A 128958-nucleotide genomic window follows, 5' to 3' on the forward strand; every position below is an offset into this window, starting at 1 on the left:
GATAGTGAAAGCTGATCAAAAGCACAATGATCCTCTCAGCAGATCAAGGGGTACTAACCTACAAATGGCTTTATTCACATTATTCATATCTATCACAGAGTGTTGTAGAAATATAGTAAAAGATCACAGAATTCTTTGTTGTAGTAACATCACAAGAGTTGTTTAGGTGATTTGATAATATCCAATCAGAATGTAGAATGTCACATACGTAGAAGATTGATTATGTGTCAAAGAAGCATGTATGTGAAAACCTGTATAATAAACAAACCATGGCATTATGGCAGATCACTGTGTGTGATGCCTGCATATGTGGGTTGAATACACAGTGTTTCTCATCTCATTTATCTGACTGGGTCATCACATCTGGGCAGAGAGATAATCCTGGGTCTGCTGGATGGACCTCACGAAATCCCCACCTTATTAAAAACAACTTTGAAAGACTTGAAAACTCTGATCAAGGCAATGACCAATGATTCCAAGAGGAATGGTGAAACATGTTATCCATTTCTTGACAGAGAAGGAATGGACTCAGGGTACAGAATGAAATTCAAAATTTTTGGATATGACCAATGCATGACTTTGTTTTGTTTGATAGTGCATATCTGTCACAATCAGGGGAGAAAATGAGAGGGACAAAAAGCAGATTAAAACAATTAAAATTAAATTAGAAAGAAATGGATGTATATTTGAGATTAGGCAGAGGGGGTACTCATCCTAAAACATGACAGATCTTTGATGGGTTAAAGAAGATTTAGACTTGTTTTGCTCAAGTAAAAGGCAGAAGTAGGACCAATGGGTCTTTATCTTGAAGAAATTTCAATTCTACGTAAGGAAAAACTTCCTAAAACAGATCTGTCCCACTAATGTATTGTTGATGGAGTTATAATCTTATCCAACCATTCTGGAGAACAATTTAGACTTATACTCAAAAGCTATAAAATTGTACATAAACTTTAATCCAGCAATACTACTATGAGATCTATACCCCAAAGAGATAAAAAAGGAAAATTACCTACTTATTCAAAAATATTTATAGCAACTCTTTTTGTCTATAAGTTGGAGAATGGTGGATTATGATGGAATTCTATTGTGCTATAAGAAATGACAAGGATGATTTCAGAAAAATCTGGAAAGACTTACATGAACTGATGCAAAGTGAAGTGAGCAGAACCAGAAAAACATTATAAACATTAACCATAATATTTTTTGAAGAACAGCTGTGAATAACATAATTATTCTCAGTAATGCAGTAATCCAATAAAATCCTAGAGACTCCTGATGAAAAACTTCAGAGGAAAAAATGAAGAAATTGGAATGCAGTCTAAAACATATATATATTTTTCTTTTTGAGATCTCTTCCACAAAATGACTAGAATGGGAAAATGTTTTCCATAACAAAAAAAAAAAAAAGCAGACTTGTCCCAAAGTAGAATGGGCTGCCTCTGAAAGTGGTAATTTCACCATTACTGGAAATTTCTAAGAAAGATGGTGGATGACTAACCACTCTTAGAAATGTTCAAGTAAAGGTTAAAACTTGGAAATTCCTTCCAATTCTGTAATTCCATTTCTACTCTTCACCTAGTTAATGAGGCTTCTGGGACCATAAGTTCCTGGTCAGAGCAGGAAAGGAGCTAAGAGGTCATTAAGTCCAATCGTCTTATTTTTCAGATGAGGAAACTGAGGCACAGAGAGATTAGGTGACTTGCCCAGGTCTAGGAGTTCAAGACCTTAACCCTGTTCCCTACCTTTCCATAGGTCTACCCATGTGGGATAATTGCAATGGGGTGTCTAGAGTAAAATTTGCCCAGTAAGTGTGGACATGAGAATGCAAGGGTCTGGTTCAAAGAACTGGAAAATAAGGGGGTGCCCAAGTGTGGAAGAATGGTTGAAGGGGCACTAGCCAAGGTGTCAGGAGACTTGAGTTCTAGTTCCAGATAGACTAGCTGAGTCACTAACCAATTATGACATTTCCACACTTTAAAACTCAGCTTCATTGCAATTTGGAACTATGCCCCAAAGGGCGCTAAAAGACTGCCTACCCTTTGATCCAGCCATAGCACTGCTGGGTTTGTACCCCAAAGAGGTACAATAACGATACAATAATAAGGAAAAAGACTTGTATAAGAATCTTCATAGCTGTGCTCTTTGTGGTGGTAAAAAAATTGGAAAATGAGGAGGTGCCCCTCAATTGGGGAATGGTTGAACAAATTGTGGTATTTGTTGGTGATGGAATACTATTGTACTCAAAGGAATAATAAAGTGGAGGAATTTCATGTGAACTGGAACAACCACCAGTAATTGATGCAGAGTGAGAGGAACAGAACCAGGAGAACATTGTACACAGAGACGGATATGCTTTGGTACAATTGAATGTAATGGACTTCTTTACTAGCAGCAATGCAATGATCCAGGATAGTTCTGAGGGACTTATGAGAAAGAACACTATCCACATCCAGAGGAAGAACTGTGGGAGTAGAAACACAGAAGAAAAACAACTGCTTGATCACATGTGTCAATGGGGATTGTAACTGGGGTTACAAACCCTAAATGATCACCCTAGTGCAAATATCAATAATATGGAAATAGATCTTGACCAAAGACACATGTAAAACCCAGTAGAACTGTGTGTCAGATATGGGAGGGGGATGGGGAGAGGGGAGGAAAAGAACATGATTTTTGTAATCCTGGAAAAATGCTCTAAATTAATCAATTAAATAAAATGTAAAAAAACTCGGCTTCCTTACCTATGAAATGGGTGGGAAGAGGCAGAGAAGGTTGGACTACCTAATCTATTCCAGCTCTGAAATTCTATAAAACAAACAAACAAAGCACCATTAGAGCCAGGAAACTTTTGAAACCCTTCTTAGTCCCCAGTGATCCTTGCCTTCTCTGAACTCTTAATCGAAGTCTTGTGGTTCATCCAATAATTCAGTAAACAAGAGCCTTAAGATGGAGGAGTGGAACAGACTGGGAGCTAGGAATCTGGGTGAACTTGAAATTTTGGATGAACCTCTCTGAGCCTCAGTTTCTCTGTAAAATGGGGATAATCATTTTTCCACTACCTTGTTTAACAAGTTGTGAGGAAAGAGTTTTGTAAACCTTAAATGCTTTAGCCCTTCAATGATCTGTGGCTTCACCCATAGGAAAAGTCCCCCACAGCAGTATACCTTGCAGCTTCTTCTTGATCATATGCTAAAAGACTGCCTGACTGTGATTCTTGCCTATCCATGAATGTTTGTGACTCCTGTACAGAGGGTCTACCCAGTGTACTGGGAGCTTTCTTCTTCTTCTCTTGACATTGAATGGATAGGAATAGGGCGTTTGGGTTGCCTATCGATTATTCCTTGCTATTACCACATAACTGGTCTACCTTCTCTCCCCATCTTATGTATGTATCTGATGACATCTTTTATGTTGCTTCTCCTGCAATATTCTTTCTTGGAAGCACATCCACCATTGCACCTCCTTTATTGGTCTTTGGGTAATCCTTCCCTGGAGTTCTTTGGAATGTGAAATTCCCTGACTTCATATGATATCACTGGAAGGGTGGCTGATAACAGACCACAAGCATTTATTTGTTTAATCATATTTTATTTCCCCACTTACATGTAAAAATAATTTTTAACACTCATTTTTTAAAATAAGTTCCAGATTTTCTCCCTTCCTCCTAACCTCCCGAGAAGGTAAGCAATCTGAGATAGATTTTCGTGTCCAATCATGTGAAACATTTTTCCATATTGGCCATTTTACTATAAGCATTTCTTAAGGCACTGCGGATACAAAGACAATCAGAAAGAAAGAGCCCCTGCCCTCAAGAAGCTTCTGTTCTGAGATCAAATGTGATCGTTGTTGCTACGAGCAGCAATACAATGATCCAGAACAATTCCAAGTGTCTTATGACAAAGAATGCTATCCCCATCCAGAGAAAGAACCATTGGAGTAAGAATGCTGATGAAAACACATGATTTTTCATTTGCTTATTTGGGTTTATGTTTGGGGGTTTTGGTTTTATCAGATTGCTCACAAAAACGAGCAATATGGAAGTAAGTTTTGTGTGATAATACATGTACAACCCAGATCAAATGGCTTGTCAGCTCCAGGAGGGGGAGACAATCTAGATTTGGATCATATGACGTTGAGCAACATGTGGAAATTTGTTATTAAAATTTTTAAAAATTTGAAAAGAAGCTTCTGGTAGGAGAAGACAATGTCCAAAAATGGAGCTGAAAGAAGTGTGAGGGAGGGGGAACGATACCCATCAGGGGTCGTGGTGGTGAAGCTCGGGGTTTCAGGAACACAGCAAAGAGGGGAATAAAGTATAGATAGCCTGGGCTCATCCCCAAAATTGCTCCTGTTCATAACTCACCAATGGGAGAAGGGGGCCACATGGCAGAGGGAGTCTACATCCAACTACTTATCAGAGCCTGGGAGGAGGGAGATAGAGAGACAGAGACAGAGAAAGACAGACAGAGAGATGGAGAGAGACAGACAGAGACAGAGACAAAGAGAGACAGAGAGATGGAGAGAGAGACAGACACACAGAGAGACAGAGACAGAGAGGGAGAAGGAGAGAGACAGACAAGACAGAGAGATGGAGAGAGACAGAGAGAAACAGAGAGGGAGAAGGAGAGAAGAAGAGATAGATGGGGAAGAAAAAAGGAGAGAGAGAGGGAATGGAGGAGGGGAATAGGGAGGAGAGAGGAAGTGAGAGAGTGAGAGAAAGAGAGAGAGAGAGGGAAGGAGGGAAGGAGAGAAAGAGAGATAGAGGAGAGAAGGGATGATGGAGGGCAGGAGAGATAGTACATTTATTAAATGCTTCCTGGAAAAAAATTCCAGGTTTTGTGCTAAGACTAGCAATGCCATTTTTCATTCATTTGGAATTTCCAGCATGCATGCATAACTTTTTTAAAGGGATTATGACTTCCCCATAAGGAATCACCCATCCATGTGGTACTCAAACTGAATGTCCCTAGGAAGGTGGCAAACATGGCAAGCAAACATCTCCCTAATTTAATCCTCAATTGATAGAGGATCTTTGAGCAAAGTTATCTCTGTTGTTGCATCTTTCAAGGAATCTTCTTCAAGCTAGCATTTAATACTTGTAAAAGGCACTTAGCACAGTACCTAGCGCATAGTAGGTACAACATAAATGCTTATATCCTCCTTCCTTCCCTCATGGGAACCAAGTGATTTTTTTTCACTCAACAAACAATAAAGACCAGGAGAGTTTATATTCTTTATACTTTTCAGTCAATTATGTAAAGCTGCAATCTATAAAATGCTATTTCCTTTTCATCCTTATTGAGTATAACCAGGATACACTGGTATGGTGGACCCCGCTGGTACAGACACAGGAAAACTGGTTACAAATTTTCAATATGAGCATTTACACCTTACAAAATGGCAAATGCCCTAAGTCAGGGCATGGTTTTTATTTTGTTGATTGTCTAGACTTGAGGAAGTGATGGAGAAAATGTTTATAATACAGATGAATCTTTAAAATGTGTGCTTTTAAAAAAATTAACTTATTTTAAAATATTTTTCAAATATGTGCTTTTTGGAGAGCTATTTGTTAAACATTTATCAGCACACACCTGCCTAGATGCATGATAATCTCATAACATTTTTGGGTAAATGGGTAAGTAGGTTTATAGATGGACAGTTCTAAATATTCTTCTAATTACCACCCCCCCCCCTTTTTTTCTTTAATCCTTACCTTCTGTCTTAGGATCAATACTGTGTATTGGTTCCAAGGCAGAAGACTGGTAAGGGCTAAGCAGTGGGGGTTAAGTGACTTGCCCAGGGTCACGTAGCTAGGAAGTGTCTGAAGTCACATCTGAACCCAGGTCCTCCTGACTATAGATCTACCTACTGTGCCACCTAGCTTCCTTTTGTTATTTTTCTAAACCTTTTTATACCTTTCCTTCTTTCAGAAATGATCCCTCAAGGGGAGGGAAGAAAGGAGGCAGACAACATGGATCATATTGCTTTGGAAAACTTATGTGGAAATTTATTAAAATAAAAATGTAATAAAAGAAAAAAAAGAAATGATCCTTTCAAACCTTCAACATTGGGTTATTTCTAGCACAGAACTCTGGGCAAACTTGGTCCAGTGCAGTCCTTCATCCCACTTCTGTCTTCTTCAATGTTGTTTCTTTCTTATTATTATATGTTCATGAATTGTGATGGGCTCTGAACACAGCAGTTCTACTACTCTTATTAGTGAAAAAAAGAATCTGTTCTAGAAATCCATGAATTTTATCTGTTGTCATTTTCCCAGTCTCATCCTAAAATACAAACTCTGTATAAATGTTAATTATCATTTTGTCATGATGTTGGGCAAGTAATTTCCCTTTTCTGGACCTCAGTCCTCTTACCTGCACAATTAGATAATAATACTTGTCTTGCCTGCCTACCAGTCAGGGTTTTTGGGAGGAGCAAATAAGATGCTCTGAAGGTAATAATAATAATAATAAAAATTAATATTAATATGGTGCCTACTATGCACTATGCTAAGCTCTTTACAAATATTTTCTCATTTGATTCTCACAAAAACCCTTGGAGATAGGCATCATTATTATCTCCCTTATACAGTTGAGGAAACTGAGGCAGATTGATGGTGAAGTGACTTGCTCAAGGACACATAGTTAATAACTGTCTGAAGTTAGGTTTGAATTTACGCTATTCTGACGCCAAGGTCCAGCATTTTATCCATTGGGCCAACTAGCTCCCTCCATACCGTTTCTTCCCTTATAAAATAAGAGTGTCTGAAGGGCTCATCCCTCTCTAGATCTAGGAGTCTTGAGTCCTCAAAGGGGTTTAGAAACTATAAATAATAACTCATATTTATAAGAAATTTAAAGAAGTTAGTTGATTTGCTCAGGGGCACACAGCTAGCGAGCTTCAGGACTGGGCTATAAATTCAGAACTTCTGACCCTTGTGCTTTTTCCATCCTACCATTCCAATATCTTAAGTATAATAAAAATATTAGATGTTATTATCATTAATATGGAAATGGGTGATAATACATATATAACCCAGTAGGATTGCTTATCAGCTCCGGGAGAGGGGAGGGAGACAACAAGAATCATGTAACCTTGGGAAACTTATGGGTAAATTTGTTATTAAAATTGTTATTAAAAATAATAAAATAAATAAAATAAAGCTACAGCTCGTTATTATCATCACTACTATTATTGTCAATGTTGTTATGTAAATTGCATGCCTTTGCTGTGGTTCAATTGTGTCTGACTCTTTGGGACTCCATTTTTTTTTTTTGGACAAAGATACAGGAGTGTTTGGTTTGCTCTTTCCTTCTCCAGTGACTGAAGGCAAACAGAGCTTAAGTGACTTGTTCTGGGTCACACCGCTAGTAAGTGACTGGGGCCAGATTTGAACGGGGGAAGATGAGTCTTCCTGACTCCAAGCCTGGCACTCCATCCCCCTGAGATGTGATGTGATGTCTCAATCATTTCTGAGAAACTGGGAGTCAGCTATCCCAGGCATGTGAAGACTTCTGGTGGAATGGGTGGAGGAGAACAATTTGTTCCGACAGCCAGGAAAGCGGTTGGAGAAGGCGTTGTGTAGCTCTTAAAGCTTGACCAGACATGGAAGACGCCAAGGTCACTGCCAGCTGTCCTGACTTTTTGTCTTGTCACTGGACTCCCATGACTCTGGAAGAGAGAGAGAGGCTGATGACTTTGTGGGACTCTGCCTCACTGAAACCTGATTCACACGTCTGTCAAAGATAGTATTTATTGCTCACAGCCAAACACACCATCCTCTGACCCGGGCGTTGTGATACCATTCATCTTCTTCTAACATGAAGGACGGGAACTTGTATGATGTTAAAACCTAAACCCCAGTTAACTTCCATGCAGACATATGATCATATTATCATTGCTGGCTTCTCATTTTTTAATACTAAGTATTATTCCTATAGAATTTAAATTTTCTGCCCTCCTAAATTTATTTACAACTTCTCTGAGACAAAGAACACATTTAATTTCCATGTTTCCTATATTCTTAAAATGTGTATTTTTCCCCATTAAATTTTCAGCACATAGTGATTAAATTCATTTCAATGAGATTTTTAAAAATAAGATAAAATGAAGGATGGGGTCAAAGGGGAGGAAGGGAAGGAGGGAGAGGCAGAATTCTAGAATCATTCTTTGAAAAAAGCATTGGAAACAGTTTTTACATGCAATTGGGGAAAATAAGAAAATAACAAATACATTGAAGGATAGGGGATGGTTATGTGGCTCAATGGATTGAGAGCTAGACCTAGAGACAGGAGGTCCTGGGTTCAAATGCTTCCTAGCAAGCGATTTAACCCTCATTGCCTAGCCCTTATCATTCTTCTGCCTTGGAACCAATATACAGTATTGATTCTAAGACAGAAGGTAAAGGTTTTTAAAAGATAAAATAAAATGAAGGATGAACAATAACAATAACACCCCCAATATACAGATAGGGGAAACTGAGGCACAGAGAACTAAAAGACATAACAGGGAAACAGAGGTGAATACACAACTTAGGTTTTTTTTAAGGATGGAGAAGGGCAGTGTGAGTATTCTTCACATGCCAAAATTTCATCTGAACAGTGATTTGGGAGCCTCTTGTTTGTTTTTTTGTTTTTTTTTTTAAAGAGAGTTTCCCCTCTAGTTTCTCAAAAGAGATAGTTCTTCATCTCTATATAGCCTCCAGGGGAGGGGTGAGAAGAGAAAGAAAGGAGGGGATGGAGAGAGGAGTGGGGGATAAAGAAAGAGAGGGAGGAGGGGGGAGTGGGAGGAGGAAAGAGAGGGAGAAGTAGATGGAGGAGTGTAGTTTAGGCTCAGAGAAGATTTCTTCCTAGGCTTATCCTTTCCACAGAATCATGTCTGTGACCACATTCCCCTCTAACCAGACCTCATTACCCTGGGTACCATGAGAACACAAGGACAAAGCTAGAAGGAACCCTAGAGATCATTATTAATCCAGCTGCTTTATATTACAGATGAAAAACTAATACAAACAATAATAGCTGACACTTGTATAATGGTTTAAGGGTTGCAAAACCCTTTACAAATGTCATCTTATGTGATTCTCACCAAAATCCTGTGAGGTAGGTACAGTTATTATCCCCATTTTATAGATGTGAAACTGAGGCTGAGAGGTTTGCATGAATTACACTCAGGGTTACAGAACTTGTAAGTGCCTGAGGCAGGACTCTCCTGCCTTCCTAACTCTAAGTCATAGCTATCCCTAACAATGTCCCTTTAAGAAGTTCCCCTACTGGGAAGAAAAATGTATATATATGAATATAAAATATATATAAAGCTATTTCATAAACATCAAATGTATGTAAAGATATTTCTTAATATAAAATATATGTCAAACTATTTAATAAATATAAAATAGATGTGGGCATTTGATATATGCAAATATGTAAGAAATATTAAATACAAAATCTATACAATTTAATAATATTTAATAAATACAAAGTATATGCAAAAACATTTAGCAAATATAAAATCTATATAAATGTATTCAATAAATACAACACATGTGCAAAAATATTTACTAAATATTAACTATAAAATCTATGTAAAGGTATTCAATAAATACAAAATATATGAAGGTATATTTTTAAATTATGAAATACAAAATATATGTAAAGTACAGAGATAACAGAGGAATTGGGGGGGATGAAGCCTAAGCAACTGGGAGGGGTGGAGGAGGGGGCTGGCTCAGAACAGAACTTCAACAGCATCCAAGGGTTCCAGGGCTGAGGGGAGGAGGAATATATTTCTGGCAGAGGGCAATGCATATATGGTCAAGTCAGGAGCCTCTCTAGCAGAAGTAAACTACTTGAGGGCAGGGATTATTTCATGTTTTCATTTCTATCCCTAGCTCATAACAGAGATGGTTAATAAATGCCTTTTGAATTGGAATGAATTGCTGAGGTCCAAGAGTTAATCAGCAGTAGAGGTAAGAGTAGAATTTGAGTCTTTTGACTTCTCTTGTGCTTTTTCCATGGTATTGGGTCCCGAGGGCTTTGGGTATCTGAGAACAACTCCAGCTTCCATCAGATCTCCAGATATTTTTCAAGATCTCTTCAAATCCTCTCTGACTGCTTGTTTCAAGATCTTCCGCCCTCCAAGTTGAAAAGACAGTTAGTGGGATGATAGGGCATATAGTTTGCTCCTTTCCTGAAACTCTTTTAGCATTAACTTCTGTGATACTGTAAACACATCTTGATTCTATTGCTACCTCTTGGACCACTCCTCTCCTTCTTTCAATGACTGATCATCTCCCTCTTATCACCTGAGTAGGAGTTTTTTGCAAAATACTCTCAGCAGCCCTCTACTCCCAGATAATGCCCATTTTCTGGTCTCAGCCATCAACTCATCTTCTTTCTCTCCCTCTTACCTATCCCTAGTTTTTCTTTCTGTTAATGACATCACTGTTATTCCAGTCTCCCACTGTTATACCTCAGAGTCATCTTTGACTCATCTCTCCTATTTGATTAACAAATAAATACATTTCCCATCAATGTTTCCTTTAAAGTATCTCTTGAATCCATACATTTCATTCCAGTTTAACCCTCCTTTCCTCCACCACCACCACCCCTTCTCCAAGTTTTGGTCCTGTTGTTGTAATATATGGTAATATGGATGTATTCTTCTTGGCTTCTAGATGTTCTTCCTGTCTCCGATCTTTCCCCTCTGTTTAGACCTCTTTGGATTACTCATAAATCACAACATGCTATCATGTTTTCCTACTGTACATCTCAACGTTGTGTCTTATCTCCTCTGTCTGTCTTTCCTACCTGTTCAAATTTAATCAAATTTATTTATTTACTTACTTATTACTATTACTATATTTTTACTATATTTACTACTATACTATGAATACTACTATATTTAATACTATCTTCCTCCCTACTATATGTAAGGCCCAGTAAGGAGGTACCTGCCCATAGTAAGTCCTTAAAGCCCACCTCCTCCATGAAGCTTTCCCAGGCAATTTTAGCCTCACTATCTCTTTCCTCCTGAATTCTATACAGCCTTGAATGACTATCCATATTTATATATCATACATACAATTTTGCCTTGAATTGTAGACCAGCATGGATAGTTGAGCATCATTTCTGGTTGATGCAACTATGAGGGATACAAAGAGAAAGAAGACATAGGGGTAATGGAAGCAGTGCCAGACTGGGAATTAGGAGACCTGGGTTCATTTTCCAGCTCTGATTCTTACAAGATCAGTAATGCTGGGCAAGTCACTTTCTCTCTCACTAACTCTTTTCATTATCTGTACAATGTGATTGGACTAGATCAGTGATTCTCAAAGCATGTACTGAGACCCTCTGGGGTCTCCAAGACCCTTTCAGGGGATCTATGAGGCCCAAACTATTTTTATAACATTGCTAAGATGTTTTCATTTAATTTCATTTTAAATATGGTAAATGTCAATAGATATCACCCATGCCACCCATCTGGAGGAGTCCTTGATCATTTTTAAGAGTATAAAGGAGTCCTGAAACAAAAAAGTTTGAGATCTACTAGATTATCTATTAGATCTACTAATATACTCCTTATCTGTAGCATTCTCTTCTATTGCAACTATATAGTTCTATCATCTTAAAACCTTCTGGGTTCTAATGCTGTCTGCAGCTCATCAGCTTTGTGACTGGATAACTACTTCATCTTTCTTTACATTTTTTAATTAAGAGAATTTTGTTAACCCTTATCTTCTGTATTAATATTAATTCTAAGACAGAAGAGCAGGGAGGGCAAGTCCTCCCAATTCCAGACTTGTTATGCTGCCCACTTTGCTACCCTTAAACTCTTCCTTACTTTCTATCTTAGTAACAACTCTAAGACAGAAGGGCAAGGGCTAAGCAAATGGGGTTAGGTGACTTGCCCAGGATCACACAGCTAGGAAGTGTCTAAGGTCAAATTTGAACCCATGCCCTCCCATCTTCAGGTCTGGCTCTTAATCCACTGAGCCACCTAGCTACTCATCTTCATCTTTCTAAGTTGGTTTCTTTAGCTGTTAAATGCAATAAATAGTACCTACTTTATCTATCTTATGTTGCAAGAACCAAATGAGATAATGTGTACAAGACACTTTGTATAGTCTCTAAAGTATTATATACATATTTATGGCTGGTATTATTGCTACTATATTGTCCTCATAACTTAGAGGAGTCTTTTTTCTTATACTTGACTTTACACAGCCTTCTTCACCCCAACTCCCTTCCTGTTCTTTTCTCTCCCTTTCTACCTTTGCTCTCTATCTCTCTGGTATTTGATATCTGAGCACTTCAATTATTATTATGTTAGTATTCAGTCATTTCAGTCTTGTCCACCTCTTTTTGACCCCATTTGGAGCTTTCTTGGCCAAGATACTAGAATGTTTTGCCATTTCTGTCTCCAGTTCATTTTACAGATGAAGAAACTGAGGAAAACAGCAAAATTCCTTGTCCAGGATCACACAGCTTGGTATATGTCTGAATCCAGGTTTGAACTCAGGTCTTCCCAACTCCAGGTCTGCCACGTATCCACTGTGCCACCTCACTTCTCTCTACTTCTATCATACCCATTCCCTAATAGGGATTCTATTTGTGGGCATATCTTCTCTCTTTTTATTAGACTACGATCTCCATGAGGGTAGGGACATCTTATTTATCTTCATACTCCCCATAGCAAAAGGCACCTCACATAGTTTTATTCTTTGCTGGATTTTTAAAAAATCTAATTGTTTTGGATATTTCCTCTAACAATAACAGATAGCAGTCTCTCTCTATCTTCCCGATCTGAAGGACTCTTGTCCGGGTCTTTCTGGAAATCCCCCATAAGCAAAGGATCTTCCCAAAAATCACCAGACAGGCTGAGGGTCTTCCTCTATATCTCTCGACATTTCAGGGAGCCCTCTATCCTCTGCTTCCCCCTCTGGTTGTACCACCTCATTTTCTGGTAGAATATCTCTTTGGCTGCTGGACAATCCTTCATTAATAATATACTCCTTATCATGTACCTCTCCAGGACCCTCGAAATAACCCTTACCTTTAGTTCTATCACATTCCAAGGCTCAGCCTTATTTCATCATGGGGAAAGCACTGGTGTTAAAAATATGGGCTTTTGCTCACAGCGAAACTTAGTCAGTAAAGGCATCACTCAGCTTCCCCAAAACAATTTAGTCAGTTTCTCCTCTTTTTTTTTGATCCTAATTAATTAGTCATCTGCAGCCTCTGGTCAGGTATGTGTGATGATGAATCAGCTCAATGGGTTATTCTAATAGCTTACCTATGGTTTCAATGATACAGGGAATTCCCAGGTGAGAAAGCTGCTGCTACTTCTTTTTTTTTTCTTCTTCAACTTAGAGTCTTAGAGAGTTACCTAGGGAACTACGAAGTTAAATGATGTGTTAAAAGATCACACAACCAGTATGTTAAAGGCAAGATTTGAATACATGTCTTCCTAGCCCTTAGGCCAGTTCTCTATCTACAACACCATGGTGCTTCTCTTTCTTGGTCATTCAGCCTAGATAATGCCTCTTCTAAGTCAAAGTCTAGACAATAGGGATTGTTCCTTCCTTCCTTATTTCTATTGTGCATATATTTAGACTGAGCTCTCAAAAAAGTGATTTCCTGAGTTCAAATCTAACCTTAGACACTTCCTAGCTGTGTAACCCTGGGCAAATCACTTGACCCAAATTGCCTAGCCCTTACTATTCTTTTACCTTGGAATCAGTTCTTAATATTGATTCTAAGACAGAAGGTAAGGGATATAAAATTTTTTAAAAATTGATTACAAGGAACAGCTAGGAAGTACAATGGATAGAGCTTTAGGCTTTCAGGACTGGAGGAGGGAGGATCTGGGTTCAAATTTGACCTCAGACACTTCTTAATTGTGTGAATCTGGACCCCAGTTGCTTAGCCCTTGCTGCTCTTCTGTCTTGGAGCCAATTCTAAGACAGAAAGTAAGGGTTTAAACAAGAAAGAAAAGAAGGACAGAATGTAAGGAATTTTTAAAAAAGTGTTTATTGATTGATTGCTTATTAATTGTTGAATGAATGTACTGATTGAATGAAACCCTTGTCCTCCTCCTCCATGAAGTCTTCATTGATCTCTTTATCCTTCTATAGCATATGGTATATATCATATCATAAAGAATGAGTTATAGATGGTCATACCACTCAGGAATAGTTCTTATGTATTAGTATTAACTGAATTGTAAGCTCCTTTAGAACAAAGACGATGGTATATGGTTTTTGTGTGTATGTGAGCAGGTGTATACATATATGTATGTAGTATTGTGAAAAGGATTTTTAAAAATCTCAATTTACTCAATCAAGTACTTGGAGTGATTCACTCTTTTAACTTAATCAGTAAGGAACTCAAGGATCCTTTTGATGAAAGTTCACACCCTCAGAGGACTGGAGGTGGATCCCACAGGTACTACCCAGGCCAGGCAAATTAAGAAACTTTGATTGATTTCTGAGATATGACAATGGGTGGAGAATACTGTGTATAAGCAGGAGCCTCTGGGACCCTCATGCTCTTTTTTGGTGGCTCAGTCTTTTTGTGGCTCAGTCTGGTGCTGCTCAGCTTTCAATTCTGTCTTACATTCAGCGTTGGTAGCTTGAAGAGTTTGGCTTCCGTGACTCACTTGGGTTGAGGAGGCCCTGGCCAGAGACACTGGCCTTTCAATACTTCTCCTGTCTTCAGTGGGGTGCTCTCTTCAGTGAGGCACTTGGATCTGGATTTAGGGCATTTTAGCTAGGCAATATTTTCTACCTCCTTCCTACATTTCCTCTGATGGTCTCTACCTTGCTGTAATAAGTCTACTAAAGCTAGTAACAACCACATGACTTAAGAATTAATTTTTATAAACTGCCACCAAAACAATTTAAAAAATTCTTACATTTGTCAAACCCATTTAAATTATTACAGTATAGACACACATTCGCATATACTACATATGTGTATGTATGTATATATAATAACTCCTATTTACATAATGCTTTAAAGCACCGCTGCTTTAAAGTTAACAAAGCATATTTCTTCTCAGTGGCTCCATCAGCTGAGTTGGATTTTATCATCATCTCAATACTGATGAATCTAAGATATGTAGATTCAGCCTTGGTCTCTCTCCTGAGATACAGGTGTGCCTCACCAACCACCTTTTGATTATAGCATATCCCAGAAGCACTTCAAACTCTACATGCCCCAAACTGAACACACTATCGTGCCCTTCAAAAAAATCCCAAACAAACCCAACTCTCTTTCTTCTGAATTTACCAGTTACTGCTGGGATTCCATCATTTTTCTGATTACCCAAGTTCAAAACTTTGGTCTTGTCCTCAAGCCCTCACTGTTACTCACCCTGTCCATGCAATCTATTGTTCAATCTTGTTGCTTCCACAACATCTCTAGCATCTTTCTGCTTTAGGCTCTTATCATCTGTCACATTGAATCCTGCATTTGTGTCCTAATTATGTCTTCTTGTCTTCATTTAGCAATCTGTCCTATACATGGGTGCCACAATAATTTACTCCTTTTTTCAGTAAATGCTGGCAGCTTCCTTCCACCTCCAGGTTCAAATGACATTTAAAGCCTTTCCCAACTTGGTTCCAGCCTGGCCTTTCCCCTTCCTGCACTCTGAGGTTTAGCCAAAAATTGGATTTCTTAGTGTTGCTTTTTCCTTCCTTCCTTCCTTCCTTCCTTCCTTCCTTCCTTCCTTCCTTCCTTCCTTCCTTCCTTCCTTCCTTCCTTCCTTCCTTCCTTCCTTCCTTCCTTCCTTCCTTCCTTCCTTCCTTCCTTCCTTCCTTCCTTCCTTCCTTCCTTTTCTTTCTTCCCTTTCTTCTCTTTCTTTCTTTCTTTCTTTCTTTCTTTCTTTCTTTCTTTCTTTCTTTCTTTCTTTCTTTCTTTCTTTTCTTTCTTTCTTTCTTTCTTTCTTTCTTTCTTTCTTTCTTTCTTTCTTTCTTTCTTTCTTTCTTTCTTTCTTTCTTTCTTTCTTTCTTTCTTTCTTTCTTTCTTTCTTTCTTTCTTTCTTTCTTTCTTTCTTTCTTTCTTTCTTTCTTTCTTTCTCACCTTCCATTTTAGAATCAATACTATGTATTTGTTCTGAGGCAGTAGAGAAATAAAAGCTAGGCAATGAGGCTCACATGACTTTTCCAGAGTCACATAGGAAGTGTCTGAGGATAAATTTGAACCCAGGGCTTTCTATCCCTAGGCCTGGCTCTCTATCCACTCAGCCCCATAGCTGCCCCCTGATTTTCTTTTCTAAAGGATTTACTATATTCCAGACTTTATGTTAAGTGATAAAGATACAAAGAAAAAAAAAGCAATCTCTGTCTTCATGAAGTTTGCATTCTGAAGGCAGAGATAACATCTACCCATTGCCACACATGTGAAAATTCCAGGGTTGGGGAGTGCCAGATAATGGAGGTCCAAAAATCCAAAGACAAGACAACAATAAGAAATTGGCTGGTCCTCTAGGAGCTTACTTGGATATGAGTTCTAATAACTTATCTATCAATAGATAAGGACAAAGTAATTTGAAAGAGAAGAGTACTGTCAGCTGGGAACAGGGCAGCAATCATGTTGCATAGTGGGTAATAGCTGAGCTGATAGGGGCTGAGGATTTGAAGGGGCAGGCTGGGGAAGGACATTCTGCTGAGCTCAAGGAACAACTGAGAGGATAATGTGGTTGAACTCCATGAACAAAAAGGAATATTGCAAAAGAAATCTGGGATTAAGTTGTGGAGGACTTCAAATGTTATTTTGAAGAGTTAATTTTTTCCCCCAGAGGCAATAAAGAACTCCTGGAAATTTTCTGGCATTGATGTCTTAGGAAGATTATTTTGGCAGCTCTATGTCAGATAGATCAGACTAGAAGACCTGGAAGCAGGGAGATCAGTTAGAAAGCTATTTTTAGACAGAGAGAATACATAAGGAACTAAACTAGAGAAATGGCCAAGTCAGTGGGGAGAAGGGATCAGATGAGGGACAGGTAGGTAGGGTGGATAGAGAGTCAGGCTTAAAGATGGGAGGTCCTAGGTTCAAATCTGACCTCAGATACTTCCTAGCTGTGTGACCCTGGGCTAGTCACTTAACTCCAATTTCCTAGCCCTTACAAATCTTGTGTCTTGGAATCAATACATGGTACAAATTCTAAGATGGAAAGAAAGGGGTTAAAAAAAGGGAATGGATACAAGAGGGATTATGGAGGTAGAAATGATAAGACTTAGCAACATATTAGATATATGGCAATGAGAAGAAAGGAAAAGAGTCAAGGATGACTCTGAGGTTGTGAACTTGAGTGACCCTGAGGTGCCCTTCATTTTATTAAAGTTATTTTTCAGTCATGTCCATGATCCCATTTGGGATTTTTTTTTTGTCAAATATACTAGAGTGGTTTGCCATTTCCTACTCCAGCTCAATTGACAGATGAGGAAACTGAGGCAAACAGGGTTAAGTGATTTGTCCAGAGATCAAACAGCTAGTGTCTGAGGTCAGATTTGAACTTGGAAACATAAGTTTTCCTGTCTCCAGATCCAGCATTTCATCCACTTTAACATCTAGCTGCTCGGTGTCTTTCATAGAAATAGGGAAATTTAGAGTAGGGGATTATTTGGAGAAAAGATAGTGTTTTCCTCTTTGGATGCTTTGAGTTTGAGATGCCTAGCAAGCAGTTGGAGATCCCAGATTAGTTCAAGAGAGAGAATAGGGTGAGCTATATAGATTTGGCAGTCATTTGTGCAGCTGATACTTAATCCTGTTGAAAGTTATGAGATGACCAAGAGACAGTATGGAGAGAGAGAGAGAGAGAACCCTGGGACAAAATCTTGGGAGACATCTACTATTAGGGAGTAAGAGATAGATAATAATTTCAGTAGGGAAAATAGAAGCCTGAATAGAAGTGGTAGAGAGTAGGTAGAGTATAAATAGTACGTTTTTTTTCTTCTAAAAGCTTGGCTGTGGAAAATCCTAATCCCCCATTGCCTAGCCCTTATGGCTCCTCTGCCTTAAAACCAATACACAGTATTGATTCTAAGACAGAAAGTAAAGGAAAACCAAAGGAGGATCATTTGAAAGTCAAGTAAAGATTTCTTAAGGACTTAAGGGATCTGGACTTGTTAGGGGCCAAGAGAAGGAATCATTGGACAAGGAGGCAGTCAGTCAGTCAACATTCATCAAGCACCCACTATGTGCCAGGTACTATGCTAAGAACTGGGCATACCAAAAAAAGACAAAAGAAAGTCCCTGTCCTAGAAGAGCTCACAGTTTAATGGGGGGAGACCATATGCCAACAACTATGTACAAAAGAGTAATATACAAGAGAAACTGGAAATCATTAATGGAAGGAAGGCACTATTAAAGACAAAAGAGAAAACATCTAAAGAGGCAGCATCCTTTTTTAAAAATAACATTCTATTTTCCCCCCAATTACATGCAAAAACCATTTTCAACATTAAAAAAATTTTTTTTGAATTCCAAATTCTCTGTCTCCTTCCCACTTTCCTTCCCTCCCTTCCTCCCACCCTTCCAGCCTCCTTAAGATGGCAAGCAATCTGCTATAGATTCCACATGTGCAGTCATGTAAAACGTTTTTCCAAATTAGTCATTTTGTGGAAGAGATCTCAAATGGAAAAAAAAATAGAAGGAAAGTTGAAATAAGGTATGTTTCTGTCTGTATTCAGACTCCATCAGTCCTTTCTCAGAGAGCAGACGTCATTTTTCATCATGAGTCTCTGGATTGTCTTAGATCACTGCATTGCTGAGAATAACTAGGTCATTCACAGTTGTTTATCAAAAATATTGCCATCATTTTGTACAATGTTTTTCTGTTTTGACTCACTTCACTTCGCATCAGTTCATGTAATTCTTTCCAGGTTTTTCCAAATTCATTCTGCTTGTCATTTCTTATAGCACAATAGTATTCCATCACCAACATATACTACAATTTGGTCAGTCATTCCCCAATTGATGGATAATTCCTTGATTTCCAGTTCTTTGGCACCACAAAAAGAACTGCTATAATTTTTAAAACTACCTTTACCTTCTGTCTTAGAATCAATTCTATGTATTGGTTCTAAGGCATGGGAGCACTAAGGGCTAGGCAAGGGGGGATTAAGTATCTTGTCCAGGATCACACATCTAGAATGAGCTTGAGATCGAATTTGAACCCAGGACTTCCCTTCTTTAGGTCTGGCTCTCAATCCATGCTAGAAATATTTTTGTACAAATAAGTCCTTTTGGGGCAGCGGGGTAGTTCAGTGGATTGAGAGCCAGGCCTAGAGATGGAAGATTTTAGGTTCAAATCTGGCCTCAGGCACCTCCTAGCTATGTGACCCTGGGCAAGTCACTTAACCCCCATTGCCTAGCCCTTACTGCTCTTCTTTCTTGGAACCAACACACAGTATAGACTCTAATACAGAAGGTAAGAGTTTAAAAGAACAAACAAATAAAAAACAAATAAGTCCTTTTTCCTTTTTTATGATAAAAGATGTGGTTTTCTAAGAGATGGGAGGAAATGAGACTAGGGCAAAAGTGAAAGGGTTGATTTGACCTTGGCAAGAATAACCCAATTTTCTTCAGAGACCAGAAGATAGACAGAAGGAATGGAAGACAAAGTAGAAAGGATCTGAGATGTGAAGTTGGATGATGAGAGGATGCAAGGTGCCTAGATGGCTTTGATCTTCCTAGAAAAATAAGAGGTAAAGTTCTTTGCTGGAAAGGAGTGGGAAGAGGCAGGGGCAGCAGACTTGGGGGGGGGGGAAGAGAAGGTGTGTAATAGAATATTTCAGCCTTGTCAAAAAAGGAGTCATTTGAGGAATTGATGGAATTATAGGGAGTGATGAAGAAGAACTAAAGGAGAACTAAGGAAATAGGGGTGAAAGAGACTCAAAAGGGGAATTTTCCCTTCCAGTGAGTGGTTAAGTCTGATCCATTATGAATAAATTGGCTCAATTGGACTTCCCTTTTTAAAATTTATTTATTTGTTTATTTATTTTTTAGTGTGATTATTGATTTAGAATATTTTTCCATAGTTACATAATTCATGTTCTTTCTCTCCCCACTTTCAGAGCTGACAAGCAATTCCATTGGGTTGTATATGTACTATTGCTCAAAACCTATTTCCATATTATTCACGTTCATAAGAGTGATCTTTTAAAACCACCCCCCCCCAATTGTATATCCATAGAACCACATGATAAGTCATATGTTTTTCTTCTGCATTTCTACTCTTACGGTTCTTTCTCTGGATATGAATAGCTTTCTTTCTCATCTGGACTTCTCTGTTTTAGATATAAATTTTCTTTCTTGTTACATACTTAGCAAATTGTGCATTTCAAACTATGAAGAGAAACTGAAAGGATTTCATATAAAACTGTGAACTCTGGTTATATAGTTTGGTTTTTTATCATAGATTAAAATTAATATGGTAGTTATAAAATTGACTTGTGTCCCCTTTTGAATTTTCTGTTCTCTTCTATATACTTTATGTTTGACACCTTTTCTTTCTATTTTTATATCACTATCACCAACTCTCCCTCCTGTGTAACAAATAGGCAAGAAAATAATGATAGTTCAAATTTATGTGGCACCTACTATGTGCTGTATACTATCAATATCTCTTATCCTCATGACAACCCTGGGAATTAAGTGCTATTATGGTCCCCATTTTAAAGTTGGGGAAAATGAGGCAAACAGAAGCTAAGTGACTTGCCTACTATCATATCAGGTAAATGTCTGTTAAGGGTAAAAATTAGCATTGTTGATTTATTATATTATATTAGTGGTCGCCAGGGATTTAAATTCAATACCAATGAAATACTCAAGTCAGTTTGGGATTTTTATGGTGGTTTAATTACAATAGTAGGAAGAAATTAAGAAGAGAGAGGGGAAAGGGGATAAGATTTCTCTGGCCTAGCCTAAGCTAAGGGAAATTCAGAGACCTCAGCCAGGAGGATTCCTCCAAGATGAGGGATCTCCTTGGAGGATAGTGCTTTAGGAGGTAAAGGAAAGGAGGAATCAACAGCCACTCACCAAGGTCGCTCAGGGAAGATGCCTCACCTAACCACCACAACAAAGCTTCTCCCAGTAACCTCACTGCCAAGCTGCAAACACCTAACTGCTGCCAGGAGAGACGGAGAGACAGACACAGAGAGAGAGAGAGAGAGACAGAGACAGACAGACAGACAGATAGACAGACAGACAGACACAGAGACAGAGACAGAGAGACAGAGAGAAAGAGAGAGACAGAGAGAGAGACAGAGAGAGAGATAGAGAGATGAAGTGAAATAAATAGGCAGTTCTTTACATCAGTTCCTGAGTCTCACATGTACCAATGGTAGCTTAAGCTTGGCTTAGGATAGCCCAGGAGGTCTGTCAGTTGTTTCTGATTTGTCACTTGCTAGCACATGCCAGTCACTGGCCATCCTTCTCAACACTTAATACTTAAGTAGGGGTGTAGAGATTCCTGGTTATTAGAATTCTAAAGACTAAGCAGGGTGGAGTAAAACTAAAATTCACATGTCTAAGGTAGATTTGCTACTTTTATTGATAAAAGGACATCATTATAATATCCTGAGAGTAGTTTATATGCAGCCCTTAGCATGATTAGTGAAATTTGCTATTCAAAGTTAAATCTTATGGGAGAGTAATTGATATCGTTTAAGAAATGCTATTGAGCCAAAGATCCACAATGCCAGCAGCCCTATGGGAGTAATATTTATGACCCGAAGGTGAAAGTAAAGCTAGGAAATTGACTATTAGCATGGACTGAACTCTCTTGACTTGGTTTCCCCAGTATGATATTTTTTCTTGAATGGAAAATTTCTTACCTTGTTGATTCTATGCTTGGCTGTGCAATATAACTGACTCCTAGAATTGATTAATGTAAGAAATTAAATTTAGGTTTTATGTTAAATATGATAATTCTATAGTAATATTGTGATTGCCAATTTAAAGATATTATAACTTAAGTCAAAAATGACTTTTAGTAGCTTTATTTACAAAGAGGTAGAGTGAAAATAGAAAAAGGTAGCTAAAGGGACAGGTTTTAACAAACCTACTAGCCCTTCTCTGATGAAGTAAGGCCCACATGCAGTGATGTCTTCAGCTCAAGTTCCACCAACACAGCCTCCTCCAAAGCCAAAGCAAGGGGACAAATCTCTCCAGAAGCCAGGAAAGGAAGGCCAGCTACTCACCCACCCAAGACAACCTCCAAAGGAGAAGACCAAAGGCCAAGTCCCAAGGCAAAGTCATCCCATGCCAAAGTCCAAAGGAGAAGATCCAGTAGTAGTCTTCCAAGAAGCAGTCCAAGAGCCAAGGTTGAAGGTCTAAGCTCCCCTGGATAGGAAGTTCAGGACTTTTTATGGTCCTTTTCCCACATCACTTCCTGTCCCTTCTTCCACTTTATGGGAACCAATTGCAGTCTTTCAATTTGCCTAGCACTGTCCAAGGGGTGGCTCTGGAGTTGTCACTCACTTTAGCAAGTGACTTGAGAACTCTCTTACTTAGTATTAAATAAGGGTGTTTAAGTTTTTGATTATTCAAAGATATTTTATTTTCTAATTACATGGAATAACAATTTTTACCATACATTTTCCAAAATTGTAAGATCCAAACTGTCCCCTTCCTTCCCTCCCTCCCTTTATTTGTAAAAATAATAAAAATCATCACAATGGGTAATCAGTCTTTATCTTTATCTAATACGCCAATACTGGAACACATCTGAGCTACTATATGATAAGATACAGGTATATAAGATTTAAGCTATTCAAACAACCAGATAGATGAGCATTCAGGCTTGTCATTTTTCTATTAATAGTTACTTATGATCTTTCTTGTGTTACTTCAAAGAAAAATTTCTTTTACTTTAAAAAAATTACTTTTGTATTATTACTTTATTTTTATTTCTTATTTAATATGGGTTCAACTCTTGTATGTAGAACATGCTCTGGAACACAAGAAAATTGCACAAGGGTTTAAAGAGGATTTGAAAGAAAATCTGAGAATAGTGGTCTATGTGGGTAAAATCCAGTTCCTTTGGGGGTGGTTATAGACAACTCATTTGATACAATACTTACTCTATTCAGATATCACACCATAGTCCTTTGTTAAAATAAGCATCTTTGGGGTGAATTCATTTGTGTGACTTGCAAAGGGTGCTATTATTAGATTTCTAGCAGCATCTCATTCTCCTCAGGGGGAAATGAGTTTTTGAGAGTTTTCATGCTCTCAGGATTCAAATGTTATGATGGCTGTGTATTTATTTGATGCTTTTTCATTGATAAGTGCTTGAGCAAGCATTTCAGTAAAGTATAATATCTTTTATTAAAACATGTTTCTAAAGTAATAGATACATAAGAATTATTACAACTAATAATCTTGGACTTTATTCTTAAAGTGATGTGAATGTCTGTGTAGGAAGACTGCTTTGTTTCATAATAAGATATTCAATTAGAATTTGCTTATTTACTATTATCCAGTGAATTTTAAAAAGCACATTTATGCTATTTAACCTTTTTTTCCTTCCATTGATGTTGTTTTGTTTATTGCCAGATTTATAAACTATAACCTGTGTTCTATTTTTAGTTTTAGTATTTTTATAGCTTATTATCTATATGCCTTTCAATGTTGTCTTAACTATGCCACTCTTATGGTATCTTTAGGCAAATTGCATTTTCATATCAAATGTGATATAACCTTAATGATTGTAAAAAATGGAGACTTGAACCCAGGACTCCAGTCCCCAGAAGTCCTTGCTCACTTCCCAGAATGCTTTGTAATCGCACTGAATTCTCACCTGGGCGAGATCACAAATTATTATTTAAAGGAGTTCTCCACCTACTGAGGCTCTCTTTCCTGTTTCCACTTGCAAGCAGAGGCCTCTTTCATGATGTAGGTGAGGTTAAAATGGGCCTCTCGGCCCACCTAGCATGTGCTTCTCTTACTTGTATATTCTCAAATTCTCAACCTTTAATAAAACTCCAACAATATAATATTCCTTGGAGAGAGAAACTAATTTCTACCTGCTTCAGTTTCCCCTAAATTTTAATCATAAAAGTTGAATTTTAACTGTAACAGTTGGCGACCTAATGGGACAAAAGACTCTCAATTTTTTTTAAAAGAAGGATAGCCTAGATAATGATTTCTAAGCCGCGTTTCTCCAAGCCTTTTTATCATCTCGGCCCTGCTCTGGCTCCCGGCCCTGCTTTCCTGTGTTCCTGTCCTGGCCCTGCCCACCCCAGCGGTCTCTCGCTCATCTGGCCCAGCCAATCCTGGTCCAGCAAAAACTGGCCTCCAACCCAGACGGCTCATCACCCCAGACCCAGACCCAGGACTGAGGCTACTAGTAGCAGACCCAGTTTCTTCAGGATCAAAAACTGGCTGGTAAAAAACGAGGGTATTGGCTTCTACATGGGTGGAGGTATCGTAGGAAGGGAGAAAGTAGAGGGAAAGAAGAAAGTGATTTTTCCAAACAGGAACTTAAAAGCATGGCTATTTTACAAGGATATCTTTTAATTGCATTGATCCTTTTATTGACTTCACCTGTGTGTCAGGAAAAAAATTCAGCTCTGTACAACCCTTTAGCTAACTTTGGGGAGGCAGCTGGGTGTCTCAGTGGACTGAGAACCAGGCCTAGAGATGGGAGGTCTTTGGTTGGAATCTGGCCTGAGACACTTCATGGCGGTGTGGCCCTGAGCAGATCGCTTGGACCCCATTGCTTAGCCCTTACCACTCTGCCTTCTGACAATAGGCATCTAAATGGATAAAAACCCAAGGAACTTTAAAGAGACTGGAGGTTATATTTTTAAGGCATTTCAGACTCCAATGGTTTATAAAAATCTCTGTATTCTATTGTATTTACTGTTTGCTTTGTTTAAGGTTTAACTTTGTGATTTTAAGTTCATATATTACTGCATTCAATATTATTCTGTTATACTGTTCATTTTAATATATTGAGTTTTAACTACTGTTAAATTCCGTTGCTTTCTCACTATAACCATACTGAACAAATATCATTGTAATTAAGCCCATATATGAAAACAGCTTTTCTATTTTTGACTTTGTAAATTGTCACATAGAGGATAGATAGACTCCATCAGAACTGGTTACAATTGTATAACAGCCTTTGGAAAATTTGATGTGCTAAATATCTCAACTGATTTTAAGGGTTTTCAAGACATGATTTTTAGAAATTTTTCTTAACAATCTCTGGTCATTTTGCCTGCCCCTACCACGAGGTATAAGGCCCATTCTAGTAGCTGAAGTGAAATATAATTATAACCCCCAACCTTCCCATATTTCTAAATATGTGAATAGAAGTTGGGGTTGTTAATCTTAGGGCCTTTGTACCCATAACAAGCCTCCAAAAAAGGAGCACCCCTTATTTATACTCTTCAGCTCACTACTTTACTGCCACCAGAATGATATCTAGATTTCTTGATGATGTTCCTAACCCAAAATGAGTTTTACTTTGTTTAAAAATGTGTTTATTACCAAGGTTGAAAGATTTGCTACGTTTGTAAAACCTTGTGACAAATATCCATCAGTTCACAGGCTTTTAAAAATGCCATACAGCAACTTATGTGAAATATAATAGTGTGTTTGTTTGCTATTGTAATTAATTGGGCTATTGAGAATTTGGGGGATATTGATAACTACATATTTGTACTACTGTTCTTTAAAAATGAAAAAATGTTACCTTGTTCAATTCATTTGCTTATACTCACAGTGGATCATGGCCAGATATGAAGAGGAAATGGATCTCATTTTTGGTGAGAAAGCCTTGTATGCTATATTTTCTTAGCTGACACAGTGTGTCAATGATTATAAGCTACATTTTTGAATTTTTTAAAACTCTTATTATATTTTTCTTGCATGTGCAATATACTATTTCAGGTTTTTTTTATTTTTTCTCTCCTTTTTTATATTTGAAGCACATGTTATCAGCATTTAGATTTTCTTTAACTTTTTTATTTTGCAGTAATATAAGTTTTAAAATACATTTGCTAATGCATGCCCCTAAAGCTTGAGACTATAAAAATGATGCCACTAATTATTTTTTAAAAATTATGGGACTTTGCTTAATAATTCTGTCTGATTCCAGGACAAGATACACACAAAAGAGCCATTGCACAGGGCCAAAGAAAACCCAATCCAGGATGGACTGATGCACTTCTAGGCCAATGCAAAGGTTTTGAACCTAGTAAGAAGACTCAAGGTTACTGTGTTTAATGTTGTTATGACATAGACTTTCCTTGTGTCCACACTTACTCTGAAAATACTTACACACGAGTATCCCCAAACCTTGGCTCCTACCTGGTTTTTATAATCTGGTCCCTTTTCTATCTTTCATAGTGTGGTAACTTTCTGTAGTCCTGGCTACTGACTGGGTAAATACATCATTACTTAGATCATTTTAATTGGGCCCTGATTCAAGGACTTGTTATAGATTTATTTTTCTTTTCTTAGAATTTTTACACATAAGACTTTGATAGTCTATATTTTCATCCAGAAATTTTCTTTTTTATTTGGATTTTTCTGGTCTTTTTAATTTCTCTTACCAATTGATTCATATACCTCATAACTCAGCCATGCATCCCTAAGTGATCCTGTGTTTTTCAATCATCCACAGCACAGGGAAATGTAAAAAAATATTATTATTTAAATTGCAAAGTTTAAATTCCTTTTAAGAAGAATTTTAGGTAAAGAAAGATGATACCTCTCTGAATCCAGAAACTGAACTTTTGGAGAAGACACCATGAAGTATCCTCCAGACCACAACCTGCACAACAAGATCAAGAATGAACTTTAGGTGTAGTTGATTGAACATTTATTTTGAATGTACAGTTTTATGCCAAAGGGGACTGCCCCCTTACTGGCTTTTTGTCAATGCGTCCAGCAATTATTGTTTTTTTTTCTCTTATCCTCAAATTATTGTAATCTTAAGTTGATTATGTTTTCATGATCCTTTTGGGGAAAATCTTTCCCAAAATGATCACACGGAAAAATGTAAAAAATGGAGACTTGAACCCAGGACTCCAGTCCCCAGAAGTCCTTGCTCACTTCCCAGAATGCTTTGTAATCGCACTGAATTCTCACCTGGGCGAGATCACAAATTATTATTTAAAGGAGTTCTCCACCTACTGAGGCTCTCTTTCCTGTTTCCACTTGCAAGCAGAGGCCTCTTTCATGATATAGGTGAGTTTAAAATGGGCCTCTCAGCCCACCTAGCACATGCTTCTCTTACTTGTATATTCTCAAATTCTCAACCTTTAATAAAACTCTAAAAAATATAATACTCCTTGCAGAAAGAAACTAATTTCTACCTGCCTCAGTTTCCCCTAAATTTTAATTATAACAGTTGAATTTTATTTGTTACATGATATGATATGCCTTCTATCCCAATACCAAAATACTTATATGCAGCCCTGGTAGTGTGTATACTTACTACAAGTATTTTCTAATGAAAAAATGTAAGAAGATACTGCTAAAAGAGGACTAATGAGGTTAGCTTTGATTTGTTCCTTTTAAGAATTTCATTGTTTATTTATCATGATGAGATTATTATAGAGCCAGAAATGTTCATTCTACAAGTTAGATTCTCATAAATTCTTTTAGATTCATCTTTCAGTCTCTTGTTGGAAGTGCCTAAATCAAATATCTGGTTTAGATGAGGATATCTATTGCAGAATGCCTAAAAAGAAATTTCCAGAAGACCAGATGACTGCCATTTCAGAAAAGGAACACTTGCCTGAAACATCAGTCTCTTTCAGATATGATAGACTGATGAAATGGACAATGGGAATGGGTTACTCTTCCCTTTTACTTCTTCCCCATGTACCTTAGTTTTTTTGTAAAGCCTGTTTGCTAAAAGGGATTTCCTCAATGCCTTTAGTCAATATTGTATGGGTTAAATTCTTTTTTAAACTATTTTTTATTTATTTATTACAAAATACATGTAATAACAAATTTCTTAATAAGTTTTCTGAAGTTATATGATCCAAATTGTCTCCTTCCCTTCTTCCCTTCCCCTACCTGGAGCTGGCAAGCAATTCAATCTGGGTTATGCATGTATTATCTTGCAAAACATTTCCATATTATTCATTTTGAATAATCTTATAAAATAATCTTATAAAACCAAAACCCCCAAACATATACCAAAAAAAAACAAGTGATAAATCACATGCTTTCATCAGTATTCCTACTCCAATAGTTCTTTCTTTAGATGTGGGAAGCATTCTTTTTCACAAGTCCCTCAGAATTGTTTTAGATCATTGTGTTGCTGAGAGTAGCTAAGTTTATTTGATTGATCCAGAATATTGCTATTACTATGTACAATATTTTCTGGGTTCTGCTTATTCCACTCTGTGTCAGTTCATGTAGATCTTTTCAGCTTTCTGAAATCATCCTGCTCAGCATTCCTTATAGCACAATAATATTTCATCACCATCATATGCCACAATTTGTTCAGCCATTCCCTAATAGAGGAACATATCTATAGTTTCCAATTCTTTGCCACCACAAAGAGAGCAGCTTTAAATATTTTGTACAAACAGATCCTGTCCCATTTTAAAAAATCTCTTTGGGATACACACCTAGTAGTGGTATTACTGGATCAAAGGCTAGGCATTGTTTTATAGCCCTTTGGGCATAGTTCCAAATTGCCTTCCAGAATGGTTGGATAAGTTCACAACTCTACCAGTAATGAATTAGTGTCCCAATTTTGCAATATCCCCTCCAACATTAATCATTTTCCTTTATTGTAATATTGGCCAATCTGATAGGTGTGAGGTGGTATTTCAGAGTTGTTTTAATTTGCATTTCTCTAATCAAGAGTGATTTAGAACATTTTTTTCATATGATCGTTGTTGGATTTGATTTCTTCATCTGAAAACTGCCTATTCATATCCTTTGGTCATATATCAGTTGGTGAAATGACTTGGATTCTTATAAATTTGACTTAGTTCTTTATATATTTGAGAAATGAGACCTTTATCAGAGAAATTTGTTATCAAAATTTCCCCCCAGTTTGTTGTTTCCCTTCTAAACTTGATTGCATTGATTTTGTTTGTACAAAATCTTTTTTATTTAATACAATCAAAATTATTCATTTTACATCTTGTTCTTTATCTCTTGTTTGATCATAAATTCTTCGGGTCAAAGCTTCGTTTTTCATCCCTCTTCTCATCCCCTCCATTGGTGGTGGGAGAAGAGCCCTAGCAGTATAACAGCATATCGTACTGTGCATCTCCCCCTTTCCTCCATATCTCCTTCCTCTCTCCTCCAATACTAACTCCTCACAATAGTTCTCCCACCTGTTCCCCTTTTTCAACTTGGAAAAACACAGAACTACCAACGTAGTCATAAAAACCAAGTCTTTAATCAGGAAAGAGATAGGTTCATAATAATTAGCCACTACCCAGAGCCAAACACCAGATACTACACAGAATCAAAACCCGGGGGCTCTGGGGACAGTATTTCTGGGAGGATCAACAGATAGAAGATTCTACAAAGAATAATAGAATTTGGGGATCTTATATACTTTTTGGGGAACTCAGGATGTCAAACTTACACTGACAGGTTGTAAGCAGGCTTGGGAAAGAAGCTATGGCCAAAGGCTGGGGTATCAGGGAGTGGTCGACTACATTGAAAACTAAAAGGATGGTTCCTGTATAGGTGATGGTCTTGGGAATGGATCTCTGATACAATGGGGGAGACTTCTAGGATTAAAAGGATACTTAACATTTGATTAGATCTACTAGCCCCTAAACGATCAATCTACTGCTATTATCAATAATATGGAAATAGTTCTTGATCAAGGACACATTTAAAACCCAGGGGAATTGAGGAAAAGAACATGAATCATGTAACCATGGAAAAATATTCTAAATTAATTAATTAAAATTTTTTTCAATTAAAAAAAGTTTTCTCAAGTTATATGATCCAAAATTAAAAAAAAAAAAAGATCTACTAGCTCCACCTAAGCTGGGATCATCAAATACTTTAAGGTCTATTGTTCAGTTTAAAATGAGTGAGTTTGGGACTTCCCTCTAGTGAGTTCTCATGGGACAGGGGCAAATTTGGGGCTCCCAAAGAAACCCAATTGACACCTTCATTTCCTAAGACAGATGGCAACTTTCTTCTCCCTCTCAAACTGACTATAAAAACCAGAGAAAGGTGGAGGTGGAAAGTAGAATATATACTAGAAGAGATTTTGGAACACAGAACTTCAGATCTGGAAGGGATTTTGAGGAATCACCTAACAAAACCCTCTTCATTTAAAAAATATGTATTTTTTATTTTCTCAATAACATGTAATATTTTCAACATACATTTCCTGAAATTATAAGATGCAAATTATCTCCAACTCTCCTTTCTTTTCCCCTTCCCAGAGATGGTAAGCAATTTGATCTGGGTTATACATGCATAAGCTTGCAAAGCATATTACCATATTGGTGAGAATACACATATAAAACCACAACTCCAAAAGAAAAACACAAATAAACTATAGTGAAAAATAATATGCTTTGGTCTGCATTCCAGCTCCAATAATTCTTTCTCTGGAGATGGATAGCATTTTTTTTTTATCATGTCCTTCAGAAATATCTTGGATCATTGCAATCCCCCTTCCTTTTACAGATCAAGAAACTGAGGTTCCTTGAATCTCTGATCACAAGTTCCCCAGTCTCTCTGGATATAGACTTGGACTGGGAATCTGTGGGCTGGAAATCATAAGTAGTTTGGGATGATGAAATTATTGTAAATAAAAGATTGTAACATCTTACTGCTAAATATAGACTGATTCAATGACCTTTCTTGGTGTCTCCACCTCCTGGTTTCCACAGTATTCTAGAATGACTCTTGCCTCCATGTTTTCTGTCTCAGTGCCCACTCCCAATATTTTCTCTTAGATACTGTCAACCCACTACTTTCCCAAGTGTCTGACCCTGTTGTGGGGGGCTTGAAGTGAACCCCTGGGGTTTGGGAAGGGCACCTTTTGCAAGGATGCAAGACTCTAAACCTTAGCTTAAAAATAAAAAGAGAAATGTATTAATCTAGAAGGTAATGTTGAATCTGGCCAGGAGGACAGCATAGGTGGAAGACTACTTTTTAGAGGGGCATAGCATGGATGGAATGCTGTTCTCCCAGATGACATGGTATCTGGGGTCTTTATACTCTTTATAACAGCTGAAGATATGACTTTAAGAGTGATGTGCACTTAGGCATGGGCAGGGTGGGGATATGATCATCTGACCAGGTCTGCCTGAATCCATAGGGGGTGACCCTCATAGTTTAGGGGATATGACAGGTAGATGTCTTAGTTACAACCTGATGGTATCAGGGCATAGCCTGGAGGTCCATCTCAAATCTAAAGGACATCAGATGTTTTGGGTTAGGAGTCACAAGGACAGAAGGGAGCAAAGGAATTTCCCTGCTTATAGTTTGCCTGAAATACTTCTATAGTTTTTGGGGTACAATGCCCATGCCAACCCCATTTGGAGTCGAATTTGAGAGAAAGATGCTAGAAATTGAGGAAGAAGTAAAGGGTATTTTAATATATTCTTCTCTGCATGGGGGACCCCCTTACCCAAGGAGAGAAGAACATTACAAAAATTAGCCAGGTTTATTGTTTGAAAGATAAAGAGAAAAAAGAAAAAAACAAGATTATTACTTGAGGGACAAGGTAGAATAGCAGATTCTTGTCAGTAACTCTTAGGAGTGACATTTGGGGTCTTTAAGAGATAGACTAATAACAGTTACTTGGAAATCTCTGGAGCCTTTTCTAGTGAAATAATGATCTGATTGTCTTATCAGGAAAGGTTCTTAGGATTATTCTCAGTCTAGGTCTGGTGCATGTTCTAGAACTTATTGGAGGACTTTTTGGCAGAGATCTCCCTGTATTGTTTCCTGCTCCTCTGCCACTCTATCTCCTTCCTGTGCTCCCTGTTTATTTTGGAAATGAGGCCTTTATAGGAGAAATTTGCTGCGAAGATACCCTTTATCCCCCAATAAATACTAGAAAATCTCCAAAATCTGTGCTGCTTTAATTGGCACATGGTACTTTTTTTTAATCCATAAGGTCAGCCAGTAAACACTTAAGTACTTACCATGTGCTAGGCACTGGGAATTGGAAAATCAAAAAGAAGCAAGACAGTCTCTGTTCTCAGAGAGTCCACAATTTATGGAGGAGACAGCAAGCAAACCAGTATGTGCAAATAAGTTATATATGGGATAAATAGGATATAATTGAGAGAAGGAAGGCACAAGAATTAAGAAAGTTTGGGAAAGGCTTTCTGTGGAAGATAGAATTTTATTTGGAAGTTAAAGGAAGCCAGGAGATGATGATGAGGAAGAAGAGCATTCCTTTCATGAGAGATAGCCAGGCAGAGCTAAGATGACAGCATAGTCATAGGAAAATCTTGGAGCTGCTGAATTTCCCTCCAAATTGATCATTACAAAGCATCTCAAAAGGACAGAAGTTAAAGTAGGACTAGCAAAGGGGCTCTTCCACTGGATACAGCATGAAAGGTAGGCAGTGAGAGGGGATTTCCATGTTATAAGGGGGCAAAACTGCACAAGGAAAAGCACAGGCTGATTACCCCTCCTACCTACTTACCCTGCCAGAGGAAGAGCCAGGACCATGCCAATTGCCTAATTTTAGGGGACTGCCTACACTAAACCCTTACTGCCTACACTTAACCCTGCAGGCAAATTGAAAAGGAGATTCAAAAGATCATGGATGAAAATCAGTCATATCTTATTGGGCAAGTAGAAGCTGATGATTTCATGAGACATCAAGAAATAATAAAACAAAATAAAAAGAATGAAAAAAATGTAAGGAAACATGAAATTGCTTATTGAAAAAAACAACTGACCTGGAAAATAGATCCAGGAGAGCTAATTTGAGAATTATTGGACTTCCTGAAAGCCATGACCAAAAAAAAATCCTAGACATCATACTACAAGAAATTATCCAAGAAAACTGCCCTGATATTCTTGAACAAGAGGGCCAAATAGACATTGAAAAAATCAAAGATAACCCCCTATATTAAATCCTCAAATGATAACTTCCAGGAATGTTATAGCCAAATTCAAGAGCTTCCAGGCTAAAGAGAAAATACTGCAGGCAGCCAGAAAGAAAAAATTCAGATAACATGGATCCTCAGTCAGGATTACACAGGATCTGGCAGCCTCCACACTGACAGACTACAAGGCTTGACATATGATTTTCTGGAAGGCAAGAGAACTGAATCTACAACCAAGAATCATCTACCCCTCAAAACTGACTATATACTTTCAGAGAAAAGTATGGGCTTTTAATAAAATAGAAGATTTTCAAGCATTTCTGAAGAAAAGACGAGAATTAAATTGAAAATTTGATGTCCAAATATAAAATTCAAGGGAGCCACAAAAAAGCAAATAAGAGAGAGAAAAGATTTTAAGGGCTTCAATAAGGTCAAATTGATTATACTTCTACAAGGAAAAAATGATATCTGGAATTCTTAAAAATTGCATTATCATAGTAGATAGAATAAATATACATAGGCAGAGAGTGTTGTATTAAGCTGTTTAGGATATCTAAAAAAATTAGGGGAAAAAATGACTGTACTAAGAGAAATGCAAAGGAAGAAGTACAGTGGGGATAAATTATACCACATAAAGAGGTGCTGGGGGGGAAGAATACTATTACAAGAAAGGGAGATTGAGGGTGGTGACAGGTAATACTTAAACCTTACTCTCTTTGGAATCAGTTCAGAGAGGGAAGAACTAGATTTATTGGGGGCATAATACGTATCTTACCCTGCTCATTTCTGTTAACAATCAAAGGAATATAGAAGTCACCTGATTGGCCAATATGGAGTCAACTTTCAGATAAGACATATGGGTTGCTTGACATGCGTAATTGTGAGAAAACCCCATGCATCAATCTTTGCAAGGCAAAGAGCATTAACTAAATTCAAAAGATTGGAGATCAAATCACATGTGGGATCTTGGGAAACTCATCTAAACTCCATGGACTTCAGTGCCTGCCTCTGTAAATTGAGTAGTTTGGAATAGATGAACTCTCAGTCCTTTCCAGATCTTGACCTATAATTCTATGATTTCATGTGCTAGTCAATTGTAAATGTTTCTTGATGCTTGGCTAAAGGCCAAAGAGCAGCTCTGATTTTAAATATCATTAAAATCAGCAGGAAACCAAGTATCCTAAGACTACAGTGATTGTGCAGGAATTCCAAAATTTTGAGTCAAAAGCAATGACATCCAATCCCTTCTCCAATCATGGATTCCATCTCCATATCTCCAATACATCATTGAATATCTTTTTAAAAACTCTAAATTCAAAGGAACTCATTACTTCTGAAGTAACCCATTCCAATTTACCTTTGCTTCTTAAAATCCTTTGATTTCTTCAAAACGTTTTTCAACTATCCTTTTCTACACAAAGCCTTATAATCTTAGCAGTTTGGTGTCTTTCTCTTCCCTTTTCCTCCTCCCCCCAAAGCACTGTGGAGTGCTCAGGGCGTGTTGGAGCACAAAAGACAACACGGCCATCCAATGCAGCTGAGGAAATCTCCAGCTGTAACGAGTTTTCGTGCCAATGGACCCAGGCTTCCAAAGCTGAGAGAGTGGGACTGTCTCTGTGCAACGACTTTTCCACTTAAATCTCTTTCATGCACAAGTGTCTTTGTGCACACTCATCTATCATAGATGAAAATGCACAAAGACAATCTTCATCCTCAGTTACCGAGACTACGACTAGTCCAGGTCCAATTGGTTCAATTAAGGCAGGATACAGTTGGTAGGTCCCTGTTTATCAAGCGTAGTTTATGGTCACTAAGAATTATTGTCTTATATCAGAAAACCCTGGAAAAATGGAGGCTTGAGCAAATCCAAACTAATGATTATAGTCAGTATTTCTTTCACTTTCTCAAAACAAATAGGACCAGATACCAATGCTATTATTTTTCTACATGATACAAAAGGGAAATTGAGATTCAGAGGCATCCAAGTGTCAACTTTATTTCTGGAAACCCCAAGTTTGCCCCTGTCCCTTGGGAAATTGCTTTAAGAGAAGACCCAGACTGACCTAGTCTCTGACTAAACAATAAACCTTGAAGTACTTAATGATCCCAGTTTAGGTGGAATTAGTAGATAGAATCAAATTTTATTTTACTTTTTTATTTTTATACTTTTTGTATTAGAAGTTTCTCCCATTTGTGGGGGCAGTTAGGTGACTCAGTGGATTGAGAGTCAGGCCCAGAGAGGGGAGGTCCTGGGTTCAAATTTGGCTTCAGATACTTCCTAGCTGTGTGACCTTGGGCAAGTCACTTAACCCCCATTGCCAAGTCCTTACTGCTCTTTTGCCTTGGAACCAATACACACTATTGATTCCAAGATGGAAGGTAAGAGTTTTTTAAAAAAAAGTTTCTCCCATTGTATCAGATAGCTCAATCCCTGGCTGGAACCATCCCTTTGTATTCATTGTAGTTTAGGACACTCCCTGATACCCCATCCTCTTTCCCAAGTATGCTTGTAACCGCTCAGTGTTATGTTTTCTGTCCTTAGTTCCCCTAAAGGTATATAAAACCCCTATGTTCTATTATTCTTTGGAGAATTATCTTTGGCGGTGTGTTCTCCCAGAGACTCTGTCCCCAGAGCTCCAGAGCTTTGGCTCTGTGTGGCATTGGATTATTAAGGACTTGTTCCTTATCTTGATTAAAGATTTGCTTTTTATGATTTTACTTTAGTGGTTCTGTGTTTTTCCAAGTTGATGCAGGGAATTTGGAATTTTTGTCCCCAGCTCAGATCTTTTCTTATTTATCTGTCATCAGGGTTCATAAGATTATAGATTTTATAGATAAACAGATATAGAGGTCATTTAGGACTACTCTCATTTTTCATTTTACAGATAAGGAAACTGAGGTCCAGAGTGATGTGGCTTGAAATTATGTTGCAAACTTAGATCTTGTAGAAATGCCACTTTTTATAATTTTGTTAAGTCCTATGATTTCGTCAGGATAGGGAACTCCCTCTATCAAAACAGACTAGCAATTTATTCTGCAACCTGTAGAAGATTGCCTCAGATTTCAAGACTTGCCTGATTCATATAGAAAAGACTTGAATACAAGTCTTCCTGACTTTAAGAACAGCAACTCTCCCGGCTTCCTTTAAATCCACTTTTTATAGAAAGTCTTTCCCAAGCTCTCCTACTTCTAGTGCCTTCCCTTTGCCAATTATTTACTATTAATTCTGTATAAAGCTTGTTTGTACCTAATTGTCTCTGGCAATGTAAGGTCTGTCTTTTGCGTTTTTTTTTTTAAATATCCCTCAGGAGGGGTCAAACTCACTGCAAGCCACGTAGTGTCCTAGAACCTGACTAAAATGTAAGTGGGCAATGCTGAAAAAAAAATGTTAAAAAATGCAACTCCGTAGAGATAAAGTTAATTTATGGTTTTCGAAGTCAATGAGCACTTGCAGGGATCCACAGTGCCTAAGCAAAGTGGGGGCTGGGTAAATGTTTATTGACTGACTATGTCAAGTACCCAAGGAAACGTGGAGAAAACTGCGAAGGTCACTTCAAGTCTCACGCACAAATTCCCTGAAACGTTCTATTATGTGGAGTGTCCCCAAAGTCTTAATGCATTTTTCAGCTAAACAAAGTTAAAATTGCACACGCTGTAAAATGTCCTAAAGAATAAGTATCAAAGCATAAATCCGGTGGTGATCGTTCCATGACAGCACGGTCTCTCGATTCCAGAGTCCCTTCGCAGGCCAGGGATGAGTAAGGGCCGGGGTAGCCCCTTGGACTCTGGCGTTAGGGGTTTGGGAGTCACAAGGAACCAAGGATCCATCAGTGCTTTCGGCATTCGACGCGATCCGCCTGCTCCCCCTCCCGCCTCCAGGGGCGGGCTCGGGGGTGTGTTCGTGGACGCTGATTGGCTGCGTGGTGGCTGGCGGTGGGGTTAAGCTCGACGCGGGGCCGAGGCCGGGGGTCCCGCTGGAGCGGCCGAAGCTAAGTGAGGGGCCTAGAGCCCTAGGTGGAAGGAACCCAGCCGAGCTGCCCGTCCCCGCGCGCCCGCCATGACCCCCCTGCCGCCGCCTGGCAGCCCCTTCGGCCTCGGCCTCGGCCCCGGGCTGTCCCTGGTCCTGCCGCTGTTTCTGCTGTTGCTACCGCCAGCGTCGGGCTTGGCCCAGGTGCCGCCTCCGCAGCCCCCAGCCCCGAGGAGGCCCCCCGTGGTGATCGGTAAGGCGGGGAGGGGGAGTCCTGGAGGCTCAGGGAACTACCTTTGCCCGCTGTCCTCTGCGCCCCCTACTCCGAGTGTACCTCTATCCTCTCTACCATCCCCCCTCATCTCTCCAATCAGGAGCTTCCTCCTCCCTGTGTACCCCCTTCTTATCCCTCCTCACGCAGATACCCCCTCCCTGTGCACCTCCTTCTCCCCATGCACCCATACACCCTTTCCATGCCCCATCCTTAACCCTCTCCGCTCGGGGCCTTCTTTCTTTCCCAGGTCTCCCTCCTTCCTACGCACCCCCACTTCATTCCCATGTTTCCCTCTTAACCTGCCCTTCTGAGGGTTCCCCTTGTTCCCACGCACCCCCTTCTCCCTATTCTCCTTCTTTAAACCCTCCCCGCTCAAGGCCCGCCCCCCTTCCTCTGGTCCTTTTTTCCCCCTTCCACCCCATCTTTTCCCCATGCCCTCTCCTTTCTCTTCCCCACTTGGGGTCCCCTGCCGTCATCCTTTCTTGGCTCTGATTCTCCCCTCCCCCCACTTCAGCCACTCTCCTCCAGCCTCTCTGCTCTCCCTCTTTCTCCTCCACTTTACCACCCACCCAGGGGCTCCTTCCATCCCAGAGCCCAGGGGGGGATACCGACTACTTTATGTCACCTCCCCCCTTCCCTGGGTTTTCCACCCAAGGCTTTTTCCCTCTCCCCAACTCCCTGTGCTCACCCTCCCACGGAGCCCAGACACATGAATACTTAATGCCATCCCTCCCTTACCTTGGGAGCCATCCCGTGCTCATCCCCAAGAATCTCCTTCTCTCCTCCTCATCCCTCTCCTTTCTCTCAGCTCCCTACTGTGAGGGGGAATGTTTCCTATCACCCCCTTTCCCACTGATCACCTCAAGACTTCTTGTCTTCCCCCTCCTCCTTGCTTCCTCCCACATCTCCCAGTCTTTCTTGCCCTGGTTTCCCCATCTAACCTATCCCCTACTCACCCCTGAGCTCCTTTTCTCATTATAGGAACAGCTAACTTTGTGAAGCTAGCACTTGACTTCTTATCTCATTCACCAGCCAGTGGAATAGGTACTTTGTTTCCCCCATTTTACAGATAAAGAAATTAAGGCTAATTGAGAGTAAGGAACTTGGCACAGCTGGTAAGCTTCCAAGACAGTCTTGGACCACTACCTAGCTGTATGACCCAGAGTGAGTCATTTAACCTCAGTTTGCTCATTTGTAAAATGGGAATAATAAAAACACCTGCCTCCCACATCACTGGAATATCTCACTGCTTAATATTGCTCCTTTCCCATTGTTGGGCTCCCACATTCACTCAAGCTGTGACTCAGTCATCGATGGTTCCTGCCCTGTTTACTAAAACAAGTGCACCTCTCCTTTTATTGCCCCTTTGGGACCCCCTCTTGTTTCTGCCACCCTCCAGATGCCCACTTCCCACTCTTCCCGCTCCAGTCCACTCTCCTTTAATCAAGCTCAGAGAGCTCAGCTCTCCTGTCTGCAGGGAGAGAGACATTCCACAGCCTTCATAAGCCATTAATTTAGGCCAGGAAGGGACCTTGGACATCACCCCTCCCTCACCACTGCCTCTACGCCCTCTTTGTGAGCCTCCCTCCTTCTCCTGACTTCCTCCCTCCACACTCTTTACAACCTTTCCTTTGTCCTTTTATTGTCCCTTCCCTTTTTTACTCCCCATAATAGGGTGGAAACTGCTATGGATTTAAAGTTTGGACCTGTGTTCAATTTCCATTCCCTGGGACTGTAGCCATCTGGGCCTCACTTTTCTCATCTGTAAAAATAAGAATGTGTGTGGGGAGGCTGTGACCAGTTCCTCCAGGGCCTGAGGGTTGTTTTATGCATTAGTTTCTTCATCGCCCTCATGACTTGTCTGTTCTTTGACCCTTGAGGGCCAGAGGGAGAAAGCCAGAGTTTTTTTCTAGCCATCCTGTGACCTGTGCCTTGGTCCCTTCAAGTATATTACAAGGGGCGAATGCTGGGACTCACCGCTCTGACCTTTGGAGCCAGGGCCAGGGAGAGTAGAAGGGAAGGGAAGGGGTCATACTGGTGACCAGAGGATGTTTACAGTGGGAGGAAGGGCAGTACCCCTCCCTCCCAACTTCCCTCCCTTCCTTGCCCTTCCCTTTATTGGGGACCGTAGTTCTCTTTTCCACTTTTGGGCCCTCATGGGGCCTTTGCCTCAGAGTTGGTGAGTAGCCTTTCTCCCTGGATAATGACGCTTCTGTTAGTTTGCTAGTGACAAAGCCGGGCCATGTGTGGTGCCTCTGCCTGAAACTGGGCTTTCCATCAGAGATAACTTGTTTGAGGTGGGTTCCCTGGGACAGGATCGCAGGGTACTTGGCCAAAATGACTCCATGGTGGTGTGGAGGACACCGGTCAGTGAGCCTGTGGCCAGCAGGGAAAGAGAAAGAATTGCATTTTCATAATGGTTGGAACTAGAAGGGACTTTAGAGACCATTTAGTTAACCTCCCTTGACATACAAAAACTAAGACCCACATTGTTAAATCACCCAGGCACATTGGGTGATATGTTGAAGAGCCAGAATTCTAACAAGATCCCAAATCTAGGAGGCAGCTAGGTGTCTGAGAGGATTAAGAGCCAGGCCTGGAGTTGGGAAGTCCTGGGTTCAAATCTGGCCTCAGACACTTCGTAGCTATGTGACCCTGGGCAAGTCCCTTAACTCCCAATGCCTAGCTCTTACCACTCTTCTGCCTTAGAACCAACACATAGTAATGATTCTAAGACAGAAGGTAAAGGTTTAAAAAAAAATCCAAAATCTAAGGGCCAAACCAGAGCACTCTCTATGGCATTGCCCTACCCACCATCTCTGCCTTAAGTCCTGCGCGTCTCTGAGACACAAGGATCTTGAATCCTAGTGTGGGCTGTTAAAATGGAGCAGCAGTAGCAGACCCAGGATGAACAAACTGTCAGAAGGCCTTCCTTTTAGGCAGGGCAGAGAATGGAGAAATCTTCCTTCCTGCTCTTAACAAGTCCCTCTATGCAATTGGTGCTCTGGTGTCTCAGTGAGAAATCTGCTTTTTGTCTTGAGCTTGCGGAGTGCTACTCCTGTTCAGCCTTGATAATGCCGCTCTGAGAACGAGGCATTAGCTGTGGCTCAGCCTATTTGCTTGGCTTTGGGGGCTTACGTGGCCCCTGACTCCTAATGCCTGGAGCACTTTATACATTTCACACTGAGTGCAGCTTCAGCTCTATCCCCGAAGTGTGAGTCATCAGTCACTAGGACTTGAGTGTAAGTGATCCCTGGAAAGGGAACTGCCGGAGAAGGCTGGGGTTGTGAGTGGTGGTGCTTGTTTTAGGTAGCGAGTTAGGCTTATCGCTTCCATCTCCTCCCTGGTGTGGGGCTGGGATCTGTGATTGGGGTCTATTCCTGGGACTTGTTCTCAGGGAGAGGTGCTGGCCCAGTCCTGAGAGAGGGGGACAGAGAGATGCTGGAGGCCATCATACCCATCTTATTTATCCTTCTCCCCTTGACACTGGGAAAAGACTGCTGAGCCTCGAAAGGAGAGGTGAGCTATGGGTGAGAAGCCTCCTTATCCTGTGAAATAACAGGCTTGGTTAGTTACTGATGGACTCCTGTGACCTATATGTAGGCTTAAAAGAAATTCATTGATGTCTTTTGTTTTTACATTGCCTACATTTATTTCCTTATATATCCCTCTCCCCGCTCCCAGAGAACCCTCGTGTTTTTATAGCAAAGAATAAAAAAGAGAAATAAAATTTAGCAAAACTAACCAACACACTGAAAAAGGCTGACACCCATAGTTCTCTGCTTCTTGGCAGGGGCTTGGCCAAGAGTGGGACATTTCTCTTGTGGGCCTTCTTTACAAAGAGAGACCCTGGAGCAAAAGCTGGTATGACCTGGAGCTTAAGCCTGACCCTGCATTGTCATGGGCTGACTGACTTGCTGGGTGCTCGTCCTTTATAAGGAGGGTGGTTAGAAACGTGAAAATGAACCTAGGACTTTCTCCCTGGCTGTAGATGTGATTCCGATCATCGAGGTAGGACCATGCCTTGGGGTTCCTGTTTTCCCAGTGAGCCCCTACATGGGATCCCCTTGCCCAGTGCCTTGGGGTGAGGGGGCTTGCTTTTCTTTGTCTTACAGAGGATCCCAGCCACCCCTGATCCTTTGCTGGGGGACTTGCCACCTTGATTCCACTTTGTAAGTTTTCATTTTTAATAATTTATAGTCTGTTCATAGAATAGCTGGTACAGTGGATAGAGCCCAGGCCTAGGAATCAAAAAGACTTGAGTTCACATCCAGCCTTGGAAATGTACTAGCTATGTGACCCTGGACAAATCACTTAACCCTACTTGCCTCAGTTCCCTCATCTGTAAAATGAGCTGGAGAGGGAAATGACAAACTACTCCATTATCTGTGCTAAGAAAACCCCACAATGAGGTTATGAAGAGCCGGACATAAGTGAACAACAGTAACCTGCCCACTCCTGCCATTTAATTCTCCATTGCTCAGTTTCAAGATTGTTTATCATGACTCAAAGTGATAGTGGAAGTTCAGGGAGAAGCTGTGAGTCATAAAAAAACAAAACTCAGTAACTATCTGAGGTAGCCCAGCCTCGGCCTCCCCCTAATCTCCAGTTCAGTTCTGGACCCAATTCATTGTCTCTTTGCGTGTTTATCCATTCTTCAGTATAAAAACAATGAACAAGGACGTTGGGCATTCCTGTGGACATAGGCAGAACTTGGAACTAGTAGAAAATTCAGCCCAAACACTGTTCTGGGAACAGCCTATTTGAATATTTCCTTGAGGTCATTTGTATCTTTATTTCCTGGAGGAATATCCATTTTTAGCCATCTTATTGAGGAAAGATCAGGGAAAAGAGAAATCAGAATCCTTTGGTTTGGTTTTCTCGAAATTTTCTCCATGCCTTATTTCTGGATATCCTGTTAGCTCCTCCTTCCCCTTACCTCCCCCAGTGAGCCTTTCCTTGGAGCAAAGTCAAACAGTTCAGCGAAACCAATCAACTCAAACCTCCTGTATAAACTGGAAGCAACCTTATAAGTCAGCTAGTTCAGGTTCCCCTTTTAGAGTGCTGAGGCCCAGAAAGGAAGAATGATGTGTCAGGGTTACACAGCAAATTCATAGCAGGACTTTAACTTTAACGGCAGGGGCTCCTGGACTTCTACATCCAGGGGTTTTCATTTTAGCACCACATATCAACAGTCAGGTTCTGCTCCTTGTTGACAGTTCAGGCCTCCTGGGGAAGGAGCCAGAAGCTATTTGCCACAATAAAGGCTTTAGATTAGAGCTCTTAATTACTCTGCCTGGAAGTTGAGTTGTGGGTTGATACCACCCTGACTGTGAGTATAGCTTAGCCAGAAACACCTGACTTAGTGACAGGTAGATAACTTGTAAATTGTATGCGGTTCCTATTTTCACCCATTCCCTGAAGACCTAAAATTAGGGCAGGAGAGAAACCAAAAAAGATGTCCCTTTCTTAAAAAAAGGGGCATATTCTAAGCTGTGGGTGGCAGGTAGAAGACATTTTTGTTACCTTTAAATAGTCTCCCTCCTTTGTTTTATTTAAGGGCTTCTTAAATCTTGTGAGTCACAGTTACTATGATGTTTTGATAACTGTAAAAGTTGCTTGCAGCTCCCCTCTTCTGGGCCATCCCCACCTGCTCCTTGGGGGTGGGCTCACTGCCTTCTCAGAGCACTGGTGCCCAATTTATTGGTGACAAACGTGAGTACAGCAAGCTGGGAATGGGGAGCACCATCTGGAGTCAGAACTGCCCCAGAGCCTCTCACTGGCTGCGGGGAGTTTCATCTCTCCTGGACAAAAGGGTGCTTTGTTTCTTTAGTTCAAATTCCACCTCTTCCGAAAAGGTTTCTCAATCAGAAAACCCCTCCTTCTAAAGTCCTATTGTTTATCAGTCTACAAGGATTCACAGTACTGTGTTGGGGAGGGGGCTCACATAAAAAGAAAAGTGGAACGCTTCTGCCCTCCAAGAGCTTACTTTCTTTTCTAGAGTGGGCGTCAACAAAAGGCACCCAAATAAATCCTCCTTGGAGAAGGGGTAGGGATGAGGGAGGCAGGGCAGGAAAGAACTTGAACTTGAACTCAACTTTGAAGGAATGGTGAGGAGGGAGAGCACTTTAGGCCTGGCACATGACCAATGCAAAAGTATGGAGTAGGATGATGGCATATTGAATGTGTGAAGAATAGCAAGGAAGGTAGGCAAGTTAGTGCACAGAGTACAAGGGAGATGGTTAGTTGTGTCCCATTCTGTGTGATCCCATTGGGGATTTTCTTGGCAAAGACCCTAGAGTAGTTTGCCATTTCCTTCTCCAGTTCATTTTATAGATGAGGAAACTGAGGCAAACAGGATGAAGTGACTTGCCCAGGGCCACCTAGCTAGTAAATCCAGTCTGAGGCTGAATTTGAATTCAGGAAGATGAGTCTTCCTGATTCCAAGCCCACTGTTCTATCCACTGAGCCACCTGGCTGCCTCTAAGGAAGATAGCAATGTGGAAACAGGCTGGATAGGTCCATGGGGTAAAGAGCTTCAGCTGCCAGACAGGGTATATATTTCATCCCAGAGAAAACTAGGGATCCTGTGGAGTTAATTGAAAAGAGGGTTGATATGGTCAAGACTTGTGCTTTACAAATATTATTTTGCAAGTTGGTTAGAGATTAAATGGAGTAGGAAAGGGACCAAGGTCCAACAAACCTAATTCTTGGAGGATTTTGAAATAGATCGGGTGAGGAGATGCAGACCTGTACTAAGGTGGTAGCTATGAGTCTCAGTGGGGGAGGGGGTTCTAAAGCTTCCTACCCTTGTGCTAAATACCTGGGATTAGATTATAATTACTAGATGGTCTAATAAAAAGATGGTCAGCTCTTTTAGGGCAGGGAGTGTTTGTCTCAGTATCCATAGGATTTAGCCCAATATCTGGCTTAAAAGCTTATATTGACTTAATACAGAAGCAAAGGCAAACCTTTCTAGTGGGGGAGAAAACCCATTGGGAGAGCAGTGGCCAAGGAGGGTATGTGGGTGGGGAGAAGTGAGATCCACACACCTGCTTCTGGAACTGTGGCCAGAGGTTATTGGATCATCCTCCTGGGCTCCAGAACTGTAGGGGGCAAAGGGGGAAGAAAGGGCCTGTCAGAGAGGCCCAAGGTGCTGATGGTTGTCAGAGACAGGATATTCAGTGTCTTTTCATTAGGTCTCAGGGCCTCTCCAGGCCCCAGGAACTTTGCTGATATGATGGGAGAGGCTGTGGAGAGGACATTCAATAAGGACTGTGGAGGCAGAATTGACAAACTCTAGCAAGTAATTGGATGTGGGGGGTGAGGGAGAGCATCTCTCACTGGGAATTTATCTCTGTTTTGGGTTGCTGTTAGTTATCTTTTCATGTGGGTTTATCTCATTTCACCAGCAGCATTGCTAGCTCTTTGCGGATGAAAACTGCCTTATTGGTTTCTTTGATGCTGCCAACTGTATAGTCTTGATGCTAGTGGCACCCAGGAGCAGTCACTCACTACCCAGCAGGAATTCGTATCTTTCCCATACTGTAACTGGAGGCTTTGACTCTTAAGGGAGCAGAGGGTTTGTTGGGGCAGGTGAGTGGACTGGTTCTGTTGTCTTACTTTCAAAGTACCATAGACTGTTATTAAAAGTTGGACAGAACCTTGAATCATTGAATCATCTGATATCCCTGTTTTACATATGGAGAAATTGAGACTTATTGAGGCAGTCATGTAAAGAGCAAACAGAGCCATGCTCTGAAGTCTTCTAAGTCTGTATCCCCAACCCCTCCTTTTACAGATAGGGAAACTGAGTCTTGGCCTGTCCAAGGTCAATTCTGATGGTCAGTGGTAGAAGTGGGGATAGGAGCTAGCTGTCCTGTTCTTTCTACCTTACACCATGGTTGTTGGCTCCAGATTGGTGCCATTCAAGGGTAACACTGGTCATTGTCTTTCCCCTGGGTATTACCATAGTTCCTTTTTCTGGTCAAATATACACTCCACCCTAGGGTGTAACTAACCCAAGTCTTGGCAGTCTCTGTCCTGAGATTGCTCTTGATTTCTGATGGGCAGTCTCCAGCCATTGGACTAACATTCCTCAGGCTCTGGCTTGCTCTTCCTTAACTCTCTGGCCCTCCTCCTCTCTCTCGATCAGAACTCAGACCTTGGAGACACGAGGAGAGAATTACATTGGAGTAAAATTTCCTGGTCCACCTTCCTTCTGACTTCCAGGTATAGCAGGTTTTGACTTCCAACGGGGATAGGGGTTAGAACATCCCTCCTGGGTAGGGACTAGGGCACTGGAAAAAGAACAATGAGGCTTTCTGTTCAAAAGAGATATTTAATGAGACCTAGCTGGGAGTCCTGGCTTCAGCTCTGTGACTACAGGCAAGCCATTTTCCCTCTTGTAAGTCATAATCTCCTCATCTGTAAAATGGGGGTATTTATATCTGACCTTGTAAAGAAAGTACTTTGTAAACTCAGAAAGCTCTATAAAGAATCCTAATCTATGCTACCTACCTCCAGATAGAACTGTTGAGGTCAGATGGATGCAGATCAAAGTGTACTGTGTTTTACATCAGTGTATGTATGGTTTTATTTTGGAGTGTTGATGATATACGAGTGTGCTCTTACAGTAATGACCAACATGGAAGTGTGTTTTGCATAATAAAAATACAATTTAAAAAATTCTATTATAACTTATGGTAGTAGTAAGAGTGACGGCTCTGAATATCCTTGTGTTCATTTAGTTTCTATAGGAGTAAAGTGATTTGGGAATTGATTTTCCTTCAACCAATTCCCTGACTCCTTTGGTCATATAGCTGTAAGGCAATATATATTATGTCTTCAAAACCATATTTAGTGAGGTGCAGTGGGAAAGGTATTGGCTTTGATGTCAAAGCATTTGGGTTCAGTCTCTTGTCTCTGGTGTCTACCGCCTGACTGGCTGTGGTCAAAACACAGCCTCCCTGGGCCTCAGTTTCGGCATGTATAAAATTAAGACCAGCTATCTAAGCCTATGAATAAAAAGGTATTTATTAGCTATCTATTTCCTGTGAACATAGACTTCTTTTTTTTTTTAACACCTTCTATCTTGATATCAATTCTAAGACAGGGAGTAGTAAGGCAATCAGAGTTAAATGACTTGCCTAGGTCACATAGGTAAGAAGTGTCTGAGGTCAGATTTGAACTTAGATCCTCCCTAGACCAGGCCTAGTGCTCTGTCCACTGTGCTGTCTAGATGGATAGACTTCTAGATCTAGATCTAGATGGATAAGCCAAGAAGGGGTGTATGTGGGGGTTTTCTGTATAGTGTGATGGTCAATTCCAAGGTGTTTTATAGAGGAAATAAGCCCAGAGAGGTTAAATAACTTTACCAATATCACAAAGAGAGTTTTGGGGCAGAGTTGGAGCTATCTCACTCCAGAGTCCATGCTCTTCCTAAGGGAAAATTTGTCATTCTGCTGCCTTTCCGCTGAAAACCTTCTGTGTCCCTGAGAGAAAAAGTCCCTGTACCATCCATCCATCCATCCTTCCATCCATCTGTCCATCTGTCCATCCATCCATCCATCCATCCATCCACCCACCTTTGGTTCTTGGCTGCTCACATTGCCTGAGCTACCCCATGAGCAAGGCTGGCTGCTAGATATAAGAAGTAAAAGCTGTGGTTTCCAATCTTGGAAAATTGGACATCCTAGATCTGAAAAGATAACCAACAATACACTGCAGTTTTTCTTTTTATAATCCCTCTCTGCTATTGTATACTGAAATTCAGTAGACATTTTTTAAGAACATAGTACATGGGATGGCTAAGCAGCTCAGTGTATAGAGAACCAGGCCTGGAGATGGGAGGTCTTGGGCTCAAATCCTGCCTCAGATCTTTTCTAGCTTTGTGACCCTGGGCAAGTCACTTAATTCTTATTGCTAAGCCCTTACAACTCTCTTCCTGCCTTGGAACCAAAACACAATATTGATTCTGAGACATAAAGCAAGGTGTTTTAGTTTTTTTCCTTACCACTTTTCCTCTGCCACTTTTAATTCTTTTTTGAAGTCTTCCCCCCCCCCCTTTTTTTTTGTAGTTTTAAACATTATTTTATGTGGTCATTTTCATTCATTATTCATTGGAAACAAAGATCATTTTCTTTTCCTTCCCCCTCCCCCTCCAGCCATCCCTCCCCTAGCTGACACGCGATTCCACTGGGTATCACATGTGTCCTTGATCCGAACTCATTTCCATGTTATTGGTTTTTGCATTAGGGTGTTCATTTAGAGTCTCTCCTCAATCATATCCCCTCCACCCCTGTAGTCAAGCAGTTGCCTTTCCTTAGTGTTTTTACTCCCACAGTTTGTCCTCTGCTTGAGGATAGTGTTTTTTTCTCATAGATCCCTGTAGATTGTTCAGGGACATTGCATTGCCACTAATGGAGAAGTCCATTATGTTTGATTGTACCACAGTGTCTCAGTCTCTGTGTACAATGTTCTCCTGGTTCTACTCCTTTCACTCAGCATCACTTCCTGGAGGTTGTTCCAGTCTCCATGGAATTCCTCCACTTTATTATTCCTTTTAGCACAATAGTATTCCATCACCAACATATACCATAATTTGTTCAGCCATTCCCCAATTGAAGGGCATCCCCTCATTTTCCAATTTTTGACCACCACAAAGAGCGCAGCTATGAATATTCTTGTACAAGTCTTTTTCCTTATTATCTCTTTGGGGTACAAACCCAGCAGTGCTATGGCTGGATCAAAGGGCAGGCAGTCTTTTATCGCCCTTTGGACATAGTTCCAAATTGCCCTCCAGAATGGTTGGATCAATTCACAACTCCACCAGCAATGAATTAGTGTCCCCACTTTGCCATATACCCTCCAGCATTCATTACTTTCCTTTGCTGTCATGTTGGCCAATCTGCTAGGTGTGAAGTGATACTTCAGAGTTGTTTTTATTTGCATCTCTCTGATTATCAGAGATTTAGAACACTTTTTCATGTGCTTATTAATAGTTTTGATTTCTTTGGCTGAAAACTGCCTATTCATGTCCCTTGCCCATTTTTCAATTGGAGAATGGCTTGATTTTTTGTACAACTGGCTTAACTCTTTATAAATTTGAGTAATTAGACCTTTGTCAGAGGTTTTTGTTATGAAGATTGTTTCCCAATTTGTTGCTTCCCTTCTAATTTTAGTTACATTGGTTTTGTTTGTACAAAACCTTTTTAATTTGATGTAGTCAAAATTATTTATTTTACATTTTGTGACTCTTTCCAAGTCTTGCTTGGTTTTAAAATCTTTCCCTTCCCAAAGGTCTGACATGTATACTATTCTGTGTTCACCTAATTTACTTATACTTTCCTTCTTTATATTCAAGTCATTCATCCATTCTGAGTTTATCTTGGTGTAGAGTGTGAGGTGTTGATCCAAACCTAATCTCTCCCACACTGTCTTCCAATTTTCCCAGCAGTTTTTATCAAATAGTGGATTTTTGTCCCAAAAGCTAGGGTCTTTGGGTTTGTCATAGGCTGTCTTGCTGAGGTCATTTACCCCAAGTCTATTCCACTGATCCTCCTTTCTGTCTCTTAGCCAGTAGCAAATTGTTTTGATGACCACTGCTTTGTAATATAGTTTGAGATCTGGGACTGCAAGGCCACCTTCCTTTGTATTTTTTTTTCATTATTTCCCTGGATATCCTTCTTCCAAATGAACTTTGTTATGGTTTTCTCTAATTCAGTAAACAAGTTTTTTGGAAGTTCAATGGGTATGGCACTAAATAGATACATAAGTTTGGGTAGGATTGTCATTTTTATTATGTTAGCTCATCCCAACCATGAGCAATCAATGTTTTTCCAATTGTTTAGATCTAGTTTTAATTGTGTGGAGAGTGTTTTGTAGTTGTGTTCATATAGTTCCTGTGTTTGTCTCGGCAGATGGATTCCTAAGTATTTTATATTGTCTTGGGTGACTTTAAATGGAATTTCTCTTTCTAATTTTTGCTGCTGAACTGGGTTGGAGATATATAGAAATGCTGATGACTTATGTGGGTTTATTTTGTATCCTGCAACTTTGCTAAAGTTGTTGATTATTTCGACTAGCTTTTTGGTTGATTCTCTAGGATTCTTTAAGTAAATCATCATATCATCTGCAAAGAGTGTCAGCTTGGTCTCCTCATTGCCAATTTTAATACCTTCAATATCTTTTTCTTCTCTAATTGCTACTGCTAGTGTTTCTAGTACAATATTAAATAGTAAAGGTGATAATGGGCATCCTTGTTTTATTCCTGATCTTATTGGGAAGGCTTCGAGTTTATCCCCATTGCAGATGATGTTTGCTGATGGTTTTAGTTATATACTGTTTATTATTTTTAGGAAAGGCCCTTCTATTCCTATACTTTCTAGTGTTTTCAATAGAAATGGGTGTTATATTTTATCAAAGGCTTTTTCTGCATCTATTGAGATAATCATGTGATTTTTGTCGGTTTGCTTGTTAATATGGTCAATTATGTGGATGGTTTTCCTAATATTGAACCATCCTTGCATTCCTGGTATGAATCCTACCTGATCATAGGGGAACCCTTGTGATGACTTGCTGGAGTCTTTTTGCTAGTATCCTATTTAAGATTTTTGCATCTATATTCATTAGGGAGATTGGTCTAGAGTTTTCTTTCTCTGTTTTTAACCTGCCTGGCTTTGGGATCAGTACCATGTTTGTATCATAAAAAAGATTTTGGTAGAACCCCTTCTTGGCTTATTCTGTCAAATAGTTTGTATAATATTGGGATTAGTTGTTCTTTGAGTGTTTGATAGAATTCATTTGTGAATCCATCTGGACCTGGGGATTTTTTCTTAGGGAGTTCTTTGATGGCTTGTTCAATTTCTTTTTCTGATATAGGATTGTTTAGCTAATTTATTTCTTCCTCTGTTAGTCTAGGCAATTTATATTTTTGTAAGTATTCATCCATTTCACCTAGATTGCCATATTTATTGCCATATAATTGGGCATTGTAGTTTTTAATGATTGCCTTAATTTCCTCTTCATTAGAGGTGAGGTCTCCCTTTTCATCTTGGATACTGTCAATTTGGTTTTTTTTTTATTAGACTGACTAGTACTTTGTCTATTTTATTTGTTTTTTCAAAGTACCAGCTTCTAGTCTTATTTAATAAATCAATAGTTCTTTGACTTTCAATTTTATTGATTTCTCCTTTGATTTTTAGGATCTCTAATTTAGTTTTCATCTGAGGATTTTTAATTTGTTCACTTTCTAGTTTTTTAATTTGCATGCCCAATTTGTTGACATCTGCCCTTCTTAATTTGTTAATATATGAACTCAAGGATATAAATTTCCCCCTGAGTACTGCTTTGGCTGCATCCCATAGGTTTTGAAAGGATGTCTCACCATTGTCATTTTCTTCAATGAAGTTATTGTTTCTATGATGTGTTCTTTAACTGGTTTTGGAGAATCATATTGTTTAATTTCCAATTAATTTTTGATTTGCCTCTCCATGTACCCTTACTAATTATTATTTTCATTGCATTGTGGTCTGAGAAGGCTGCATTTATTATTTCTGCCCTTTTGCACTTGTTTGCAATGTTTTTGTGCCCTAATATATGGTCAATTTTTGTAAATGTACCATGTGCTGCTGAAAAGAAGGTGTATTCCTCTTTGTCCCTATTTATTTTTCTCCACATGTCCACTAACTCTAATTTTTTCTAAGATTTCATTCTCTTCTCTCACCTCTTTCTTATTTATTTTTTAGTTTGATTTATCTAGTTCATATAGAGGAAGGTTCAGGTTTCCCACTAGTATAGTTTTTCTATCTATTTCATCCTTGAGCTCCTCTAGTTTCTCCTTTAGAAATTTAATGCTATGCCATTTGGTGCATACATATTGAGTACAGCTATTTCCTCACTGTCTATACTGCCTTTTATCAGGATGGAATTACCTTCCCTATCTCTTTTAACTAGATTTATTTTTACTTTGGCTTTGTCAGATATTATGATTGTGACTCCTGCCTTCTTTTTATCAGTTGATGCCCGATAGATTTGGCTCCATCCTCTTACATTCACCCTATGTGTATCTACCTTCCTCATGTGTGTTTCTTGCAGACAGCATATGGTAAGGTTTGGGATTCTAATGCACTCTGCTATTCGCTTATGTTTTATGGGTGAGTTCATTCCATTCACATTCAGAGTTATGATTACTAGCTGTGTATTTTCCAGCATTTTGATTTCTACTCCTGGTCCTGCCTTTTCTTCTTTCACTATTTCCTTCTACACCAATGTTTGTTTATAATCATCCCCCCTAGTTCCCACCCTTATTTTACTTCCCTTTCTACCCCCTCCCTTCTTATTCCCCTCCTTATTTTCCCCTGTAGTCTTTTTAAAATTGCCCCCCCACCCTCTCCCTCCCTTGTACTGCTTCCCTCCCCACCAGTCTGTTTTTTACCCTTCTACTCCACTATAGGGCTCAAATCTATTCGCTGCCTCAATGGATTGGATTGTTCTTCCCTCTTTGGGTCAGTTTCAAAGCACGTAAGAGTTGAGTATTTCCTATCTCCAACCTCTTTACCCTTCCAGAGTATCGATGTTCTCCCCCCTCCCACCATGAGCTTCTTTGTGACATATAAATTTACCCCCATTTGTTTCTTTTCCCATTTCTTTTAGTATTAACCTCTTTTTTTAAAGCTCTGGTTGTGTATACATACACACACAAACATGTGTATTTATGCATGCATATATCTATATACCTATTTATGTCTTGTCCTTTCATCCTATATAGTTTGTCACTGTTCCCTCTAAGTGTAATTCTTCTAGCTGCCCAAGTGATAGCAACAGTTTTTAAGAGTTACCAATGACCTTTTTTCTTATAGGGATACATATCATTTTAACTTATTGAGTCTCTTTATAAATTTTTTGTTTTTGTTTTGTTTTTCTTTTTCCCCTCTTTTCTAATTATCTTTTGATGATTCTCTTGAGTTCTGTGCTTGGACATCAAATTTTCTGTTCAGGTCTGGTCTTTTCTTTATGAATGCTTGGAATTCTTCTATTGTGTTGAATGACCATACTTTCCCCTGTAAGAATATAGTCAGTTTTGATGGGTATTTGATTCTTGGTTGTTGACCTAGTTCCCTTGCTTTCCAGAATTATCATATTCCATGCCTTTTGGTCCTTCAGTGTGGATGCAGCCAGATCCTGTGTTATCCTCACTGTGTTTCCGTGGTATCTGAATGGCTTCTTCTTAAAGCTTGTAATATCTTTTCTTTGGTCTGATAGTTTTTGAATTTGGCTATAACATTGTTATATATTATATAACTGTGTTGTCAGTTGGGGATTAAATACAGGAGGTGATCTGTGGATTCTTTCAATCTCCACTTTCCCCTCTTGTTCTAGGATATCGGGGCAGTTTTCCTGAATAATTTCCTGTAGTATTATGTCCAGGCCTTTTCTTTTGTCATGGTCTTCTGGTAGACCAATGATTCTTAAATTGTCTCTTCTCGAATGATTTTCTAAGTCATCTGTTTTGTGAATGAGATGCTTCATATTTTCCTCAATTTTTTCATTCTTTTTGTTTTGTTTTATAGTGTCCTGCTGCCTTGTGAGGTCATTTAATTCCAGTTGTTGTATTCTGGTTCTTAAAGACTGGATTTCATCCCTGGCTTTTTGGTCATCCTTTTCCTTCTGGTCTGATTTTCTTTGAAGGTCGTCTTTCATCCTCTTTACCTTGTCTTTCATCTCCTTTGCCTCATTTTCCAGCTTGTTGATTTTGGCTTTCAAGGCACTATTTTCTTGTTTTAGTTCAAGTGCTTCTGTTTCCAGATGACTTATCTTAATTTTTAAGTTTTTTCCCCAATTATCTTCAGCCTCTTTTAATTGTGTTTCGAGTTCTTCCACACCCTGTATCCAATTCGCTGGGATTTCTGATTTATTGTTTGCTGATATCTTCCCCTCTGTTCCGTTTGCTGAGTAGAAGCTGTCTATTGTAGTTTCTTCTTTTTCTGTTGTTTACTCAAATTCACCCCTTCTTTAATCCCCGTATTTGTCTCTGCTCTTGCTCCTCTCATTTTTTGGCTTTGGGGGCTTCTGTCAGTCTCCCCTCTTGGAATTTTAACAGGAGATCTTTCAGAGTAGTCTCCTGTGGAGGTTTGTTGGGGTTTGAGCTTCCCTATCCTCTGGAGGCTTTTGATTGGATTAGATGAGGATGGGGGTGGAGCCTAGTGAAGTCTTTTTTTGAGTTCTTCCAGAATCTGTGTCCAATCATATTTTTCTCTTGGACTTTGCATGTGTTTCCATTGTTTTCACTTGCTCCTGTGTGTGCACCTTGCTCTTTGTCTCCATAAAAATTCTTTAGAGTTAGGTGCTTTCTTTGTTGTTTGCTCATTTTCCCCATCTAATTATAGATGATGTGATGGTCTGAGGGCTGAGAGCCCCCTCCCCCTGTTTATTCAATTGACCCTTGAAATACTGATGGCTTAAGGACTTGCCTCAGGCTTAGGTGTAAACTTTTGATCTCACTCTGATCTTCTGATCTTGATCTGGGCAGGGGCTGGTCAAATTCTAGCCCCAGGTTCTAGTTTTTGGTCTCACTGTGTACTTGATCCAGTCAGGCACCCTTGATTGTTCTGTCTTGGTGTTCACCCTGAACTTTAAGGCAAAAACTTTAAGCAAAAAGATCAGTACTTAGTACTTTAGGCCCTACCCCAAGGTGTGAACTAAGTCCTTATCCCAAACCTAGACTAGAATTCCCTGGGCTAGGGCTCTGGACTTCTCCACAGGTTAGACATTTCAAGGGGTATGGGTTGGTTTGTATTGCTATTTGCCCAGGCAGGATCTCAGGGTCTAGATGTTGGATTGAACTTAGGTTCCAAACCTTGGAGAGCAGATGTGGGATATGGGGATATGGGGATGTAGCTTGCTCTTGGCTTGCTCTTCCCTCCTTGCTACAGCCTTTTGCTGGCTCTGCTCTCCTCTCACTCCAATGCCCCAGATGTTCTTTGCCCACCTTTTGGGTTTTTCTTTTCTTGAAAGTTGTTTAGCTCTGTCTCCCTGTTGGTTCTTTCACTCCTGTATTCATTTGTAGAGATCTTTTTTTTTTTTTAAAGAAACTACTATGTTCCCAGTCACTCTGCTAAGTGCTGGGGAGACAAAGAAAAGGCAAAACCCCAGAGGCCCCCTTCTGATGGGGGAGATAACATGCAAATCACTAGGTACAAACAAAATGCTGGCAGGATACATGAGAACATTTCTTAGGTACTAAGAGGAAGGAGACCTGGGGATGGTACTCCTTGCAGCCTGACATTTTTACTGAGATGAAGGAAACCCAGAAATGCCAGGCAAGCCAGAGAGGAAGGAGAATATTCCAGGCCTCAGAAACAGCCAGTGGCAATGCCCAGGGTCTGGATGGGACAGACAGAGCCTCTTGTTTGTGAATCTCATCTCTTGTTTGTGGATCACAAACAGCTGGGGAAAGTGAGGGGAGGTAGGGGTTGGGGCTGGGCATGCAGGAGGGCCCAGCATCATTTTACATTTGACAAAAGATCCTGAGCCATGTTGGCATAGAGGAGAGCCTGGAAGTGGCAATGGAGGAGCAAGGGCTCTGTTGACTCTTCTACTAGAAAGTCCAGGGTGGGAGGGAAAGGGCAGCCGGTCACCAGGAAGAAAGGAGCAACTGTGTGCCTGCCACCATGCCAGTGTGCTTCCCCATTTCCATTTAATTCTCACTCAGACCCTGGAAGGGAGGTGCTCTTATTGTCCTCATTTCACAGTTGGGGAAACTGAAATGGATGGGTCATGTCCCTTGCTCAGGGTCATATAGCTTGTTAAGTATCCAAGGCTGGATTTGAACTCCCTGACCCAGCATTGCCCAGGCAAAAGTCAAGGAGGGGTCAGATGATAGAGAAGCCTCAAGACTGATGCCAGCTTGTTTCCCAGGAAGCAGACATTCCAGAGAGCACAGAGGTACTGGGAGGGAGTCTTAGAGGAGGCTTGGTGAGGGCTGCAGAATCCCTGGAATGGAGAAAGGTTGATGGGCAGAAAGTATTACAGAAGAAAGATTTCAGGGAGGTTATCCTCTTGGGGGGGAGGGGAATCATCTGTGTCCAAGAGGAGTTGTGTCACAGTCAGAAAAGGAGATGGTGGGCAAATGGCTTCAACAGGGCCTGGGTGGCCAATAAGGGTACCTGGCATGGGACATGGAAGCTCTGGGACGCTAGGAAGCTCCCTTCTCTAGCCATTGGTGGAAATGGTCCCACTAGTTGCTTAAGCTTCAATTAATTAATTAATATTATGTATTAATTCCAAGGCAGAAGCATGTAAGGGCTAGGCAATAGGAGTTAGGTGACTTACCCAGGATCACACAGCTGTCTGAGGCCAATTTTTAACCCAGGACCTCCTGACTCTGGGTCTGGCTCTCAATCCACTGAACCACCTCGATGTCCCCTCTAAAGTGGTTTTAAATGATTTCTACCATCCTTTGAGGATACAGAAAAGCCCATTTTATAGATGAGAAAATAGAGATTTAAAAAGGTAAAATGATTGGCCCATGAAGAGGTTATAGTTGGGACATAGTGATCTTAGAAGATTTTATGAAGGAAGTAGGGTTTGCTCAGGCTTAGAAGGCTAGGTAAAATTTAGGTCAGTGGAAAAGAGAAATGTTCTGTATTGTGACAAGGAAATCACTTTAAAAGACTGATATATATTAATTTAAGGTCGCCAAGGAATTCAGCTATGTAATTCCTTAATGAAAACTCAAGTCAGCAGTCAATCTTTTATGGGGTTCTACTTTTTCTTATTTTACTCTGCAAGATGGTCAGCATAAAGAATCATTGTCCTTTAAGTGGCATATAAGATGGTATACTTCAAGGCAACTTAAAACTTATTTTTCAAATTTTAAAAAGTTATTGGTTGTTTATATTTTATTTAAAAATTTTTAAATTAAAAAATTAGAATTCCAAAACAGAAGAGTGGTAAGGGCTAGTCAGTGGGGATCACACAGCTAAGGAGCATCCAAGGCGACATTTGAACCCAAGATCTCGTCTCCAGGCTTGGCTCTCTCCACTGAGCCACCTAGCTGCCCCAAAGTTTTCTTTCCATAAGTGTAGTAACAATTTAATTAAGACAGTCTTAAGTCCAAGAATGTATTAGATCATAATTGCTGGCTGCTGTTGAGCCACTGCCCATATTTGTCATTTCTTACCTTGGTTGGTTTCCGTCACTTTGGGATAGATGACTCCAGATTGTGCAAAACTGCCAACCTGATATGGGCAGGGCCAGATGAGTGAGCTTCTTCCTGTCAGACTAGTTAGCTCAGCTTCTCAGTTTTGGGGGCAGTGTTTGTTTGGTTAGCTTTGCTCTCTTTCCCAACCATCAGGCATAGTCTCAACTCAAGTCCAGCCCCTCCGCCAAATCTGCAGTGAGTCCAGGGGGGAAAGAGTGGGTTAGAGGGATGGGATGAGTAAATCTGGCCTTGCCTTCATGGACAGAACAGCTCCATCTCTGTTACTTATTGCTGGGGTGGTCTTTGGGGCAGTGTGACAGCTTCTTTCTGTTCCTTGATATCTCTTCCATTCTTAAATGAGGGGAGTAATAAAAAAATTTCAGATAATTTAGATTTCTGTATAATTGATCTCCCTTGTATGATCCTATGTATTTTAATCATATGCATTTAAAAACATGATTCTGAGAAGGGTCCATAGGCTTCTGCAGACTGCCAAAGAATCCAGGACCCACAAAAGAGCTGAGAGCTCCTGCTTTAGACACATCTAGCTCCAAGTGCCTTCAACTCCAAATGTTATTATGAACTCAGAATGTCCAGCCTGCTGCCAGCAGGACAGAGTCCCTGGGGCTCAATTTCTGAGCATACCTACTTGCTAGGGGAGAAAGAGGTAATCACAAAAATCCTCTGGTTCTGGCCAGAAGATAGAGTGGTGGGTCAGCAGAATGGATTAGGTACATCATACACTAGCAAGTGACGATAGTAATCTAGTGTTTGGTAAAGATCTAAGCTTTGGGGACAGGAACACACTGATAAAAATGACTGGGAAAAACTGGAAAGAAAGTAGGTATGTAGACCAACTTCTCATGCTATTACCTGTCAGATCTATGGATAAAGGAAGAATTTATGACCAAGCAAGAGAGAGAGGGTCACAGGAATTAAAATGGATAATTTTGAATTAAAAAGTTTTTATACCAAATACTAATAGAACCGGTGCAGACAAGATCAGAAGGAAAGTAGGAAACTGGGTGGAAAAAAACCAACTACTTTACAGCAAATTTCTCTGATAAAGGCTTCACTTCTCAAATGCATAACATTTCAGGAGAAGATAAAATAGGAATGGCAAAGGAATCTTATGCTAGAGTAGCTAAGGGACACAATGGATAAGAGGACTGGTCTTTGAGTGAGGAAGACTGAATTTAAATTCTTTTTTTCCCCTTCTATCTTAGAATCAATATGGTATATTTGTTCTAAAGCAGAAGAGTGGTAAGGGCTAGGCAGTGAGACTTAAGTGACTTCCCCAGTATCACACAGTTAGGAAGTATCTGCTGAAGTCATATTTGAATCCAGGACCTCCCATCTCTAGGCCTGGTTCTCTATGTACTGATCCACCTAGCTGCCCCCTTGAATTCTAATTTTGCCTCACATGCTTAGGAACTATTTGAACCCTGAGTAAATCACTTAAACTGGCTCAGCCTCAGTTTCCTCATCTATAAAATGGGGGTTATATAATATATAATCATATATATTATATATATATATATATCACCTATATAATACATGTATAACCCAGTGGAATTGCTTGTCAGCTCCAGGAGGGAGGAGGGAGAAAACATGAATCATGTAACCATGGAAAAATATTTAAAAAAAATACCATGTAAATTAAAAAAAACACTGTATCTGCTCTGGCATAATAATAATGATAATTTGTTGTAAGGATCAAATGAGATAACATATGTAAGGTTATTTTCAAACTTTAAGATGCTCTAGAAATGCTAGCTAGTATTGTTAAAGAATTCTTTTTGGTTGTGTAAGGAGAGGAGGAAGCAAAGTAGTATAGAATGGAAAGAACTCTGTAGTTTTTTATTCCTGACCCTTCTCCCGACTCTGACTAGGGACAATTTCTCTAAAACTCTCTTCCTCATTTATGAAGGATGATGTTCTCCCTTTGAATTGTACTTGGGAGTGTGTAAAAGACATCTGCACACAATGTGGCAACTTTCTGTAACACTTTGTATACAGTATTTTCCCTGCGTTTCATAACAAGCTTGTGGGTGACACATTTAGGTCAGGTGGTGACTTCCCTGACCCTCAATGTGCTCATCTGTAAACATGGAAGAGAGGATTCACTGGAGGCTGCTGGGATGCTCCAGGGATTGTGCTGGAGAGCTCTATAATCTTGTGCCCTTTCCATAGTCAGGCTCTGGCTCTTAGATGGTGCAGTGGAGAGCATGCCAGGCTTGGAGGCAGGAAGATTCCTCTTTCCTGAGTTCAAATCCAGCCTTGGACTCTTTCTAGCTATGTGACCTTGAGCAAATCACTCCCTTCAAACTATATTTACCTCTGTTTCCTCATCTGTAAAATGAGCTGGAGAAGGAAAAGGCAAACCACTCTGGTATCTTTGCTCAGGAAACCCCAAATGGGGTCTTGAATCAAACATAACCAACCAACAACAACAAGAACGTAGTTGGTCACTGTGTGTAAAAGGTATTGAATTGCCTAGTTTCCTTCCCAAATAAGGCAGACTGAAGTTCCTGTTGCCTGTTTGCTGTTGGCGATTTTGTCCTGCCTTCTTGAGCAAGGCTGTCACTTGAAGTAGCCTTTTGACCTCCTTAAGGCTAGAAAATTGTCTTTTTGACACTCTTCTGGCTCTTTGGGAAAGTTGGAACAGAGCCCTTCAATGTGCAGGTTCAGGCAAGTCGGGCTTAAAGCCAGGGAGGCAGTTATTCCCTACTTCTCCCAGACATACATACCCCTGTTACCTGGGCTGGGGGAATGTTCCAGAGATTACACATTCAAAAACTCATGATTGAGGGAAGATTTTTGGGTATTGAGAAACACTAGCTCAGGAATCCTTCCCAGAGGGTGGTTAGAAGAATGCAGTCTTTTCTCCTTGATCAGTGCATTTCCCCCACTGGATAGAGGCTTCTGCTTCAATAGCTTTTTCACAACCCCTATCTTGTAACAGAGGTATAATAATAATAAAATTCAACACATTAGCCATGTTGGAAAATACACATACCCTTTTCTGCCTTTACCAAGAGGAAGGAAGCTTGTGTTGCCACCAACTCTCCAAAGTTATCTTTGGTCCCTACCTTGATTAGAGTCCTGGGTGATTTCTTAAGGGACTTCCATGACACTCTGGGGATTGATTGGCCAGCATCTATATTGAATCTCCTAGGTAGACAGACACTGGGAGCATGCATGCCTCTTTAGTGATGGAAGTTCTTTAGCAGAAATGGGCTATTCTTGTTTCAAGGAGATGGATTAGGAGAAGAGCTCCCTTCTCTCCTGCCTTCTCTGTTTTCTAAGACTTTTAGACCTCTGTTATCTAGAAGGGATTGTGAAGAAAAGACTTCAGTGAACAAAAGAGTTCAGACCCCAGCATTGGGGCCTTAACCCAGGTCACAAGACATCACATAAATCAGTAAAGGGACAAGGAGGAGAATAAACTTTTTAGAGAGAGCCTCCCATGGGTCCAGCATTGTGCTAAGTGCTTTTTGTAAATATCTCATTTGATCTTCACTATAACCCTGCAAAGTGGGGTTTACCCCTAATTTATAGTTGAGGAAACTGAGGCAGAGGGCTAAATGACTTTCCCAGGATCACACAGTGTGGAAGTATGAGGCTGAATTTGAACTTGGGTCTTCCTAACTCTGCTTTGATCCTTAGCTTTCTCCTTTACCAAATGACTAAATCTCACTAAATATATTCCACTGAGTCATTAGTTCCCAATCTTTTTGTCCCTAGTTTTAACTTTTAAAAATTTTACCTTTTTTTAATTGATGTCTTTGTTTCTAAAGCATTTCCAAATCACCTGAAAATATATCAGAAAGCCCTGAGTCTAAACTGTGACCCAAGCTAAGTCTCAAGTTCTTTTAGCCTCAATAATAAGGGGGGGGCTCCCAATAGCACCTTCCTATATGGCTTTTGTGGGGCTCAAGTGATATGACACATATGTCTAGTGCCTCCCTTCCCCCTCCTAGCAAGGCTGTCCCTTTTAATAAAGATTTAAACAGAAGCATTCAAGCCCTGGGGATACAATAAGATAGTGCCTACCTTTAAGGAGCTCCTTATCTAATGGAGGAGACAACATCCCAACAGATATACAGAACCAGCTATAGACAGGATAAATAGGAGATCATTAACTTAGGGGAAGGCTTTGGAATAGAGGGTTTGGGGAAGAGAGTATTTTAGTTGGGATTTAAAGGAAGCCAGGGAGGTCAGTGGTCATTCTGCATCTTGTCATGCAAGCTGAAGATTCTTTTTTTACATAAAAATTTCATGGACCTTCCACTTGTAGTTTAGTACCCTCTGAGAATACATATGACAACAGAAGGTAAAAGTCAGTAACACTTTTAAATGACTTGGTATTTTTGCAAAATCTAGATACATTTGAAAAAGTAATAACATGTGGGAAACATTATTCAGTCTCCAGAAGGGATATTTTCTATTATACTGAGTCTTCTTATATATTTTGTTGGCTTTCTATAAAGATTAAAATTTCAGTGCTTGGTGCCCGTGGGTTCTGAGGGCCCATGCAATAAGGGAACTATTAGGCTAGATGATTTCTTATCTTCCTTCCAACTTTAATTTCTGTTATCCTCTAAGTGAGCTTTTAGTAAGAGATTTTATCTACCAGCTTGTAAAGTTCAGAGCCTGGGTAATTTGTATTAGTGAAATGCTTTGCTTGGTTTGGACTTTTAAAATGTGTTCTCATCCTTTAAGGTTGATGCCTTGCCCAGGGGGGAAATCAGGAGACAAAGGTTTGGCACCTGGAAAACCAAGCATGCCTCTTCAATGACAGTTTCTTAGGGTCATGCCCAGAGCTGGCTGTACATGAATTACAATTCCTCTGACATTGAACAATAGGGAGAAAGGTGTTTGGGGTATAAATTGAGAGTAAGCAAGTTATTTCTGGGAAATATGACTTCCCAGAAGTATAGGGCTCTGCACTGGCAGAGAAGGAAAGAACTTGTCAAGACTAGGAAACATGGCGTCTGTCAATCTTGGGGAAACCCTGTATCCCAGTGGTATTTGTCAGAATTGGGCTTATGATTCCCTCTGCTGACTGTCTCTTGGGATTCTATGGGGTATTGAAAGAGGCTAAGCAAAGGGCTGACTGCTTTTTCTTCTTCACTATTCATAGCATGACATAGTACACCACTTGGTCGGCAGTCAGATTATGCGGTCTGTCTCAGGGCTGCCATTTTAAGTTGTCTTTTTGGACAAGTTAGGAGAAAGAAACCTTGAAGGGGGAGTTGCCAGCCATTGAGATGCTGAGAATATTCTCCTAGAGTCACCATCATTATAAGCCAGCATTTACAAAAGGCAAGGCCAGGCAGTCCCTGGTGGTGTTGTTGGAGGTAGAATTCTGGCCTCTTGCCCATAGCTATCGCTAGCCTTCCTCACTCCATAGTCTCACTTACCAGATCATCTGCAGGAAGGGAAGAGTGAGTTGGCTGCTGTTTCTAGAGGAAATCAGATAATTTGATAGCCTCAACCTCCTTAGTGGGAATAGTTATCCTCTGGGGAACCAGAACATGATGAACACTAGCATACAGAAAAATTCCTGCCAGCCTTGAGTAGCTGCTTGCCCTTTATTCCTGTCTTATAGGATAGTCTGTGGTGAGCCATCCAAAATGGATCTTTTTGTATTCTATGTAGTGCCTATTGACTCTTGCCTTTGATAAGTATTCTTGGGCTAGGCCTTAAAGTATTCATGTTCAGTAATCTTTATTTAGGAAAGTCCATTAAACAGTATTTAAAGGTGAAGGCACAGTATTAGATTTGGAATCAGAAGGACTTAGATTTACATCTTGCCTCTCCTACTAGCTCCTACAACCTAACTAAGTAGGTTGTTTTCCTTTTCTGAATCTTAGTTTTTCTAAATCTGTAAAAAGAGTGGATTAGATGATCTCCAAGATCTAAGTTCTGATCCCAATGCCTTCTGCTGCCTTTAATTTTGTCCTGTTCCTTTGAAGTGACAGACAAGCATCTGATGGCCAGGCATGGCCTAGGAGAAGAGTAGTTGATCAGGGACTCTGAGACTACAGAGGGAATTTCAGTAATTCTTAGATATGGTCCCCTTGGCCAGAGTCCTAATGGTACATGATTCCCGGAACCATTCTCCTGTTACTGGGCATCTCACACTGTGCCTTTTTCTTTCTTGCAGTACCTGGTGACTTGGGAAACCAGCTGGAAGCTAAGCTAAACAAACCTTCGGTAGTCCATTACCTTTGCTCCAAGAAGACAGACAGTTATTTTACCCTCTGGTTGAATTTAGAGCTGCTTCTTCCTGTCATCATCGACTGTTGGATTGATAACATCAGGTGGGCCTCAAACTTTGGCTGGCATAGTAGACAGGCCAATTATTTCCTTTGGGAGAACCCCCCGACTAATTGTTGAGCTTCATTCATTTCAGTTGGGTCTGACTCTCCACTTGGGGGTTTTCTTGGCAAAGATACTGGAGTGGTTTGCCATTTTCTTCTCTAGCTCATTTTATAGATGAGGAAACTGAGGTCAACTGGGTTAAGTGACTTGCTCAGGGTCACACAGCTAGTTAGTGTCTGAAGCCAGATTTGACTCGGGAAGATGAAACTTCCCGACCCCAAGCCCAGAGCTCGAATCTACTTTACTACATAGCTACCCAATAATAATAGCACCAATGTCCACTGTTTTGAGGGTCACAGGAGATAATATTTGGAAAGCCCTTAGCAAACCTTGAAGCTCTATATAAATGCTAGCAATGATTACTATTGTTATTACTCAGTAAGAACAATCACAGGATTTAGTTCTGGTAGGGACCCTTGACTGCCTCTAGCCCCAACTCCTGGAGAAACTGAGGCCAAGTACTCTGGTCTGTGCCATGTAAGGGGGAAAAGGGGTTTTATTTTTAAAGGATTGGACTTTATTATTTAAGAGTGTAGTTGCCAGAAATGTGATTAATTCCAAAGAGATTTTTATTTACAATTTATTTACAAAATGTAGAAAGAGTGAAGCAAGAAATCAGAGAGAGGATAAGGATATCTAGCCTGAGCACTAAGTAATTTAGTTTCAGCCGGCCTCAGCAAAACTGGGAAGCAGTCAGTTTCTCAAGAGGATAGGTCTTTCCTGAGGCCAGTCTCTTCAGAAAAAAGCTAGCAGTTAAGAGTCCACTTTTTCACTCACCATGTGTCAGTCCAGTCAGCAGATCCTTCAGCCCCTCTTCACCAGCCTCAACTGAAAAGCATGAAGAATTGCCCTCCAGCAGAAGAAGAAATTCAAATTGAACTCCGCTACAAGAATCCCCAACTCTCTTTTTAAAGGCATTTTCTCTTGCGTGACTTCCCCTAATTCCACATCTACCAATCAGCTGACACTCTGCTCTAGGACTGCCCAGAAGGCAGTTAGTCAATTCTGATTCGCTACCCGCTATAGCACACATGGGTCACAAACCTCCCACTTCATGATTAAGTGGGATATTTGCACTTTTGGTGATTAGATCTAACTGGGCAGATCTTCATACTTAACTTTTAAGTACCACACTTGCACTTTTTGTGGTTGAATCTAAAAATAGGCAGGTCTCCATTCTTTTAAGTAGGGTGTTTACACTTATGGGGATTAAAATCTAAAAATAGACATGAGTTCCATGTAAATATTCACAATTAGGGAAGAGCTAAGTACCTTCATTGTTACAATCGGGGAAGAGCCAAATCCAGTCTTACGCAGCCACCTAGCTGCTCCTGACTCTATTAGGGAAACATCTCTTTCAAGGCTTTTCCTTAGGCCTTTGCTAATCTCATACTAGAGCAAGCAAGGGTGGCTCTATATAGAGACCATGGGCAGAGTGCTCTGGACTCCCTACCTCCCCTTCTCCCTTCCATTGAAGTGTTGCCTTGTAGAGTTTGGCTTTGGAAAATTTGGTCTTTTTTTTTTCTGTCCTGAATTTAACTAATACTGAGTAAGATAAACATTTCCATATTCTAAGCAAAACAGAAAAATTAGCACCAAACACGAACTGGCTATGAGGTTTTCTAATTATTATTGTGTGGGCCTCAGTTTCTTATCGATTGGTATCCTCTAAGGGGAAGCAGGTATGTTGGATATAAAAGCGCTCCCCCACCTTCAGTCTGGCTCTGCCTTATAGGAGGAGACATTGGACAGAATGGTCCTAGTCTTTAGTAAGGGAAAACCAGAAAACACAAAGAAAAAAAGGTCAGTGATCAAGGTAGGAGGAGATCTGAGGATTCTGTATTCTCATGCCACTACACCACACCACACCACTGGTGACCTCCCCAGGGAACTTGATGCTCTTGCGCAAAAGGCCTTAGGGACTCTCATTTTGGAAGTGGTGGTGTCTGATGCAATCCTTCCTCTCAGAAGGCAAAGTCTCTCCAAGCCCCAAGGGGAGAAGATGACAGTGTCCATGCTGGTAGGAGCTTAGATGGATAGACTGAGCCTGAGATGTCGATAGATTCACGTCCTTGGGACTTCAAGCTGCCTTTCTCTCTGATGCCAGAGAGAACCATTAGAGGGTTTATCAAATGAACTTCACTCATGCCTTAGGTTCTAGTGGTCTAGTCGTAGAACTAAATATATTTTCTTAATCTTTCCCTTCGTGCCAAATATGGTGACTGCCAGTGATAACACAGCCCTGAGAACACATTTCTGCCCAGCTTTTGCTCACTGATTATAGACATGACAGTGACCTGACCCTGCTAGAACGGAATATGGACAGCTTTCATATTTTTTTAGCTCCACTGCTTCAATGCTAGGGTTTTTTTTTTTTAAATAGATGATGGGAATGGTGAGTTCTAAGCCATTTTCAGGGATAAAAATATTTTTACTTCATGGCCTTTAAAAAATGATCATTTTTGTGCTCTAATGTCCTTTCCAGCAGAACAGTCTTTGTTCTACATGAATGATCTTCACCAGCCTTCCACTATATGGCTTTTGTGGTAGTCAGGTGGAAGGAGAATGTATAGAACTTAGTGTCAGGAGAACCAGATTCTAGTTACACTTTCTGGCTGTGTAATATAGGCAAGTCACTTAGTAGCCCATCAGAGCCCCAGTGTCTTTATCTGTAAAGGGAGAACAATATTTAAACTGTCAGTGTCAGAATTTCCATAGCCTTTCAAGTGGAAACTTCATGGCACTGGACGAAGATCATATGAGCTTGTTCTTTCCTCAGGGGCAAGAGGAGGGAATTTCTTAGTTAGCTTTAGATCTGAGCCTCAAAGCTCACAGTATAGTGAAGTCTAAGGACAAGGGACGTTTTCTTCTTCCCCCCATCCCCCAGTGACTCTTTTCCCAGTTACACTCACACACAGCGTGGATCATGTTACTTGTTTTCTAATTCTGTAATTCTGCCAAAACAGCACTCACCTCAGGGACTCACACACTTGCAGTTTGGGCTAATGATGTTTGTCTTCCTGACGGCCATCCATTCTGTTTACAGTTCATTCTCCATAAAAACAGAGGCCACGAGGCACTAGTAAATACCTGACATTTTGTTGGGATGTTGGAGTTTCTCCCAATACTCTGCTGGGATCCCTTCCAACAACTATCGTCCTTTGTCTAGGTTGAATCCTTCTCAGTAGGGGTTGAATGTAGCCTTGAATGGAAGGTGATAAAAGAGCCTGTATTGGATTAGAACGATTCCCTAAGCCTCCCTGACAGGACTTAATAATTGTAGCAAAACAAAAGAAAGTTTGAATGAATAAGAAGTTAATTTGTGTGTAAAGGAGAGGGTTGGACTCAATCTATCCTGCCCTTCCAAGTGCTATTCTCCCTGGTCCTAAGAATTGAGCAAACCTAAGCCCAGTGGCCCTTCACACTTGTCCCCAGCATCTTCATGTGACCTTGTGAAGAAGGGAAGGGAAGTTAGTAGAATCACTGGCAACAATGCCCTTCAGTTCATTAATTTTGCAAGTGAGAAATTGGGGCCCATATTGTAGCAGTAACTTGCTCCAGGTCAGTAATGGCAGACCTTTTAGAGACTGTGTGCTGTGTCTCTTCCCCCTGCCCCTGCCCCTGCCCCAGTGCTGGGTGCCCCCCCCCCCCACCTTTACCCCACCCAGGGGAGCGAAAAGGCACTCCCATTGGCTGCTGGACAGAGGGGCAGAGGAGTGAGGAATGTCCTCAGGCTCATGGGGAGGCGAAGGGGAGCAGCTCCGCCCCAGTCCCTCTGGCTTTCTAGTAATGAACTTTGGGTGGGGAAGGGCTCTGGCATCTGTGCCCTAGGTTTGCCTTCACAGCTCCAGGTCATAGAAAATGAGTGGAAGGAGAATGAGCAGCATCTGAGTTGTCCCTTGGAGGGAAGACCTTCAGATGGAGATGAGGTGGGAGGGCATGTATGGTGTGAGCTAAGGTTCAAATATGGCTGGGTACACTGAGACCAGCAACAAAGAACAGTTTTGCTGGCATGTAAGATGTATGAAAGAGGAACAATTAGGTGGCTTAATAGATAGAGAACCAGGCCGGGTGATCCTAGGTTCAAATGTGGCCTCAGACACTTCCTAGCTGTATGACCCTGGGCAAGTCACTTAAGCCCAATTGCCCAGCAGCCTTTACTGCTCTTCTGTCTTAGAATTGATCATTAGTCTCATTAAGACAGAAGGTAATTTTTAAAAAAATGTATGAAAAAATAATGAGGCAAAGTTGTAAGGTAGATTAGATTCCTAGGTAGCTTTGACCAGTTTGTCTATAAGGAGAACAATGTTGGATGGCAAATGTGCTTGTGATCTAGTTTCCCAGCCACTCAGGGCAAAGTTCAAACAATAAAGTTTCTCCCAATTTCCACAATTGAATAAAATCGTCTTGTAGGACAGAAGTTGGATGACACCTATAATTGAATAGAAAGGGAATCGAGCTAGTTCCAACATTGAGTCACAATATGGAGTCAATGTGGTTCACTCTCAATTCCCACAATTAATCACCTACTGTCCTAATTCCCTCAGTTTCTCATAGGACTTGGAGCATTTTTTCATAATGGGTATTGAGAACTTGGATTTCTTCCTGTGAAAACTACTAATTCATATCCTTTGACCATTTATCAATTTGGGAATGGCTTTTATTTTTATAAATATGGCTTAATTTTCTATATATTTTAGAAATATGGTCTTAATCAGAGAAAGTTATACAAAGATTTTTTCCCCAGTATCCTCCTCCTTTTCTGATTTTATCTGCATTGGTTTTGTTTGTACAAAAGCTTTTCCAGTTTTATGTAACCAAAATTACTTCTTTTATCTTCATTAAAAATCTCTCTTTTTCTCATTTAGTCACAAACTATTCCTCTACCCATAGGTCTGACAATTTCTTCCATGCTCCACTAATTTGTTTATGATATCACCTTTTATGTCTTATGTTTATGCCTATTTTGAGCTTTATGGCCTGAGATGTTGATCTATCCCTAAGTTCTTCTAGGCTACTTAACAGTTTTTCCAGCAGTTTTTGTCAAAAGTAAGTTCTAACAGGGCCTCTAGGTAGCACAGAGGATATAGAGTGGTAGGCCTGGGGTTAGAGGTCCTGGGTTCAAATATGACCTCAGATACCTTAGCTATATGACCCTGGGCAACTCACTTAACCCTGTTTGCCTAGCCCTTGTCATTCTTTTATCTTAGAACCAATAATTAGTGATGATTCTAAGATAGAAGGTAAGGGTTTGTTTTTTTTTTAAAGGGAGTTCTTGCCTTAATAGACAGTGTCTTTGGGTTTATCAAACACTAGAGCAGTATGCTCATTTACTTCTATATATTGTATACATAATCTGTTCCACTGAACAGTCTCTTTGTTTCTTACCTAGTACCAAATTGTTGTGATGATTACAACTTTATAGTGTAGTCTGAGATCTGGGACTGCTAGTCCCACTTTCTTCCCTTTAAAAAAATCTTGTAATTGGTCAAATTATCAAATTTCCACAGCATATTTACATTGGGTTGGAACTAGTTACTATGTTTACATGATTGTAACTTCAAGTAGTGTGGATTCAAATACGCAGGATCACTTCTGAAGCATCATTATTTGCACTAGTAGGCCTTAGCTGTAGTTATATGTTCACATGTTATTTCTCTTTCAGTTCTGTGTGGGTTGCGTTGGCTTTGTGTTTTGATTTTGAATCCCCGGTGTTCAGTGCGTGCTTGTGGATGGATTGAAGTACAGAGCCTTGAGGTGACACATCCCAGTATGTAGGTTCTGGGCTGTGTGTTGTTGAGCATCTCGGTTAGGACAGAATTAGGGAATGGATCGTAAGTTCATTTTACTTCAAAGCTTCTGCATTATGTTTCCTGTTTGTTGCAGTATTGTTGGGCACTTTCAAGTAGTTAATATTATATATATTGTTTTGACTTTTCCAACAGGTTGATATATAATAGAACCACTAGGACAACCCAGTTCCCAGATGGCGTGGATGTGAAGGTTCCTGGCTTTGGAGACACCTTCTCTGTGGAATACCTTGACCCTAGTAAAGCTTCCGTTGGTAGGTAGTATCCTGTCCCCCCAGTTCCTCCCTCCTGATTTTCCCACACTGCTCTCCGTGTTTCTATAGTTTACAAAGCATCCCGTCATTCATTCTCATTTGGCCTTCACAGTGGGCTTTCTATGTTAAAACCAGCTATTATTTATCTCTTTTCCAGATGAAGAAACTGAGGCAGATTTGCCCAGGGTCACAATTTATAAGTAACAGAGTTTAGATTTGAACTCCAATCTTCTGACACCAAGCCAGAGCTTTTACATTTATACCATGCTGCCATGTACCAGAAAAAAACTCGTCATAGATTTGAAATTAACTTTTCCTCAGTTTCTCTTTGTGTACTTTATGTATTAATGATAATAATAAATCGCATTATCTATCTAAACAAGGTTACTATGGGAAAACTCAAAGAGATCTCTAAGTCTGAGTCGTGGTTTTGATGTTTGGCTGTCATGCATTGTTTTAGTTTCTGTGGGGGGACACATGGTCTCAACCCAGAAGGGGTTTAATTATCCTTCAGCCAGTCATAAACACATCCAAATATTAGATGCTAACACGAGTGTCACTGTTGGTGCTAGGTGAGGAGGTCCTAAGCACTTCTGAGGCCTTGCCTCTGGAATAAAGCACAGTTGACAGGTTTGTTGATATCATGTGATGTCCACACACGATACAGAGAACTAATGACTTATGAAAAGGAGAGATTTTTTTTTCTGCTTTAAGGCTATTACTTTTTTTAAAAGTAATTCTGAAGGATTGATAGTGACTTCCAAAAACAAAACTTTTTTGGAAAAATGGAAAATCGTAGTGTGATAGGGGGATACTGAATGATAAAGTTAGATGGTATTTTAGGCCAACCAACCAGGCTATAAACAGACTTGGATTGGCTGTGTATCACAGCTTATTGGCAGAATCAGGATGGTTGGGGAAAAGAGGACTGGGATGAGAGTCAGTCAGAGAACCTGGCTCTCATCTCCTGACTCTCCTACTTAGTCTATATAGTTGTGGGCAAATCATTTATCTTTAAAATTGACATAGTTGGCTCCCTATTGCTCTAACCGAGTCTTCAGAGTAAAACCAAGGTTCCCTTACTCCTTAGTCCAGGGCTTTTATGCCCCCCACCTCCCCAACTGGCTTTGAAATTGGATGATAAGAAAGTGTGTGGTGATGATTAGCTGAAATTCAGAACAGAATAAATTTTGACTCAACCCCCTATAGTGGTTTCTAATCTGATTTTCTTTTTTCTTATTTTTGGGATTTTGGTGACTGATTCTAATTTTGGGGCTTCTTTATACAACATGGTGGCCAGTCTCCTCTGACTTGTTTTAATGGCACAAGAAGGGATTGTAGTAGAACCCACACTGATGTGCTCATGCCAGCTTTGTGAGGATTAGGTGCCAATCAGATGCATAGGTTTGCAGAATCATAAATCTAAAGTTGGAAGGTACCTCCGGGCCATCTGTCTAGTCGAACCTCCTTATTCCACAGAAGAGAAAACCAAAGATCTTACATTTTTAAATGTCCAAAATGCTGTGTTTCCCACTTCCCTCACAGGGTGATAGTTGTTTTGATCAAATGAGAGTGGTCAGCATTCTCATGTTCTCTAGCAGCAGATCAAATTCCCCAACAACATATTGCAGTTCAACTGTGACAGTGTGTTCTGTGGCAAAATAGAGCTGGTCCCAAACACTGATTGTTCATTTATGGGATGTGTCTGTCATCCACAGGAGCATATTTCTTCACTATGGTAGAGAGCCTAGTGGGCTGGGGCTACAGGAGAGGAGGAGATGTCCGAGGAGCTCCCTATGACTGGCGAAAAGCTCCAAGTAAGTGCCATTGACTTCAGATGGATGTCATTTGCCCCAAACAGAAGAGGAATGTTCCCCAAAGTATGGGTAGTGTGTCACTTCCTTGAAGTCAGGAAGGAGGTAGTCCTTACAATCCCTTAAATATGAGTTATTCTGTTGCAAGCCTTTTTATTTTCGATTAGCAGGAAAGAAGCCTTTGCTGGGAAAGCTAAAAATTGTCCTCTCAATAAATTTGCCTTTTTCCCTATTTCTCTCTTGCCCCTCAAAAAAGAGAAAAATTTAGAAAGCCAAAAATAAAACCCACACCTGTCATCTTTCTATTTTGTCCAGGCTCTTCTGTCTCCAGTTCTTAAAAATAGCCCAGTAGATGCCTCAAGTTTTTATCTTAAACCTTTCTGTGGATATTTTTCTATTATCCTTTCTCTAACCTGAACCTGCCTCACTTTCTCTCATAGATGAAAATGGATACTATTTCCATGCCCTCCGCAAGATGATTGAGGAGATGTATGAGCAGTATGGTGGCCCTGTTGTCCTCATCGCCCATAGCATGGGCAATATGTATACACTGTACTTCCTCAACCAGCAGTCACAGGACTGGAAAGACAAGTACATCCATTCCTTTGTGGGGATGGGTGCTCCCTGGGGGGGAGTGGCCAAGACCCTTCGAGTTCTGGCTTCAGGTAGATTCCTACTGGGAAAAAGAGGGGTGGAATGGGGGCAATTTTGAGGGCCTACTGTGAAAGGGAAAAGTCGTGAATAGAATTAAGGCTGAGATGAAAGGAAAAACAGATTCTCCTTCTCTGTCATCCCTTATTTATAGAATCAGAGTATTGGAGCCATATTGCATTGCTTTCAAACTGTGCATATAGTAATTAGCCCTAGAAGCCATCTGTCCTTGACCTGTGTTGGGTATCAGCTCTCTGTTTCCTTTCATGGATGATTCCTGGTTGTCTTTGGGAAGGGAGCTCTTGTTCTTTCCCTCAGAGGATCCTCCCAGGCTCTGTTCTTAGGGGAACTAGAAACCAGATTCTTCAGCAGCAGCTGGCTTGGTGTATGTGGCCTCTGTGTATTGGATTGGCCATTTAGAGTTGTCGTCTGCCGCCTTGTCAGCTCTTTTGTCTTTCCTTCCTTGTGTTGGGATAATTGATTCATCTAGAAACTGCCATGTTGTTTATGATGGGAAGGAGAGAAGGGAGAAGAGACAGAGAAGGAAGGAAGGAAGAAAGGAGAGAGGAAAGGATGAAGAAGGGAGGGAGGAAAAGTAAAGAGTAAGGACTGGAGGATTTCATCCTTTCCAAAGTAGAGTATGCTCCCTTCCTAGCATGAGCAGTATTCAGGTGTGCACTGATCAGGATAGAGACTTTTCCTCATCCCCTACATTTTTCTTATTGCAGTAGGAGAACATTTATGTTGATAATGCCATGGTCCAAGCCATCGATGAGTTAATGAGTTTTGAACTTTCTTGAAGCTGTTCATCTTTCATTTGGAAGGAGGCAACATAGTGGAAAATTTTGTATTCAACTCACAAGATTATAGATGGTTCATTTACTTTCTCTGAGCTTTAATTTCCTCATTAGTAATGGGGAGATAATAGCATCAATGTTAAGTTACCCAGGTGCTTCAAGGCTCCAGTTAGATAATGCTTGGCATAGTAGATAGAGTTTAGGAAAACCTGAACAGATCCATCTTCAGACACTTGGCCAGCTGAGTAACCTTTGGCAGTCCTTTCTCTTCTCTGGGCCTCATTTCCTCCTGCTGTCACAGGAAGGGACTGGACTTAAAGGCCTCTAAGAGAGGGCCCTTCCCACTCTTAACGAGCTGATCCTAGGAGCCCTGTAAAGAGCTCTGGAAACTTTAAGGCACCGTATAGATGTCACTTCCATAGTTTGCCCTCCCCTGAACAGAAAGTCACCCCTCCAGTGAGTGATTTTCATTTGCTCTTGCTGTTCCAGAAACCCCAGGGCTCATCATCAGAGTTAAAGAATGTACCGAAGGGCTCTTTAGACCAGTCCTCTGGTCTAACCCCTTCTCGCTCTACCTTGGAACAAATGATGGTCCAGGGCAAAGGAGTGATTTGCTTAGGTTTGTACAGCTAGTGAGTGGCTTTTGCCCTTGTACCTCGTCTCCAGGAATACTGGACTTGTGTGGCTAGACTGAAACGAAGCTTGTTGGTGAGGGTCTCTAGTGGTGGAGAGGGGAGGAGGTAAAGCCAACAGTTGCTTGTATCCCTGGGTGCCGGACTGGGCACCGATCCTCTGAAATGAGAATTCCCCAACCAGTAACGTTTTTCCTTCCCATGCTTATGTTCAGCTCCCGGGAGACCAGGGCACAGTTGTCAGAGCTGTCACCGTGCCTTGCTCGGTGTTGTCTTCACTTAAAATAAAGGCATTGTGGAAGATGCCCTCCTGGGCTCTGTCAGCCCTTCTGCAACGCCAGACCATTTTGTCCTTGAGCTATGGGGGGCCCTCTGGGAATGGGGTCAGATTAGCAGAGTGGGAAGATGGTCAGGAGTGTGTTTCTAAACGAACTGGATGGTAATCCCATGGGTGGGTCCTTGGCAAGTCCCTTCGCCATTCTGTGCACTCTGTTCCTTATCGTTCCAATTAGGGGGTTGAAGTAAGAGAGACCTTTAAGGTTCTTTGAGCCCTATAGGCTAGGAAATCGAACTTGCCATTGACTGGCCTCTGCCTTGTGAGTCAGCAGCGACACCTTGTGGCGTTACGTGTCACTTCTTCCTCTACGTTTCCCCGTGGATTGTGGATGGAGAGAGGCAGCGCCTTTCATTATTTCTTCCTTGAGCTTGACTCCTTTGGGATCTCAGTCTAGCCCTCTGGGATCCTGCCCTGTGCCTGAAGTAGCCCAGCAGTGAGAGATCGTATCGCGATTGCCTTATAGGGGTGGCTAAACTGGAGTGGTCAGAGTCAAGAGGCAACAGCTAACGGGAAGTAAACCCTCCCTGGCCCTTCCCTGCAAGGAGAAACGACTCCTTTAGTGCAGACCCTCACCTGCATAAAGCCAGACTCTTACTCCCCCCTCTTTGGAGGTGTTCCCTGACCCACCAGCTCTTGTGAGGTCTTCTTAGTGAGCTGCTAGAAAGGCTGCTTAGTGGGCAGGAGGAAGAGGCGGATGGAAAGCCATAAGTGAATAACCAAAGCCTTTACTCTACTACAGGAGACAACAACAGAATTTCTGTCATCAGTCCTCTGAAAATCAGAGAGCAACAGAGATCCGCCGTCTCCACCAATTGGCTGCTTCCCTACAATTATACTTGGTCGCCAGAGAAGGTCTTTGTGAGAACCCCCAAAGCCAATTACACCCTCCGGGACTACGAGAAGTTCTACAAGGATATTGGCTTTGAGGACGGCTGGCTCATGAGACAAGACACGGAGCACCTGGTCTATCAGATGACACCCCCTGGAGTACGGCTACACTGCCTCTATGGCACCGGGGTCCAGACCCCAGACTCCTTCTATTATGAAAACTTTCCTGATCGAGACCCCAAGATCTTCTATGGAGATGGGGATGGCACAGTGAACTTGGAAAGCTCCCTGTACTGCCAGAAGTGGGTGAACCAGCAGAAGCAGGAAGTCACCCTGCTAGAGCTTACGGGGAACGAACACATTCAGATGCTCTCGAACGAGACAGCTCTTTCCTACTTGAAAAATGTTCTCTTTGGTTTGTGATGCTGTGTCCCAACAGCCTCCACACTCGTCACCCCGGATGCCTTCCCTTCCAACCCGATGAGGGGGAAAATGCTGCTTCACTATCTTGAAGGTTTTTTATTTTATTTTATTTTTATTTTTCAATCAAGATTTTGAACTGGGCCTCCCTCTGCAGGCCATGATTTGATTTATTATTTTGGTGTGAATGAAGTCTCGGCTCCACGTCAGTGATAGGTACATTCTCTTTCCTGGCCTTAAGGTCCCATTTGGTCAACTTTGGGGTCAAGTCCACACAAAGAACTTGTTCATTTCTGTAAAAGGAACGAGTGGTTATCGGTAGAGTTGTTTGTCGAGTGGAGGCTAAGAGACTGCTCTCAGAGGCTTTGAATCGCTAGAAAGGTTTCACACACATCTTTTCTGACCTGCCTTTGGGGTTCTAATTTTATTTTAAATTCTTGGGAATGTAAAGGAGATCTTGTTTTGAGATAGACCCAGTCTGGGCGTTGACTCAGCTGACCCTACTTCAAGAGAAGAGAGAAGTCCAGGCCCAGACTCCCTCCGTGCTTGCAGCACGTCGTTATGTTGCTGGTCCTGTCAGAACGTTGGCTTCAGGCCTCTCTTTTAAGAGGGGGTGGGAGGGAGGGAGGGACAATCTATACTGCCAAACCCAGACTCCAGCTGTGGGCTAGGGGCCCTGGAGACACGGGATGCCCTGACTCTTACCCAACTCAGCCCCGTGAGTGGCCACCCAGGGCTGGCTTCTTTACTTCAGCTATAACAGCAGCTACTTCTTCAGAGCCTCCCTTCCTTTCTTGCCATCTCCCCACCCTTCTGATCCCCAAACTTGTGTCGGAGATAGCCCCCGTCTGATCTGTGCTTTTATTCCTTGTGCACGTGGCCTCCATCTTTGCTTGGGCCCAGCAGCGACCCAAGCCCTCTGCCCTCTCCTCTGCCCTTTCCCCAGGTGGTAAGTGGAGGATCTGCTTGCTGCTGTGGCATTATACACATCGTAAACTTTGGTTTGGGCTCCCCTCCTTGATTTTTAAAGGCTATATTATCTGTGTGTTACTGCCAGACTCTTGAATTTTCTCAGCACAAGGGAAGAGAGAGGACCATAGCCCTCCCTCGACTTCACATAATGTGGTTTTTGAAAACTTCTCTGGGAAGCATCCCATCCCCTGGTGCTATTGTTCTGTAGATTGGGGATCAAGGGAAAGAGTTTTATGTCCATACCAAAGTAGTTAATGATCCATGTACATTTCTGGGCAGGGGACGCACAGGCAGGCCCTGGTTTGGTTCCTCTGCCATTTACTGCCTACGGGGTCCTGCCAACATCAGCTGGAAGAGAGGTGGCCTGTTCCCGGCTGATGTTGGCATTCCTTGCATTTTGGGGCCTCGTGGTATTTGTACTGAATCCTTCTCCTCAACTCCATGAGTCTTATACAAACTGTATATACTTTACCATCACTGCCAAGTTTCTTTAGCCATTCCTCCTATGATGGTGTCCTCAGGAGACTTGAGGCAAGTGACCCTGCTGCTTGTGTTACCCACAGGAACTGGGGACTCGCCCCTGCACCCCCCATAAGACTGCTACTGTATTTGTATAATTTAATCATCGTTTAGCCTCCAGGCTGTCTCTGGATCCTAGAGGACAGGCTCAAGGCAGGAAATTGTGATCAGGTTCAGTGAAGGGCTTAGGGGCCCAGTGGGTCTAGAACACAGCCTTTCTTAGTGATCTAGGACTCCTGTTTACTCCCTAAAAAGGGAGTCCCCACTTCAGCGGACAAATAGCATCTGGTTTTTCTATTATCCGTTAATTTCCTTAAAGCTGACTATCATGGAAGGGGCAGGGTTGGTTTTATGACTAACCTGTGTATAATCTCTTTATGTGCACATCGGTATGTAATGTTCAGTCCCCAGATTTACATAAAGTAATTTAGCCTGGGGGGGGGGGCAATGACAGAGGAAGCAGGGTCTGGATCTCTGTTACAGCCCATTTGTGCTCCGAGGAAAGGAATGTAGGGCTCTGCAGACATAAGAGCCAGGAACTGAAAGCTTGAGCTCTTGAAAAACGCCTGTGCCTGGTGTGCATCTCCTGTGGCCTCGCCGGTGACCTCCTTCAAATTGCCAGCATTCCTACCCTAGATAAAGTCCCAAGTATGTGGATGGACTGGTCAAGAGCAGATGATTACAGACACTCCTAATGTGGTCCAGTCCTGAGGTGCTGCCTGATTCCATGGGTCAGAAAGGACCTAAAGGCCTGTGGGTTGTTTTCTGTGTAACGGGGAGGCCTTGGGTCTCTTGACTGCCAACAGGAATTCCCTCAGCATGCCATCCAGGGAGACCCCAAGTGCCACCCTTTATCATCCCTGTGTGGGGAGTACAGGGAATTTTCCAAATCTCTGTTAAATGTGGACAAGTCAGAAGTTGTTTTTCTACAAGCTATAATCTAGAATCACAGTGGCAATCATGTTTTTGAAGGAAATGTTGCAACATTTCAGAAAAGAAGACTAGAATATCTTGGCATTTCATGACCCCTGAGCTTGAGTTGAAGGAAAAAGAAGTGGCTCACTCCATCACAGACAGCTTAGGTTTATGTTTTTGTTGCTTGAATTATTCCCCCTGGGGGGAGGAGGGGGGGAGGCAACTTTCTTAAGATGTTTTTCTTTAAAAAAACAAAAAATAAAATAAAATAAAAACAACCCCTACAAACTGTTTTTGAGGACCAAATGTATTCTTCGACAATAAAATTGAAGAGGAAATATCCAACTCTTATCCTGAGAAGGCTAATATACAGCTACTGGGAAGAGACCCGTCGGAAACCGTGCCTGCCATTGGCTGTGACCTCAGATTCCTGCAGTCAGTGATGGGCCCTGGATGGAGTGGGGCCACTGAGGACCCAGAGGATGCCCTGGTGCAGATCCAGGGTCTGCTCCAAAAAAAAAATCAGGGAATGTTTCGCCAGGACTTTGCTGCTCTCGCTCTCTATTTTAACAGTATTTTATATGGAATCTATTGGATTTTATTGTATATCCTATGCTCTCTCTATGTGTGTGTGTATGTATGTGCATCTATCTTTTGGTCTGAATGATTGACTTCACTGGAAAATTTTGCACACATGTACTTTAAGACAATGTATAGTAATAAAAATAAATATGATGATGTAAGACGTTTCTTAGTCAAATTCAAGTCTGTCTTGAGTGCTGGAGGCAGGCACAGTGGTGGGCATTGGGCAAAGATGTGGGGGCAGGAAGGGTCATCATGGTCAATACTCTATTGTCTCCCTACTGAAGTATGTGGTAGCATTGACCACAGGGCTGTTACCTAAGTGAGAGTCTTGGAGGGAACCTGACTTGTCCTACTAATAGTCTCCTTCCTTCCTTCCTTCCATCCTTCCATCCTTCCATCCTTCCTTCCCTCTCTCCTTCCCTCCCTCCCTCCCACTTGGCCATGGTCCCATGGGTAATAAATGTCTGAATCCAGATTTGAACCCAGGTCCTCCTGATTCAAATCTGGCCTCAGACACTTCCCAGCTAGGTAACTGTGAGCAAGTCAATGCCAATTATCTAGTCTCCGTTGCTTTTCTGCCTTGGGGCCAATGCATAGTATTGATTCTAAGACAAGGTAAAAAACTTATGTGGAAATTTGTTACTAAGATAAAAAAAATGCTCTGGGATCAGGGGAGGGGGAATATTTTGGGGGTTCCATATTCTTTCCCTCTCCCTCACCCTTTGAAAGGATATCAATTATATAGGTGAAGTCAGGCAAAACCCCTTTCCTTTTATTGAAAGGATCACTAAGCCAGAAGAGGAATGGAAGGGTAATTTTAGGGTTGTGACTTAATCTAAATTAATTTGGTTGCCAGGAAATATCCCAAATAAAATACCCAAGTCAGTTTGGAAATTTTATGGTGGTTTAATTAATATAGAGGAAAGGAATTAAGGAGAAGAGAGAGGGAAAGGGTATAGACCATCCTCCTCAATACTTAATCCTTAAGTAGGGGTGTAGACATTCCTCTTTTGTTAACTAAGCAGGGTGGAGTAAATCTAAAATTCACAGGAAGGAGGTTTGGCAATAGTTTACCTGAATTTTAGCAAAGTATTTGATAAAGTAGTTCATAGTCTTGTTGCAGAATTGAGATAGGAATTGGGTACAATCAGAGAAACTCTGATCCAGCTTGATGGCCTCATCCAGAGTTCATGTTTCAGTGTCTGGAAGAGAGTAGCCCAGGAATCTTTGCTCAGTCTTCTAAGTTCCCTTCTTATCCATGACTTTTGAATAAAAGAATAGATTGTCAACTCTGCAAACTTGTGTGAAGAGAGAAACTTTATATTAAATTATAAAGACCAGAATCCTAATTTTACTGTAACACTTGCAAATGCCCCAGAAGTGATAACAAACACACCCGGTGGCCCTCAGGATCCCAAAGGGTCATCCGTCAGTCAATAGCATCGATAAAGTGCCAGGGACAGGCTACGCTTGGGGATAAAAGAGAAAGATAGCCCTTACCCTTATGGTGTTCACAATCTTATGGACAAATTAGAGCCTTGGGCTGAATTGAATAAGATGGGTTCATTTCAGGTAAATGGGTTTCATTTAATAAGAGTTTATTTGAGATAAACGGGTATAATCTAATTAAATTAGTTCATTGACAATAAAGTGGGCAAAAACAATCCATTTCACATATATAAGAGGGGGAAGTCATGAATAGACAGTAGTTTGAAAGGGAAAACTGGAATACAAACAGGGCAGCTGTTGATGTAGGGTCCAATGAACAAGCTGGATTCTAGATGGTAGTAGGAAGGGCGCAGCCCCCAGGAACATGGCGGGGTGGGTGACAGCCCTTTGGTCAGACAAAAAAATACAGAATTTGTGTTTAGCCTGGGGTGACGTGGGGGAAGAAGGACCCTGTGAAAATGTCTAGAAGAGGGCAGAGGTGAAGGGCCTGGAGTCAGCAACCCGTGAGGGTTGGCTCATGGCAATGGGCACGTTTAGCCTGGAGAAAAGAAGACTCAGAATTAACAAGAAGAGATCTGTCCTCTCCCGGAGGAGCAGGATTTATCCAGAAAGCCATAAGCAGCCTCGAGGCCATCATTTCATCATCATCTGCCTCTTTGGGACCCCATCTGGGGTTTTCTCAGCACAGACCCAGGAGTGGTTGGCCTTTTCCTTCTCCAGCTTGTTTGGACAGATGAGGAAACTGAGGCAGAGAAGGTGAAGATACTTACCCAGAGTCGCACAGCTAGGAAGTGTGGCTGAGACTGGATTCGAACCAGGAAGAATCATACCTAGATGAAAGTATAAATATTCCTGCTTCAAATACTTATTATTTGTGTGACTCTGGACGAGTTATTTAACTTTGGTCAGCCTCAGTCCCCTCATCTGTAAAATAGGGCTAATAATAGGTTGTTATGAGGATCAAATGAGATAATATGTATAACACTTTGCAAACCTCAAATGTCATAGATGTGTGTGTATATGTTTGAACATATATATATATATATATATAATATATATTATATATCAGTGGAGAGAATACTAGAGAAATGACACATATGGTGCTTTAGAGTTTGCAGAGCCCTTTACATTTATATACTTATATAAATAACATATCATTATATAATGTTATATAATTATAATTTTAGATAGTTGTATGTTATATAATATAATAATTGTATAATAATATAATAGAACATATAATTGTATATAATTATATAGTAATATAGCATATTACTATATTATATATTAATATGTTATAGGATTAATATAGGATCAGCTGCTTAGGGTGGAAGGACCCTTAGAGACCTAGAGTCCAACTCCTTCAAGGGACAACAAGCTCAGAGATGAGAAAGAAGTGCCCAAAGTCACTCAGCTACCATGTATAGGAAGCAGCATTTAAATTCAGATCTTCCTGAACTTCCAAGCATTATTGAACAGGAACCTGGAAGCAACTAGGTAACAGCCCTGGTGCTATTATCTCCCTTTTACCAAGGAGAAAATGAAAACTTAGACAGTAAGTAATCCTAAACAACTCTCAGATCTGGGATTGGAACCCAAGTTTTCCTCTCTGCTGCCTCCTTCCCAGTGAACCATCAGCATCTTCAGTGACTTGGACCACAGCTGTCCTCCGGGCCCTCCTACTGCAGTAAGAAAGATGCAGGGGACGGGGCCAAGTCTCTGTTGTGATCAGGGCACACCTGAGCGCTGCTCGTGCTAGGAAGGGAGCACCATCCATTTGGAAAGAATGACATCCCTCCCTCTCCCTTCCTCTCTCCTTCTTTTCCTCTGTGTGTATATAGGAATTCTGGGCACGACGTACACTTGTATATGGGCACAGAAATCACGTGTGCATGTATATGTGTAAATAGATATGAAATATACCTGTTTATTTCAACAGTGAGATTTATTTTTACTATATATTGACTTATTCCTAGATCTGAGTTTTGAATTGGAGGCTCCAATCAGTTCTTTGACCTTGGTACATATATTCCTCTGTGCTCAGGTACTCCAAAACAATGTTTCCCTCCATAAAACCTGATTGATAGATAAGGGGATGAGGAAACTCCTCCTGCTAAGTGAGGGCGATGTTCACCCTCACCTGTGGGGATGGGGAGGAGTTGAGCGGCACGATGGACCACTTCCTCATGAACTATTCACCAATCACAGATGTCGTGGGATGACCGAGGGAGGGAGAGGCTGAAAAATGGGCTCCCAAATGGTATTTATGCACCTGCATGAAGGGACCTCCTTTTCTTTGATTCTAGAGAGGATCACTGACTACTCATTTATGGGTGAATGCTAGCCTAATCGATAAATTGATATTTCCCCCCAAAAAACCAGCCTCTTGAAATTTTAAATGTCACAACAACAAGCATCTATTAGGTATTTCTGTGTGCCAGATATTCTCCTAAACCCTGGGAATACAGGATAAGGAAAAAGGAGCTTAAATTAATTTTAAATTTAAATTTAAAAATACAAGTACAAACTTGAGGAGCTTACCTTTTAATGAAGGAACACAAAATACTCAAAAAGGAGCTAAAAATCTGGAAAGGGGACCACAAAGATATGTGAAGAGGCAGGAGATTGGGAGAGGAGTGAAGGATTTGGGGAACTCTGAGTTTAGAGGCCATCTCTTGTCTTTCTCTGTATCTCCAGGTGCCTGGCACACACTAAGGGATTAAATGATGACTTGTCTTGAGTCTTCCTGGTTGGATGAGCCTGTTGGGAATTCTGGGTGACTACAGGGTTGATATTGCTCAGATACCTATTTTCCTTTTTTTTTTTTTAACCTTGACCTTCTGTCTTAGAATCCATACTATTGGGGGGGTGGGGGGCAGCTGGGTGGCTCAGTGGATTGAGAGCCAGGCTCAGAGATGGGAGGTCCTGGGTTCAAATGTGACCTCAGACACTTCATAGCTATGTGACCTGGACAAGTCACTTCCCCCTCCATTGCCTAGCCCTTACTGTTTTTCTGCCTTGGAGCCAATACACAGTACTGATTCTAAGATAGAAGGTAAGGGTTTAATAAATAAATAAAACACCGCAGATGACCATCTCTGCATCATTGATTCCATGAAGCTTAAGATCAATGGATATTCCTATTTTTTGTCAGACCTTTTGCTTGTCAGTAAAGCCTACAAGCCCTTCTCGGAATAATGTTTTTATAAAGTCACAAAATACTTGGGATTACACGGGAAATCAGTTTTATTAGAAAGCAATTGGCCTGAGGCATTTTTATTTATTTAATATTATTTAATTTAATTTTATAATTAAACCCAGGCCTGCCCGGCTCCAAATCCAGGGCCATCCTGACTATGTCATACCAGCATGTTCAGAATGTAATCCAAAGGAGACAAGTAGGTAGCAGAGGATAAGGCGCTGTGCCTGGAGTTGGGAGAATCCAGCATCAAATCTGGCCTCAGACACTTCCTAGCTGTGTGACCCTGAGCAAGTCACATAACCCCAATTTTCTAGCCTTTACTGCTCTTGGAACCAATACACAGAAATAATTCTAAAATGGAAAGTAAGGGTTTTTTTTTTTTAATTTAATTAATTTAGAGTATTGGGAAGTAAGAGTTTCTTTAAAAATCTAGGAAGAAATAAGAAAAAAAGGAGAAATGGGTTGTCACCTGTCCTGCACCTATACTAAGTAACACAGTAGATAGCATGGCACGTTTGGAGTCAAAAGGACTTGTGTTCAAATCTGGCCTCAGATGCTTTCTAACTGTGTGAGCCTGGGCAAGTCATTTAACCCCAGTTGTATAGCCTTTGCTATCTTTCAGTCATAGAACTGATAGTAAGATAGAAGGGGGGGGGGGCGGCTGGGTAGCTCAGAACCAGGCCTAGAGATGGGAGGTCCTAGGTTCAAATCCGGCCTCAGCCACTTCCTAGCTGTGTGACCCTGGGCAAGTCACTTGACCCCCATTGCCTAGCCCTTACCACTCTTCTGCCTTGGAGCCAATACACAGTATTGACTCCAAGACAGAAGGTAAGGGTTTATAAAAAAAAATAAAAAAAAAAGATAGAAGGGAAGATTTTTTTTTAATGTAATACAAAGAATTACAAAGGAAAGCAACTATATTGAAATGAAATTATTTTTTTAAATGATTTTTAAACCCACAAGCCAGTGGAGCCCACGTTAAGGCCTGCCCTGTACCCAGAGGCCTTGATCTAGAGCTCTTTGTTGACCCATGGGGGGAAGAGGGAGGACACGGTCCGGAGCATTTTTAGGGGCAACGCCATCCCTCCAGGACCATCTCATCACCATCTCTCCTGCATCCCTGGTCCTCTCTCCCTGGTGGATTTCAGTGGGCGTAAACAGAGAGAGGCATGGGAAACTGATCATGCCAGGAGTGGGAATGGATGGGAAGCCCAGAGAGGCTTCTTTTCCAGGGATCCCCATCCATCCATCCATCAGCCCCTGCCCCACTGCCCCTCTTCCTTCCTCCTTAGAGCCCTGGACGTCAGCTGAGAGACCATTAACCAAGGCTGTTTTCTGGCTCCTCCTCGGGAAGTTCCCCTTGAAGTATTTTTAGAGAATCAAAGACACTTGGAAGAGACTTCCTTCCCCTCCACAGATGGGCTCAGCCTGGTGTCTGGTGGCATCCGAGACTGTCTGCTGCATCAGATTCTAACCCTGATGGCCTTTTTTTCCAGATCCTGGTTGGAATTGGGACAGGAAAGGTCCCTTTGGAGTCATCTGACACTGCCTCGGCCAGGCAGCCCAGCAATCGAATCGGGGAATCCCCAGTCCTTGTTTACCTCCCTCGGGTTCCAGGCCTCAGATCTAGGGCCTGGGGTGGGGGGAGGGAGAGAGAAGGGCCAGCCCAGTCTGACCTCATTCTCTACCCCCACCCAGGTCCTGGCTTGGGCTTCCTTGTCCATTGGCATTCTCCTTGTTTTCAGAGATGGAGAGAGCTGGGAACCTGAGTTCTCCTCGGTGGGCTGGGATGGGGGTGTCTCCTAAATGCCCCTGCTGGGGAAGGGGGGCTCCAGGGGAAAACAGGGCCAAGTGATCTCACCGTAACCTGCTTTACATCCTCTTCCCATGGTTGATTTCAGTGGGGGCCAACAGAGAGAGGCACGGGAAGAGAACCCTGACAGTGTTTGACAGATGGAGCTCCAGCCTCTCTCTCTGGCTGCCCAGAAGGCCTCCAGGCACCTCTAATCCTCCCCCTGCCCCTTGGCAGACGTAGGAGACCCCGGAAATTCCCCGGTTCCGCATGCCAGACCCGTCCCATAAATGTCTCTGGGTTGATTTCTTCCCCTCTCTCTGTGTGGGCTCCACCCCCAAGAAAACTGGCCGTTAGGAGGGAAATGAGTCATGCCTCATTGTCATGGGATCTGGGCACAGGTTAGGGCTCTCACTCTTACTCCCTGACTCCCTTCTGCTCTTTCTGGGTGCTGATCCCCGTCTGCTCACACCACAAGGTGAGTCCATTTTCTTCTCTGGTTGGGGGAGAGGGAAGGTCAGGACTGATGTTTTCTTTCACTCTTGGGTCCCATCCTAGAAACATCTGTGATGAATCTTCTTCCCTCTCCATTCCTCTGTTTTCCATTACTTACTCTAGTTCCCCCCCTTCTCTCTCTCTCTCTCCCTCCATCTCTCTCTTCTTCTCCCTCCCTCTCTCTCCTCCCTCCCTCCCTCCCTCCCTCTCTCTCTCTCTCTCCCTCCCTCTCTCTCTCTCTCTCTCTCTCTCTCTCTCTCTCTCTCTCTCTCTCTCTCTCTCTCTCTCTCTCTCTCTCTCTCTCTCTCTCTCTCCCTCTCCATCTCTCTCTTCTTCTCCCTCCCTCTCTCTCCTCCCTCCTTCGTTCTCTCTCTCTGCTTCTCTCTCTCTCTCTCTCTCTCTCTCTCTCTCTCTCTCTCTCTCTCTCTCTCTCTCTCTCTCTCTCTCTTTCTTTCTGTCTCTCCTTCCCTCTCTGTCTGTCTGTGTGTCTGTGTCTGTCTGTCTGTCTGTCTGTCTCTCTCCCTCCATCTCTCTCTTCTCCCTCCCTCCCTCTCTCCCTCCCTCCCTCCCTCTCTCTCTCTCTCTCTCTCTCTCTCTCTCTCTCTCTCTCTCTCTCTCTCTCTCTCTCTCTCTCTCTCTTCCCCTCCCTCCATCTCTCTCTTCTTCTCCCTCCCTCTCTCTCCTCCCTCCCTCATTCTCTCTCTCTGCTTCTCTCTCTCTCTCTTTCTTTCTGTCTCTCCTTCCCTCTCTGTCTGTCTGTCTGTCTCTCTCTCTCCCTCCATCTCTCTCTTCTCCCTCCCTCTCTCTCCTCCCTCCCTTTCTCTCTCTTTTTCTGTCTCTCCTTCCCCCCCCTCTCTGTCTCTCTGTCTGTCTCTCTGTCTCTCTCACTCTCTCTCTCTCTCTGTGTCTCTGTCTCTGTCTCTGTCTCTGTCTCTCTCTGTCTCTCTGTCTCTCTGTCTCTCTGTCTCTCTGTCTCTCTCTCTCTCTCTCTGTCTCTGTCTCTCTCTCAAATTACTGATATTTGCTTTTAATATCTTTCCTCCTCCATCCCCAGAGAGCTAGCTCTCTTAATATTTAAAAAAGAAAGTTCACAGGAAAGCAAAACGGACCAGCAGATCCACTGAGATTGACAGCAGCTATAAGTCCCCCCAACCTTCGCCCAGGAGGGAAGGAGGCCCGTTTTCTCTTCTCCTCTTTGGGGCGAAGCCTTCTTATTACAATTAAGACAATTTTGATTATTTTTTTGGTCTCACCATTTTTATTAGTATCATGAATTTGATTGTGTTCCTAGTTCTGCTATGTTACTCGGCATCCCTTCAGATGCATCTCTCCATCCTTCTCCACCTTCTCCGCGTTCTGCTTGGCCATTGGTTATGAAGACACGACAATATTCCATTACATTTGTGTTGCCGCTGGTGGTTTGGCCATGCCCCGATGGAGGAGCATCTTCTTTGTTCTCAGTTCTTTGCCACTACAGAAAGGCCTGCTAGAAATATTTTAGGGGTATGCCTCTCTTTCTATCTTGGACCTTTTAGGGTCACAGTTTAGCAGGAGGATCTTTGTGTCAAAGGAGATGGACATTTTAGGTCATTTCCCTTTTTTTGTTTTTTAAACCCTCACCTGCTGGCTTAGTATCAATTCTAAGACCAAATAGGGGCAAGAACTAGATCATCAGGATTAAGTGACTTGCTCAGGATCACGTAGACAGGCAGGGTCTAACACCAGATTTGAACCCAGGTTCCCCCGATTCCAGGCCTGGTGCTCTATCTACTGTACGACCTCTTTTAGGTCATTTCTTAGCATAATTCTAAATTGCTTTCCAGAATGGTTGGATCCATTGATAGCTCCACCAACAATTTTTGTTTTTTTCTTTTGTCTTTCTACTACTATTCCAGCAGTGACTGTTTCCATCTTTTGTCATTCTTTTTTTTCTTTTTAAACCCTTACCTTCCACCTTAAAATCAATATGAGGCAGAGTGGTAAGGGCTAGGCAACGGGACGTAAGTAACATAGCCAGGAAGAGTCTGAGGTCAGATTTGAACCTGGGACCTCCCATCTCTAGGTCTGGCCTTCCATCCACTGAGCCACCCAGCTGCCCCATCTTTTGTCATTCTTGTCAGTTTTCTGGGTCTGGCTTCTTTCAAGGATGATAGCATTGACTTGGAGCTCTGAGTCGTGGTTCTGTCCCCTCTATAAAGGGAAGGGAATAATAATCCCTACTATGTGCCAGGCCCCATGCGAAGCACCTGAAATGGTCATCTCATTTCGTTTTTATGCAACCCTAGGAGGTAGGTGCTATTATTGTCATCACTATTTTACAATTGAGGAAACTGAGGCAAACAGACATTAAGTGACTCACTGAGAGTATCTGAGGCAGGTCTGAACTCAGAACTTCTTCCTCCAGGCCCAGTTCTATATCTGCTGCACTTTGGGCCTCTGACTTCTCCTTATTAAAATAGATGCGCCTTTTCACACTTCTTAGTCTTGAAATAGCAATGTGGTGCAATGGAAAGAACATTTGAACTTGGAGCCTAGGAATGTGAGTTTGAACCCCAGCTCTGTCATCAACTAGCTGTGTGATGTTGGATGAGTCACTTTCCCTTTCTGAGACCCATTTATCCAATCTGTAAAATGAAAGCAGGGCAATGAGGTGTCCTAGTGTTTAGAGCCCTGGGCTTGGAATCAAGAAGGTTCATCTTCATAAGTTCAAATCCAGCTTCAGACACTTACTAGCTGCGTGACCCTGGACAAGTCATGTCACCATACTGGCCTCAGTGTCCTCATCTGTAAAAATGAGCTAGAGAAGGAAATGGCAAACCACTCTGGTATCTTTGTCAGGAAAGCCCCAAATGGGGTCAGGAAGAGTGAAACCTGTCCAAAAAAACTCAATTCAACAACAATAACAATAACAGGGAAAAAAAATTAAAGCATTGTACTAGTCCCTTCCAGCTTTGTCATCCTATGCATGAAAGTATCCATCAGTTTGAATGTTCTAGGGGCAGGTAGGGTAGCTCTGTGGATAGAGAACCAGGCCCAGAGACAGGAGATCCTGGGTTCAAATATGACCTCAGACACTTCCTAGCTGTGTGACCCTGGGCAAGTCCCTTAACCCCTATTGCTTAGCCCTTGCCCTTCTATCTTATTGTTACTGGAACAGAAAATAAGGACTTTTTTAAAATAGTAAAGTTTTGTGAACTTACAGACAGCACTTGGGAATTCTCTTTTGACTCTGAGCTTTATAGAGTAAAAGCAACCTGTGACTAGGGCTCTACTATGTTGGCAAATGTTTACCACTCAACTCCCTGAAAAAAAAATGTATGCAGGACATGTTTTTTAAGTTAAATTTGCATCATTAATATTCTTTCCATCACTTTCTTAAGTTTAGACAGTCAATAGAATAAAAAAAATCAGCCCTAATTTGTAGCACTTACGTGTTTCTGAGTTATAAATATTGACACTGAATATTTGACAATTAGTTTTTCGAAGCCACTAAGAATTGACTCTAGCTCTCCCCTGGGGAGGACTATTCTGTGATCTCTAATGAGATGATATGAACTTTGGACAAAGAACGTGCCCTAACCCTCCAGAAATACTTCGAGAGCCCTTTCTTCCCTTCCTTCCCTCCTCATCCACGGTCCCCATCCCTGACCCTATTCCTGGTAGTTTTCCTCTTCAAAGAATAAAACCAAGACCAAAGCGAGGGCAGGGCAGCTGGGGTCTCGGTCCAAAGTACAGCTCACTGATATTTGTAAATGTTAAAATTAAATATCAATAATAAAAATATTATATTTTATGAGGTTTATTAAATGATCATTAGAAATCAAGGAATAAAGAAGATACAAAATAAAGACCACGTGCCCATGACTGATCACAGTTTAAACACCCATCTTACTACCACCAAGCTGGGAACAGGAAGTAAAGGCCTGGGGCCCTTCATGTCCTTGCCTAATATCCCCTGTCTACAGGAAGTACATAAGGACAGGAAGTCAGTGGGCTCCTGGGAAATGTAGTTCTTTTTTTAGGGTAACAGATTTTCAATTATACATATCCCAGGAGGAAGCAGCAGTGTTCTGGCCTACCAACGCCTTGCCTCATGGCCTTCCCCTTGGCTGTTCCAGGCTAATAATCTGAAGGTCCTACTCCCATGGCCCACTTTCCATCCCTGTACCTATATCTGCTCCCCCTCCCGGGTACACTTCCTGGGGCTTGGGGGTTAAGGGTAAGAAGGCATTGGCCCAGAGACTATGCCATCGCTCTCCTATTTTCATGATGCTCACCTGGCATTATCAGTGATCATGGTGCCCACTAGCCAAAGATGCCCCAAGGAGCTCTCGCCTGCCCGCCCCGCCCCCTGAATTTGCTGTGGGTACCCCCAATACTTGGCAGAGCTCTTTGCCCTTAGTGAGCTCATTCATTCATTCGTTCTACCCTGGCTGCCCCCCTGCCTCAGTGGTCTCCACAGCACTTTCTCACCTCATCTCCATCTCCCTTTTCTCCTCAGGCCTCCTCTTGTCCAGCGGCCCCACTGCTTAGCTTTCTCAGTTTGAGATGACCAGCCTCCAGGGAAGCAGAGGGGGGCCTGGTCATTGAACCCCCAGCCTGGGACCTCTGGGGAGCCGCCTCCCCACGGAAAGGACTCCCCTCGAGTCCGCAGGGACAGGTGAGCATCTCGGGGGAGCCCCTGGGAAGTGGGGGTGGGGAAGGGGGCAAAATCATCTCCTTCTCAGGGCAGCGGGCTCCCAGATCCTGTGTTCTTCCCTTAGGGCCTGGACGCCTCCTGGAGATGCAGGCCGCTCTGACCAGCCATCGGGAATTTTTCTTGAGAAGCGTCACCGAAGGCCATCTGAATGCAGCCCTGGACGCCCTACGCTCCTGCCGCGCTTTGTCTCGGGCCAGTTACGAGGCCATCTGCGTGGCCCCCACAAGGACGGCCCGCGTCCGGGCCCTGTTGGACACCTGCGTCTCCCTAGGAGAAGAGGCCTCGCGGGCGGCTTTGGCTGTGCTCCTGGCTCCCCCTCGGCAGCGGCGTAGAAGGTCGGCTACCATGAGCTATTCGGGACCCTCGAGGCAGGGGCATTAAGTGCTTGGAAGGGTCCGAGGAATCACCAGATTGGGGGGACAGAGCATTGGCCAGGGAGACGAGAAGCGAAGCTGATGCTCTTACCTGTTGTGCAAACTTGGACACTTGTGGCCCTCGGAGGGCCTCGGTTTCCTCATCTGCAAAAGGAAGTCACCCCAGAGGAACCATTCCCGATCCAAGGGTTTTGAGTGCGAGTTCTACACCACGGTGCCTGGAGGACGCTGAGTTGGCTTGGTGGCCTAAAAACAGCAGAGAAGAGAGCAGGGGGAGAGGAGTGAGTCGCCACGGCCTTGGGAGAAGAAGGGAGATCTAGAACCCCCTTCTCTCCACTTCCTTCAAGGCTAAGCGCGCCTCTCACCTCCTCCTAGGAGAAAACCAGCCTTTTCTGACTACCCCAGGCCCAGGGGCCTTCGCTTTTTCTGAGGCAGCCATAGCACAGTGGCAAGAGCATGGAATCTAAAACCGGATTCAAATTCTGCCTCTTCTGTGTTCTTCTCCGTGACCTCGGTCACGCCCTCGTGCATCTCTGGGCCTCAGTTTACTCACCTGTAAAAGGGGGAGGCAGGACGAGGCGGCCTCTATGGTTGCTTCCAGTTCTAAATGGATGAACTGTGATCCTTGTGATGTTGGTTCTTCAGTGTTTGTATTATTCTCTATTTTGCACATGGAACAGTCGTTACAGGAACTAGCCTGTAAAACAACCTTCTTCTGTCTCCCTCAGTGCCTTGGATAGGGATAGGGAATACTTGCTGTTTAGTTGGTTGAGCGGACCCTGGGAGTTCTTCTGGTTATTCTTCTTGGGCGCCATTATGGGGCATGTGGGCATATGGGATTAGAGCCCAAGATATAGAGTAGAATTAGGGAAATGTGGCAAAACCCAGCCTGAGGGTGGCCACGCCACTCCCCTCCTTTCCCCGGGGTTCAGTCTGGCCCTTGGTGCCAGCTCTGGCTCCCCATAGATTTCCTGGGGATCAACCTCTCAGTCCCTTTGCCCTGCCTCAACCATCTATGTGTGTAGGCCGTATCTGGGAATGGCAGTATGTTGGTGCCTTGTGGCACATTTATGGCACATCATGACTGATATGCTCATGAAAGAGGGCTTAAAAGGCCTGTTATCAAGTAGGCCTTCCCACTAGGTCCAACTGGAGACAACAAAGGAGGCAGTGTGGTCGAATGGAAAGACCCCTGGATTTGGGGTCCGACCAGTTGGAGTCTCAACCCTGCTACTGACCCCCTGGGTACCCCTGAACAAGTCACACTGGAAATACAAAGTGGAAGAAAAATACCTATTTCCCAGGATGACGCGTATATTTGAATGGGGAATCCATAGAATTATTACTTTGGCACATCCATCTTGGGCAAATGGTCGGTCGAATAAGCTGAGCCTAAAACAAAATGAGATGTTTGGTTTTTTAAAAAGTGAAGGTATTGAACTCATGACTTCCAAGATCCCTTCTTTAGACTCTAGGATCTCTGAATCTGACCCAATAATAGAGGTAACTATGTGGTCCTAGAGGGGAAAAGACCTGAATTCAAATCTGCCTCAGATACTTATTAGCTTTATGACTACTTAATCTCAGTAAGCCTCAGTTTCTTCTTCTATAACAGTGATAGTCATCTATCTCACGGGGTTCTTGGGAGGGTCAAATGATATAACATTTGCTTTGCCAACCTTAAAAGACCATATAAATGTTAGCTATTATAAGTAATCTGAGTAGATGAGGGGGGTACCATAACAAGTCTTGGCATACTATTTGGGGGGCTGGAAATACTTGATTATGTGTCTCTCACCTCTTTCTAGGTTAAGGAAATGTCAGCAAGCACATTATATTTTATATTATATTTACAAGTTTATTTTAATAACCAGTGGGGGGAAAGTGGCATTAGGACATACAGGCAAAATGCCTTCTGTAGTTTGCCCTTTCTGGACCCCGGGGTAAACAAGTAGGGCTAAACTTTGGTTTCAGGAAGGGGAACAAGGGTTTGGAGTTTAGAAGTCAGAATATGACTTGTAATGGCCTTCCAGCTCTAGATTTAAGATCGTATAAACTCTTACTAGAATATAGGCTCCTTGAGGGCAGACTTAGACTGCCAGATTTTGACATCTTTGTATCCTCAGAACCCAGAATAATACCTCTTTTCTAATAATACATAAATTGAATTAAATACATGAATACATAAGTTGAATTTAATTATACCAGGTCTCAGAGGTGAGTCAGAATAAATCCTCTTCTGAAGACTTTGATTCCCAAATTGTCTGGATACAGGGAGGCATCAAATGGTCATGGAGAATGGTGGAAGGTCCTAATGGAGAGGGAAACATATACAAATGGGGAAAAGGTCGGTGATTTAACCAGTTACCTTGGGTTGAGGTAGTAACTCAATTACAGTACTAAAGGCTTGTCTCAGAGATGCAGAATTTGGGAGCTCATTGGTTGATTGGTCCATTGACAGCTTCATCTCTGTGTGCCTTGTCTTCTACCATCTTGGGATTAAGCTTCAGGAAGAGTGTTAAGGATGGAGTCAGTCTTGGTGAAGTATAAATTGCCCAAATGGAGGCAGGGCACCCAGCTCCCGCATACCTACTCCAGCTTTGTTGTTGTTCAGTCATTTAGTCGTGTCTGACTCTTCAGGACTCCATGGACCATAGCACACCAGGCTCTTTATCCCCCACTATTTCTTAAAGTCTCTCCAAGTTCATGTTCGTTGTTTCCATGATACTATCCATCTCATTCCTTACTCTCCCCCTCATCCTTTTGCCTTCCATCTTTCCCAATGAGTCCTGTCTTCTCATTATGTGGCCAAAGAATTTAAACTTCCTCCTCAGTATTTCATCTTCCAGTGAGTAGCCTAAATTAACACACCTCAAATTCATGCCAGGCTGGAAGAAAAAAGTGACTTTTTCCATTTTAAAACTACACAAAATGTCAAGCAGGAGTCTAGAGGCTATTACTGCCAGATAAAGCCAGCTCCAGCACAGGCAAACAAGCCTAATGTTCTAGTGGATGGAAGAGATATTTGCTGTCTACAAAGTTCTTCCCAGAGTAAAAAAGAGTGAAAGTTCCCTTCCCCTCATGCCCCTTTCCCCCCAAAAAAAGACCCAGGGTAGGGACCTTGGAAGCCCTAGGGAGGAGGAGAGTCAAGATGGCAGAGTGAGATGAAACATTTTTACCTAGCAGACCTCCACAAAGACCTAGAAGATGCACCAGATCAAATTTTAGTTAGGAAAGCTAAGAAAAAGTTGCAGTGAGTCATTTTTATCACTGCAGGGAGATAGACAAAGAGGTCTTTGAACACTGGGAAGATGGTCTGGCTAAGAGCTTTTGGTGGTGGAAACATTTTAGTACCCAGGGATGAAAAGAAGAACAAGACAAAGCACTAAAGGAGGAAGTACTGGGGTAGAAAGATGCCAGGAGATTCCCGAACTAGTGCTAATATTGGGATGGTTGCCATCTGCCAGCTTTGTCAACCATTACCCAGTTCTGGGTCACAGACAGAGGGTAGAAAGGAGTGGTTGCAAATGTATGTGGGTCCCAGTTGGGTAATGAGCAAGGAACAAGTTCTGGAAATGTTCTGAGACCAGGAACAGAGAGGAGACGAAGTTCTAACCTTTAGACCAGCATGTGAATCTCAAGTAGAATAACCAGGGCCAGGAGCCCTTAACCAAAAGAGAGCCAGCTGTTTAATTTCTCAGAACCTATAGAACTTTTCAGAGGGCCAAGAATGACAGTTCAGCATCAGTCTACTGAAACTTAAACACACAGAAGCCAAACAGACCCAAATCTAGATCAGGAACTTGCAAAGCTCAAACCAAGAGAGCTGTAAACAGATATCTCTCTGGATCACACCACTTTATTGGTTACCAGACTGAGCTGTAAAACAGCAGCGGATATAAAAGGACAGAAGCTCAGGTCAAATATCCCCAAAATACACAGAGCCCTGTACTAACACGAAATCCAAAGTCAAGAAGGAAGCTTAAAGACTGAACAAATAATCAAACAAAAAAACCAAAACACCCAACCATAAAGCACTTTTATTCTGACAAAGACGCTTAAGATTCAAACGTGTAGTAGAATAATTACTTTAAAAGCTCCATAAACAAAGTTTCAAAGAAAAATGTAGATTAGATCTAAATTCAACATGTATTCCTGAAGAGTTAAAGATTTTTTTTAAAAGAGCAAAATTTTATTTTAAAAACTAAATGAGATTATCAAAGAAAGATATGAAAAGAGAATTAGCAACTTTGTAAAAGAGATACAAAATGTTACATAAGAAAAGAACCCCTTGAAAATTAGAATTGACAGTGGAAGCAAATGACTCCATAAGACATCAAGAAATAGTAAAGTCAAACAACTGAAAACAGTTAAAGAAGATGTGAACTATCTCAAAGGAAAGGTGACTGAATTGAAAAATAGAGGAGATAATTTAAGAATCATGAGATTAACTGAAAATTAGGAACAAAAAAAAAAACCCTAAACATAATATTTCAAGTAATTACAAGAGAAAATTGCCCAGATAGATAGATGTCTGTCTTAGAATCAGAGGAAATGGTAGAAATTTCTAGTCACCTTCTGAAGGAAACCCCAAAATGAAAAGCCTCAGAAATTTAATAGCCAAAATCCAGAGTTCCCAGGTCATGGAAAAAATATTGCAAGCAACCAAAAAGAAAGAATTCAAATACTGAGGTGACACTTGAACTTTACTCTCATCTGAACTTGTTTGAGGAAGGAAGAGCAAACATATACACACACAATTGGGTACAGAAATTTATCTTATTAGATAAGGAAACAGGAAGAAAAGGAATTAATGGAAAGGTAGGGGGCTAAGAGAGGCATTAAGCAAAAGACTTAAAGAGGGCACAGTGAGGGAAAAAAAATAAAGAAGAGTATAAGAAAGTAGGAAGAAGGGAAGTAAACAATTATAACTATCAATGTGAATGAGATAAATGCATCCATGAAATAGAAGAGGATAGGAGACTGGTTTAGAAACAAGAATTTGACATGTTTATTAAAAAATACAGTTGAAACAGAAAACTGCACATAGAGTCAAAATAATGTGCTGGAAAAGAATATGATATGCTTTAGCTGCTAATGTTAAAAAAGGCAGGGGTAGCAATCCTGATCCCAGACAAAACAAAAGCAGAAATAGATCTAATTAAAAGGGATAAGCAAGGAAATTATATTTTGTTAAAAGATACTATAGATAATGAATTAATATCAATACTTAACATAAATACATCAAATAGCACAGCATCTAAGGTTCTCAAAGAAAAACAAGTTACACAAGCACAGCAAAACTATAATAGTGAGGGACCTCAATTTATTCTGCTCAGACCTAGATCAATTTGGTAAAATAAAGAGGAGTTAAAGAGATGAATAGTTTTAGAAAAAAATTGAGATAATAAAACTTCTGGAAAATATTAAATGAGAAAAAAAGGAATATACTTATTCTCAGGTATGCATGACATCTTCAGAAAAAATTACCCTGTATTAGAACATAAAACACAAACAAATGCAGAGAAGAAAAAATATTAATAAACTTTTTCCTGTCCATAAAGTAATAAAAAATTACATTCATTAAAGGATCTTTAAGCAATGAAAAGTTATGTCAAAAATTGTGGGATGCAGCCACAGCTGTACTTAGGGGAAAGCTAATGACTCTGGATGTTTACATCCAAAAGAAAAAGCAGATCAACAAACTGGGCATACAAATACTAAAAAGAAAAGTAAAACAACAATTAAAAAATTATTATTTTTAATACATTTATTTACATTTAATACATTTAAGGCAATTTAAGACAATAATTAAATTGTTAAATGTAAATAATTTTAAAAGCTACTGAAATGAAAATCCTAAAAATCAAAGGAGAGGATAAAATAAAAAAATTGAAAATAAAATAGTTATTAGACTCATAAGTAAAATTCAAAACTATTTTTTGGCAAATAATAAAAACAATAACACAGGCCTTTAGCCAATTCAATTTTTAAAAAGAAGAAAACCAAGGTTTCAGAATCAAAATTGAAAAGGTGAATTCTCAATCAATGGAGAAGCAATGAAAAGCAATTATTAGGAGCTCTTTTGCTCAACTATATGCCACTACAACTGACAATCTAAATGTAATGAATAAATATTCACAAAAACACAAATTTCCCAGATTAACAGAACAAGAAATAGAATATTTAAAAATAATCCCATCTTAGAAAAAGAAGTTGAACAAGCCATAAAATGAACTCCCAAAGGAAAAACTCTAAGACCAGATGGATATACAAGTGAATTTTACCAAACATTTTAAAATCAATTCCAATAGTATATAAACTATGGGAAGGAAAAAAAAACAGGTTAACAAGAAATCCTACTAAATTTCTTCTATGATACGAATATGGTCCTGATATCTAAACCAGGAAGAATCAAAACAGAGAAGGAAAATTATAGACTAATTTCCTTAATGAATATTGATGCAAAAATTTTAAATGAAATGCTAGCAAGGAAATTACAGCAATGTATCACAAAGATCATACATTATGACCAGGCTGGATTTATACCAGGAATGCAAGGTTAATTTGCTATTAGGAAAACCTTAAGCATAACTGGCCACATTACTAACAAAAACCATATGATTACTTCAATAGATGTAGAAAAAGCATTTTTAAAAGTTGTTCAAAGAAAAAGCTTTTGACAAAATATAACACCTGTTCCTATTAAAAATACAAGAAAACTCTAGAGACAAAAAGAAAGTTAATATATCAATTAAGAAAAAAATAAAAGTCCCAGGGAATATCAGTAAATAGAGCAACAAGAAAGTGGTCAGACCTATGAATGGGACAGCTCAGGAGCCCAGGGTCTCTCACCTCAAACACTCTGTCTTGAGTTGCCATGGATGGTCCTGTAGAACCAACGCTCCAAATCTCAAAGATGCATGAGGGCTTAACTCTGAAAAAAGAGATCAGTGCAGGGATCTAGAGAAGCCTGGGCAAGCTCAACTGCAACCAAAGTATATCAGGAGGAGTCTGATCCTAGAACAAAGCCCCAATTTAGGAACTGAAGCTGTAGAGCTGAGTAAACCAAAGAAGATATTGATCAGTCTAAGAAATTATTTATTGTAGGTCTAGATGGGTGGGATGGGATCATGAACAATGGACCCCACCACTTTGCAAAAGGAACATTCCCCATTTTGGATGCTTGAGGAATGTCAAAGTATTGACTTCAAAGACTCAAATTATAGGGTCTTCTAATCATAGAAATTCCCTCCCTCCCCATCTCCTTTCCAGATGCTGGTCATAACAGGAATCTTCTTTGACATCTTTAAAAGATAAGTCAATTAACTACTTCACCCATAAAGATCTTTGAAATATGAAGTGGACAGGCCAAGGGTTTTGCTTTTAGAGAAGGGGGGGGGCGGTTCTAAAAGGAAGGGAAAAATACTAACTTCTATCTAGATTCTTGAAAATATTGGGGGGAAACACTTATGAGAAAGACACAGATTATATCCCACTCATAGAAAACCCCACAAAGAGGTAACAAATATGTCTATAACAACTACAAAGCAAAAAAAAAAATAGATTTTCCATAAGGGTGAAGAAAAGAAGCAAGAGATTAAAAAGTGAAATAAAAAAAACTCTTGAGAAGTGGAAGGAGAATTAATAGCTTAGAGGAGAAAATGATAAATCTTACCTATGTATGAAGATGCTTTCAAACCTTAAGAAATACTATGAAATCTAGGAAGACTTGTATGAACTGATGTAGAATAAAATAAGTAGAATCAGGAGAACAATTTGTATAAGAACAACACCATGGTAAAGAAAAACAAGATTGAAAGCCTAAGAACTCTGATCAATACAATTATTGTCTTCAGAGGATCTATGATAATACATGTTATCTTGACTCTTGATAGAGAGGGGATGGAGTTCAGGTACAAAAAAGGTGTACATTTTTTTATATTACCACCATGTGAATTATTTGCACTCAATTATGCTTATTTGGGTATAGTTAAGTTGTTTAGTAGATAGAATTCTGGATCTGGAGTTGAGAAGATATACCTTTCTGAATTCAAGTCTGGCCCCAAACACTTACTAGCTATGTGATGATGAGCAAATCACTTAATCCTTAGTTTCCTCATCTTTAAAATGAACTGGAGAAGAAAATGGCAAACTACTCCAATATCTTTGCCAAGAAAACACTAACTGGTCACAAAGAGTTGGATATGCCTGAAATGACTGAATAAGAAAGGCTTATTTTTTACAAGAATCTTTTTTAATGTGTTGGGAGAGGTTGCTGTGATAATTAAAAATTCCAAGAGACTGGTTTCTAGGCAAGAAAATCAATTTATTGATTAGACTAGCAATAACAAATAAATTAATTGGTCAGTGATCTCTCTCAGTAATTAAAAACATTTCATTCAGTCTTGAGTCATTAAATACACTTTGGAAGCTCATTATTCAATTCTCCCTACATAGCCAAAGACATTTCTAATTAGTGAATACCTATTGAGAAGGTGGGTAGACCTTCCCAAATTCCTTTATGATGATGGGAAAATCATATGCCTGATCCTAAGATTCCAAAGTCTCTCTAGATGAAGAAATCAGGTTAAGTCTGATTAAAAGTGATACTGTCCAGTTCATTTCAATAGGGTACCTAAGGATGCCCCTTAGGCATATTTGGCTGAGACTAGAGAACCCTACTAGTTTCTTTACTAGGCAAGATGAGGTTCACAATCTCAATCATTCTAATTTTAGAAAGTGTTTTGGGCTAGGGAATGTAAGAGCATTCCTTAGATTGCCAAAAATAAAGGAATGAGGAAAGACACTTGAAAAATAGATGGAGCCTAATTGGAAAATTATATAGATGATCCAACCATTTTGGATAGCAATTTGGAATTATGCCCAAAGGACCCTAAAAGACTGTCTGCCCTTTTATCCAGTCATAGCACTGCAGGGTTTGCACCCCAAAGAGATGATAGGGAAAAAGACTTGTACAAGAATATTCGTAGCCCCACTCTTTGTGGTGGCAAAAAATTGGAAAATGAGGGGATGCCCTCCAATTAGAGAATGGCTGAACAAATTGTGGTATCAATTGGTGATGGAATACTATTGTGCTGAAAGGAATAATGAACTGGAGGAATTCCATGGGAACTGGAACGACCTCCAGAAAGTGATGCAGAGTGAGAGGAGCAGAACCAGGAGAACCTTATACACAGAGACTGACATACTGTGGCACAATCAAATGTAATGGACTTCTCCATTAGTGGCAATGCAATGATCCAGGACAATTCTGAGTGACTTATGAGAAAGACCACTATCCCCATCCAGAGAAAGAACTGTGGAAGCAGAAACACAAAAGAAAAACAACTGCTTGATCACATGGGTCAATGGGGATATGATTGGGGATGTAGACTCTAAATGATCACCCCAGTGCAAATATCAATAATATGGAAAGAGGTCTTGATCAATGACACATGTAAAACCGAGAGGAACTGTATGTCAGCTATGGGAAGGGGTTGAGGGAAAGGGAGGGAAAGAAAATAAATCTTGTAACCATGGAAAAATATTCTAAATCAATTAATTAAATATAATTTTTCCAAACCAAAAAATAAATAAACAAATCCTCACATAAAAAAAAGAAAATTATATAAAGCATTACTTAAGAATAGAAATGATATAACATTAGAAATAAATCCTCTCATTAGGAAAGGAAGGTTAGCAATACTGATGCCAAAAAAACAAGAGGGCCATTGATATATATGTGTGTGTATATACATATACATATTTTTAAATACATAAAAGAGAAGGAAGTTCCAAAGGTAATACAGAGAAGCAGAATAGTTTTGAAAGTTACATGTGAAATTATATGGAAATTCATCATATTATCCATAGTCCTCTTTTGGGGTATATGGAAAAGCTCTTTTTTTCTGATGTTTAAATTCAGAATTAAAAAAAAATTAATTAAGAAAAAAGATCCAGTTAATGTCATTTTCACCTTCTAGGGTTCTGTAATGACATCATAAATTTATCATGAAACAATCAGTCAATAACAGGGCTTTTATGAGTGCATGGAAGAGGAAGAGAATTCTGTTTGGTCCTTGGATCAGAAAATAACTATGTTATTTAGTCTTCCTGTAAAAGGAAATCAAATCACTTATCTAGGACCAGAGATGTCAAGATGTAGTCAGTCAAAGGAAGAAACAATTCCAGTCTGGAGGCATTTGCTATTTTTTGCTTTCTGCCTTAGTTCCTGAGGTTATTATTCCTTCCTGGTGTTAAATTTATGGTTGGAGTGAATTTTTAAATGGTTGCCAGGGATTTAATTTCTAAACTCCCAAAATGAATTTCTAAAGTAAAATGGAATTTATGGTAGTTTATTTACAATAGAGGGAAGATATTAAGGAAGAAAGAATAGGGGGGAGAGAGAGGGAGAGAGAGAGAGAGAGAGAGAGAGAGAGAGAGAGAGAGAGAGAGAGAGAGAGAGAGAGAGAGAGAGAGAGAGAGCAAGTTCTGGCTTCCTCTGAGCCAGTTGGGAATTCAAAGGCCCCAGCCATGGGAAAGGAGTCAAGAAGTCTCAAGATGATGGGCCTTTCCTGAGGGAAAAACAGTTATATATCAGCTGGGATCTTCACTGGGCAAGACTTTTTTCAGTTCAGCCAGGTAAAAGAGGGTAAAAGCCAAGCACTTCTTCAACCTTCCTCCTTCAGAGGGGTTGGCCAGAAAGAAGAGAAGTCAAGTGGTGAAGTGACCAGACCAGACCACAGTTCTGGCTAACTGCTCTTCCTCTTGAACTTTCCATTGGAATTCTCCCTTCCCCCACTGAGTCTGGAGAATTCCATCCATTCTTCCTGAGCTCATCTTCTTTGCATTTCATCTCTTTTCTTCTGTCTTTGCCCATTTCTCTCACAAATTAGGACTTTGGATTCTGGTGAGATTGGCTTTCAGATTCTCATTTGTGGTTTGGAGGCATTAGGATTAAACTTAGGGTATTTGTAGCTAGGCAGTACTCTCTTTCTCTTTATCTACATTTTTCCACATTCACTCTTTCCACCTCTTTGTAAATAAATCTGCTAACAGTCATTTTGGCTTAAGATATAATATTTTTAAATTGGTGACCACAGTATTACTTTAGAGTTCTCATATTAGCAAAAAAACCTAAATTTAAATTCTTACAATACTGATTTATTGACTGAACTAAAGGAATTACCAGATAATTCCAAGACAGAAGAATGGCAATGACCAAGCAACCAAGGGGAAGTGATTTTCTCAGGGTTACACAGCTAGGAAGTGTCCGAGACCAGAATTGAAGTCAGGAAGATGTCTGGCACTCTATCCACTGTGTCACCTAACATTCTGAAGTAGTAGCAATATCCAAATCTTATGGTCTCTCAAGACTACATGGCTTTAGTTCCTTGACTGTAGGAACTTCCTGTTGGCTTTCCCTTTCTTCACTGAGAAATGAACTATTAAGGAAATTTTCCTTAATAATATTATTATTAATATGGAAATAGGTTTTGAACAATGACACATGTAAAACACAGTGGAATTGCTCATTGGCTATGGGAGGGGGAAGGGAAGAGAGGAGGGAAAGAACATGAGTCATGTAACCATGGGGAAAAAATTCAAAATTAATTAAATAAATGAAAATTTTAAATATAATATTTTTATTAATATACAACAATAACTATTATTACTACTAACATTAGCATGATTGGTAATATTACCTGAATGAAATGATAGAACATGAACTTTTTTGGTAATTCAGTAACTCAGAAATTTAGGATTTTCCATGAGTTAACTCTAAAGGATCAAAATGTTTATTCTCAGTATTGTTCATGTTTTACCTATGCCCAGAAAAAAATTCAGAAAGGGTGAAAGCAGCCAGGAACTGGGAGGTTCAGGAATTGTTCCTTTCAGGCCAGGTGCAATGGTGTGTCTCCCACTGCCATGTGATTCTACTCTAGTGCTAGATATTTCATAGCTCATTCAAGAAGACCACAGGGAAATGGTTACTCTGATGAAAGTCCATCCTTTCTGATGAGAATCCATTCTGAATCATCAGCAAATAGCCTGAGTTGACTAAATGGGGAAGTTTTCTCTGTCCTTTCAGAAATGGACTAGGTGTGTAAGTAGCCTCATGGGAGAACTTCCCTCTGAAAAAAAGTTCATGCTCTTTAATTTTATTCAGGTAAATTGCATTCAGGTAATTTTCAGGGAGTGCAGGTGGGGTCTTAACATTTTTTAAAATTCTTACCGTCCATCTTAGAATCAATACTGTCTATTGATTCCCAGACAGAAGAGTGGTAAGGGCTAGGCAATAGTGGTTAAATGACTTGCCCAGGGGCACACAGCCAGGAAGTGTCTGAGGCCAAATTTGAACCCAGGACCTTCCATCTTTCAGCCTGGCTCTCAATCCACTGAGATGCTTAGCTGTCTGGAATCATCACTTTGCTGATCTACCTTTTCCAGTCCCCAGTTGTAACAGCAATTGGAAATAGACAAATAGATTTGACATTAAAAAAGTAAAACAAATGCCTTCTTGATAACTAGAGCTATCTTAAACTGGAATTAGATGTCTCATTTCTCATTTGGCTGCACTATTCTGAGACTTTACTAATTTCTCCACTGTGCTCCAGTGTTTCCATTATTAAGCAAATCTCATCATCTTGTAAGTAAAGAACAATAGCTAATATTTATAAAATGCCTATGTTCCTTTTGCTTTTTGTTTTTAATTCCATTTTATTTTAAATAGCCCCTTTCCCCCATAGAAAAAAGAAAGAAAAACAGAGCCTTTTAAATAAATACATGTAGTCAAGCAACATAAATCCAGAATTAGCTGTGTCCAAAAGAACATGTCTCACTTCAGCACTGAATCTATCATCTCTCTGTTAGAAGGTTGGTAGAATGTTTCATCATACATTTTCTGGAATCCTTGTTAATCCTTGCTTACATCAGAGTTCTTTAGCTATTCAAAGTTGTTTTTTGCCTTTATAGTGTTGTTAGTGTGAAATAAAAAATTGATAATCCCTTCTATTTTTTTTAAAAGCTCAGACTTGGACCCCATTTATTAGCAACTATATTCTTGTTAATAAATTGATCATGCTCAGGACTCTGCCACCTCAGTTGACCTTTATTTCAATTGTGACAACTGGCAAGGCAGCCAGGAGTGGGACCCTGACTCCTGGGGAAGGACTTCTGGGGACAACTTCATAGAGTACTCCAGGGGAAAATTTCCATTGAAGGACTCTTTCAAGGAGTCCTGTGCCAAGGGTTGGACCTTTCTTTGATCCCAAATTCAAATTATTTAATCCAGGTAAGTCTCTCTCTCTCTCTCTCTCTCTCTCTCTCTCTCTCTCTCTCTCTCTCTCTCTCTCTCTCTCTGTGTCTATCTGTCTGTCTGTCTGTCTGTCTGTCTGTCTGTCTGTCTCTCTCTTTATCTTAGAAAGCCCAGAACCACAAAAGAATAAAATATTCTCCATTGTGTTGGGGATCTGTTAAAATCTCTGCCCAGACTACTGTCAGATCAGTTAATTCCCTTTATAGGTTAAGGAGATTAGTATCTGATTGTAAAGGAATCGGAGTTCTTCAAGGTCTGACAATAGACACCAAAAAGAAATCAGGGAGATCTCAAACTTAAAATCTTAGCAAGTCTCAAATTTTTACTGAGAAAGGGATCACATCATTCTAAAATCTTTTTCTTTGGAGAAAACCTAAAAAGACAGAGTTTTAAAATAGCTTTCAAAGGCTTAACTCACAAGCTTTTCAATAGAGTGAGTTGGTTCTCTTCCTTTAATAGCTTTGTCTTCTGTGCTTTCTGTCCAATTTGTTATCAGGGAGCATGAATTAAACTGATTTTAAGCTGTATTAATTTTATAATTGAATCCACTTTTCCCCTGAGTTAAAGTTACAAATTGACTTTTACAAACCATCCCCTAAAGGCATATTGTTCATCCTTGTCTATTCTTGTATAATTAAGGAGTATCATATCTTGCTAAAAAACCCTTCTAAGCGCCAGGGAGCCGGCTAACTCAGGTCTACCAACAAGATCTGCAAGATGCTCATGGGTCCCATAAAATAATTAATATTCCTTAATTGTCAAAGGAGTGGTCGGTGGCTTCATGTGGATGTATTAGCCCACTTTCTTTAAAATAATTAGTCATGTTGTCCCCTTCCCCATGACACTGTCTACCCTGTAACCAATCATATTGTCTTCTGCTTCTACTCAACTCTGTTCTTACCCAAACCATGTTTAAACTCTTACCTTCCATTTTAGAATCAATACTAAGTATTGGTTCCAAGACAAAAGAACAGAAAGGGCTACACATGGGGATTAAGTGACTTGCCTAGGGTCACACAGCCAGGAAGTATCTGAGGTCAAATTTGAACACAGGACCTTCTGTCTCTGGGCCTGATTCTCAATCCACTGAGTCATCTAGTTGTCCCCTCCCCAAAGCTATATTATGGAACAGTCTTCAGGTAATTTGGTCTTTGAGGGGGGTCAGATTCTCAATTTATTGGTTACTGATAATTTAATTAAAGTTAAATTAATTTATCATTAATTATGCTAATAACAGTATTAATTAGTATAATAATCATCCTATTTAATATTACTATTTGCTAATATTTTAACATTCTTATATTATATAATACTATAATATAAAAAATAAAAATAAATGTATTTAATATTTTAATTATATTACTTATAATTTAATTAAATTTAAATAAATTAATTAGTTTAATTTAATAATAGAGAGAAGATTAAATTAAGTCTCCCCTGATTGTGAAGATTAAATTAACTCTCCCCTGCCCAGTTTTAGATTTAATCACCAAAAGCATATATACCCCACTTACATTTGAGTAGAGGAGGTCTGTGACCCATGTATGTAATAGTGACTGATAAATCAGAATCGACTAACTTCCCCCTGGACAGTCCTAAGCAAAGCTTTAGCTGTATTTGTTCCATGTAAAATGGAAGGAAGTCACAGGAAGTGACAATAAGCAGTGGTCTTTAAAAATGCCAAGCTCTTCCGGGGAAGAGGTCTTCAGTCTTTTATTTTCAACTTGACTTTGGAGGAGCTCTGACTGAGTATTTCGGACTGCTTCTACTTTCCTTAAAACTACCATGTGGGGTGAGTGAAAAAGGATGACTCCATTCCTGGATTTTCTGAAGCGACTAGCCTCAGGAGGGACCTACCCTCTTGAGAGAGGCTTCCTGCATCCCCAGGTCCTTGGCTCAAGGCCCAGGGTCCTCTAGCTAAGGATTAATTAGCCCTGCCTGGGTTGAGCTTGGGGTTGGAACAAAATACTTAGTGTGTAGGCTAGATATCTTACCCTATCTCCTCTCTGATTTTTCTTACTTTCACTCTTTCTATATTTTATAAATAAATTGTTAAAATAAATCTCTTTGGAATTAATTAAGTTCATATTCTTAAATAAGGCAACCTTGTTCTTAAATAATCTAGTCCAAACTTTTATAAAAACCCCTCACACTAGCTATATGATTCTGGACAAGTTACTTAACCCTATTTGCCTCAGTTTTCTCATCTGTAAAATGAGCGGGGGGAGGAAAATGGGAAACCACTCTAGTATATTTGCTAAGAAAACCATAAATAGGGTCATTGGGAGTCATAAATTACTGAAATACTTGGACAATAGCAAGGTGATCTACTGAGGCAGTTCAATTCTTCAATCAAAAGAGGGGATTGTGAAAACTGATAATATCCACTTTTTTAAGGCTCAATCAATCAAGTTAGTATATATCTATTATTCACTCTTAACATGAATTTACATTCCTTATTTATCATGTAGTATATGTTGCCCTTCAGTTGCTTTATTTTATCCTTATAATTTTACTCATCATTTTTCAGAGAAACATACTCCAGAGAAAGATCAAGCCTATTCCATGAAATGCTGATGGAAAGTTGTTCCATGAAATTCAAGTTGGTTGTTTTCCAAGTTGTACAAACAGCATGATTCTCCCAATCATAGCTCAATAACGGACATTTTGCTATAGATCTTGTGCCTCAGTCACGTGTGACCTGATCACATTGAGGTTGCTAAAAGTCTTGTAACTCTGACCTTTTGACTTGTGATTCTGATGGACCTTTGGGACTTTCTTTGCCCTTTTGATGCTCCTCTTTTATGTCTATTGAGAGGATTTATCTCTAATATATTGAATTACTTCTATTTCTGGGTTCTAATTCAGAGGTTCAGTTACTCAGACTTCCTACTCACTCCTTTGCTCCTAAGGACTACAAGGAATGACCCTCCCAAATAATTTTTCTTTCATAGTAGGATAGATAGAAAAATGAGATGGGAGAGCAGAACCAAGATAGCAGAGAAGGTACAGGGATTCATCTGATTTCTATCAAATTATCCTCTAAAAAACAATGCTAGAATGCCTCAGAACAAATTTCTGGAGCAATATAATCCACAAAAAGACAATGTGAAGTAATTTTTCAGCCAAAAACAACTTAGAAGACTGGCATGAGGGATCCAACCCACCAAGGTGGAGGCAAAGTAGAGTGCTCCAGGGTAGGCACCACTGAGGCAAAAGCTTTGGGCACAACTGAAGCAGCAGGCTGTCAGCCACAGATGATTGGGGGGTGGGAGTAGGTGGACAGGGTCTGACAACTGCTCAGTAGGAAATTTCAGGGGTGTAAGACTCTTGTCACATTGCCCATATACAAGAACAAGTCAAAGTCCTGGGATTCAGTCATAGGGTGAGGAGGAGCACCAGCTTACACCAATACTTGCAGTAACAGGGGAGCAGCGGACCCTGGTCACAATTCCAAGGAGTAAAAGAGTGCTTGGGGTTACTTACAAACCAGATAACAATCTGGGAGATTATAAAACTCTTCTTTTCTTATATCATACCACATTGGAGGAACTGAAAGAGGACACATCCAAAGTGCCAGCTCTTAAGGAAACTGCACAAAGAACCTGAAACTTAGAACAGTGATTCCTTAGTTTTTTAAACTAAAAGAAATAGAAAAGGCAAGAAAATGAGCAAACAACAACAACAACAACAACAAAAAGAAACTCAACACAACATAGAAAGTTATTTTAGTGACAGGGAAGACCGAAACTCAAAGTCAGAAGAAGACAACAAAATAAATATGATTGCATCCAAAACCTCCAAGAAAAATAGTAATTGCTCTCAAGCCAATAAGAATTAATGGAGGAATTTAAAAAGGATTTTAAAAAATCAAAAAAGAGAGATAGAAGGAGAATTGGGAAAAGAAATAAGAGGAGCACAAGAAAATCATGAAAAAAGAATCAACAGCTTGGTAAAGGGGGTACAAAAACTACTGAAGAAATGAATATCTTAAAAAACAGAATAGGCCAATTCATGAGTTGCAAAAATCCAAAGAAGAGAAGAACTTCTGAAAAAGCAGAATTGGTCAAATATAAAAAGAGATACAAAAATGCACTGAAGAAAAATTCACAAATTCACAAAAATTCCACCTCCAAAACAACGCAACCACCAGGACTGGTTCGACGAGAACAACACTGCTATTGAAGACCTATTGAGCAAGAAGAACAAAGCCTTTATGGAGTGGCAAAATAACCCAAACTCTGCTCCTAAAAAGGACAGATTCAAGTCTCTCCAAGCCACGGCACAGCGTGAGATCAGGAAGATGCAAGACCGATGGTGGGAAAAAAAGGCAGAAGAAATCCAGCGCTTTGCTGATACGAAAACTACAAACCATTTTTCAGTGCCCTCAAGACTGTCTATGGGCCATTAAAACCCACCACCACTCCCTTGCTATCCTCTGATGGTGACACTCTCATAAAAGATAAAAAAAGGCATCAGCAACAGGTGGAAAGAACACTTCAGTCAGCTTCTCAACCGACCCTCTTCAGTTGACCAAAATGCCCTTGACCAGATCCCCCAAAACCACACCATTGAACAACTTGAAGTACCTCCTTCAATAGAGGAAATCCAAAAAGCCATTAAACAAATGAGTGCAGGCAAGGCACCCGGTAAAGATGGGATCCCAACCGAGGTGTACAAGGCCTTAAATGGAAAGGCGCTCCAAGCATTCCACATAGTGCTGACCAGCATATGGGAAGAGGAAGACATGCCCCAGAACTCAGAGATGCCTCCATCATAGCCCTATACAAGAACAAAGGAGCACGAGCAGCCTGTGACAACTACAGAGGCATCTCACTACTCTCCACTGCTGGAAAGATCCTCGCCCGTGTTATACTTAACAGACTCCTGTCATCTGTTTCAGAGCAGAACCTGCCTGAATCACAATGTGGCTTCCGACCAGATCATAGCACCATCGACATGGTCTTCACAGTGAGGCAAATGCAGGAAAAATGCCTTGAGCAGAACCTGAGTCTCTACATTGTCTTCATAGACCTGACAAAGGCGTTCGACACAGTGAACAGGGACACATTGTGGGTGAACCTCAGCAAACTCGGTTGCCCAGCAAAATTCATCAAACTGATCCAGCTCTTTCATGTCGACATGACAGGGGAAGTCCTATCTGGTGGAGAGACTTCCAATTGCTTCAACATCTCCAATGGCGTGAAACAAGGCTGTGTCCTTGCTCTGGTACTATTCAACCTATACTTCACCCAAGTATTACGACATGCTGTGATGGATCTAGACCTGGGCATCTATATCAAATATCGGCTGGATGGCTCACTAGTCGACCTTCGCCGCCTGACTGCAAAAACAAAGACAACAGAGAGACTCATCCTGGAAGCTCTCTTTGCAGATGACTGTGCTCTCATGGCCCACCAAGAAAATCATCTCCAAACCATTGTGGACAGATTTTCTACCGCAACAAAACTGTCTGGCCTGACTATCAGCCTCAGCAAAACAGAGGTGCTGTTCCAACCTGCACCAGGGAGGCCAACGAACCAGCCGTGCATTACAATCGACAGCACGCAGCTTTCTAACATCAACACTTTCAAGTACCTGGGCAGCACCATCACCAACGACGGGTCCCTAGACCACGAGATTAATGCCAGGATCCAAAAGGCCAGCCAGGCACTCGGGCAGCTGCACTGCAAAGTCCTCCAACACAGCGGTGTAAGCACTGCGACGAAGCTCAAAGTGTACAATGCAGTGGTCCTCAGCTCGCTCCTGTACGGTTGTGAGACATGGACACTGTACAGGAAGCACATGAAACAGCTGGAGCAATTCCACCAACGCTCCCTCCGGTCAATCATGAGGATCCGATATCAGGACCGAATCACGGATCAGGAAGTCCTTGACAGAGCCAACTCCACCAGCATCGAAGTCCTGGTCCTCAAAACCCAGCTACGATGGTCTGGACACGTCATCCGCATGGACCCACAGCGAATACCAAGACAGATATTCTATGGTGAACTGTCAGCTGGACTCAGGAAGCAAGGCCAACCAAAGAAAAGGTTCAAGGATCAGCTAAAGTCCAACTTGAAGTGGGCTGGCATTACACCAAAGCAACTAGAACTCGCTGCCTCTGACAGAAGCAGCTGGCGAACCCACATTAACCAGGCCGCCACCACCTTTGAAGATGAGCGACGTCGATGTCTTGCCGCTGCGCGTGAACGCCGACACCAGGCCACAGCCGCACCTCCCGTAACAACTGGCGTCCCAGGCCCCATGTGCCACAAACTCTGCACCTCAGCCTTTGGACTCCAAAGCCATATGAGGGCACATCAATAGATGATAATGCACAAAGACAATTGTCTTTCTCGGTAACTGAGAGACTACTATATATATATATAATTATGACATAATATATTAGTTGTTCTTTTGGCTTTGCTCACTTCACTCTGAATCAGTTCATACAAATCTTCCCAGGTTTCTTTGGAACTATCCTTTTCATAATTTCTTATGACACAGTAGTATTTCATACATTCATATACCATAATTTGTTCAGCCATTTCCTAACTGATGGATACCCTCTAATTTCTAGCTTTTTGCTACTACAAAATGAGTTGCTAGAAATATTTTGGTATATATGGCTCCTTTTCCTCTTTCTTTCCTTTTATTTTGAGGAGGGGTTATAGCTCCCTTATGTTATTACTAAGTCAAAGATATGTGTAGTTGAATAATTTGGGGATATACTTTCAAGTTTATTTCCAAAATGGGCTCCACTCTCATCTCTCTGTACTCTTCCCTATCCTATTACCCTGGTCATTCCTCATCCAGGAATTTCACTCTAACTGTAGACTTTTCACATTAGAAGTATGTTTTGCCACTTTGGTTTTTTTCTTTTATTAGCTGCTTCCTCTCTGAGCCTCCATTTGAAGGATATCACACTGACAGGCTATAATTTCATTCCTTTGGGAGTACCACTCGACTCTCTAGACCCATGTTGGTGAAGATATGGCACATGAGCCCTGGCATGCCAGAGGGGGGCTGCTCTGTTGTCCATTTCCACAGCATCTAAGGACATTTTTCATAATCCCCGCCCCTCTGCCCAGTGCAAGCATTTCCTCCCTTCTCTGTCTGGAGTAATGTGGGGGGCTCACAGGCAGCTTGAAGGTACAATTTGGGCATGTGTTCTCTAAAAATTTCACCAACACTGGTCTAAATTTTCCCTACCATGCCTCCATTTGCATTCCTTTTTCTCTTCCCCATGCTCCAATTTCCAAGATGCTTTTAGTGTTCTCTTTCTCCCATTAGAATATAAGTTCCCTGAGGGCAGAGTCTGTCTTTCTTTCTGTTTACATTTGTATTGCCAGCACTTAGCACAGTGCTTGGGCCATACTTAGGGCTTAATAACTTGACTAGAAAGACTGGACTAAAGCTTCTTTTTGAAAGCAGTGATGAAGAAGGAGGAACCTGTTGGGAACAGTCAACATTCTGTCCCTGTGAATGGGTGGAAGTCCCAGGACCAAGTCAGAAGGAGTTGTAACAGGAGTGCAGAGATGGGGAGTGTGACTGTGCTTCATTTCAATTCAGCAAATATTTATATAATAGGCATCTATTATGTGTAAGTGGCAGGCATGGAAATAAAACTGAAACAATTCCTTAACCCCCTGCCCAACTTACTTATATTCTATTGGGGATGAGGAAGTGAAATACAACTGTTACACAGAAAAATGTAAAGTAATTTCGAGACAAATGGCACTGGCAATGGAAGGATCTGGAAAGAACTTTGCTCTGAAGAAAGTAAGAAATTCCACAAAGTGAAAGGGAGGAGGAGTTGAGCCCTATGCTACTGGATGTGACAGTCCTCTCTAGCTATTGTCCTACTTTCTCTTCTTCTAGGCTAAAATCCTTGAGAAAACAGTCTAGAAACCAACTCCTTTTCTGCTACTCTCTTCTAAACCTTCTGCCACCTGGATTCCAAACACACTGCTCAAAATGGAAACTTCTCTCTTCAAAGTTACCAAAGATCTCTAAATTGTGAAATCTAATGATCCTTTCTTAATCTTCATTCCTCTAGACTTCTTTGCAATCTTTCATACTGTTGATTATACTTTTCTTCTGTATTCTCTCTCTTCACTGAGTTTTCGTGATCGCTTCCTTCCTGTTTGAACCACTCCTCAGCCTTTGATGGATCTTCATTGAGGTCCACTAATTGTGCAGTGCCCTAGGCTCTGACCTGGACCCTCTTCTCTACTTCCTCTATACTATCTGGGCAATTTCATCAGCCCTCAAGTGAGCAATGGTTCAATGATCATATTGATGCTGGAGGCATTCAAACTCAGTCTCATCCTTGAGGTTCATTCTTGCGTTATAATCTGTCTTTCGGGACATCTAAAACTTATTATGTCAAAAATAGAACTCATTATCTTTCCCTTCAAACCCTCCACTGTTTCCAACTTCTCTATTACTATTCAAGGTACCACCATCTTCCCATTTACACAGGCTTGAAACATAGGGATCATATTCTACTTCTTACTCTTACCTTTCACTTTCTATAGATAACTATTACCACTTCCTGTTGATTTTATCTCTGTATTATACCCCATTTCTCACTTGCACGTACCCTAAATAAATATCCAATCTGTTTTCAAATCTCATTTCTAACTTCATAGTATCTCTGCTATACACTTCCTTCTTTCCACCCCCACAGCCCCCACTCTGATGCTCATTATATCCAAACTATTATATTTCATTCATTTTTCTTTTATTTAATTTTATTCAATTTAACAATAATGTTTAGTATATCCAATTAATTAATATTGATTCGATTTCATTAATGTCCAAACTATTATAATAGTCTTCTAGTTGATGACTCTGTCTCAAGTCTCTCCCCACTCTAGTCCATCTTCCACTTGGCTGCCAGAATAATTGACTGCTAACGTGCAGGTCTGACTATTATCACCTCCCCTTCTCTCCTCAAGCAATTCAAAAAACTCCAATGGCTCACCATTACTTCCAGGATTAAGTATTCCATTTGGAATTTAAAGTCCTTTTCAGCTTGGCTCCTTTCTACCTTTCCAACCTCCTTATACTTTATTCCTTTCTATATACCCTAAGTGTCAGCTACCTTGGTCTATTTGCTGTTTCTCATACATAAATACTCTTCCTGAAACATTCTACACAGTAACAGCAATATTGTAGAATGATCAACTGGGACAGACAACTATTATTGGCAATACTGTGATCCAGGACAATTCTGATAGACTTATGACAAAGAATGCTCTCCACCTCCACAGAAAGAACTGTGGGAGTCAAAATGCAGGTGAAAGCATGCAATTTTTCAATAGTTTATTTGGGTTTCAGTTTTATAAGATTGGTCACTTACAAAAACGAACAATATGGAAGTGTTTTACATGATCATATGTGTATAGCAAAGACTGAATTGCCTGTCAGCACTGGGAGGGAGAAGGGGAGGGAGAGATGGAGAGAAGTTCTATCATATAACTTAGGAAAACTTGTGTGGAAATGTGTTATAACATGTAATTGGTAACAACAAAACAAAACAAAACAAAACAAAACACTCTTCCTGATTGAGTACAATGGCTTCTTCCCAACTCCTGGAATGTTCTTCCCTCTCACTCTGCTACTGGCTTCTCTGGCTGTCTTCAAGACAGCTCAAATCCCACCTTTCTCAGAGGCTTTTCCTGGTCTCTCCCATTTAATTTCCCTCCAAGATCACCTTCCATTTACATTTTATTATATAGTGAGGTACCTAGTTATTTGCAAGTTGTCCCCCCATCCCCCCCCCATTAGAATGTGACCTTCTTTTTGTCTTTGTGAGGCTTGGCACAGTGCTTGACCAATAATAAATATGTGTTGACTAACAAACTGTATTGGAAACTATAGCAGACCAGTTTGATGAGTTGGAATGGAAAATAAAGGGGAATCATATGAAATAAGCTTGGAAAGAGAGATGGGGACCAGATTGTGGAGGATCTTTTCTCTTTGAAGGATTAGGAAGCCAGTGAAGGATTCTGAGCAGAGGAGTGATATGGTGGCACCTGCATTTTAGGGATATTCATTTGGCAACCTTTTGGATGATGGATCGTAGAAGAGAGGAACTAGAATTAGGAAGTTCATTGCAACAATCCCAGTAAGAGGTGGTGAGGACCTGACCCAGGATGGCAGCTATGTGAAAAGAGAGGAGATATTGATGGGAGGTGGGGGAAGGGAAGAATTAAATATGACTCTAAAACTTGCATGCTGCGGTCAGGGTCCAGCCTCACTCGTGACTCCAGGGTTCCTGACAGGTGGCGAATGATCAGTCGAAATAAATAAAATAAAATAAATAACAAAGACTTAACAGCTTAATCATTACGGTCATGGGATTGCTTCACATCTCCGAGCTATTCCCACATTCCCAGGCCTGGGATTTATTTTTATACCCATTTTCTTGGCATGCAGGTATACAAAATCAAAGAGAGATAATTGGAAAAGTGATACATTAACTTTTTTTTTTAATTAAAACCCTTACCTTCCATCTTGGAGTCAATACTGTATATTGGCTCCAAGGCAGAAGAGTGGTAAGGTCTAGGCAATGGGGGTCAAGTGATTTGCCCAGGGTCACACAGCTGGGAAGTGTCTGAGGCCAGATTTGAGATACATTAACTTTTAACAAACCACTTGATTAACATTCTATATTTTTATATTGTGATTACAGACAGAATACAAGATAAATGATTTCGTCACAGGTGGCTTACTAGGGAGTTTGAGTTACTGATTTGTGTAATTGAGTCGCTGAGGCATACCGAAGCTTGATGTACTTGTACTTATCGCTTGGGCCTCTATGATTGATTTGTGTGCTGACTTCATGAGAATAGGCTTCTGTATGTGGAGAAGTTTTTGGCTTGGCCTGTAGCTGCAGTTTTGCTGGGAATTATGTACCTAAGTAAAAGTTAACCCATGATAGTCTTCTTAGGATTGGGTTTGAGGGTCTGATCTTTTGGTGATATTTTGGAGAATTAGAGTACATATGTTTTGCTCTTACATTATTTCTTTTGAGACCAGAGGGAATAATGATCATGGTAATTCATAGGTAAGGGGTAGTGATGAAAGAAGTCATGCAAGGGGGATAGAGTGGGCAGTCACACACAAGGACCACTCTGTGGTCTCCCCAGCTACCACGCATGACTCTGTCATGGCGTCGTGGACTGATGGCCCCCAGTACTTGCAATCTTGGATCCCTGGAAGGATGGTTGGAGACACCTCAACAAATCTTGAGCCCTTCTATGTGCTGGATAGTGTTAGGTTTTGAGGATATAAATAGAAAGAATGGAATATCTTTACTTGTAGTGATAATAGGCGAAACAATATATATATAGTTTTATATATATATAATATAATAATAGAAAATTATAGAAAATTATATATTAAATAGAATGTATTATATATTATTACATTATAAAAATAATAAAATAAATACATAAAGTTAATAACTACTATATATGAAGTAGTTAAATATAAGGTAGGTTGAAGGGCACTAGCAGTTAGGTAATAAGGAAAAGTTTCATGCAGGAGATGGTGCTTGAGTTAGCTACAACTTTAAGAAACAGGACATTGGAGCAGGTAACTGGCTCAGGAAATAGAGAGCTGGGCCTGAAGATCAAGGGAGGTCCTGATTCAAATGTGACCTTAGATACTTCCTAGCTGTGAGACCTTGGTTAAATCACGTAAGCCCAATTGCCTAGGCCATATTGATTTTCTGCCTTGGAATTGATTGGTATTTTTTTAATATAATTTTTTCTTAATTTTGTTCCAGTAACAAATTTACCCATAATTTTTCCAAGGTTGCATGATTCATGTTCTCTCCTCCCCTCTTCCCTCCCCCCTCTTAGAGTTGACAGGCAATTCCACTGGGTCATACATGTATTATAACTCAAAACCTATTTCCATATTATTCATTTTTGTAAGAGTATTGATTGGTATCGTTAACCTGGAAAAATACAGAACCACTAAAGCAGTTAAAAAGAACAAGTCTTTAATCAGGACCAGGGAGACAATGCTCTTATGGCCACCATACAGAGCCAAGCCCTGGGACTCTGGGAATACTGTCTCTGGGAAAATCTCAGGGATGAGAATTTTCCTTTTAAGGAGTATAGGAAAGGAAGGGACTGGTTGGCTTACACTGAGGTTGGTAAGGAAGATTCTAGCCAGGGGCTAGACTACCTGGGAGTGGTCCAGATAAAATGGGAGAAACTTCTAAGACAGAAAGGTTCTTTTTTTTTTTAAACCCTTGCCTTCCATCTTGGAATCAATTCTATGTATTGTCTGGCTCTTAATCCACTGAGCCACCCAGCTGGAAGGGTTCTTAAGATTTAACTATACCTGATAATTCTGTCTAGGTGAAGTCAATGGAACTTGAAGGTTCATTGTTCATTCTAGGACAAACCTACTGATTCTACCTAGGGGTGATCTAGAGGTGCCCAAGAGTTTCCATAAAATAAGGTTGTCAATATGAATTTGAAGACTGAAGGAAAGGCTTTAAAAAAAAAAAAGAATTAGGATAATTTCATTTGAATCCAGGCCTGGTCTTCTGAGCCACCTCACTGCCCCCATCCTTGTTTTCAATAAGCATGTGTTCTACTTGGGCATTTGACATATATGCATAAAGGTAAATACAATTCTGTACAAAGGAAATGACAAGTAATTTCCACTGTGTCAAGAGAACTACTACCCAGGGGAGTTGGGATGTGGATCAGAAAACACTCATGAAGGATGTGGTTTAAGCTAATTAGGGTTCCTAGGAGAGGAAGGGGAAGAGAGGGAGGGTTCCTGGCATGAGGTACCCATCTATGCAAAGTCAGAGATGTTGGAGGGGTGGGATGACATGTCGAGAAATGGCGAGTAAGCCAGTTTAGCTTCAGCATAAAGTACAACAGGGGGAGGAATGTGAAATCAAGATATTTCTCATGTGGCTGCACTGCTTTGGAGATTTCTTTGACTTCTCCACCATGATCCAGGAAGCTCATTCTTAGGAAAACTTCATCATCCTGCAAGATTCCATCAGCCTTTGTACTCCACTTCATCATCATCCTCTATTCCTCTGATTGGAGGATGGAACCATTCTTCAAATCTTCATTTAAGGAGGGAGATCAGTTCAGAAATCTCACTTTTCACTTGGCTTCCCCACTTTAAGAGTTCTCTGACTTCTCCATCAAGCTCTTGCCTCAAGCTTTTCAGTTTTAACTTGTGTGTTGTTTTTTCCAATTAGATTGTAAACTCCTTCAGGGAAAGGGCTGCTGTTGTTGTTTTTTTAACTAAAGTGTCCCCAGCACTTAATAAATATTTATTGACTATTAACTAGACTGAAGTCAAATTGTGAAGGTCATTAAATGTGTTCTGGTAAATATTTAACAACCAGTTCTTTCTTTCTTTTTTAAAAATCCTTAACTTCTACCTTAGAATAGCTATAGAATCTTACCATTCTTCTACCTTGGAACCAATACACAGAAGGCAGAACTCATCAATCTGGAAAAACACAGAACCGCCAAAGCAATTATAAAAGAACATGTCTTTAATCAGGGCAAGGGAGATGATGCTCATATGGCCACCATACAGAGCTATGGGCACACACCAATATCATACCAAGTCATGCTCTAAATCTCTGGGAACAATGTTTCTGGGAAAATACTCTGGGAATGGTAATTTCCATCCAACTAAAGAACTTGGGATTTTGTTTATACCTGAAGGAATATACCCAAAGAAAAACAACTTACTGGTTACTTGGGGGCTCGGGAAAGAGGTTGTAGCCCAAAGCTAGGGTACCTGAGAACAGCCTAAATACAATAAGATAAACTAAGAAGACAAGGTGTTTGAGATTTGAGGCCACTCTTTCTATAAGAAGCCTTCTCCAAATGCTCATCAGCTCCAGGAGGGGAGAGGCAGGAGGGGAGGGAAAGAACATGAATCATGTAACCATGGAAAAACATTCTAAATTAATTAAATAAAAAAAAAGAATTAGAAAAAAAAAGATTTGAGGTCACTCCTATCCAGGGGTGCTCAATGGGTGCATGACAGATTATTACTCAGTCTGGGACCAGGGTCAGTCAGTCTGGGAGTTTCTTAAAGGCAAGTTTCCATGGACAGAGGTAAATTTGGGATTTCATAAAATAAGGCTGTCAAGCTGTAAAGGCTAGGTAAGTGGGGTTAAATTGTGGTGGGGTGCTAGAGGTGAGCCCCTGGGATTCAGGAAGGGTACTTTTTGTGGGAATACAAGACTCTGAAACTTAGCTTAAACTTAAAAAAGAAATTTATTAATTTGGAAGGCAATGTTGAATCTGGCCAAGAGGGCAGAATAGGTGGAAGCCTGCTTCCTAGGTGAAACAACATGGGTAGAAAGCTACTCCTTGGGAAGACAGCATGGATGGAAAAGCTGTTCCCCCAATGCCATCAATTCTGGGGATTTTATATTCTTTACAACAGTGAGGACATGACTTTGTGTCATGATGTAGACTTGACTCCAGGGTGGTGTGTACTGGAGCAAGGGGTGGGGGGTGGGGTTTGTCTGAAGGATTCCGAGTGGTCCTCATGATTTGGAGGACAGATGGATGAGGTGTGTCTCTTTGTCCATCTCAAATCAATGGGATAATCAAAGGAGGATAATCCTCTCCGGGTCAAATGTTTGGGGTTGTGAGTCACCAGGGCATAAGGGAGCAAAGGAATTCCTCTGCTAATAGTTTTCCTGAGTTTCTGGGGGTACAATGCCCATGCCAAAATGACTTGCCCAGGGTCAAACAGTTAGAAAGTGTCTAAGACCAGATTTGAACCAAGGACCTCCTGACTCTAGGCCTGGCTCTCTCTCTATTGAGCCACCTCACTGCTCCAGTAAAAGTTGTTTGTTCTTTTAAAAAATAAACTCTTAAAAAAATAACCCTTACTTTCCGTCCAAGTAACAACTCTAAGACAGAAGGACAAGGGCCAGGCAAAAAGGATTAAATGACTTGCCCAAAGTCACATGGTTCAGAAGTGTCTAAGGTCAAATTTGAACACATGACCTCCCAACTCCAAAACTGGATCTTTATCCATTGAGGCCCCAGCCCCCATCCCCTGGGCCCCCCAGTTCTTCTTTAAAAAAAGAAATGTATATAGGACACACAAGTTTACTCTTTATTATTGACATCATCATTTTCTTAAATCTAGAAAATCAACAATACATTAAATGAAGTCCTAATTTGTAGTATTGGCTGATTTCTGAGATGCAAATGTTATTGACAATTTAATAATTGACTTTTTTTTAAAACCCTCAACTTCCATCTTAAAATCAATACTGTCTATTGGTTCTGTAAAAATTAAAATTAATGTATAATAATTAAAATATTATATTTTAAGAGATTTATTAATGATTATTAGAAATAAAGTAATAAAAAGGTAACAAAATAAAAAACTACGTGCCCATGGCTAATCTACCTGTTCAAAAACCTGCTTACCACTACAAAAGCAAAGAGTCTGAGACCAGGAACCCCACTAAATTTATTCCTCTATAGGAAGTATGTAATGAAAGGAAGTCAGTGGGCTTCTGGGTAATGCAGTTTTTAGGGTAACAGATTTCCAATTATACATACCCCCTTGAGATCCAGTGGAAGACTGGTCTCTCCGATGGATCTTGTAAACATAACCAACTTTTAAATTACAATAATTGGGGGATAAAAGGAAAAGAGAACAAATGATTTCTAGGCACATTGACAAAAAGCCAATTAGGGTGCAGTCCCCTTCGTTATAAGAGTATACATACAAAACAAATGCATTCAATCACACACAGTTCAAATCACCACATCCCAAAATTCATTCTGGATCTTCTTGTGCAGTGTTTTGTCTATGCAGGCACCTTCTCCAAATGGTTCACTTTTTAGATTCAGAGAGATAGTATGTTTCTTATCCTAAAATTTCTCCCAAAAGAATTTAAACTTTTCATTTTAGAATAATGTATTAACATTCTCCCCGAGGAGGATGTTGAAAAACCCAGAGATCACTTTTAGGGATGTAGGGCTGAGTTATGAAGTATATGAATCAATTAGCAAGAGAAATAAAAAAACATCAAACAATTCAAATAAAAGGGAAAAAATAACTTCTGGATGAAACATAGAATATCAAAGTCTTATGTATAAAAATTCTAAGTAAAGGAAAATAAACCTATAACAGGATCTTGAATCAGGGCCCAATTAAAGTGATTTATGTAATTATGCACTTATCCAATCAATAGCCAGGACTACACCATGAAAGACAGAAGAGGGACTAGATTATGTGAGCCAGGAAGGCAGCCAAAGTGAGATACTTGGTAGAGTGTGGCTCAGAGGAAGTCTGGCCTCTGACATATGCCAAAAAAGCCACAAACTTGAACCCCAAACAAGTTCAAGTCCTTTTGTCTTGGCTCAAAATTACATCAATTCTACCTGGATTGGTTTAGTCCTTTTTGACTTTGTGCTTATTGGTACTGTCAGATAATTTTAGGGTTGTGACTTTAAATCTAGATTTAAATGGTTGACAAAAAAAATTCCCAAGTCAGTCTGGAAATTTAAGGTAATTTAATTAATATAGAGGGAAGGAATTTAAGGAGAAGGAGGGAAGAGGATATAGGATTTCTCCTACCTGGCCTATGCCAGGGGGAGTTTTAAACTCCCCGCCTCTAGGTCTCTGAAGAAGATTAGAGGCTTCTGAGAGGAAAAAGTTGGAAAGTAAAGGAGGAAAATTCAGCCAGAAACTCACCACTGAACTGGACAATAGCTTGTAGCCATGCTAAGATGCCGAAAGACTCAGCACACAGCTCTCTGCTAACTCTCCGTCAATCAGGGAAAGAGAGAGAGTGTCCTTGAGGGACGAAAAATCTCATATATATTTAGACCTTTCATCCTTGTGTCTCCTCCTCTAAATTTTCACATCTACCAATCACATTAAAGGCTTTTTCTCCAGGACTTCCCATACTTTTAGTTCTCACCTTCTTTGATTTGATTATATCTTTAGAGTTACTTAACACTTCTTTGTTAAGTTCACCTTTTGTGAGTTACTTGACCTTTTTGTGATTAATTTAACCTTTATAGTTACTTAACACCTTTTTGTATTAGATCTAAAAATAGACTTAGCTTAAAGTTCTAGCTTCACTATCAGGTGAGAACTAAGTACCTTCATTGTTCAATCAGGAGATTACAACTTTATCTTCCCCTAAAGTACGGTCTAAGTAGGGTGGAGTAGTTTTTAAAGTTCACAGTACTGTATAATGGCTCTTTTTGTATTCCCTTCTTCTGGAATCATACAGAATCATTAAGTAAAGTCCCATTGTTTTTAAACAATCAGTGTCCTAATTTCTATAGTATAAAGTTTTTTGGGTATGCATTGACATTAGGGCAAATGTATTTTTAAATGATATTAATGCAAAATCAAAAAAGTTAAAGAAAATCTTCTCAACACTGGTGACCTGCTTCAAATACAAAAGGGAGAGAAAAAAATAAAACTCAAATACTATATTGCACATGCAAGGAAAAACAACAATAATAACATGCTTCTTAAAATAAAAAATATATAGCTTACAATCAGTGACACACTGTGTCAGCCAAGGAGAGATAGAATACAAAGGTTTCTCACCCCAAAATGAGATCCATTTCCTTTTCAAACTTGGCCATGAATCACTGTGTGAGTGCAAATGATTTTCACAAAGTAACAGTTTTTTATAAAGAACAGCAATACAACAGGTAATGCACATTTAAGAAATACCAAAATTCACAATAGCCCAGTTAATTACAATAGCAAACAAACCCACTATCATATTTCACATGAGTTCCTGTATGACATAAAAAAAAAACCACCTATGAACTCATGGGTATTTGTCACAAGTTTTCCATATGTAATAAATCTTTCAACCTTGGCTGAGATATTTTAAGAAAAAAATCTATTATCATCATCATTACAAAATGTGGCAGAGGAGTCTAGAAAAGACACAAACCTCTGTATTGTTGATGTTGGGTCTAAAAATGTCACCAATAATCTAGATCATTCTGGTGGAAGGGTAGAGAAAGCTGAAGAGTTACAAATGGGAGATGCTCCCTCTTGGGAGCCATCCAGAGGTACCACACCTTAGGAACAACTTCCCAGCTCCTCTGGTCTAAGACTGTGATATGTCTCATCTGTTTACATTTTTACAAATGTGGAGGTGGGGATTATAATTGCACTTCACTTCAGCTACTAAATGGACCCTTTACCTCTTGTTACAAATAATTCAGAGGCAGGCAAGATGATCAGTCAGAGGTATTGAAAAAAACCCCCACAAGTTATCTAAAAATCATGTCTGAAGACCCTTTAAAATAAATTTGAGATATTTAGCTCATTAATTCCATAATTAATTCTCCATATTTTCCAGTTCTATAATAAATTCTCCAAAGGTTGTTCATCAGGTTGACAGAGTCCATCCATCATCTATGTGACAATTTAAGAAAGGAAAAATGGAAGAAAAGATTTCTTATAGGCTTTTAAAGTGCTATTTTGCTCTGTATAGTTATTGGGGAAATGTAACAGAATATATCTATGGCTAAAACACAGTAGATTATAATGATTCAATGTAACAGAATAATACTGATCAGATTAATATATGAACTTAAAACAACAAAATTAAATCTTAAAGCAGACAATCAGCAAAATACAATAAGATACAGAGACTTTCATAAAATAATGGAGTCTGATGTCAACTGGAATGACCTCCAGGAATTGATGCAGAGTGAAAGGAGCAGAACCAGCAGAACATTATACACAGAGACTGATACACTGTGGTACAACCGAATGTAATGGACTTCTCCATTAGTGGCAATGCAGTGATCCTGAAAAACCCAGAGGGATCTACGAGAAAGAACACTATCCACATTCAGAGGAAAAACTGTGGGAGTAGAAACATGGAAGAAAAACAACTACTTGATCACATGGGTCAAGGGGCATATGATTGGGGATATAGACTCTAAATGAACATCCTAGTGCAAACATCAACAATATGGAAATAGGTTCTGATCAAGGACATATGTTAACACCCAGTGGAATTGCACATTGGCCATGGGAAGGGTGAGGGGAGGAGAGGGAAGGAAAGGATATGATTCTTATAACCAAGGAATAATATTCTAAATACAATTAAAAACAAACAAACAAACAATGGAGTCTGTAAAGGTCTAAAAATTTAACCTCCAGACTCTTTAAAGTTCCTTCCCAATCCATTTAGATCCCTTTTGTCACACTTCTGGGATCTCTCATAGTGAGTGAGAATTCCTCACTGAATGTGGTGTGGAGGAATATCAAATTGGATGTATCTTAGAAACTGGGCAGGCCCAAATGGCAAGGGGTTGTAGGGAGATGAATTTCTCTCCTGAATTTGAGGCAAGATAATCGCAAGAACCAGTGCACCCAGGAAAATATCCTAAAACTGGAAGCTGTTTGAAATAGGCAATGTATTACTCTTTCATAGAGTGAGCCATGATTGCAATTTTACTTCCTGTTTGGAAGAGTAACCTTCCTTCCCCTTCCCCCTTGGGGTAAAAGGCTAGGGAATAGCTTGCTTCCCCTGACACATGGACAAGGAGTTAGGAGGCTAATTACTGCCTATGGGAAACACACCCTGGTTTTTACCAGCTGCCTGGAGAGCAGTCCAAGGACTCTCAGCTTGTGTGTTCTCAAAGACTCAGCAGCAGCAACCAGCAACAGCAACAGGAATAGTGACAGCAGCAGAAGCAAGCAGGAGCAGGAGGATAAGGAGGAGGCTGGATCAGCAGCAGCAATGCCAGAGGCAGCAGCAAGGAATCCTGGCTCAAAAAGATGGGCCTGAGAAGTGGCTTATCTCTTCTCAGCCAAGAGTCCCTAGCTAAGTCTCTCAAACTAAAGCAGCTGGGTTGGGGGTAGGGGTGGGGGCTGACCAGCAAACTGGATTAGTCAAAATCCAGGAAGCAAAGAGCCCAAGACCAGGAACCTCACTAAATTTATCCCTCTGTCTATAGGAAGTATGTAACGACAGGAAGTCAACTAGTGGGCTCCTGAGTAATGAAGTTTTTAGGGTAACAGATGTACAATTATACAGTTGCAAGGCAGGAGAGTAGTAAAGGCGAGGCACTGGGGGCTAAGTGACTTGCCCAGAATTACATAGCTAGATACAGAAGTGTCTGAGGCTAGTTTTGAACCCAGGACCTCCCATCTCTAGGCCTATATCTCGGTCTACTGAGTCACCTAGCTGCCCCTAATAATCTACTGGAGAGCAGATAGGAGCTGGCTTTAGCACACCATGAATGTTTCCTTAATCAATCAATCAACATTTATAAAATACCTTTTATGTACCAGGCAGTGTGCTAAACACTGGGGGCACAAAAACAGGCAAAAGATAGTATCTGTCCTATGGATAGGGAGCCCCCCAAGTTTCTTGAACCATCTAGTCACATGGCAAACCTGTACTCAATTTGGCAGCTGTGCAGAGAATAGGCTTGAAAGGAAAAAGACCAGTTTGGGGCTATTGCTATAGTCCAAGCAAGAAGTAATGGAAGCTTGAACTAAGGCACTGGTTGTGTGAGTGAAAAGAATGAGATAGGTGCCATGGAGACAGGACAAAACTTTGCAATGGATTAGATGTGGGGGTTTAGGAGGATTAAAGAATGCAGAATGATTCTCAGCTTCTGAACCTGGGTGGCTGAAAGGGTGGTAAAGTATTAAGCAGAAAGAGGGAAGCTAGGAAGAGGTTTTTGTTGTGTTTGAACCTAAGGAATTCAATGTAGGACATGTAGAGTTTCAGATAACATCCAGGTGGAGCTGTCCAGCAGGTAAAATGGATGAGGGACTGGCACTCATAAGAGAGATGAGAACTAGAGAGATAGAGTTGGGGGTCATATATTAGAGACAGAAAGATGTGGGTTCAAGTCCTGATTCTGACTCATGTTAGTTGTGTGACCCTGGGCAAGTCACTTAATAGATATTAGTAGATTGCCCCAGGCAATAATCTAAAATTATTGCTAATCTTAATTATTGGTGGAACCATAGGTCAAGTTCCCCTTCTAATACATCCAATAGAGATGATCCATAATCCTATCAATAGAGATGAGGTTCACTTAGAAAATGTAGAAAGGAGGGGGTGAAGTCAAGATGGCAGCTTAGGAGCAGCAGAAGCTGAAACCTCTGACTATCCTTCCATGCCACTCTTTTAAAAGCACTTCAAAAAAGACAAAAATCTAAACCTAACAAGACCGAGCCACAGGCCTCTCATGTCGAAGACAACTTGAAAGACAGGTAGTAAGCATTGATATTCATGATATAAGGCCCTATTTGGGAATCTATTTGTCAAGACAAACTCAGGAATTATATGAACACAACTACAAAACATTTTTCACAAATAAAACTAGATCTAAACAACTGGAAAAACATTAATTGCTCATGGGTAGGATGAGCTAATATAATAAAAATGACCATTCTACTTAAATTAATTGACTCCAATAGCTCCATACCTATTAAGTTACCAAAAATATTTTTTATTGAACTAGAAAAAAATATAATAAAATTCATCTGGAAGAAAAAAATCTCAAGAATATCAAGGGACCTAATGAAAGAAAATGTGAATGAAGGAAGGTTGCCTAGCAGTACCAGATCTTAAACTGTATTATAAAGTAGTGATCATCAAAACAATATTGTATTGGCTAAGAGATAGAAGGAAGGATCAATGGAACAGACTTGGGGTAAATGACCTCAGCAAGCTAGTATTTGATAAACCCAAAGATCTCAGCTTTTGGGACAAGAACCCACTATTTGACAAAAACTGCTGGGATAATTGGAAAAATTAGGTTTAGATCAATATTTCACATCCTATACCAAGATAAATTCAAAATGGTAAGTAAATTAGCTGAACATAGAATTGTATACCTGTCTGATCTATGGGAAAGTGAAGAATTTAAGACCAAGCAAGAGACAGAATATTACAAGATATAAATGAATAATTTTGATTACATTAAATTTAAAAGTTTTTGTGTGAACAAAACCAATGCAACCAAAATTAGAAGGGAAGCAATAAACAGGGAAAATTTTTTTATAATGAAATTCTCTGACAAAATCTCAAATTTATAAGGAACTAAGTCAAATGTATAAGAAATCAAGCCATTCCCCAAGTGACAAATGGTCAATGGATATGAATAGGCAGTTTTGAGATGAAGAAATAAAAATTATCAATAATCACATGAAAAAGTGTTCTAAATCCCTTCTAATGAGAGAAATGCAAATGAAAACAACTCTGAGGTACCAACTCCCATCTAGCTGATTGGTCGGTATGGCAGTAAAGGAAATTAGTAAATATTGGAGAGGTTATGACAAAATTGGGACACTAATGCATTGCTGGTGGAGTTGTGAAATGATCCAACCATTCTGGAAAGCAATTTACTATTATGCCCAAAGGGCTTTAAAAGAATGCATGGCTTTTGATTCAGCAATAAAATAGTACTACTAGGTTTGTACCTCAAAGATTAAAAAAAGTTTATGTAAAAATATTTATAGCCATATTTTTTTGTGGTGGTAAAAAATTGGAAAATGAGGGGGTGTCCCTTGATTGGGGAATGGTTGAACAAATTGTGGCATATGATGGTGATGGAATACAATTGTGCTATAAGGAATGATGAATTACTTGATTTCTATAGAAACTGGGAAGACCTCGATGAACTGATGCAGAGTGAAATGACCAGAACCAGGAGAACATTATATATAGTAAATGAAATATTGTAGCACAACCAAATGTAATCAACTTTGCTAATAGTAGTGCAATGATTCAGAACAATCCCAAAGGACTTATGAGAAAGAATGCCGTCCATATTGAGAGATAGAACTGTGGGAATAGAAATGCAGAAGAAAAATATATGATTTTTCACTTGTTTATATGGGTATAGGATTTGGGGATTTGTTTTTAAAAGATGACTATTACACAAATGAATAATATGGAAATTGGTTTTGAGTGTGTAAAGGGGAGAAAAGGGTTTTTGTTTTTTTTTATAAAAGGTTGGACTGGATTATTTAAGAATAGGGTCATGAGGAATTTAATTAATTCCAAAGAGATTTATTTATGATTTATTTACAAAATATAGAAAGAGTGAAAGTAAGAAAATGAGGGAGAGGATAGGGTAAGATATCTAGCCTAAGCATTAAGTATTTTGCTCTGACCCCTGGCTCAAAAACAGGTAGGGGAGTTTAGTTCTTAGCCAGAGAGGCCTTGGCCCTTGTAGCCGAGGACCTGGAGATGCAGGCAACCTCTCTCAAGAGGATAAGTCTCTCCTCAGGCTAGTCTCTTCAGAAAATATAGGAAAGGAGTCAGCTCTTTCATTCACCACACGTCAGTCCAAAAGGAGAGATTCAAGGGCAGTCTCATCAAGTCTAAGGTATCAGGTCCAGCCAGCAGATTCTTCATCAGCCTCCAACTTGAACTCAGAACTCTGAAGCATGAGAGCAATCAGAAGTCCCAGGCAAGAAGAACTCGAGAACTCTCAGAACCTCCAGCAGGAAGTTGTAATTCCCTTTTAAAGACACTTTCTTTTTTTGCATCACTTCCTATGCCTTCCTCCACTTTTACATCTACCAATTACAGTTGAAGCTTTGCTTAGGTCTGCCCAGGGGGAAGTCAGTGTGATTCTGATTCATCACCCACTGTTGCACAGTGGGTCACAGACCTCCCCCACTCAAGTGTGAATGGGGTGTTTACACTTTTGGTGATTAAATCTAAAAAATGGGCAGGGGAGTTAATCTTTACAAGTGATAATAAGTGTATAACCTAGTGGAATTGCTTATCAGCTCTAGGAGGGGGGAGAAGAGCCAGGAAACTAACTTTCTTTCCTTTCCTTTCTTCCTTCCTTCCTTTATTTCTTTTTTCCTCCCTCTCTCTCTCCCTTCCTTCCTTTCTTTTTCTTTCTGAAAGGTTCACCAAAGGAGATTCAGAAGTAGTCAGATAGATAGACTAGCAGAGAGCGGGGTCCTGAAAACCCAGGTAGGAGAGAATAGACTGGAGGGAGAGGCTGGTCTATAGTGTCAAATACTGTAGAGAGAAAGAAGGAATTAGAGCCCAGAGATGTTGTAAAGGTGGAAATGATAAGATCTGACAACTAATTAGATATGTGGGGAGGAGGGGATACTGGAAGGATGGTGGTACCTTAGGAATTAGCAATCTAAATTCTTAAATTTAACAATGAGAGCTGGTTAGGGACTTTGGGAACTGCAGTTTTGGGGGTTGTGTGTGAAAATCTGATTGCAAAAATCTGAAGAATGAATGGCAGGTGAGGAAGGAGAGAAGTGGAGGATTTTTTTTTCTATGAATTTGGTTGTGAAAAGGAAATATAGGAAAATAGCTTGTGGGAATAGCAGGATCAAGTGAAGATTTTGTTGGCAGTAGAGCAGGAGATAAGATTGAGGGCATAAGTAGAGGGCTGGCATTACTACCTTTGTATTTGGAGAAGGCAAAAGAATGGAGACTAATGTTGAAGGAGTTTGAAGTATAGAATTAGGGCAAAGGTAAGGATTTAGTGACAACACTAAAGGGCTTTCCCAGTGTCATCAAAGCTTCTCCTTAGGGATAATGCATTCTTTATAAAGTCCCCTTGATGAAAGGCTGATTTTCCTCAGTACCAAGATTTAGGATTTACTCTACCAATATAAAGGGCAGCTATGTGACATAGTGGATAGTGCTAGACCTGAGTCAGGAAGATTCAACTTCTTGAGTTCAAATCTGACCTCAGACATTAGCTGTGTGATCCTGGACATGTCACTTCACCCTGTTTGCCTCAGTTTCCTCATCTGTCAAATGAGCCAAAGAAGGAAATAGCCACTGTCTCCACCAATAAAACCCCAAATGGGATCATGACTGAACAACATCTATTGAGTATGGCTGACTACATTTCTTCATCAGGGTTGTAGGTGTATCCCTGGGACTGAGGGAGTGGGGTTCTTTAATGTTATAGACTTCAGCCACCATTTGGCATGACTCTCTATCATCAATGATTATCACACCAATAGAATTTAACCCATTGATATCTCCTTAATAATACTGATAACTAATTTATATCAATAGCTTTTTTTTTTTTGCAAAGGAATTTTTCTGGAAAGATATAGCAAGAATCAAAGTACTGACAACCTTCTGACTCCAAATATGATATTTTTCTAACTCTCAATGCTTTTTCTAACCTTCTGTCTTAGAATCAATACTGTGTATTGATTGGCTTCAAGGGAGAAGAGGAGTAAGGGCTAGGCAATGGGGGTTAAGTGACTTGCCCAGGGTCACACAGGGAAGTATCTAAGGTTACATTTGAACCCAGGATCTCCTGTTCCCCAGACCTGGCATTCTTTCCACTGTACCACCTAGCTGGTCTTCTGGAGGGTTTTTTTCTGACTTTGAAGCTAACAAAGTCAAAGCCTGTTGATTCCTTCTCTAAAGCTAATTCATGCCAAAGCATGAAAGAAGAAATGGCTGCTAAGAGAAGACAAAAGGGCCAAGCATTCCGGGCCAAATGCCCCAACTACTGCCTCTGGGCTCATCGGGAAGTTTACTAGTTTTTACCTAAGCCCCTTCTAGGGAAGAGTTTAAGCCCAGATCAGTTTTGTTTGGAAACCAATTGGTTTACCTTCACCTCACTGGACATGAAAGCGTCCTAGAATACCTCCACTGCAGTCATCCTCAAACACTTCCAGAAGAAGGTTCACTCCCCCGCCCCCCAACTCCAGGGTATGCTTACTCTGAAGACTGAACCTCCCAAGCCCCCCCAACCCCAATAAATCTCCGGAGGAATTGGATATGAGGTCAGACCCTCTCCATTCCTAGGATCCCTCCAGGATTTAGCCCCAAGCTTTGGGAAACCTCTGGGTTGAGCCGGGACTGAAGTCAGATAAAACCCCAAATTGCGGAAAAGTGCCTTAGTACTGGGTTCGAGGACGTGAGTTTGAATCGGGATTTGGCCACTTGAGAACCTGGGTGATCTAGGTATCGGACCGTCTCCGCCGGGTCTCGGGCTCAGCCAGGACAAGTAGAGGGGGCCGGATTAGGAGCTGTCTGCAGCTCTAAAGGCCTCTCCTTATCCCCCAATCTGGGGGCAGGGCGGGAGTCTCGATTCAAGGTTCCCCCCTCTTCCTCCCTTCATCCCGAGGCGGCTGAAGCTAGAAGCGGACAGCCGCGAGGATCTAGGCAGGGAGGCTGAGGCGCCGGTGCTGCTGGTT

At 40.7% G+C, this 128958-nt stretch overlaps 1 protein-coding gene and 1 long non-coding RNA gene across 3 annotated transcripts; both read left to right on the forward strand.

Moving 5' to 3' along the window:
• The first annotated feature begins 36941 nt into the window (after positions 1-36941).
• PLA2G15 (phospholipase A2 group XV) lies at positions 36942-77569 on the forward strand. Of its 2 annotated transcripts, XM_001374230.5 has the most exons (6): positions 36942-37260; positions 62658-62814; positions 68821-68939; positions 70658-70756; positions 71194-71418; positions 73910-77569. In XM_001374230.5, exons 1-6 carry the CDS (start codon positions 37098-37100, stop codon positions 74419-74421), a joined length of 1275 nt encoding a protein of 424 aa, XP_001374267.2. In that variant the 5' UTR covers positions 36942-37097; the 3' UTR covers positions 74422-77569. The 2 variants fall into 2 exon arrangements, with proteins under 2 accessions (XP_001374267.2, XP_007477289.1); XM_007477227.3 differs by lacking the exon at positions 71194-71418 and having other exon boundaries at positions 36955-37260.
• A 7442-nt stretch (positions 77570-85011) lies between these two features.
• LOC103100206 (uncharacterized) lies at positions 85012-96161 on the forward strand. The gene is made up of 3 exons (XR_008914854.1): positions 85012-85850; positions 88849-89007; positions 89111-96161. It is a non-coding gene; the product is annotated as an uncharacterized LOC103100206 (long non-coding RNA).
• Positions 96162-128958: the final 32797 nt, after the last annotated feature.

Source organism: Monodelphis domestica, chromosome 1 (assembly GCF_027887165.1).
Source record: "Monodelphis domestica isolate mMonDom1 chromosome 1, mMonDom1.pri, whole genome shotgun sequence".
Taxonomy (NCBI): Eukaryota; Metazoa; Chordata; class Mammalia; order Didelphimorphia; family Didelphidae; genus Monodelphis; species Monodelphis domestica.

What these genes read in the sequence shown, in the direction of transcription:
- PLA2G15 (XM_001374230.5), top strand. Translation starts at nt 37,098, where the DNA reads ATGACCCCCCTGCCGCCGCCTGGCAGCCCCTTCGGCCTCGGCCTCGGC. An exon ending in TGTTGGATTGATAACATCAG is followed by an intron (nt 62,815 to 68,820) that starts GTGGGCCTCAAA and finishes CTTTTCCAACAG; the next exon opens with GTTGATATATAATAGAACCA. An exon ending in CCCTAGTAAAGCTTCCGTTG is followed by an intron (nt 68,940 to 70,657) that starts GTAGGTAGTATC and finishes TGTCATCCACAG; the next exon opens with GAGCATATTTCTTCACTATG.